We start from the raw sequence: 128,614 nt of genomic DNA on the forward strand, positions 1-128,614 counted from the left end.
GGCTTTTGAGACAATAGGGAATTGGACTACTCCACCATCAATTTTTAATATTGCTAATGTGTCATAATTTTGATCTGATCGGCGTAAAAATCTTTTTGAAGTTTAGAATCACTTTACTGTAGACCCTACGTCTAATAAAAAAGCTAGATGCAATTATTGTAGTTGCTTGATGAAATTTGATAATGAGACGAGTTCCATGCTAGCTCATTAAAAAATTTCATCATCAATGGTAAATGCAGAAAGACATGTTTCTTCTCCTTCAGTTGCCAAATTTAACCAAGAGAAGTGTCAGATAAAATTAGTGAAGATGTTTATAGCAATGGAAATTTCTTTTCGATGTATGGAGCATGAATCATTTCAAAAGTTTTTGAGTGTTTTACAGCTAAAATTTCATGTCATTTCATGTAGTACATTAGCACGTGATGTTTTAGGACTATGGGAGACAGAAAAGATTAAATTGAAAACATTTCTTTCTCAAAATTGTCAAAGGGTTTGTCTTACCACTGATACATGGACTTCTGTTCAGAATCTTAGTTATCTTTGCTTGACTAGACATTTTGTTGACAATAATTGGAAGTCACAAAAAAAGATTTTAAATTTTTGTCAAATCACTAGTCATTCAGGAGAAACTATTGCTAAGACTATAGAAAAGTGCTTGGAAGGGTGGGGGCTTAATTGTGTTTTAAGTTTGACAGTTGATAATGCTTCATCAAATGATGTTGGTATTCAATATCTCATAAAAAGGCTATTGTCTTAGAGGAGTTTAGTTTTGGATGGAGAATATATTCATATGCGTTGTTGCGCACATATTTTGAATTTAATTATAAAAGAAGGCTTAAAGGAGATTGATGATTCTGCTTTAAAAATCCGTGCTGCAGTGAAATACATAAGATCTTCTTCTTCTATATTGACTAAGTTTAAGGCATGTATTGAACGAGAAATTGAATACAAAGGTCTTGTTTGCCTAGATGTTAAAACTAGGTGGAATTCAACCTTTTTTATGTTAGAAGGTGCTTTATAATATCAAAAAAATTTGAAGAGCTTAAATGCAAGATAGGAAGTATATTGAAGAGTTAAACAAGGGGAATGGTCTTCCTACAAGTGAAGATTGGGACTATGTATGCTCAATTATACCATTTTTGAAGATTTTTTATGAAGCTACTTTGTGTATTTCTGGTTCATCTTATGTGAAAGGTAACATGTATATGTTATAGGTTCTTGGAATTGGAAAGAAGATCAACCAAATGTGTCATCAATCCAAAGATGCAAGAATGAAAGAAATGGCTATAAGAATGAAGAAAAATATGATAAGTATTGCAGGAATCCTAACAATCTAAATATGTTGTTGTTTATTGCTGGTGTTGGACCCTAGATACAAATTAAAATTCATAAAATGATTGATTTCTCAAACTTTTAGTGCTAGTGAGATAATGATATTGAATGAGAAATTGGAAACTTGTTTGGAGTCTCTTTTTGAAGTATTCAAAGGCAGAGAAGCAGGATCTCAAGATAATTCACAAGAAACAATATTGAATGATGATAATTATGACTATAGTGAATTTTTCCAGGGTAGTAATGATGATCATTATGGATATAGTCAATTTTTTTGATTAAGTAGAAGTAATAATTCTGAATTGAGTAAGTACTTGGAAGAAACTTTAGAAAGCCCCAAAAATTTTGATATCTTGAATTGGTTAAAGTTAAACTCAAGTTGATTTCCAATCCTTGCAAGCATTGCAAGAAAGGTGTTGGTAATATCTGTCTCTATTGTAGCCTCTGAATTTACCTTTAGTACTGGAGGAAGGGTACTCGATTTTTACCGCACTTCCTTAACACCTAAAATGGTAGAAGCACTTATCTGTATCCAAGACTGGCTTATGGGATATTCTTCACTATTACTTTCAAATGAGGAGTTTGAAGATCTTGAAAAGTTTGAGCAAGGTAAGAACACTCATTAGGTTGTTATTAACTATATTATAAGTTAATAAATAATTACTAATTATATAATTTTTATTTTACAGAAATAACTTCTCGACAAGATAGTGCTTTTATAGCCTCTATGACACTTGATGATGATTAAATATTTTTTGCTTAATGTTAGTTCTTAGTTGTTAAAATGGTAATGTTGTAGTAGTTGTTAAAATGTGCTGATGTTTAAATTTCTTGGTTATAGTTAATTTTATGTGGGATTATGATTTCTTTTAAAATGCTTTGTTCTGTCTCATTGATCCTCTTTGGCTGAGTTTTTTATACCAGTTTTTGTTTGTGTGTAAATTTTCATTGTGCCATGCTATTTTTATTAATATACTGTATTAATAAAAATAGTATGGTTAACAACCAAGCTTAACCATGCTACCTGGAAAAATTCATGGGCCCAATAATTATGATCAACATATAGGTCACCAAGGTACTCTCTCTCTTTTCAGTCACTGCTTCATGAGCATTTGAATATTTAATTTCTTTATCATTTGTGTTGCTTCAGAATTACATCTTCCGTTGAATTTCCATTTGATCTTTGGCTGCTGTTAGTGATTGTAATTTTTTTAGTATCTGCAAGAACTTTTATCATTTTAATTTAGTTAATAGAAATCGTTTTTTGATTTCATATATCTCTCCTGTAAGTCAGGTAGTTGTAGATGTGCCATTGCGTTTCAAAAGCCCACAAGATTGTATGATATCATACATTAAAACACTTATTGTTCCAAAAAGTTCTTGCGCTCAATTTATTGTGAAAGGATTCAACCTTTTCAGTCTAGCACAAGGTAAATCTCTTTACCTCTGATGATATTCAAATTTTTTTGACTTAAAAGGTTCTAGCAACAGTAAAGGATTGGTGCCAGGGGCTTATGCCTAGCTACAAAGTAATCATTTCTGTTTGAGGTATATCACACTGCTGGATACATTTCATAAGGAGTTGAGAAAAAGAAAAAAACAATAGTGTATTCCTTTTTCCTGGGACTTTAGCACATGCAAGGTATTTATTCAGCCACTGAAATAATTTTGTAGAGTGATCAGAGATTTTGGGAGAGGCGGAGGTGTGGAGGGAAATTTTACCCATGTTGTAGGATATAAATTTGGTTTATTTTCTGTGAATGATTTTTGACAAGGGAAGATCTGCATCTTGAATTTTCTTTTTTTATTGGGATTGGCCTAGATGTTAATCTGTTGCTAATTATTTCCAGGTTGTTCTGTGCACTTGAAGGGAAATATTTGGTATATCATAGTTGTCTTGATTTGCTTGATGGAGTTGATTTAGCCACTCAGCATCTTAGCTTCTCTTGTCAAATACCAAATGTAACTAGGAGGAGGTTTATTGAGGTGGTCTATCACACATTCACACTCCAATTTTTTCTATACAACTATTTTTTGGGTTTTTCTATTCAATGAAGGGAAATGCGTTGAAGATTTGATGATTGCTAGCATGTATGAATTCTTGTGTAATAGGCAAAACTTTTCTTATTATTTGGATTACATTAACAAAATCTAAATATTATATAAAAATAAAACCGGTTTTGATTAAAATCAGATTTAAAACCAAATTTAATTAAAACCATATTTAAAACCAGTTTTAATTAAAACTGAATTTGAAACCAATTTAAAATCAAATCCAAATTTTAAAATTGGTTTTCAACCAATTTTCAATAAAATAAAATAAATGGATTTGAAATATATTTGGATTGGTTTTGTACAAATCCAATCCATGCACAGCCCTAGGTAACATTCTCTTTGTCTTTTTTTATCTTGCTTAGCATCCACAAAGGATTTCTTTCTTTTGCCTTTATTGGCATTTTCTTCTCCAACATGATTCACTTTAGAATCTTGAGAAAGATACACAACATCACATTTTTTAGTTTCCTCTTCTATACGTAAATGTCTTAATAATCTTTCAACAGAGTAGTGTTCTCCAAGATGTAGGAGTTTCTTCGTATAATCATTCCAAAATGAAGGTAATTTTGAAATAATTGCTCCAACATGTAATGATCCAGGAATTATTACTTGTAGATCACAAAGTCTACCTACAAGAATTTGTACCTCATGAACTTGATCTATGATAGGCATGTCATCAACCATATTAAATTCAAAGTACTTCAACATGATAAATTTATCTGTACCTTGTCGTTCATCATTGTATTTCTCTTTTAATGACTTCTAAATCTCTAATGGCGATTGAGTTGACATGTAGAGATCATAAAGTCTATTTGACAAGGTGTTGAGAATTTGTCATCGGCATGCAAAAGTGTTCTCATCATGCTTTTTCTTTAATTGGACAATCCTTTCTTTTTCTTCTTCAGTTGCATCTCGTAACGCCCCGAATTTTGTAATATAAATTTTGATAATTATATATATATATATATATATATATATCTAAATGTATATTCATGTGTGTATGTATGTATATATATGTGTGTGATTGTTTGGTTTGAGCTAGTTGAACTGAGTGCAGGGCGAGATACTGAGCTGTTCTCGCTGCAGCGAGAGGATTCTCGCTGTGGCGAGAAGGCCCTGGGAGGAAAGACTAGAACTATCGCCTTCTCGCTATAACAAGGGATGTCTCGCTGTAGCGAGAGAGCGACAGTCTGGGGTGCATTTTTGGGTGCAGTCTCGCTGTAGCGAGATTCTGCAGAAACCAGAGTGCAGTTTTCTCTGGTTTTTTTGCTGTAGCGACAGGGCGTGTCGCTGCAGCAAAGATATCTCGCTGTAGCGAGAGTGTCGCGACTAGAGAGGTATTTGAAGGGTTAGGGTTCAAGAAGAGGGTTATTTTCACGATTTCCCTCTCTTTCCTTCACAATTCTCTCTACCCAAACCCATTCTTACCGATTAAAACTCCTCCAAGATCGATTGGAAGCTAGATTGAGGATTAAGGAAGTATTTGGCGCTCTTGAAGGTAAGTTCTATGGCTAGGGTTTTAGTTTTCGTCCCTTACTTTCATTTTCTGAGGTTTTCCTTAAGTTCCCTTGGAATTTCTGTGTGCTTTAGAGAGGAAATCCATGTGGGGAAGCGATTGCATCAACGTTTCATGTCTGGTCTTCATTTTTGAGGTAAGGGGAGTACTTTTTACTTTAGTTATCTTTGCTAGGAATGAGTTTATTTGAACGAATATAGTAATATGATAGAAATAGGAAATGAGGTTATGTGTATTGATGAATTGTACGAATTAGGTTGAGTCTGGAGGTGTCCGACCTCCGACATATTGTGTGAAATTGAGTGATGTGCTTGTGTTGGTTGCCATTGGATGCAAGGAAATGATGTGAATTATATACTGGATGTTGTGAATGAGTATGGACACTCGTATCGTATGATTAAATGAACATTGTGTGAAAAGGTGAGCCCGAGGGCCGTGTAATATGAATGGAAATAGGCTAGGGGCTGTGTGTCTTGAATGAATTGTGAGCTATGTGCTGTGTGTGCTGTGAAAAATGAAATGTAGGCCTAATGCCGTAACTGTTAAATGTGGACTATGTGCTGTATATTGAAATGTGTGTGACTGGGGCATGCAACGCCGTTGTAATATGCTGTGAATAGTTCAGTGATACACTGGGAGAGTGGGAGATGAGGACGGTAGAAATACCTTGGGAAAGAGGGAGTGGTGGTGACACCGACTGTGGAACGGGTGCACCACAGGCCACAAACTCTATTCCTGACTAGACCTCTGACCATTACCTTTGTTGGGCGACCTGTGACTGCCCACATGGTATCCGTGAGGTGGGGGTAATCGGCAACCATTCATGGTGTAAATTTATGATCATAGTGTTAATGTGAGTGTGGCTGGCATGCGTATGCGTGGGTTCATGATTTATGCCTTTGGATGTGATAATGTTGCCTGTGCCTGTATTTGTTTAATATATTAGAAATGTGCTGAAGATGAGACTCTATGCTTAATTGTATGTTTTGGTAGTGTAGAGTACTTACCCTTACATTCATTTTTCAGGTAATCAAGACGATCAGTACCGGGCTTAGTGAAGGGGTGGATGGAACTGCTATAGAGCTTAGAATATTATTTTGAAAACTGTTGTATTTAGGATAAGTCCTGTAGCAACTGTTCGATATAATTTGTAAACCATTTCTTTATTTGAAATGCTTAATGAACTTGGATTGAAAATGAAAATTTTATTATTTCAAAAATTTGCGAAATTCTCTATTTATTGAAATTAAGTTAAGGTGTTATAATTTTGGTATCAGAGCAGTTCATCCAAACCGGACTAGGGTATCGGGCTGAAGCGTCCAAGATAAGTGTTGATTGTTTTGTTTGCCTGAATTATAATGTACAATTGATCTAATGTGCTGGAATGTGATTGTTGACTTGCTGTAACTAGATTGAATATGTCTGGTAGAGGTAGAGGTAGAGGAGCTAGAGGCACCAATGACCTCATGGAGCGTATGGCTCAAATTCTGGAAGCCATAGTGCACAACCAAGGCGGAGAGCCGGCTGAGTATCGAGGGTTATCTGCCTTCACTAGGCATGATCCTCAAAAGTTTGAGGGTGGATTCAATCCCGAAGGAGCCTAAAGGTGGGTGGTTGATGTGGAGAAGATTTCAATGCTATGGGATGCCGTGAGGAGAACAAGGTCGCCTATGCCACTTACTTGCTATGTGGGGAGGCTGAGGACTGGTGGAGATTTGTTGGTCAGACCCTGCCACAGGAGGATGGCTACATCTAGTGGGAGACATTCAAGACCATCTTCCTAGGGAACTACTTTCCCCGGGACCTAAGGAAGCAAAAGGCTAGGGAATTCTTTGAACTGAAGCAAGGAAGTATGACTGTTGGAGAGTATGCGGCTAAGTTCCAAGAGCTGATGAAGTACTGGCCTCACTATCAGCATGGTGATGGAGAGGAGGACCTGTGTGCTCAGTTTGAGCATGGATTAAGGCCAGACATCCGGGCTGCAGTCAGTGTGTTTCAACTGAAAGACTTGCCCACTCTGATGAGCAAGAGCAGAATCTTTGAAGCTAACTCAAGGGGAAAGACAATGGACACTAAGGGAGTCGGCCCTGTGAGGCAAAATAGAAGACCCCCTAGGTTCTTAAGGGGACCGTATTCGGGTTCGAACAGCTCTCAGTCTCGAGGGAGTTCATCTCAAGAGAGGAGTAGTGGTAGTGGTTCAGGATCGAGTTCTTTCAGAGGGCCGCTTAAGTGCTTTAGATGTGGAGGGCCACACATGGTGAAGCATTGCCCACAGCCGAGGATAACTTGCAACAACTGTGGGAAGTCAGGACACAGTGCTAATAAGTGCTGGGTTGCTAAGAGAAGCGGTAGTGCAAGTGCAACTTAGAGACCAGAATCAAGAGGAAGTACGGGGCCAAGTTCAGGGCAGAAGCCGAGTATTCCTGGTCGACTCTTTGCTATGAGTGGGGCAAAGGCTTCACAGTCAGAGGAGCTGATCCGAGGTAAATGCATTATTAAGGGTCGATTGCTTGATGTGCTGTTTGATCTGGGTGCTACGCACTCTTTTATATCTGTGGACTGTGTGAAAAGTCTGAACTTGTATGTGACATAACTGCCTTGTAATGTTGTGGTGACTACCCCTACGGGTAAGCCAGTTGTAACATCATGGGTATGTTTAGAGTGTGCAATGATGGTACATGGTAGGGAGTTCGAGGTGGACTTGATTTGTTTACCTCTTTCTCAATTGGATGTAATTCTGGGAATGGATTGGCTTGCTGCCAACCATGTGCTGCTGGATTGTAGGGAGAAAACCTTGATTTTTGGGGCAACAGTTGCAGAGGTTCCAAGGCTGATGAGTCAAGGTGCATGGGAGAACATGGTGAACGCCAAGGCTTTTATGATTATGTTTTCAATGGAAGCCGAATGTGTGGTGGAGCCAGAGTATATTCCAATAGTCAAGGATTTCTTAGAATTTACTATCGACCTCATTCTAGGAGCAAGTCCAATTTCTGTGGCACCTTACAGGATGTCGCCAGTGGAGTTGGTAGAGGTCAAGAAGCAAGTAGAAGACTTGTTGCAAAAATGATTTGTGAGACTGAGTGTATCACTGTGGGGAGCACTAGTGCTCTTGGTCAAGAAGAAGGACGGAAGCATGAGGATGTGTGTGGATTACTGGCAGCTGAATAAGGTGACAGTCAAGAACAAGTATCCACTTCCGAGGATTGATAATTTGATTTACCAATTAAGGGGAGCCACAATGTTTTCGAAGATTGATCTGAGATCAGGATATCATCAAATCTGAGTGAAGGATGCAGATGTACCTAAGACGGCGTTTAGGATGCGGTATGGTCACTATGAGTATTTGGTGATGCCGTTTGGGGTAACCAATACGCCTGCGGTGTTCATGGACTACATGAACAGGATCTTCCATGAGTTTTTGGATAAGTTTGTGGTAGTGTTTATTGACGACATTCTAATTTATTCAAAGACTCAGGAAGAGCATGCCAAGCACTTGAGGATTGTTCTACAAATTCTGAGGGAGAGGCAACTGCATGCAAAATTCTCCAAGTATGAGTTCTGGTTGTCAGAGATCTAATTTCTGGGGCATGTTGTGTTGAAGGAAGGAATCATGGTAGACCCTGCAAAAGTAGAAGCAGTGGCTGAGTGGCCGAGGCCGACGAATGTGACAAAAGTGTGCAGTTTCCTTTGATTGGCGGGCTATTACAAGAAGTTCATTGAGGGATTTTCCAAGCTAGCGTTGCCCTTAACAAAGCTAACCCGTAAAGGAAAGGAGTTTAAGTGGACCAAGGGGTGTGAATCTAGTTTCTTGGAGCTGAAGATAAGGTTGACTTCGGTGCCGGTGTTGGCTCTACCTGACCCGGAGCGAAAGTTTGATGTGTATTGTGATGCATCTGGACAAGGACTTGGTTGTGTATTGATGCAAGACGGGCAAGTGGTCGCCTATGTTTCAAGGCAGTTACATCCGTATGAAGTCAACTATCCAATGCACGATCTAGAGTTAGCCACAGTGCTTTTTGCCCTTAAGGTGTGGAGGCACTACCTATATGGGGCGAGGTTCGAAGTGTTCAGTGACCATAAAAGTTTAAAGTATCTATTTGATCAAAAAGAGCTAAATATGCGACAGAGGAAATGGATGGAATTCCTTAAGGACTACGACTTCACATTGTCTTACCACCCTGGCAAGGCAAATGTGGTAGCCAATGCATTGAGCCAGAAATCATTGCATGTGGCGGCAATGATGGTGAAAGAGATGGGGTTGATTGAGGAATTTCGAGACATGAATTTGGCCATGGAGGTAAGGCTGGGGAGTCTATATCTCGGAATGACGGCGATTCACAACAACTTTCTGGTGTATATCTGAGATGCTCAGCAGGGAGATGCTTTCCTGCAAGACATGATGAGACAGAAGGATGAGGGAAAGGACTTGGATTTCCACTGTGATGAGTGATGTGCTTGTGTTGGTTGCCATTGGATGCAAGGAAATGATGTGAATTATGTACTGGATGCTGTGAATGAGTATGGGCACTCGTGCCGTATGATTAAATGAACATTGTGTGAAAAGGTGGGCCCGAGGGGTAACCGTGAGGTGGGGGTAACCGGCAACCATTCATGGTGTAAATTTATGATCACAGTGTCAATGTGAGTGTGGATGTGATAATGTTGCCTGTGCCTGTATTTGTTTAATGTATTGGAAATGTGCTAAAGGTGAGACTCTATGCTTAATTGTATGTTTTGGTAGTGTAGAGTACTCACCATTACATTCATTTTTCAGGTAATCAAGACGATCAGCACCGGGCTCAGTGAAGGGGTGGATGGAACTGCTATAGAGCTTAAAATATTATTTTGAAAACTGTTGTATTTGGGATAAGTCCTGTAGCCACTGTTCGATATAATTTGTAAATACTTTCTTTATTTGAAATGCTTAATGAACTTGGATTGAAAATGAAAATTTTATTATTTCAAAAATTTACGAAATGCTCTATTTATTGAAATTAAATTAAGGTGTTACACATCTTCAGTAGCATTAGGAATTTGCATGGTATTTGGATTAAGCACATAAGCAAGATTTAGTACTGAAAGAAGAAACATCATTTTGTCCTTCCATTGGCTGAAGTTTGTCCCATCGTATCAATCTAGTTTGACAAACTCTTGATTCATGACCTTGAAAGTAGTATTATGATCTTGAGTCATCTTTAATAGGATATCTCTCTAAATTTTTTAAGAATCTTGGTGTAGAAGATGATGAAGAAGAATATAAAATACTGGTTCCAAGGCACGAAATATATCGCTATCTTTAGAGAGATATTCGCCTCCACACGAAATTGCTATGGATTGTTGACGATACTCCCCCAGGATACAATGAAACCTTTAAATTTCTTGTCTAGTACTAACAAGAATTTTTCTCTCTTGAACTTGAAATTTAAGAACACTCAAATTCGTAAGTTACACACAGTAAAAGTTCGTTACGTGTTCAATAATGGAGATTATTTATAGTTGATGATTTAAACACAAGTGAACAATTACATCTTTTCACTTGAGAGTCATGTCTTTTAAAACCAAGAAATACCCTTAAAAGTCATATTCTTTCACTTGAAAGTCATCTCTTTAAAACCAAGAGATATCCTTAAAAGTCATATTCTTTCACTTGAAAGTCATGTCTTTAAAACTAAGAGATGCCTATATGAACCAACACACTTGTTTATGGTTGATAACCATTTTATCTCTCTTAATAAGTTAAATCATTTACTTTTAAACTTGTAAATATAGTTCAAGAAGGAGTGTTTTATATTATGTCATTAGCAAGAGTTCATGCATATAAGTTATTTGTTAAAATGAGATGTAAGAAGGCGTGTTAGATATTTGTTTTTGAACTGCACATGGCATTTTATTTGTTTCATCTTTTACTGTTTTAGTCATTGAATAAGTCTTTTCAGTCAAAGTAGCTATTCCTAAATTTTAGGGGAGAGTATTTCAGTTTTATCTTAGTCAATTTTTTTTGTTACTGCAAGCATTATAAATGTATTACAATTGGCAACCAAATAAAGAAGAATTCACACGATTTATGTCGTTTCAATTTATTTATTCTTCCTCTATTTTTGCTACTGTCTTTATTCCTTAAAAACAAAAATTGGTATCGAGAGCCCTTTTCTTATGGGACCTTGAGAATGGATTCTGAAACAAGTTTTTCCCAAACAACTCTTCCAGTTTTCAATGGGAAAAACTATTATCTTTAAGCTGTCAAAATAGAAGCTTACCTAGAGGTTTTGGATCTTTGGGAAGATGTAGAAGAGGATTATGAAGTCCTTCCGCTACCAGACAATCCCACCATGGCCCAAATCAAGAATCATAAGGAGGAAAAAACCCCGAAAAGCAAAGGCAAAGTCATGCCTTTTTGCTGATGTCACTACAACCATTTTTACTAGGATCATGACTCTCAGATTGGCAAAAAACAATTTGGAATTGTTTGAAGGAGGAATATGCTAGAGATGAAAGAATTCAGAACATGTAGGTGCTTAATTTAATGAGGGAATTTGAGTTGCAAAGGATGAAAGAATCTGAGACAATCAAGGAATACTTAGACAAATTGTTAGGTATTGCCAACAAGATGAGGTTGCTGGGCAATGATTTTGCAGATTCCAGAATTGTCGAGAAAATTCTAGTAACAGTGCCAAAGAGGTACAAAGTGTTGTTCGCAATCTAACACTAGCAAGTGCACTAGGATTGCAGCAAGTAATGAGTAAATTTAAGATCCAAATATCGTCTCCACAGGGAATTTAGGTTTCAAATACCACTTCATAGAATTATAACCATTTAAGCTTTTTCAAAATTTGAAGGAGAGTAGTAACATGTAATAACAACAACCAGAACAATTAAAAGTAAAATGAACTTATAGAAAACAGAACAATGAACAAACAATTATGTGATAACAGAGAAAGAAACCATAGCTAGGAAATTGCTTCACCAAAACTCCAATGTTTAATCAATAAAGTTCTGAATTAACAAGCATTTGGAAAGAAAGACAATCAATTTCACGTTCTATTGTTCAGAGGTTAATTTCTTAACTCAGTGAACCTAACATTTAATTAAAACATTCTAATTCCTTAGATCTGATTTAATTCAACATTGCTTTAAGTATAAGAAACCAAAAGATTGCAAGATCAAAGTTCCTTATCCCTAAGAAAACTATAATCTTGGTGATTGGTTCAGATATGAAGAACAAATTCAATTTCCATTGACAAGAGTTCCTCTGAAATTAGTTAATCAAATTTCCATTCAATTCCTACGTAAAGTGCAGAATTAATCACTCAATCTATTCCAAAGCTTGAAATCCAGATTCAAAATCAATTCAACATATTCGTTTCAGATCTACAATCCCTAGCTATGAACAAATTACACAGCCATGGCAGCAGAGAAAAGAAAAGAAAGAGAAGAAGAGAAGAAGAAAATCAGAATCGCCATGGAAGCTTGCTCCACTCCAATTCCTCTTCGTGAAGTTCCGAGATTCGAATCCCCACTCCTCTCTCTCACTTCCTCTAACAAGAATCTAACTAAAAAAAACTGAAAATGAACAGAATCCTTTCTTTCCGGATCGTTTCTGGTATTTATAGAATTTTCCAGATTTTCACGTCATCACTTTTATGAGAAATAGTAGTTACGCAGAGGGTTTATGGTTGCGCGTTAACACTTTTCCCAGTAATAGTGGCCACGCGCAACTTCCTGATATTGAGAGCTCTCTGGAACTATCACTCTTGCTGATAAAAGTGACAACGCAGAGCCAAAGTAGTTGCGCGTTATCACTCTTACAGATAAAAGTGACTACGCACAACTCGCCAAGTTGAAGACTCTCTGGAACGATCACTTTTGATGACAATAGTGGTTACGCATAGCTTTCCTGATATTTTGCCTCTCTGGAACTATCACTTTTAATGATAAAAGTGGTAACGCCCAGGCTTCACTTCTTCTTTGAGCTCTGAAGTGATCACTTTCACTGACAATAGTGATCACACCCAGTCTGCATTTCTTATTCTTGTGTTTTTAGAGTCCAGACTTGCTTCTTTCCTCTTCCTTGTCATCAAACCTCCATGAATATGATCCTTGCTCAAATTATTCCTTCAAAAATAAGATTAAAAACTTAATTTCTAAGCAAAAATTTCACAATTGCTAAAATAACTACAAATTTAAACAAAACTTCAATTCCTTCTCTTTTTCTGAGTTTTTTTTTGCTTTCTTTATATATTTTTCTTATCAAATGTGTTAGAATTATGCTAAAATATCAGTCAAAATATAGATTCATCACAAAGCATCTATAGCTTTATTGGAGAACACAAAGGATCTGTCTAAGATCACTTTGGCAGAAGTGCTACATGCCTTGCAGGCCTAAGAGCAGCGAACTTGATGAGACAAGATCATGTTGTTGAAGGTGCTTTGCCAACAGCATCATGAAGTTGAGAAGAGCAATGAAAATCCAGCAAACAACCAGATTAAAGGCAAGGGAGGAAAGAAAAACTATCCACCTTGTCAACATTGTGGTAGTAAAGGTCTTCCACCCTTCAAATGTTGGAGAAGACTAGAGGCAAAATGCAACAAGTGCAACCAGATGGGGCATGAAGCTGTAATTTGTAAAAACAAAAATTACCATAATGAAGGAGCTTAGATTGCCGATCAAGAGGAGGAAAACTGACTGTTTGTAGCTACTTGTTTCTTGAGCAATGAGTCAAATCAAAGTTGACTAATTGGTAGTGGCTGTACCAACCACATGATTTTTGACGAGGCACTCTTCAAAGATTTGAGGCCAACTAATGTCACCAAAGTTAGAATAGGCAATGGTGATCATATCACAGTCAGAGGAAAAAGGACAGTTACAATCACAAGCTGTGTAGACACAAAATTTATTCTTGATGTTCTTTCTGTTCCTCAACTTGACCAAAACCTATTAGGTGTTGGTCAATTGATTGAAAGTGGATTTAAAGTTGTTTTTGAAGACAAATATTGCTTGATTAAGGATGCAGCTAGGTAAGATATGTTCAAGGTGAAAATGAAAGGGAAAAGCTTTGCTCTAAATCCATTAGAGGAAGAGCAAATTGCTTTCTCACTCAAGGAAAATGTCACAAAAATTTGGCATCAAAGGCTTGGGCATTATCATCACCAAGGGCTCTTGCAGTTGAGTGAAAAAAGGCTAGCACTTGATGTTCCTGAACTTGAGGATCGAATTTCAAATTGCAAAGCCTGTCAATTTGGCAAGCAACATAGAAAACCTTTTTCAAAAACAGCATGGAGAGCATCAAGGAAGCTGTAATTAATTCACACAGATGTTGCAGGACCTCAAAGAACACCTTCATTGAAAGGTAATCTTTATTATATTCTCTTTATTGATGACTTTACTAGAATGTGCTAGATCTTTTTCTTCAAGAACAAATCAGAGGTGGCTGAAATTTTTTGGAAGTTCAAAGCTGAATTTTTTTGGAAGTTTAAAGCCAAGGTTGAGAACGAAACTGGTTTTAAAATTCAGATTTTGAAATCAGACAATGGCACTGAGTACACATTTGAAAAATTCAATCAATTTTGTGAGGATTCTAGCATTGAACATCAACTAACCGCTCCCTATACCACAACAAAATGGGGTTAGTGAGAGGAGAAACTGGTATATTTTGGAGATGACGAGATGCATGCTGTATGAGAAGAATTTACCAAAGGAACTTTGGGCAGAGGTAGCAAGTACGACTGTTTTTCTTCATAATAGACTTACCGCCAAAGCTTCAAACGATCAAACACCATTTGAGGTCTGGTATGGTTACAAACCATCTCTAAAATTTCTAAAAATATTTGGTTGTTTGTGCTTTACTCATGTTCCACAGAGCAAGCGAGATAAGCTGGATAAAAGAGCATCATCGGGTATCTTTATAGGCTACAGTACAGTCAACAAAACCTGTAAAATCTTTCAGCCACAATCAGAAAAATGGTTATTAGCAAGGATGTTTATTTTGTGGAAGATGAAGAATGGAATTGGGAAGATAAAAAGAAGACAGATATGGTCTCTATCGATGTAAAGTTCAAGTCTTCAGCCTCAAACACAAAATAGAATGACGATGAAAGCTGGCAAAATGAATTAGTGGATGATATTCCAGTAAAAGGTACCAAATTGCTCTCCGAAATTTATTAAAGATGCAATATTTCTGTGTGTGAACCTGCAGACTATGAAGAAGCAAAGAAAAGTCCAAATTGGATGGCTGCAATGAAGGAGTTGTCAATGATCGAGAAAAACTAAACCTGGATTCTTGTGAAAAAAACCTCGAGGCAGAAAAGTAATTGGAGTTAAGTAGGTGTATAGAACTAAGCTAAATACTGACGATTCTATCAACAAACACAAGGAAAGACTCGTGGTGAAAGGTTATGCACATATTTTTGGTGTAGACTACTCAAATACATTTGCACCGGTTGCTCGATTGGATACCATCAGGTTGCTACTTGCTGTAACTGCTCAAAAGAATTGGAAGGTTTATCAACTTGATGTTAAATCAGCCTTTTTAAATGGTTTCTTACAATAAGAAATCTATGTTGAACAAACCCAAGGCTTTGAGAAGGAAAGAGAAGAAGATAAGGTTTATTTACTTAAGAAGGCTTTTTATGGGCTGAAACAAGCCCTAAGATCATGGTATAACAGATAAAGCTGACATTCTTATCATTTCACCTTATGTGGATGACTTCTTTGTAATAGGAAGCAGCACAAGGCTTATAGAGGAAGCTTAAGAAAGAAATGATGGAGGTGTTTGAGATGACAGACCTTGGTTTAATGACCTTTTTTCTTGGCCTGGAGATCAAATAAGGAGAACATGAAGTCTTCATTTGTCAAAAGAAATATGTCAAGGAGATTTTGAAGAAGTTCAAACTTGAAGGATGCAAAGAAATAAGCACTCCAATGAATCAAAAGGAAAAGCTATGCAAGGAAGATGGAATCGAGAAGATAGATCAAGCATATTTCAGAAGCATGATTGTATTTGATGTACCTTACAGCAACTTGGCCTGACATCTTAAATGCTGTAAGCATTTATCCCGGTTTATGCATTGTCCAAGCGAAATGCATCTCAAAACTGCAAAAAAGGTGATTAGATATGTCAAAGGCACTTGCAATTTTGGCATCAAGTTCAATGGACTGAAGAATTTAAGCTAACAGGTTTCTCAGATAGTGATTAGGGTGACTCAATTGATGATATGAGGAGTACCTCAGGGTACTGTTTTAGCTTTGGATCAGGTGTTTTTTCATGGAGCTCGAAGAAACAAAAAACTGTTGCACAATCTATAGCAAAAGCTGAATTTGTTGCCGCTACAGCTGTTGTTAACCAAGCCTTGTGATTGAGGAAAATTTTAATTGATCTTAACATGGGACAAAAGGAAAGCACAGAAGTTTTTGTTGACAACCAAGCTGCAATAGCTATTTCCTATAATCCTGTCTTTCATGGAAAAACCAAGCATTTCAACATTAAGTTGTTCTTCTTAAGGGAGGTACAAAGAGATGGAGTTGTTGTTCTTGTTTATTGCAAAACTGAAAACTAAGTTGCAGATTTGTTCACCAAGCCACTTCCAGTAAGCAAGTTTGAGTTCTTAAGACCGAAGATTGGAGTTTGCAGTTCCAAAATCAAGGAGTGTTACATATTTGTTTTTGAACTGCATGTGGCATTTTATTTGTTTTATCTGTTATTCTTTCAGTGGTTGAATAAGTCTTTCCAGTCAAAGTAGCTGTTCCTAAACTTTAGGAGATAGTATTTGAGTTTTATCTTAGTTTTTTTGTTACTGCAAGCATTATAAATGTATTGCAATTGGCAGCCGAATAAAGAAGAATTTCCACGATTTATTTCATTTCAATTTATATATTCTTCCTCTTTCAGTATTTTATTTCCTCTGTTTTTGCTACTGCCTTTATTCCTTAAACACAAGAAGACGTCTCACTATCTGCCTCAGCAGGATTGAATTATGTGGATGATATGTGTAGTTTGGACAAAAGAAAAATTAATATTTAATAATAACACAGCTGCACTACATTTGAATCTTTCTATACATTGTACACGTAAGGACTTCGAGCACAATCAGTAAATTTGGTGGGGACAGTTTGATAAAGTTCCCGTTGAAGCCAAGGAGACCATTATTGCAGTGCGTGGACACCCAATTCAAATATGCAAATGGGTGTCCTGTTACTAATTAGTTTTAACTTTCTTGAATTGAATGCTTTTCTATTAGTGATGTCAATGTTGAAGACAAGCTAAAATTCTTGAATTGGCACTTGTGGATATATCGAACTAGGTGAACTCTTAACGTATGCCTTAGTGTATTGGTCAAATATTATAAGCTGTGGTGAGTGTTCATATTGGTAAACACTTAATTCCACCTCAATTGAGAATCAATAACAATGAAGGCTAACACATGGCTTCTAAAATAAAAAGATAACGGTGAACTAAATAGCCTTAGAAATTATAAATGAAAATCAAGGGACAAGATTAGTAAGCAGCAACTTTCTTGAATTTAACTAATTGAGGAAACTGGTCACAAGAAGGCAACTTTCTTGAATATTAGCTTTCTTGTTGAAAATTTCCCTTTTGATACTCAGATGAAAGAAGATGAATCCCTTTAGTCATCAACTGATGCATCGAAACATCATAGAAGGGAAAAGGCATTGGCTGTTTGGAGTCGCAAAGTTTCTGAGCCACTTGCTGTATTGATGGCCTGGAGTTTGGTTTGGGAAGCAGGCATGGCAGTGCTAGTGTTGCCACTAGAAGTATTTCATCAACAACTTTTGAATTTGAAGGAAGAGGAAGACGAGGATCCAAGAGATCCTTGAACAACATATTTTGAGTAGATGAATTTGACAGAGACGATATTAGCTCTTCAGGATGCCTTCCCATTAATGTTTCTAGTGTTACCACTCCAAAACTATAAACATCGCATTTTTCTGTCACAGTCAATGTATAAGCAAGCTCTGTCATGAACCAAGAAACTAAAAAAGTTAGCTCAACTTCTCATACTACATAATTAAATTTATTCAGTGAAGTCATAAATAGATTTTCTTATTTTAGAAATAAAAATAAAACCTTCACCTAGGGCAACATATCCACATGTGCCAACTACTAGGGTTTGATTTGAAGAGTCGGGATCAAGAAATCTAGCTGTGCCAAAGTCGGAGACAAAAGCCTCCAACTGAGAGTTCAATAAAACATTGCTACTTGTAACATCTCTGTGTAGAATGGGTGGGGTACAATCATGATGCAGGTAGGACAAAGCATGTGCCATTCCCCTAATGATATTCACCCTCTCGCTCCAATTTAATTCCATAGCTTCCATGTCATTATTCAAGGCATAAAATAAGCTACCACTTTCCATGTATTGATAGATTAGAAACATGCACCGATTGTGGAGGCAAAAGCCATGAAGGTTCACAATGTTTTTGTGGCGTATTTCTGTTAGCATCTTGACCTCGTTCCGAAAACTCTTGTCAAATGATGGATTTTCAGATTCCATTTGGTGAAGTTTCTTCAATGCAACAATTTTGCCACTTGGCAATTGTGCTCTATAAACACTGCCATATGCACCTGTTCCAATGCAGTACTTGATGTGAAAGTCCTCAGTGGCTTCAATGATGTCTTCAAATGCAATTTTACCATCATAGTTCCATACAGAAAACAAGTCCCCACTCTTTGCTAATCTTCCTTCAAATTTGGTTCTAGACATGCATCTTGCGAAATATAATGCTAGAAGAATTGCAAAAGGAATAGTCAAGATGATAGGAAGAACAAACACAATGGTAGGCTTAGCTTCACTGGTTCGATAATTGGTTTGGATGGAAGGATAACAAGATGTAAAATCGGGTGGGTTGTAACTATTTAGTGAGTTTTTTGGGAAAGAACAATAATCAGGTATGTTTGACTTCACATCAAGGTCCTGTGAAAAGTCAAAAGAATTGTATGAAAGGTTTATATATGATAGAGTAGCAAGTGCCTTATTTAGTTTACCTGTGAGATTGTTATAACTAAGATCCAACCTATCTAGTATGGAATTCATGGCTAAAAGAGAAGGAATCTTGCCAATAAGAAAATTGTGGCTTAGGTCAAGGTTATTTACACAACCAATTTGGCCAGTTATGCTTCCATTTAGCAAATTATAACTTACATCAATCGTTGCAATAGAGGGACATTTCATAGTTTTAAATGGGATCGAACCACATAACTGATTTGAAGAGAGATATAAAGAATGCATTTTGTCCATTTGAAAAAGTTTGGGAGGTATTAAACCAAAGATCTTATTATGTGAAAGATGTAAAGTGTCTAAATTGGACAAATTTCCTAGTTCTTCAGGTATGTGACCTTGTATTTGGTTATGTTCAAGGAAGAGATGTGTCAAATTCTCCAATCGACCCAAAGTAGGAGGAATTGAACCGGTAAGTAAATTTTTTGAGAGATATAATATTTGCAAACTTTTTAAATTTCCAAATTCTCCCGGTATGGGACCTTGAATATGGTTATAATCAAGAAGAAGAATTTGTAAATTCTCTAATTGACCCAGAGTAGAAGGAAGTGAACCAGAGATTGAATTGTTTGAGACATATAATGCCGTCAGTTGTGTCAAATTCCCAAGTTCAATTGGTATGGTGCCTTCAAGTTGGTTGAAAGAAAGAAGGAGAAAGGTCAAATTCACCAATTGACTCAAAGTAGAAGGGATTGAACCCGTTAGCGAATTATTATAGAGAGACAAGCCACACAAACGTGTCAAATTCCCTAACTCTACTGGTATTGAACCTGCAATTTGGTTATTAAAAGCAAGGAAAAAATCATCAGATTCTCCGTTTGACCAAATTTAGAAAAGATAATGCAACTAAGAGAATCGCTAGATTTGAAAGTGCTCTAGGCAGCACTAGCAGCTTACCTTGAAGATGATTATTGGTTATGTAAAGAAATTCAAGCTTTGTAAGTGTGCTTATTTCTGTAGGGATGCTTCCTCTAAGTCCCATTCCATATAGATCTAGAGTCACTAAATTGGGGAAGGCAGTGACTTTCAACTTCCCAATCTCCAGCATTTCTTGTGAAGGAGGAATACTTAACTCCAATGCAAAAATATCTGTAACGCTTCCAGCTTCATTGCATTTAATACCTTCCCAATCACAATGGTTTGAGATATTTGGGTGATGATTCCACCAACCCGTTTGGAGCAAAGCCCGTTTTTCTTTATTCATATTTGAAAGTGCAATGCTTGTGGACATGATCATGAGCATGGCAGAGATAAGTGTCACTGCCACTAAACTGCCCATACTTTTTTAGATTCAATTTAACGGTGGCTATGGCTAATGATGGAATACAGATATTGGCACTGGGTGTGGGAATTGCCATGTATAACAACATGTGTTCCCAGTTTCCTATCAACTTCTTGCTTCGATCGAGTGACGCGGTTTTGCGCTAAGAAATAACGAAGTGATTGGTTAAAGTGGTGGAAGATTGAAAAAAGGTGTGAGGTGCTTATTACGTGTTGGAATGTCAACGAGAAAGTGCATTGATGAGTTGAATCTTGACTTTGACCGATATGTTAAGTTATTTGCTATGCTCCTCCCAAGTCCTGAGTCCTAACTCATTTTCATTTCAATAATGGTCCACACTTCTTTGCATTGCATTGAAATCTTTATGTGAGCACTTTCACATTTTATCCAATGTGGGGAGAATCAGTTTGATCAAGTTCCTGTTGATGTTGAAGCCTGGTAGCTAAAATCATGAATTGGCACTTATGGCCCATTGGTACGCCGTGAACTCTGATAAATAAGCAGGGGTACCATGATACTTTTAAATAAACTTGTTTTAACCAACTTTTATTAGAAAACTATAAAATTATGAGTCAAAAGTCTTTAAATTAAGAGTGAAATTTATATAATTATTTTTGTTTTTATAAATTTTAGTCAATAATAAAAAATATGTTAACAAAAGTGAATTAGAGAGTGTGTTATTAATATTTTTTTAGTTGATTAGTTAAATATAAATGTGAGCAATTTGCAATAGTGTTATTAATCAAATTTAAGATCTCTAAATGACTTTTTGTAGCACTACCTTTCTCTTTTACTCTTTTTTATATGATGGTTTTCATTAAAATATATGATTTTAAAAAACAAATAAAAATAAATTGTTAAAAGTAGTTAAAATAGTATTATTATTTTTTTGTTATTAAAAGAAGATATTTGGCCCAAAACACAAACAAACTATAAAAAGACTCCCGATGTCCCAATGCCAAGAACATCAAAGACACAAAAAAGAATGTAAGAGGGAGGAGGTTTCATCAAAATAAGAAAAATATAGGGACTCTATTAGGTCTAATTTAGTTAACTATGTTAATATATTAGTTTTTAAACTCAATTGTAATATCTTAAATTTATTCTTAATCAAATTTAAATTATATTTTTCATATCAATTATTATAAGAAGTTGAAAAATGTTTAATAATAAAGAGAACATACATAAAAATAATAATAAATACTTTTAAAGTTTTGTAAATGATCTTATATTTAAGATCAATAAAAATTTTGAAGGAGATCTTATAAAAAATTTGAGGTAAGAAAAGTATTTACTCACATTTTTACATCACCAAATGTTACAACCAAGTACTCATTAACTTGCCCCTCACTCCATTCTGATAAATGCAAAGCAAAAGAAAACTGGATTTCCACATAAAAAACATCAAATAAGGTATAAATTCATGAGATTGATTGGATATAAAACACAACATACTAAATTTACTTATTGTTAAATGTTAATACATGGAACTTAGACATCGTACAGAATAATTTTGGATATAATAGCACTAATGATCTAAATACCCAATTACTTAGCAGAAAGTATCCAGCACTAGAAATGTTAAAAAAAAAATTATCACAAGCTATAAACACTTAACAGTCTATAGCCAATTAGCTCAAGACAGTGCATAGAGAATATTTCTTGTTTTGGTGAAAAATTATCTTTTGTTTTATTAATATGTAAATACAGTAAATTAAAAATATTGATATATAAATATATTAATTAGAGCATAATATTGTGATTGCATAAATATAATAATTAGGATTGTAACATCACAATTTCGTTGATTGTTGTACACTACTATAAATTTAGACCTTTTGATCAAATGTAATACATAAATAATATTCAATTTCTTATTTTTCCAAGTGTGCATTCCTATTTAAGTAGGAGAAATTATTACAGAAGAGTAGAGTTAAAAAATCAGGAATCCGGCAAACAGAGAGAGCTCCCCCAGCCCTCTGCAAATATGACCAAAAAAGCTCTAAACCCACAAAAGACCCAGCTTGGTGACAGTGAAATTTTTTTTACCTTTCTGGTACAGTTTGACCAGCAACTCTTGGACACCAGGATCTTCAAATATCACACTAACAATTTGATGTACAGCTTCCTGTAACCAAGAAAATTCAAATTGTCAGAAGTCAATCTCTTCGAAGCAACATATTAATCAAAACAGTGATCACAATGAGTGAATGAATTGACATGAACATAACAAGCAGGTATTTTAATAAGTTCCATCATAAAAGATCTTCAAAATATTTATATTATGGATCCAATTTTTCTTTTCCGTTTTGCAGTGTGAATCTATGGGCCATGTTCATAATTGGATATAAAAGCAATACGGTGCACATATTTGACAGCCAAGTCAACTACAGTGTCAGGAAATATAAAAGGTTCACCAAGAATAAAATATAATGGAAGGATAGAAAATTTGTTTGTTAATGAACAAGCCTGTCAAAGGTTGTTAATGGATGACAATTAGCTTAAATGGATAAACCAAACAAGGGATAGTAATAATGAGTGTATTTGGAAGGTACGAGTTACCATTAAATGGAGTAAAGTGCTAGGAAATATTAATTTTAAATTTCTTTTGGTGAACAAATCAAGTTAATCAAACAACAATACATTGTCTATCTACAGGTCAGCATATATATATGAGGCATTGTATAGTATATGCTACAATTTGGTGCATTTGGTTGGAGATTAGACTAGTTATTTTTAAGAATTTTTCTTTGGCATATCACTTGATTTGGAATCAAGATCGGGCTTTTGGTGTCTAATTGCAATAGGTGTGAAGTACATGACCGTTTTAATGGGTTTTCAGCAACACAAATCTGGAAGTGAGCCTTGGTGCTTTGATAATACAACCTTGTCAGCGGCAAAACAGCTTCTCCATTTGTGAGGGTAAAATAAGATTTATCATTCTTTTGAAGAATCAACATACGATTCTTTGAAATCCTTTAGTTTAAATGCATTTAGATTTAGTGGAAGAGGATTATGCAAATGTACAAGCAGGTTTACTAAATGTAAGCATTTAATAAGTGTAGGCAACATATTATTTATACAAATAGATCATTTACTTGCTTTTTATAAAACTAGTTTAATTTTTATACAAATAAAAATTATAAGTCATATATGACACACATGATTATTTTTATAAAATACAAGTCATAAATAACATATACAACTTGTTATGATAAAATTGTATTTGATGTAGAAATATATCTATATGAAAGATATTTGTTATTAAAAAGAAACTCTATTGATGAGAAAAGAATAAAAAAATTACAAAGAATAATTCTTTTATTAATTTTTTATTTTAGTATTCTCTAAATATTAAATTCTCTTTTATTTTCACTCTATCTGTTTCTTTTGTATTCAATTCTACATGTGCACCTAATTATATTACAATGCATGTTAAACATGGTAATAAAATGGTTTATATTAAATGGTTTATACAAACTACTAAATATGGTAATAAAATTAAACTCATATATAACAAATCAATCTCACCTTAACTTGAGTTTCATAAACCATTTAACTTCACCTTCTAGCGATGTTACTCTGTTAACTTCTAATGTGAACTAGTACCTGTAATACCAACTAAATCTAAACAATGTTTAAAATTTACTAATGGAAAAGTTTTGGTCATCACGTCTATTAGATTATCTGAAGTAACAATCTTCTCTATCAACATATCATCTCGTGTTGTGACATCACAGATGAAATACATTTTGACACTTATGATACATCTAGTTTTTGATTAAGTGAATTTCCGTTTAATAAAAAAAAAAAACACTGTAATATCCTTCTAACATGTACCAAGATCACTAATAAGACTTTTAAGTTATAAATCTTCGTTCACTGCTTTTGTAGTTGACAACGCAATAGTGAACTGTAAAGTCACAAGCCAACCAATAGCACTATCTCCAAGTGTGAAAATATAACCAGTCAAGGACCTCCTACAGTCAAAATCACCAACATAATCTAAATTACAAAATCCAATAATATGACTATAAACGTTATTCATTCCTATGTTAAATATTGATCTGGTGTCAATTGAACCCTTCCAATATTTGAAAATCTACTTTACACCTAGTGAATAAGCCTTCACTAAATTAGCTATACAACAACTAACTACTCTCACTACATGTGCAATATCTAGTCTTCTACAAACCATAACATATATCAAACTTTCAATTGCATTAGAGTAAGACACTGATGAGTCATTAACTCATATAGAAAATTAAAGATTTTTTTGACATATTTCATTGAATTAAAATTATAAGTTAATGCAAATAATTGAAAAATTCAATGGAATGTTGTAATTGCTAGAAAATTGATGAATCATTCATATATTGATGGCTGGCATTTGAATTTTGAAGGGATTAGAAGAAAAAATGGTACTTAGAATTGAAGAGAAGATTTGAATCATTATAAGACACATTTATGGAGACACAAACTTCTAATTGTGGGGACACGAAGTTGACAAAACATATAAAAGCAAAATTTTTTGAAAAAAAAAAGACTTTTTGTCTTTCATTTTTTCTTACGTTTGAGGGCACAAAAATTTAAGTTTTCATACAGTTCTCTAGGGGAATGTCAGCTAGGGCATTTCTTTCTTTCTTGATATAGGATTTTTATGGGAATTTAGGTTACACTCCTTTTTCCCTAGTTTTTGTAATGGAACAGTAGTTTCTCTCATTTCACTTATTTGCTATAAGCTTTTTCTGTGAACATGAAAATCTTTTCTGTAATATATTTTAGTTTCAGTTTATTTACTTCCATTATGTCTAGCTAAATTCTTGGGGTTGAGTCTTTTACTCATTACAATGAACTAAGCATTGAATATAACTCAATATACAAGCTTTAATCTAACATTTTGATTCTGAACTTAATGCCTCTCTGTTTTATGTGAATGAAATTGATGAAAAGGAGCTCATGGCTGAAAAGTTGTGAACTTTCTTGGACTGAGATTAAAATGCTTGTTATAAATTATCTAGGAATAGAAGATTATAATGATGTAGTCATTTGGATTTTAATCTTAATGTTGAACGTTTTTTATTTTATCTAAGGGATTAGGAAACTAAATACGTTTTAGAACCAATCAACCAAGAAATTGGGGTTGGGTATTTTAGAAACCTGATCATTAGATTGAGTTGTATTTTAAGTTATACATATATTTTTATGTAAAGAGAAAAGAATAAGGGATTCTAAACTCAACCTACTTTTTAATTATTTTTAAACCCACTTCCAGTAATTTAGGCAATTACATTCTATAGTTATTTTGATTATTATTCCATGTTTTAGTTTTTAAGTTTATGCTCATTTATCAATTTCAATTCTAGCATTCTTAATTCAGTTCTTACAATTTTGCATATATTTAATTTTTTTTTTTTTCTGTTTATACTCTATTTTTAGTGATCCAACTAGTGTTATTTTTGTGGTTTGGTAATTAACATTAATTCCTGTGGACAATAAATCTATTTTATTACTTCAACGATTTGGTGCACTTGCCAAAAAGTTATTAGACACTCTAGACATGATGAAAATCTTTTTTTCTATTCCAAAATTGGATTCGAAAAGAGACAAAATTTCCAATTTCGAATTATACAGAGGAAAAGGCAAAAGAAAGTGAGAAAAAAGAGGAGGACGACAAAAAAAAATGCAAAAAAAATGTACAGAAAACTATTTCTCCTCTTTTATTTGTGGTGACATTTTTGTACATAACTTAAAATAAATTGCAAAAGGTGTACTAACTACTTTTGTATTGTGATTTCTATCTCAATATAGCTTTTTTAATATAAAAACAATCTTTCAGCTTTTTATCTCGTATGATCTCCATGCCTAGGATTCTTTTTAATAAACATAAATCCTTCATCTCAAATTCATCACTTAACTACACCTTCACTTTATTAATCTGAGTTAGGTACTTACATGTGATTAACATATCTTTAGCGTAAAGAAGTAGGTAAATATTGTAGTTGTTAGATAATTTCTTATGATAAACACAATTATCATACTCACTTCTTGTATACTTAATGTTAGTCATAAATAAGTCAAATCATTTATATCATTGCCTAGGTGATTGCTTCAACCCATACAAAGACTTTTTTAACAAACACACATGATCTTGTTTTCCAAGCACAACAAACTCTTTTGGTTGTTGCATGTAAATACTTTCCTCCAAATGACCATGGAGAAAGATCATCTTTAATTTATTTGTTCTAACTCCAAAACATACATACACATCAAAGCAAGAAGCACTCAAACTATGCTTCACAATAGAAGAAAAATTTTATTAAAGTCAATACCTTGTCTTTGTGTAAAGCCTTTTACTACAAGTCTTGCTTTGAACTTTTTTTTTTCCATCTTTCTTCTTAAATACTCAGTTGTAACTCACAATTTTCCAACCAATTGGTTTCTAAACAAGCTCTCAAGTTTGATTTTTATGGAGTGATTCAAGCTCTTCTTTCATGGCACTAATCCATTTTGATGCTTCATCACAATTAATTGCCTCATGAAATGAACTAGGTTATGCTTCGTTGATGCTTTTTGCCATATTGAATGCAAAAGCAACAAAGTCACCAAATTTTTTGGTGCTTTATTTGTCTTCTTAGTCTATCTCTAGCTAATATATACTCAAGCTCTATTATTGTAACTTCATTATGTGTCTCCTCTAGGTTTTATTCATTAAGATATTTAATTTCAAGCTTTGCTAACACCATGAATTTCAACTTTATTATCATGATCCTCACGTGATATTTGAATAAAGCATGTCTTTCTCATCAAAAGTCATAGCTTATTAATCATGAGCTTTGATTCCTTAGGGTCCCACAATCTGTACCCTTTTATGCCATCTTAATAATCTAAAAATAAGCATTTCTTAACTCTTGGCTCCAGTTTCACATCATTAACATGAGCATAAGCTGAACACCTAAATACATGCATAATTGAATAATTTGCTATAGAGTCTGACTATATTTCCTCTAGGGTCTTGCAATCAATAGCTATAGAAGGTGACATATTCACCAAGTAGCTTATAGTATTAACTACCTCTGTCCAAAATTGCTTCGACCTCTGCCCAAAATTGCTTAGACAAACCTACATTTGAGAGCTTGCAACAAGCTTTCTCAAGAAATGTTTTGTTCATTCATTCTACTATGCCATTTGTTGTGGTGTATGTCTCACGGTTCTATGGCGAAATTTTTTTTTCATGTATGCAAAACTCATTAAACTACTTGTTGTGAAATTTTAACTCATTATCTATCTGGAGTTTTTTGACCTTCTTCGTCTATTTCTCCACTAGAGATTTCCATTGCTTGAACTTGAGGAAAACACCATTCTTCTGTTACAAGACATAAATTCAATTTTTTTGTGAATATAGTCATAAATGAAAGTTAACATATACCTTGCTCTACCATGGGAAGGAGCACTTGATGGACCCCACAAGTCTGAATGAAAATAATTAAGTTTCTCCTGTTCTGCAAACTCCAGTTTTAAATTCACTCTACATTATTTTTTATAAACACAATGCTCACAAAATCTAGCTTTCTAGAGTTGTCCACCAAGCAAGTCTTTCTTGTTAAGTTCATCAATTTGATACTATGTAAGATATATAGTTCATTCTTCAACTTTCCCTTCATAGCTATTAAAACACCTCTAGAAATTCTTTAGACTCTACCTTTAGCCAGATATGAACAACTAAGATATATAGTCCAAAATTGCTCAAGGAAATTAAATTCTTGTGGAGTTTATGCACATACCTCACTTCAATTAATATTCTCACAATATCATCAATCATCTTAATTTGTATTGTACCTTTACCAACTATGCTACAAGCACCATCATTCTCCATCATAACTTTGCATGCTCAACCTCTTGGAACTTGACAAACCAATCTCTATTAAGTGTCATATTGAAAGTACATGGTGAATAAAAAATCTACTCATCATCATTGATATTAGATAAGACAAAGAGAACATTTCCACCTTCTAATTCTTCTGAGACCATAACTACTTCACTAAACTCTGAAGTACTTGCTTTATCTTTCTTGAGCTTTAGGCAATTTTTTTTCCAATTTCCTTCTTTTTTACAGTTGTGTCATTTATTATTCTTATTTCTATTACATGACGTTGATTGTTTTCTTTGGAAATTTTTCTTCTTTTTTTTCGCTCTTCCTTTTACCATTAAACTCTCACTTGAGCTAGTACCACTATATGAATCAGTGATTCTACTTTTCAATTTTTAAGATTGTAAGTTTGGTTTTACTTCTTCCATCGACTGTGAATTTCTACAAAAAATTATTGTGTATATGAAGTTTTCATAAGCTCTAGGCAAATAACTAAAAATAAGAATAGTTTGGTCCTTGTCATCCATTATAACATCATTCTTTTTCAAACTAAGAACAATTTAGTTAAAATTATCAATATATTTATGAATGGACTCACCTTAATGCATTGCATGATATATAATTGTTTCTTCAAATAGAGATGATTATGGAGAGACTTTGTCATGCGCCGATTTTAAATCTTTGTCCAAAGCTTGTTTGTAGTCTTTTTCATTATATTATATTATGCACCCTTTTCATTATCACATTCTTTTGTGCAATTGTAAGCTTAGTTGGTAACTTAGTTTCTCCTTCTAACGTCAACTCACATTCTTGTTGCGTAAGAAGTTATTTTTGTCAGTAAATTTTTCAACGTCAAACTTCATAGATGTCATAACTTTGATACCACTTTGTTATGGTAAAATCATATTTGACGTAGAAATATAATTATAAGAAAGATAATTAGTATAAGAAGAATCTCTATTAATAAGAAAAGAATAAAAAAATGCAAAAAGAAATTCTCTTATGAGTTCTTGATCCATGCAAAAGCACTCTCTAAGGATTAAATTTTCTTTTATTTTCACAATCTATTTTTTTTTTTGGTGGTAAAATGTAAAAATTATTTGAAGCCATACATTATGATATACATCAACTACTAAATATATTAATAAAATTAAAGCATACATAACATAAATTATTATATATTTTATTTAAAACTAACGTATTTATATGTAAAAGTTAATAAAAAAATGCAATAAACTCTTATTTATATTTTAAAGTTTTGTTTATCATTTTTCAATTTTTTTTCTATGTTTGGCACATGTTCCCATTTTTTTTTTTACTAAAAATAACTAACAATATTTCCAACATTAGAAGCAACGTTATTGTCTATGATGTATTTTTTTTTAAAAAGTACGATACACTGTAAAAAAAATAACATCATTGTTAGTATTTAACTATAAATTAATTATCCATACAATAAAAGATGATAATAATAATAATAATAATAATAATAATAATAATAATAATAGTAATAGTAATAATTATAATAAATAAATAAGAAAAAATTATCCTCTGTCCTTAGTATTAAGAATAATCAACTAAAAGTCATAATTCTTTTATTACAAAAGAAAATATTTATCATACTGAAAATAAAAAAATGTCATATATATTATTTTTTTCAATAAAAATTACTATAGTTTGATACTTAAACACAACTCTAAAAAGTTGAAGTTAAGAAAACTGATAATTAAAATACCAATACCACTCTATCATGTCATTTGGTAAAAAAAAATTCTTCTAATACAACATAAATAAGTACACAAATAATTTAAATAAGTATAATTTGATAACTTTAACTGTGAAAGAGTATATAGTTGCAATAATTGAAAGAGTGTATATATTAATTTTAAACAAAATATATAAGTCATCTACGTCCTATACGACTTATATATATTTTTTCAAAAAAATTGTCACTAATTGCATAATAATTTAAAATTTACAACAAACATATAATTTTAAAATGAAATTATACAAGTTGGGTAAAAAGGCCTATTTACTAGTTCATTATGAAACAATAAAAATTGACGTTAAGGAAATATTTATCCTATAAAAAAATTTGTGCGAGTTTTCCAAGAAAGAGTTGAGCCACATATATCACTAGAAAAAATGTTACACAACGGAAATAATGGTTTTCAAATACAGATACATGATATGACTATCCCTGCAGGTAGATCAAGCTCAGTTTCACGAAAGGATGTTAAAGATTCTTCACCTAGTGCTGCTTAGTGTTATTGTGAAGCATATTTACTCTCTGGTACAAGAATTGATAGCTTCAAAATAATATAGCAGAGTGAAGAAAAGGGAATAAAAGAAACAGAAATAACTGTGTAAACTCTGATTTTTCTTCAATGCTTTCGCCTTTTACTAAAGAATAATATCGTGTGCACACTGCATTCAGTGGCATTTGTTAATTTTATAAGATCCTTTCTCTGTTGGGAGAGACCAACCAAAAAGTTAAGTTTTTAAGGAAGGCTCAACTTTTAGGCACCTTTAATCATTTTAATGTTTCTCTGCACTACTCTTTATTTTGAAGCTGCTTTGAAATAGGATTTAATTGTGTTATAATTAACAGCATTTTACTATTAACTCATTTTAAGAATCAGTTATTGTATTATCCTTTTTCTATCAAATTATGAACTTAATGTGTGATATTATTTACCCATGGAATAATTGAGGTAGACTCCTTTGTGTACAAGGTTTATAATCAGCGACTGTACATTGTCTCATGCTATTACTTACAGCTCTTTGTGGTAAACCTACTTGTACATTTAGATTTAGTGGAAGAGGATTAAGCAAATAAACTGTAGTTATAAAAGCTTCAACACGGAATTACTAGTCAATGAGCATGCTAAGGAGTGTTCCATTTCATGTATTCCATTTGGACTTTCATTTTCCTGATATAATAAGACTTGTGGTATTATAATGATATATAGGAAAGCAAAATTGATGGTAAATCTTTTTCCCTTTGTTAAAATGTCTCCCATTGGTTAGAAATAAAGTCATAATACTCCTTATATGTGCTTGGGTAGTCTTCCTCCTATTTGCACCAATTTTTATTTACTTTTCAATCCTAATTATACAATTACTACTAGTTATATTTTTCCAATTCCTTTTTGAATCGAATTATTACATGTCGTGCTTTATTACTCCGATCATGGTTTTCTTTGTTTTGTCAGATTTAATCTTTTTGGGCCGGGTACGTATATTGTAATTAAAATGGATGAGATGCATTTATTCTTATGTAAATGCTCTGAAATTTTGAAGTATTCTATTTCTATCTTTCAGATTGAAAAGCTTACATCTTTTTGTTATGCATTTATTCCCTCGTAGAACTTGCAAAGCTAGAGGTGTGATCTAGTGTAGTTGATATGTCTCATCTTGCATCGCTGCTATAATTTTGTAATTGAACTTGATGACATTTCATGTGTGAGCTAGATTCCTTGATATTTAGTTCTATAGTTTTATGCAACTGAATGCCCAAATTTTCATTATAGGTTAACTTGTGCCATTAAATATTTATTCTAATCTAGATAGATTGTCCTATGACTAAATATTAAAAGTTTAAATTCTGATTTTAAAGCTTCTATGAAACTTGTGTTAATATTAAACAATTCTTTCAAAGCTTTGAACGTATAGCTGAAGAGAAGCATTACAATGAACTAATTTGTGAGTATGAGTCCCGACATAAGCTACCAATGTTAAGATATGAGATGTCTCCCATCTTGATACAAATGGAAAAAATTTACACTCATCCTATATTCACCCTTTTCCAACAAGAATTTACTTCATTATTAGCATGTTGCATTTCAAAGAGGATTGAATCTCTTCCTATATTTGAATATGTCATCACTACATTCAGTCAAGAGAAATCATGCAGAGTATCATTTGATAATGTCTCAAAATCAATTTCTTGCACCTGTAAAAAATTTGAAACATTTAGTATGCTTTGTTCCCATGCATTGAAGGTATTTGAAGCAAATGATGTCAAGGCTATTCCTGAAAAATATATCCTTAAGAGATGGACAAAGAAAGGTCGTTCTAGCATTATAAACAATTTCATACGAAGAGAGATTGAGGGGGATCCAAAAGTTGCTACTACACGACGATACAAACAACTTGCTTCTAAAATGATTAGACTTGCATCAGAGGTATCTAGTTCAGAAGAATACTCGACATTAGTGGATGAATGTTTAAATGTTGTGTGTTATCAAATAATCACACCTTCAATTACAAACATAACATGTTGACAGTTACACTGACAATAATACATCTATGTCGATGATCAATGATGGTACAATCCCAAAAGGTTTCAAGCACTGACCAAGCTTAAAGAGGAATACATATAAATGATTCAAAAGTTGGGTTGAACTACAAGGAAAAAGGAAAAGAAATGTGATAAAGAGAGGTCAATCACAAAACCAACATGCTAAGGTACATATATCAATTGATTTACCAATGCATTAATTTCAATTTTGATTCCTTATTAACCATTTCTGCTTATTTGATAAATATTTTCGGAATATCAACCCAGTCCTCCTTCCGAACCTTGTGACATGCATTGTTCAGCACCTCCATCTTATCATCCTCCTCAAGCTTTGAACAACCAATTCAGTTTCACTACATTATTGACCGTAAGTTTATTAAATTTCAAAATGAAAATTTAATTCTTTCTCTCACTTCGTTGTATAATTTTTTTGACGGATTTATGTTTTTTTTCAAGAACCTTTAGATGACATAACTTGTTCAATCCTTGACTAATAATTAAAAGTTATTGTATCTTAATCATTTTTTTTTTTTTTGCCAAAAATAATTATGTAAAGGACAAATGTATTTTGTTTTCAGAAGTGGTGTATCCATGTTTATCAATTTAAGTTGTTATTTTTCAGTTTTCCTGCATATTCGCTTAAGCCCTCCAATACTCACTTAAGCTCAAAAATTTCGCTTAAGCTAGTATCAGTTCGCTTTAGCCATTCTGTAATAGCATAAGCTCGTTTATTAGTCCAAAAGAACATTTTCTCTGCACTATTTTTATGCAATTTTCGCTCAAGTTAAAGCATATCCGCTTAAGCTATTGGCTCATCCGCTTAAGCCAAGCCACAAACGCTTAAGCGAAAGTATAATCCTAGGAGGTGTGCTCTCTGTCTTTTTAGGCTCAAGCCATTATGGTAGCGCTTAAGCCCATCATTACTCGCTTAAGCCTTAAAAATGTGCGCTTAAGCCCATAATTCACCAGCTTAAGCCAAATCAAGCACGCTTAAGCCAGTTTGTAATCTTGGGAGGTAGGCTCTCTGTTATTTTTTGCCTAAGCACGTATATTTTAGCTTAAGCGCATCAAACACTCGCTTTAGTTCATTATCTCGCTCCATACATATAGTACTCGCTTAAGCCTTCATTCGCTTAAGCTAGGGCATAGGAACTTAAGCGAAAATTGTAAAATTCGCTTAAGCCTTGTCAAATTGGCTTAAGCGAATGAAGAACTGCACGTGCAGTTTCCTTGTCAACTGCACTAGATCCGTATCGTTGTAAGAGCTACATTTTATCTTCTAAATAACGACAGTAGATCCTAAACAAATAAGAGAGAAACAATGAATTCTCATGCTTTGAATTATATAATGTAACTGACATTTCTCCGCTAGACAAAACCTTTTAATTTAGCTGATTGAGAAATAATAATTAATTGCAATGTTAAATAGGTTGCATCCGAATTTGCTCTATCTAGTCTTTTTACTATTGGTTTGGTTAGTGTCCATTGGTTTTCCTAAATAGCACTTTCACCTTCATTACATGTGATATCACCCCACTTTCTTCCTCAATCAGTTCATGCCTTGTTGCTCCTCCTCCTAACCCATTGTCATTCCAATCAATAATCAACATAGGTCTCAAGTTAGAGTCCCAGGTATGTAATAGCGTTAAATGTTTTGAGAAAAAGTTTTGTCATGTGTTGTGATCTATCTAATTTTGTCTATGGTCCCATAGTCGGTCTAAGCCCAAATAAGGGAGGAGGGTTGTATTACGCATTTATCAGCTAACGTAAAACTTGTCTAAACCTTTTTATGTAAATCAATCACGATAATATTATGCTCGAGTTAGGACATTACTTGAAAGTAGGGCGTTCAATGGCTGAAGTACAATGTCAAACAAGCTAAAGCCGCTACATCAATGCCCGAAAGTAATGTTAAATAAGTAAGGGTCCTCACATTTGACTTAGACGAATGGAGATTAAAAAGTTAGTCTAGAAACACATGTATAAACACCTAGTAGAAGAGGGTAGCTAAAATGCACAAAGGTAGAATGTGTTTTAAAACTTTACATACATGCAATAATTAAAAATTAGACAAGTTATCAAAAGACAAGAAATGAGATAAGAAAAGTAGTAAGTGAAGCAATTCTAAGACTTTTGAAGAATTCTATCAAGATCTACAGACAAAGTACGGTGAAATAAAAATTTAAAAACATGACAAAAGTAGAGAAAGAAAATATAGAGATTTAAATCAAATTAAATATATTAAGGATGAAGAAGAAGAAAATTTTATTTTGAATTAAGATATCAAAAGACATGTGGGAGAAACATTTTTATGACCTTTTTAAGGATGGACAATCTACAAATGGAATTAGAGCATGATTAGAAGTGCAAGAAAATCTAAATGTGGAATATTACCATAGGATTCTGAGTTGGAGAAGTAAAAGAAACTCTTAAAATGATGGATAATGCAAAGCAGTTGTCCCACATAATATCATTATTGAAGTTTGGAAAAGTCAAATGTGTTTTAAAACTTAGGACAATGGATAATGTGTTTTGAAACTTATTGAATATTAGTTTTCTTGTTGAAAATTTCCCTTTTGATACTCAGATGAAAGAAGATGAATCCCTTTAGTCATCAACTGAAGGATGGAAACTTCATAGAGAGGAAAAGGCATTGGATGTTTGGAGTCACAAAGTTGCTGAGCCACTTGCTGCATCGATGGCCTGGAATTTGGTTTGGGAAGCAAGCATGGCAGTGCTAGTGTTGCCACAAGAAGTATTTCATCAGCAACTTTTGAATTTGAAGGAAGAGGAAGACGAGGATCCAAGAGATCCTTGAACAACATATTTTGAGTAGATGAATTTGACAGAGACGATATTAGCTCTTCAGGATGCCTTCCCATTAATGTTTCTAGTGTTACCACTCCAAAACTATAAACATCGCATTTTTCTGTCACAGTCAATGTATAAGCAAGCTCTGTCATGAACCAAGAAACTAAAAAAGTTAGCTCAACTTCTCATACTACATAATTAAATTTATTCAGTGAAGTCATAAATAGATTTTCTTATTTTAGAAATAAAAATAAAACCTTCACCTGGGGCAACATATCCACATGTGCCAACTACTAGGGTTTGATTTGAAGAGTCGGGATCAAGAAATCTAGCTGTGCCAAAGTCGGAGACAAAAGCCTCCAACTGAGAGTTCAATAAAACATTGCTACTTGTAACATCTCTGTGTAGAATGGGTGGGGTACAATCATGATGCAGGTAGGACAAAGCATGTGCCATTCCCCTAATGATATTCACCCTCTTGCTCCAATTTAATTCCATAGCTTCCATGTCATTATTCAAGGCATAAAATAAGCTACCACTTTCCATGTATTGATAGATTAGAAACATGCACCGATTGTGGAGGCAAAAGCCATGAAGGTTCACAATGTTTTTGTGGCGTATTTCTGTTAGCATCTTGACCTCGTTCCGAAAACTCTTGTCAAATGATGGGTTTTCAGATTCCATTTGGTGAAGTTTCTTCAATGCAACAATTTTGCCACTTGGCAATTGTGCTCTATAAACACTGCCATATGCACCTGTTCCAATGCAGTACTTGATGTGAAAGTCCTCAGTGGCTTCAATGATGTCTTCAAATGCAATTTTACCATCATAGTTCCATATAGAAAACAAGTCTCCATTTTTTTTTGTCCTTCCTTCCAGTTTGGTCTTAGACATACATCTTTTGAAGTATAACAATGGAAGAAATACAAAAAAGATGATGCAAATAATAGGAAGAACAATCATGATGATAAACTTAGCTTTACTTGTTTGTGAATTGGTTTGTGGGTCAGCTTGACATGATGTGAAATTTGGTGGGTTGTAACTAAATAGTGAGTTTTTTGGGAAAGAACAGTAGTCTTGGGAAAAGTCAAAAGAATTGTATGAAAGATTTAGGTATGATAGCCTAGCAAGTTCCTTGGGTAGTTTACCTGTGAGATTATTATAACTAAGATCCAATCTATCCAACACAGATTTCATTCCCCTGAGTGATGGAATCTCACCACTGAGAAAATTGTGGCTAAGATTAAGGTTATTGACACAACTAAGTTGGGAACTGATGCTGCCGTTTAAAATGTTAAAGCTTAAATCTAATGTTGTCAAAGAGGGACAAATCAAATTCTCTATTGGGAGTGAGCCACATAACTGATTTGATGAAAGAAATAGAGAATGCATGTTGGGCATTTGAAAAATATTTGGAGGTATTAAACCAGAGATCTTATTATGCGAAAGATGTAAAGTGTCTAAATTGGACAAATTTCCTAGTTCTTCAGGTATGTGTCCTTCTATTTGGTTAGAACGAAGAAAGAGAAGTGTCAAATTCTTCAATTGACCCAAAGTAGAAGGGATTGAACCAGTGAGTAAATTGTATGAGAGATCTACTAACCATAGACTTTTTAAATTCCCTAATTCCATTGGTATTGGACCTTCAATGTGGTTAGAATCAAGGCGAAGATAGGTCAAATTCGCTAATAAACCCAAAGTATACGGAATTGAACCAGTAAGTGAATTGTGTGAGAGATATAGATACCTCAAATGTGTCAAATTCCCTATTTCCGCAGGGATGGGACCTGTAAGTTGGTTTGAATCAAGGTAGAGATGTATTAAATTCTTCAATTTACCCAATGTAGAAGGGATTGAACCGGCAAGTGAATTATTAAAGGCAGATAATGTGATCAATTGTGTCAGATTCCCTAGTTCTATTGGAATAGGACCTTCAATTTGGTTTGAATAAAGGTAGAGAGAGGTTAAATTCTTCAATTGACCCAATGTGGAAGGGATTGAACCGGAAAGGGAATTATTGGAGAGAGACAATTCCTTCAAACGTGTCAAATTGGCAAGTTGGAGGGGTATAGGACCTGCAATGTGGTGGAAAAAGGAAGGAAGAGATGTATGTATGAGACTGTGCAACCAATTGAATGTAAAAGAGATAACTCAACACCACTAAACATTAGGCCTAGAGCTTACCACGAAGGCGATTGTTGGACAGGTAAAGAAATTCAAGCTTTGTAAGTCTGCTTATTTCTGTAGGGATGCTTCCTCTGAGTCTCATTCCGTATAGATCTAGAGTGACTAAATTCGTGAAGGCAGTGACGTTCAACTTCTCAATCTCCAGCATCTCTTGTGAAGGAGGAATACTTAAGTCCAATCCATAAATCTCTGTAACACTTCCATCTTCACTGCATGTGATACCCTTCCAATCACAATGGTTTGAGATATTTCGGTAATGACTCCACCAACCCGTTTGGAGCAGAGCGTGTTTTTCTTTATTTATATTGGAAAGTGCCGTGCAAGTGGGCATTAGCATGATCATGAGCATGGCAGAGATAAGTGTCACTGCCACTAAACTGCCCATAGTTATCGATTTAGATTCAATTAAGCAGTGGATATGGCTAATGATGGAATATAAGTGGCAGTGCCATATATAACAGTAGATGTTCATGTGCAGAATGTGTTCCCAATTTTCTATCAACTTCTTGCTTAAAGTGAAGCGGTTTTGGACAATAAAATAATTAAGGTGTATTGCATTTGGATGAAAGTCTTAACTTATTTTCATTCCACGCACTTCACAGTTCACAGTTGCAGACTCAGTTAGTGTGAACAAGCTCAAGGTGCCCATCTTTGAATGTCTCTCTGTCCCCAGCCACCATCCAAAGTTGTTCCAAATTCCTATAAACTTTAGGAATAAATTATGAAATAATTGGTTAAAGTGGAGGAAGAATGAATAAAGGGGTGTTGCATTGTGGAATGTCTTTGTGGGTTGGCTGTTGACTTTGATTGATGTGCTAAGTTATTTGCCACGTTTCTCTTAAGTCTAATTCATTTTCATTTCAATAAGGATCCACACCTGCATTGCATTGAAATATTTATATACACCACCCTTACATGAGCACTTCACAGTTGGTCAATTTTGTGTAGAACAGTTATTTTGATCAAGTTCCTGTTGAAGTCCCCAATTCCATTATTTCAACGTGTACACTTCAAATATGCAAATGGGTCCCACTTATATTCTATTCATCTATCTCATTTTTAGATGTTACTTAATATCGATTATCAGAGATACTCACTTTGAATTCATCCCATCCAATATTTTTTGTAGTTCAAAATGAATTGATTGTTTTGGTTTTTTCCGTCAATTTTTTATTTTTATTTTTTAGATGACTGAGTACGTGAATCAATTGATATGAAATTGTTTCAACTTAATATGTAATTTCAAGTTTAAGTCATTAAATATAAATGTGTTAAATACTATAAAAAAAAGAATTTTGTGTTTTGTCACTCATGATAGTCCTATTCAATTTAAATATAATTGTTCTAAAAGATATATTTTCGTAGAAGTATTTATACAAGGATAGAATAGAAATATTAATATAAATTAATATTTGTGGTTTTGTTTCTTTTAGTTTAATTGTGATGAGAATTCAAATTTAAATCAAATTAAAATTAAAATAATTATTTTTTAAATTTTTTATTTTTAAGATAAGTTTAACAATTTAAATCCGTTTTAAAAACTTATGCTAATGATTAGTTTTATCAATTACTATGATAAAATAATTTAATTTTATTACAGGATTTTGTTAATTTTAGTCTTTAAGGTTGGGTTTAAGCATTCTCATTAATAAAAAAAAATTATAAAAAAAGTACACAATTATTATATTGAAGTTATAAAAATACAATAAATATTTTTTAATAAATTTTTATTATTATTAGTTGTTTATCCTCAACTCTTAGATTAACAAAACCCTTTATTAAAATATCTTTATCAAAAGTGTTAAAAGTTATTGATCAGTAAAAATTACTTTTAAAGTAATATTGAAGTTGTTAAAGTAGTTAGTTGACGTAAATAAACTCTAATAAATAAGGATATTATTATAAAAAGTAATTAATGTTCTCTTGATATTTTAAAGGGAAAAATAATATGAAACAAATAAAAAATACTTAAGTAATATCTTATACGCAAGAAAGGAAGTAATAATTTTGAACATTCTTGAATGTATTTCTAACAGTGATGTCATATGGTTGATGTTGAAGAAAACTAGTAGCTAAAATTATGAATTGGCACATATACCTTATTCGTATACAGTGAAGTCTAATAAATATTTCATTTACTGGACAAGGAGAGCCAGGAAGATGATCTTAAATATGTTTAATAATAAAGAGAACATGTATAAAAAAAACAATAGATACTTTTAAAGGTTTGTAAATGATCTTAAATTTAACATTTTTTTTAATGGATATCTTATAAAAATTACCAGAAGGGGTATCCTGTTGTAGTATTCTAAAAGGATTTAAATCCCTAAAACCATAATAAGTATTCGAATATTTTGTTTAACTACTTTATGGACATTAAAGCAGGGATATTTGATTATTTGCTTCACTGGCGTAACTACTTTATCTTCAATATGATTATCAATGCTTTACTATGAACTTAAAATTCCTAAGAATGAAAGCCTTTCAAAAAGTAGGCCAAGTTTAATCATCACTGAATTGCACTACAACATCATGGAACATATTTTTTTTACTAAGCCTTCAAATGCAAGATTGAGTATGGAAGACACTAATGTGGTCTCATAATTGCTCAAAAGTTTTTATGGAATTTGATCCTCCAACAAATGCAAATCCATGATCACATACTCTTGCTGGCCAGGTTTAATCCACAATTCTTCTGGACGCAAGGAGTCAAATTTTTGCATGGACAGAATATCCATCCACAAAAAACACCACACGAGGTTGTTGTCATTGTAGTCTCCAATAGCATCTTCAGTGTAAAAATCCTTCACTTCTTTAAGTGTGCTTCCATTCTTTGGAATATATCTTCACGGTCTTGTTTGTTTTCCTTCAAATATATTGTCCAAATAAGCTTGTATTGCTCTTCTAGCTTGAGATTTTCCATGGTGGATGGGGCATATTGATAGCAGCCTAGGCAAAAAATACTTGGCGAAGTCTGTGTTTTATCGCATATCAACCTTTTGTATTTTGGGTCGTTGAGTTTGTTGGCTCTTTTCAATATCATGTTATCGTTGTCTCATGTTAGTTATCATTTTCTACTTTTTATTTATCTTAAATTATTTATTATTTTAGAACATTAAAAAGGTATTAAGTATTTTAATCACACCTTTATTTATCAAGGTACCAATTATTTGTTGTGCACACTTCAAAATGATACCTTTGAAAAAATTGCTAGTATAGCAAATATTAGAATCTTAACGTGTAAGAAATCTTCATATACTATATTTTTTAAGTAGCTAGTTGCCGCTTTACATTATTCCCACTCAAAAAATGAAAAGTAATATATTCTAATACATTTTTATTGGTTTTATTTTCCTTTTCCTAAACTATTTGTTGACCACTGACAGTATGCTAACGCATCTAAGACTTAACTTTGTCTAATGTTATAGGGTTAGAAAAATAAAAATCCATGAAATCTAATAAAAATACTAATAGTCAATACTTTTTTCTATTTAACTCTAGACAAATCATATTAAATATTATTTATTTGATAAGGCAAGGTTATAACTATTTGATACATCTTTTCATATGCTACAGGTTACTTCGTGCCTTCTCTTCAATTCAATACATGAAAATATAATGTACAACAGATAACCAAAAATGTTGCAAACCAGAGCAGGAGTTTTGAAAACCAACGAAAAAAAAGGAGGAAATCTTGAAAATGTCAACAGCACATTTTGGAGCATAGTAAAACTGAAAATGGGCGCTGAAATATACAGTAAAGATATGATGAAGTAACGACTTACATGAAGGTAAGTGTTTACAAAACTTATCTATTGTTGGAATAACTTTTTGGGATTTATGCACAAGTAACAAATAAATTAAAAGGCAAAACAAGCTATGTGAACAAGTGAATGGAATCATACTTCAAGTGAGTTTACGCCAAAGCCCACCCTTAGATACTGTTAAGCACTTCACCCGTGGAAAAACAAAACCTGCCTTTGGTGGTCTTCCATCAACAAGAGAATTTTCATATATCTCTTTGCACTCTTGTATGACCTGATTAACAAGAATAACATTGTAAATTCCAGAATCAATAATTTCATCAGCAAATAACTTCTAGTTGATGACCAGCTTTGATTTATATTATCCCTGTCTTTTTTACAAGTTTGGATCAACTGGTTCCCCCAAATTGATGCCCATAGAAATTCAGACCAATACATTGTCGCTAAGTTTATACAAATATTGCAGAAATAGATCCACTAAATATACCAAAGTAAACCACGTTTAAAATGTTAATTTAGAGCTTAGGTTGAATGTCTTCAGCTAAAAAAATTTCATGCACTTAAAAAACAGGAATATTTAGAAACTCCTGTAGTCGGTCACAAGAAGTCAATCAACAAAACCAAATAAATGCTCGATTCATGATCTCATGTGCCAGTAAACATTGAATTTCATTTACCTCCTTGGCATCCTTCCGAGGAATTCCTTCTCGTAGACCAACAAGTTTCTCGACAACTTCAGGCTACAATAGCACATAAAAAACAGAGATTCATTGACAAGAATAACTCAAGGTCTGATCTTGCACTTGAAGTCATACAAGAACCTTTTAAAAGTGAACTTTCTAAGCCAAAATTATAATAACTTTAAAAAAAAAAATTGCAAAAATAAATAAATAAATTGCATAAGGAACTATACTTCCATTTGGAAATGAAAAAATTGAATTGAATAAATTATTAAATCATATTGGGCATAATTTTACCGGGCAGTCAGGTTGATGTTCAAGTATATTTGTATAAATGAGTGTGAAGGTATCCAAGCTCTCTGCCGATGCAAGCTCTCTCAAGTCACTAAGTACACTCACTCTGTTTTCAACTTTCTGATCCAGAATGTCACGGAAATTAGAGTAAGAAACTTGAGCGCGGTATGTCCAGATTAACAGACTTGAAACTTGCATAATATTCATGCAAGAAGGGCAACGACAACAAAATTTCTGAAAGAGAACTTACAGAAACACTAATATGTTCCCTAAAAAAGTCCATGATAACCTCCTCATCTAGTCTCATCCGTTCAATAGTTTCTTCCTTAATGTAATTTTTCTGCAATTACAATATCAGTGAGACAATTAAGTCAAAAAATACAAAGCTGTTCCTTCAGAAAAAATACACAATTTTAGTCCATAAATAAGAACTAACAATTGTTGTATTGACATTAGAACCTGTGTTAAAAGATGATCAACATAAACAACTACTGTTTCTTCCAAGCAGGCTTCAACGAATCTCCTAAAAGATCTTTCTTCAATGTACCTAGAAAATGGAAAGTTGAAACTATTAGTTTTCCTCAACAAACTAAATATTTAACAACCAAATATCTAAAAGCAATAGAATCCTTCCACAGCAACTCCCAAATTTTATGGAAAAAAGTGTAAAAGAGAAGAGAGAATAAGAAAATAAAGTCTCAAGCATTATAGAAAAGCACACAGATCCACCAGATGGGTCGTGGGAGTAATACAGTCCAGTTCAAACAATTCATTGAAGTGTCATCCAGGTATTCATGGACATCTCTCATTCATTTGAAACATTCTATTACTCAGTTAGATATAAAACCATGAGCTTTCACTTTAACAGTTTAAGATTTCAAGAGAGTTGGTCATTGACAAGGTATCAAGGCCCCAATGGCCAAATATTCAGATTGTTAAAGTCCCACATCGACTATAAGTATGGCTAAATAAGAGATTATAAAATCTAAAGCAATTATCTCCTTACAAATTAGCTTTTAAGATTGAGTTAGGCTTAAAGCCCAAATTCAACATGGTAGATCTAATATTGAACCACCCTTAACTGAAAAAAAAATAATAATAATCTGCCCCACGAATGTGATATTAGCCTACTGATGCACTTGCTATATAGTAAATATATAGAATCATTGAAATGAATCCTATATAGAATATGTATACCCAAATTTGTTATGAAATTTCAGCACGTATGGAATAATAAAAAAATACCAAGTTACTGAGGTAAGAAAAGTATTTACTCACATTTTTACATCACCAAAATAATCACCAAATGTTGCAACCAAGTACTCAGTAACTTGCCCTTCACTCCATTCTGACAAATGCAAAGCAAAAGAAAACTCAATTATCACATAAAAACATCAAATAAGGTATAAATTCATGAGATTGATTGGATATTAAACACAACATAATAAATTTACTTATTGTTAATACATGGAACCTAGCAATCGTACAGGATAATTTTGGATATAATAGCACAAATTATCTAAATACCCAATTACTAAGCAGAAAGTATCCAGCACTAGAAATGTAAACCAAAAGCTATCACAAGCTATAAACACTTAACAGTCTGTAGCCAATTAGCTCAAGATAGTGCTTTTCCTATTTAAGTAGGAGAAATTATTACAGAAAAGTAGAGTTAAAAAATAGGAATCCAGCAAACAGAGAGACTCCCCCAGCCATCTGCAAATCTGACCAAAAAAGCCCTAGAATAAACTATTAGCATAAACCCACAAAGACCCAGCTTGGTGACATTGAAAATTATTTTACCTTTCTGGTACAGTTTGACCAGCAACTCTTGGACACCAGGATCTTCAAATATCACACTAACAGTTTGATGTACAGCTTCCTATAACAGAAAATTCAAATTGTCAGAAGTCAATCTCTTCAAAGCAACATATTCATCAAAACAGTGATCACAATGTGTGAATGAATTGACATGAACATAACAAGCAGGTATTTTAATAAGTTCCAGCATAAAAGATCTTCAAAGTATTTATATTATGGATCCAATTTTTATTTTCCGTTTTGCAGTGTGAATCTATGGACCATGTTCATATAGGATATAAAACCAATACGGTGCTCATATTTGACAACCAAATCAACAACAGTGTCAGGAAAAATAAAAGGTTCACCAAGAATAAAATATAATGGAAGAATAGAAAATTTGTTTGTTAATGAACGAGCTTGTCAAAGGTTGTTAATGTATGACAATTAGCTTCAATGGATAAACCAAACAAGGGATAGCAATAATGAGTCTATTTGGAAGGTACGAGTTACCATTAAATGGAGTTGAGTGCTAGGAAATATTAATTTTAAATTTCTTTTGGTGAACAAATTAAGTTAATCAAACAATACATTGTCTATCTACAGTTCAGCATATATATGAGGCATTGTAGTGTATGCTACAATTAGGTGCATTTGGTTGGAGATTAGACTAGCTATTTTTAAGAATTTTTCTTCAGCACATCTCTTGATTTGGCATCAAGATCAGGCTTTTGGTGTCTAATTGCAATAGGTGTGAAGTACATGACCGTTTTAATGGGTTTTCAGCAAGACAAACATGTTGAAGGTGAGCCTTGGTGCTATGATAATAATACAACCTTGTCACTGGGAGGTCATGGTTCAAATCCTGAAACCAGCTTCTCCATTTGTGGGCTTAAAATAAGATTTAGCTTTGGTTTGAAGAATTAAAATAAGATTCTCAGGAAATCCCATAGTTTGATTGAAATTAATTTGGATTTCACATTTAACAGAAAATGTGGCATAACTGGTTTTCATCCATAACCATGTAATCTCTAGATATTTATCATGTGTTAAGAAACTTGGGCCTAACTTACTCCCAAAAGTTAACTAATAGAAAGAGGACTACTCAAACTCTTCTAAGGAGTATTTTAACTCTATTTCTAACCAATGGGACATTTTAACACACATCCCTCACCCTCAGGACAAGACATTTGGTGTGTGAAGTTTGCAAGAGTAAACATTTGCGGGTGACACAACAAGACTGGACATTGTTGGCATCCCACCATTCAACTAGATAGGGTTTGATAATATGTTAAAAAACTTGGGTCTATTTCATTCTCAAAAGCTAGCTCGTAGGAAGACGATTACCCAAGCCCTTATAAGAAGTATACTGACTCTATTCCTAGCTAATAGGACATCTTAACAACATGGAAACATTTAAGATCACATAAAATTATAAATATTAGTAGTGATGAAACTTATCAATCATGTTATAATTTCACAAAATTCCATCAAGAAATCTGCTCATAGAAGTTTGAGGAGATGAATGTCAATTAAATGCATCATGTTGAGCTGAACAATTGCAATACAAAAACGAAATTCTGCAGAATTAAAACAAACAGTTGCACACACTCACTCACAGAGATTTGACACATATCCACCAGAAAATAATTAGAATTAAAAATTTGCACACTTCCATACCTTAGCAACCTCGAGAAAACCCTTGCAGGTATCTTCAAAATTAACCTGTAGGGAAACAGAAAATGTGAATATATAAAGTCAAGAAAAAGATCAGGTAATTATTCATAATTTCCAACATCAGCCTCCCAAATTATATATTGCACTTGCAGTTTGGCTGGTTTTCAATGCGGATGCATATGCATTAGTGATTGATTGTCAAAAATTTGCAACTGCTCAACTTATCTAATCCTTGTTGGAGTTAAGCAGTCTTTGAAAGATCTCAATCCAACCATGGAATAGTTGGAAAGATGCCTCTTACTCTAGGTGGTCAGATTACTCCTACTCTGACCTGTTTGTCTTCTGACAATCTTCCTTTGGTCTGGCATGGGCAGGCAGTGAGGAGATAATTTTATTAATTGGGAGGTTTGTTGCAGGCTTGAGAAGGAAGAGAATTTGAGTCTTCGAAATTTGAGGACCAAGATCAATGCTTTGAAAGCTAAATGACAATGGCAAATTCCATTTGAGGCAACATCATGGAACTTGGCCTTCAAGACAACACACGTTTAATAAGAGAATGTGTAGGAAGCTAACCCAAAGTTCACTCATTTACACCACTAGTGCTTGTAGATTTGTTCAACAATTCTATTACAATTCAATTCTTACAAGACCTGCATCTGAGACCATTCCTTATCTCAAAGGCCTTTCCTTGTCTCTCTCATCTTTATTCTCTAAATCAATGTTCTAAAAATGGACAGATGATTGAATCGATAAAGACATTAATTCACAATTCATTGATTTAACTTTGGTTGAACTGTGGTCAAACCAGTAATAATTAAATATATATGTTTTTAATATTATATATTATATCAAATAACAAATTTATGTAAGTAATAAGAAACTAGATTAATTAAAATTTTAAATGAATATAAAAGAAATATATTACTTCTCTTTAATAATAATAACAACAATAAATCTTATATAACTTTTTGACTCTCCAAAAATTCATGATTTATTCATTCAGTCCATCTTTTTTAATTTTTTTTTCAGTCTAGCACCACAAAAATCATTTTCCATTTTTATCTAGTTCTTTCTTTAGTGATATGTTAAATTGCTCAATTATTTGTTTGCATGATGTCTGAATTGACTCATAATTTAACTGGGACATCACACGACATGAACAAAATGTGTGAACAACATCATAACCTTCATATCTAAATGAAATTTTAAGTTATAAAGGTTAGGATCTTTTAAATTGAAATTTAAGAATATCAAAGGGATGAAAGTGTAAATATCACCTTATTATCCACATTAACTCCATATCATATTATGTGAGTCAAGTTGAATGCCACATAGATAAATAATAGAGAAAATTAACAAATCACTAACAAAGGGACCATATGGGAATGAAAAAGGAACTTTAATGAACTTGTTTGAAAAAAATTAAAAATAAAGGATCAAATAAGAAAATTGCGAATTTTTTAGACTAAACTTATTTAAGCCTAATAATAATATTATAATAATAATATATGTAAGTTCCATAAATCCTATCAATAAAATTAAATGGATAGTAACTTAAATATGACTGATAATCTTACATATATTTCATTTAGCACAATATGTTAACAAAAATGAAAGTGGAGCAATGGTTAATAGCAAGCCAATGTACATAGGGTACATATTCGAATCTTGCTTGATTTTATTTGATTCTCCTCATCTCTCAAACCCCTAAAAAGAACTTCATTGCATTCAAGGATCTAATATTGAGGGGATCTTGCATTTGTAAACCCAATGCTTTGATATCATGTTCTCTTATCTGTCTTTGGATTCTATTAATATGTGTATACCAGGTTATTTTATGTTAATAAATGCATTTTTTTCTAATTTGGATTTGATGCTGACTGCTAAATATTGATGGTTGGTTCTTTCTCATGTTTTTCAATTATATCAAAGAATGAAAAATATATGATGTTTCCAAACAAGATTTCAAGAATTTCCATTCATAGGGTAGCAGTGAATTATAATAAATTATTGCATGTAACATTAATAACCAAGAATTAAGTGGGTTTCACCAAATGAAAATGCAATAACAAAAGACTACGTCGACAAAGCAACAGTTATCAAGTTAGAAAAACTATGAAAAACAACAAAAACCAAAGGTTCACTCAAAACCTGCTCAGCATAGTTCTGTGGAAGGGCTTCTATGGTGCTATTACTTAGCTCCATTGCAAGATCATAGCACCGCAAATTGTTGTTAATCTACATAAAACATTGCATTGAATCTCATGTCAATTGAAGTACCAATATAAAACAATCCTATGTTGAAATAAAAATTCAATACCTTAAAAAATTATACTAACCATGGCACATAAAGGCTCCAGACCAATTTCAGAAGCTGGTTCTTCAAGTCTCTTCTTTTCAGCTGCTTGAAAATCAATCATTACCTGTAAAAAGATAGAGTAGCATGACCTAGATACAAAGTTACTGATATAAGAAATAAAAACTACACATTGTGCTATGAGGGACTCGGATTTCTGGTGATATCCTCACAATACTGAAGATACTTTAACAAATTGTTGCACTTAAAAAACTCTTTTTCCATCTTCCGTCCACTTTACCTTTATCTACCAAGAGTTTACTTTGCAAAATAAAAAATTATAACATGCATCAGTCACATTACATTTAAATCTAATATCATATTACCTGAATAGTTGCCAAGGCAATTCTGTATAACATAAGATCAGTGCTATTATCCCGAACAATTTGCACTTGCTCACCAAGTATCCTGAATAGATCAACAGCAGCTGGAGTATATAGCTTCCCGTCTTCAGTTTTCTTTGGGGGTTGTGTTTTATCAGCCTCCAGAATATTCAAGTACCATTTCTAGAAAACATTAAGAATAAAGCTTAATCTTAAGTATCAAAAAGAAGTCATCCAATGAACCTCATAGATTACCAAAGCTAAATTAATAAGCAAGATAGCTAGGCTTACTCTAGTTGTAGCTTGCATTCTCTCAACATAAGAGTTCATAAGAGGATCCATTGCGCCACTCTCAGAGCACACTTGGGCAAGAGACTCGTCGACACCAAGCCCAATCAAATTATCTTGGTATTCAACCACCCAACCAGTTACCTGCTCCATGACAAAACATAAGCACAGGTACATCTTTTCCCATAAAACATTCAGTGGGTAAAAGTGAAAATTAAGAGAATGAAAAAAAAAAATGGTTATGACTAAATTTACATTGACAGGAATTATGCCAAAGACAAGTGATCAAATAGGAAAAAGAAAGGGCTCATCAGATAGCAACAATTTGTCACTTCAGTGATAAATGTATTAATGAAATGATGAAACCATGGTTTTGTCCCAAAAGTGTTATAAAGTGACTTGTATTTAATTATGAGCTTCCCCAACTTTTTAGTTGTGATCTTACCTGAAAAGCCTATATAGTGCAAGCCAAAAATAATTTTTCAAGATTTGTGCTAGAAACTCAGGGACAAGGCCCATACAGGGTAGCCAAGCTCCATAACAGCAAAGATTCAGGGGTGTTGTTAGATTTGAGTGCCTAGCAACTACTCCTCGTAATATTCGCACCTAGTTATAGGCTTGAAGATCACATTAAGCTTTGTTTCACTATGACTAACAAAGCTTACAAGGAGTAGCTGTTCAATACTCACCTATGAAGCACAGATTAGAACACAAACACAGTAACATGGCTAATGTCTAAAATATAAGACACCGGACACACACAAAAACCCCACAAAAGAATATATTGAGGTATTAGTTTATAATATAAACACTTGGTCCACAATACCAAAACAAATGAAATATTTTAAAAAGGCATATTCACCCGCTCAAACCAACATGCTAAGTTTTATATTTTTTTTATATGATAATGAGCCTTATGAAAAGAAAAAAAAAAGCATTTTTTTAATATAGAAGTGGATATTTTTAATCATACTAGTGCGTTTCCATTCATACTAAAGTGTCAACTCAAGTGTCTAAGCTAACAAAAAGTAATTGTTAAATTAGACACTTAATGAGGAGTGTCTAACATGTGATAAACAAGTATATATGAGAGGTGTCAGAGTCAGAAATGTGTCCCACACTTCTAAAAGACGTGGTATTCATGCTTCAATTAGATACTCACCCTAATCCCAATACAAGTCAACACTCACTGTCAAAGATATTATGCGGGAACCTACTTATTAAATTAACAAGATATATTGAATTTTTTATCTCCTAATCTCCATGAAAATTACTTCTCAGGCTGCATGCTTACAAATTAGGGCACCTTTTATGCTTGAAATGTCATAGTGACAGACACACTTCCACCACTAACAACTCCCCATGTCCAACATTTCACTTTATGTATCTATATAAAAAATGAATTTTGTCAACTTGAACACCTGAGCCAACGCCTCTATACAACATAGACATTTGAGCTGATACCTCAATAGAAATGAACACGCTGGTATTATTAAAAGAATATTCATTTTTTAAAACATCTATAAAAGTCAGCTTGAAATACAATGTAAAATATTACAAAACAATGCCTCAAATTCTTTTGTGAGATTCATTATCATAGGAAAAATCTAAAACTTAGCAAGTTGGTTTGAGAATATAATATACCTTTCTTGAAAGATATAATTTCATCTTCTTGTTTCAGGATTGTTTGTAAAGAAAACAGGTGCCTACATTGTAAAATGATGTCCTTTAGTTTTAACATTCTTTTATGAAATTCATTATCATAGAAATATTGATTATCAATTTAGATCTTTTGTTAAATTATCAATATTTCTTATTTTATATTTGCAGGGTATTCATGTCCTGTAATTGAGACATTAGAAGAATCAGAATGTCCGTGTTGTGTTAGGTATTTATGTGTCCATATTTTGTAGTGCACTGTGGTTTGTCAAGCATTAACACCATACAAGCTCATACGATACTGCTACAAAAGTTCAGAATATGAATTTAAGTCATGTTCTGACCAATTTGCCCACTAGAAGCATACTTGCACTCTTTCAATACTGCACAACTCAAAATCATTGCACAGGACAGTAATATTTCATCCTCACCGAACAAGCTATCTGATGGCAACATTGATGGTAGGTGAGTCAGGAAGTGGTGAAGTGGACAAAATAGAAAACAGGGACATGGGAAAGAAAGAGAACATGTTGGATTCAAGTAATGGCGATCCCATGTACATAAATTTTATTTTATTTTTTATCTCTAAATATTTTGAAAAAGTATAATATTGCGTTAGATGCCTATACCTGTATCTATAAAGCATAGCTTACAACAGATAATACATATATGTTTCTCAGTAAACCCCCACTTACTAATATGTAAGGTGAATAAAATTAAATAAAAATGATAGAGCCTGAGTCAGTTTCTGCCAGTGACAGTTAACTAGTTAGGGACCTCTAGCTAAAGTACATAGGAAAAGGAGGGAAGCTAACAGAATAACGAGGTGGAGAGAGTGCAAGGTAGGACAGATAGTAAGAAAGTAGGATTGTGGGGCCGGGGTTCCATAATTCAGGAATGTGATACTTCAGCTGTTACTCTCACTAGAACTGTCTCTAAGATCCAAATTCATATCCAAGAACAAGAGATAATTGCAACAAAAAGAACACCACTCCTAGCCTGTTTATCACTTTTCTGACCGTGTTTGTGCTAAAAACACATCACAGCATGATCTGTAGTACAGAAACAGATAAATGGGAAAACTAGTAGCTTAGTTTCCCAAAATGCTACAGAGGTGGAAAATGCATGGCTTGCTCACCTTAATCTACAAAGAATATGATAATCTAACTATGCGACATGTTATACATAAATAACAACTCCAGTGAAAATACCTTTAATATCTCAATGTTTGTTAGTTCATTCGCCCTGTCGCTAAGCAACCTTAGCATCTGAATAAACCTCTCAGTGTACAGATTTACCATTAATTGGAATATTTCATACCTGCAAGAATTAGAAAAAAAAATTAAAAAGAAAGAAAAGAAAACGGAATTAGAACAAAGCAAATGTGCATAAAGAAACCCTCTGTCAACAAATGCTTCCTTAGATTAAGTGAAATCCGTAGTTTTACTCAACAGGCCCAAACATGTGTTTAACAGAAAAGCTGAATACCTCTAGAAGATACCTATCGATGCTGTCACCAATGGTTTTGTTAGAGAGTGATAGCTAAGTTCTTTGATTGATGAATTGATTTTTCTTTTTAGTTCTTTGTTTTATTTAATTTGGATCTTGTTTTTGCTACAACCGGAAAACTTAGCCTCCAATTAGAGAAACAGTGTTAGGATTTAGTACAGGAATAAGGAAAGTGGGGCTTTAGCCTTAACTAAATCGTTACTAGTAGTGCATGACTGCATGCATCCAATAGGAAAGGTACAAAAATTCAAATTACAGTCCTAGTATAGAGGTAAGCTCATCACTTACCATTCTGACTCACTACTAAAACATTATGTTCTCCATGTCGCACATCTTTTCCATTTTCCCTTTCTTTCATCTCTCTTTAAAATTCTCTTGTATTTCAACAAAAAAATTAATTTAAAAAATATAAAGAACCTTTGATCATATAAAAGAAAACTATTCTATATAAAGCACATACCATATGATACCTAAACAAAGAGATAGTATAGCATGAAGTACACCAAATCTTATAATGAGATTATTCATTAGCAGAAAGCATGTCCAAAAGCAGTGAAGATTGAACAGTATATTTGACACAGAGCAAACCTTGGAGGAAAGCAAGGGGCTACATAGTCATAGACATCTCCAAGTTCCTCCCCAATCTATATGCCACAAAAGGTACAACGTTCCATCAGTAATTGGGAATAAAACTGAATCTCAAGTACAGGAAGCTGGAAATGTATGATATTTTGAATAAATTACAGAAACTACACTGTAATTAAATATGAGATCATCAGAATAATTATGAAATGACTTCGTAGCATTACCCAGTTGGTATAATTTACTTCAGTATTTCAATTAATCAACAATGGAAAGGGGAGGAGAGGGTGACATAGAAAATTTATGTATTATATCAAGTCAGCGACACTAAAAGTATAGAATATAATTTTATACACAGTAACATGTCAAGTCAACTTCTACAAATTAACTTTTCAATTCTTATATTATAAATCTCAGTCCACATATTCTTCAACATAAAGGACATCTCTCTCCTATTAACCTTTCTTTCTCCTTATGATTTGTGGATTCATCATTTTTGGTACTTATTAAAAATTTTAAAATTATTGCTTTCAATTTTTCCTTTTACATTAAGATTTACTTCCCCCTCCCCACCCCGGCCTTCAAACCTTAGCTTTAATTGTTTTAAATTTTTCTTTTTTCACATTAAAATTTATTTTTTGTCTCAAATATCAATATGTATACTCTCAAATTAATTCTTTTTAATATTTTAAAATTTTTGTTCCCCTTGCTACTTTATTTTTCTACTTATTAAATTGAATTTGAATTAATTATGCATGTTTATCTTATAATTTATAATGTTTCTTTTATTTTATAATTTCAAATTTTACATACATTAAAAAATCCAATGCAATGGATGGGATACTTGTTAGTATGAACATAATAAGTGTGACAAGATTCTAAATTACACTCGATTGATCCTAACTGAATCTACCATATATATATGATCTGCTACCATAAACATTGAAGATATTCTAACACTCCTCAAGCAGGCGTGTGTTTAGTTGACCCAGGGATTTCTAATGACCTTAGTGGAAAAACAGCAATGAACTGGTGCAGGATGAGAAAGGAGAACAAAAGTAAAATGATTATCTAGTCCTTGTGAGGAAAATTGAAAGTAAAAGTCAGGAGCTTAAAATTCAGTCTAACATACCGCTCTTGCTTCCTCTAAAGCGGCTTTCAGGTCCTCAAACACAAGCTGATTCATAAAATAAGTTGCAGTGAGTTGCACGAAGGATAGCATGTTCTCATGAGTACCACAGGTGTGTGTATAAGCATATGGGTGTCTGTATATTTCGTAGCAGGAGAGGGAGAATGTAGTGATGTAAAGCAGTAAGATCAATTAACCTCATTGAGTAGCTTGCTAAAGCGTCCTTCTACAGTCTTCCTTATTTGTTCATAGCATTTATCCTTATAGCCTTTCCCCTGAACCTTCAATTTTTGCTGTGTTAAATTTTTCGAAGAACCCATTGTACTTGTAGATTTTCTGTAATTCATTAGCATCAACAGAATTTTAAGTGATGAGAGGAAGATTTCTCTGTACAGATCAGCTTGTTATGGGGTTTACAAAATAAGGATCACTTTATTAGTAAAATTGGATTGGAAACTGATTCATGAATCTTTCACCCTATTTTTACTCCTATATCAGACTGGGCAAAAGAAGATATGATAATGTTGGGAAATATCTACAATAAAAATCTGAGCAAAAGTCTCATGATAAAAGAAGCAAACATAACAAAAATAAGACAATTTCTTATTCCATGGGAATGAAAGCGAAACAGTGAAAATACTAAACTGAAACGAGCCATATTAAACCATGAAGTTTAAGTTTTTACTCAAAATTTTGTTATTTTTCTTCTGAGTAACTCATGGATCATACTATTTATTTAGCAAGTTAGCAGCAAATCTGTCAATGGCATAACGAGGCAGTAGCCGAGCATCCACCATAGTATCATGGTTGATTGCAAGGTAGCCAACACAGTAGAAAGAAGGTCATGTTAGAAAAATGTAAAATTTAATAAACACGATCATCAAAATTATTGTCATGAATTAATATTTCTCATGAATTAGATGCAGAATGCAGACTCAAATCAAAATCTAGGAAGCACCAATAATTCAAAATGATTGTCCAACCAGAGCTGGTCATGTACCTAATCAGATATTTCTCAGATACCTTTGGATACTTCTAACCCACATCTTTCCAATATTTTATAAATTTTTCTACCAATAAAAGTAGGATACTGCCCACAAATGATTTAATAAATAATAGCTTTCTATAGTGTCTACAATAATTCATATTAGTTTAATTGTTATATTAATTTAATATAATTATATTTTATCAAAAACATATATATATATGATGTATATTAACTGAATTGTGTTGTAGAACTCTTAGAATTTGTCATATCCCATGTTTGTATCCAGGCTTCAAAGCTTTAAATCAAGAAAAAGCAGAATAGAATAGAAGGGTATAGCAGTTAATTAATCATTTCATTCCAACAAAGAAAAATATATCAAAGAATATGCATATTGAATATAAAAAAGGAATCAAGAAAAACAAATAAAAATATCTTTTTAGAGAAGTTCCAAGAAAATAGATTAAATTATTTTTATTATCCTAATCAAAGTAATGAGCCTTCTAACGTAATTAGTCATGTTCTTTCCATGGATCTCTTCCTTTTTTGGGGCAGGGGGTGGGGGGTCACATGAAAAGTAATTTATTGAAATAAGGAAAGAAAGATGTACGCAAATAGAGGATAAAAAATCCTCTTAGAAGAAACGACTAGAAATATGAGAAATTGAATGGATTCCTAAACTGTTCAAAGGGTTTCCTAAAAGCAATATATAGAGCAAACTTAGTGAAGCTATCTAGTAAATCATATATCAATTATCAAGACAAGAAATATGAGAAATTAAATGGATTCCTAAATTGTTCAGGAACCTCCTAAAAGCAATATGTAGAGCAAACTTAGTGAAACTATCTAGTAAATCATATATCAATTATCAAGATTGCAGAGGGTTGCTGCTTCCGTTATTATAGATTTTCAAGATCACAACTCATCTAAGATAATGGAAATCAATTCAAAATATTATAACATACACGCCACTCCTACGAGGATTTGCAACTGATGCCATCGCACCATCCCCTTCAGCCTCAGCTGCTTCTTCTGCAATCTGCTGATCTAGGATCTCTTGCATTTCAACAACCCTACAATAGGAAAACAAAGGGAAAATAAGATTACCTTATTTTTAAAAAGTGTAAAGTTCCCTAAAGCATATTAGAACTTCCGATCATTCAACCTATACTGACACAAAAAAGAGAAAGAAAATGAAATTGTCAACCAAAAACATACCGTAAAGCTCGAACCAAAGTCTGTGGGCTGCAATGAAAAAGAAAAAACAATTGAAGAGAGAGTTGCAGATTATTCCACAATTAAAGCATACAGCTTCATATTTAACTCTACAAAGTATTCAAAATTGCTAAAGGAATAGAATATATATTGTGGGCACTAGATTTTCATCTTTTATTTTGAATTTCTTACCAAGAACATACAAATCCCTCCTCCAACATCCATCTTTGCCAAAGATTATACTAAACAACTAGGGTGGGTCTTACCCCAGCATTCTATGTACAATCAAAAGGTGATATTTTTGTTTAATAATAAAAATTACATTTTAATTTTAATATATTAAAGCAAAATCTGACACTTTCATGATTTTAAATTTTAGACAAGGTGTAATACTCAAGACTGAAAAACCCTATGAAGCTAAATAAGTAATTAAACAAACAAATGACTCAAATTTGTAAACCCTAAAATCAATAGAAAATTTATCACTTTCAATTTCAAATCTCAAGTAGCACTCAATTGATAGGAGCAAAGAGAAGCAGTTTCATAGCAACAATATGCAATGTTATTTGAGAATTGAGATGTTTATGTTCAAAACATGGCACAAACCTTTCTTTAGAAAGTTTATAAAAATTGGAAACGTGGCCCCATAGTGTCTTCTCAAAGGTTTCCCAGGTTCGATCTACGTCTTCAAAATATTCTCTGAGACAAATACAATAAGAGGAAAAATAGATACTTAGCCTTGAAACTATAGAATAAATGACAAAACCAAATAGTTAATCATAATATCATAAAAATCTCTTGTTAGTTCATTTTAGCACATTATATTTTATAGTGTAGAGGAGCTTTTCTTGGATTTAACATCTATTGATTAAGTAGTTTCAAAGCGCCATACCTCTATCTGGACTTGAAAATGTAAAACATGGACAAACATAATGCAAAAGGTACCAAAAGATGTGACAAGAGATAATATTCTCAAATTCCTTTTTTCCTCCCTAGAATATCTAGAACTTTCAGGCTGTACAGTAGTCTTTAAAAACTTCTTCATGCAACCAAATGCATGCCACCAAACCAACAGATTTCTCAAATACCTCCAATACCATCAATTGACGGTACCAATAACTCATTCCACATCAGCAGAACCAGAAAGGAATTATGATCCAGGGTTTTGCGCTATGCATGTAACAAAGCACAATTAAAACTCCTATTATTTATTCGTGGGTATTTGTCTCCATGGACACATGACAAGATGTCAAAAATATGAAATTTTTATTAGAAAAGAAGTTATTATTATACTGAAAACATAAAACAATGCTTTTAAGTAATTTTAAGCATTTAATAGGCGTTGTTAAGATGTCATACATTAGCTAGGAATAGAACCAGAATACTCCTTATAAAGACTAGGGTAATCCTTATCCTATGAGCTAACTTTTGGAAGTGAGTTAGGCCTAAGTTTCTTAACAGGTATATTTCATGCTTTGAAACCACCCATGGGGCGCAATAGACACAACCCCTTTATTTTTTTATTCAAAAAAGTTGACCGAAACCCATTCAGTGATGATTGATTCACTTGATTCCGTCTTGTCTATCGAACAAAATATTTTTACTTCTTTGAAATCAATGTTCCTGCACTGTGAATTCAAAGATTCATAATAGCCACTAACAACAACCTAATAAGAATAGTCAAATATCAGACGATTGATCTAAAAGGATCACTTTTAAGATTGAAATGCCCAAAAGGATAATTTAAATGTATATACCACTGATTAAGACTACTAGTGGATCATTGCAAAATTAAAAGATGGGGGCTTATGCAGATCAAAATTCATTCCAAAATCTGTGGCAGCCACTTCCAGGATTCTTGCTCACACAGCCCATGAAAGTGAAAGTATACTTAAGAAGACACAGACCTTAGTCTTCCAACCTCTTCCTTGTGAGATGCTGCAGCTGCTAATGCAAACCTTCGCTTTCCATCCAAAGCTGTTAACCTCTGTAAAAGATGGGTAAGTTATAGAGATCAAATGGAAAACAAGGTTTCAAATGCTATTGACATTTTGACAAGCATTAATACATTTTTTGCATAAGACCAAAATTTTGCACTACAAGTACGATCAGCTTACCTCATAAGTGTTGACAATTTCTTTGTCATCACTCAAAGAATCCCGAGCCTCTGCTGCCTCAACAGAAATAGACATCATACCTTCAACATCCTATCAAAAGACTGAGAAATCAGCCAAAACCATAAAGTAAGACAGATTGTGCACATATAAATAAGTACAACTTGGATTCAACCATGTTAACTCAAAACCAGTACAATGGCTGGCAATCTGCAGGTTGTATCATTTACATTATAACAACGAAAAATCAACTAAATTATGAGTGTTTGATATGGTGAAAGCAGCACTTTAGTTCATAGGGAATACACTAATAACTGCATCTTTTACTTCAATGATGATTAAGCAGGATATAAAGTGAGAGAGACCCATTTTGTAAGATTTGTAAATAAAAAGCTGAATATTACTGAAGAAAATAGGGAAGAGGAAGCTCTAAATAACAATTCTTTCTGTGACGCAATAGAATGAATCTATTAGGATTGCAAGGTATGAGACTTGAGTCCCAAATTGAAAGCATGGGATTCTAATGTGAGGTTTATAAGGTCTTCTGCTCTCCAACTACAATGGCTAGCTTTTGTGGTGTGGTTCTCCCAACATTCTTATTAGAATCCTAAACAAGTACTCTTTTAATCAAGAATTATAGGCATAATAAGGACAGAAAAGCACCTTCAAGGTTGTGTTTAAGTTATTTCTCGCATTGCTAAGTAGCTTTATCTGGTCATGGTTGTCGATTAATGTTTGGCACTCCTGACATAACCTGATGCACCAGGAAAATCACAGTAAGCTCAAAGTGAAAAATATCGAGGGTACAAGTTTATGCAAGAGAAAACAACCACCATCTAAGAAGTGATAACAGTTTGTCTATCACACTTATAACATACTTCTCAATGGAGACAAAGTTTTCACGAAGCTGATCTATCGTCTTCTCAGAGAAGGAGAGTGATTTGAGTCCTGCCTGTGACTGCTCAACCTGCAGTAGAGTGATTTTCGCAAAGCACATGAAGATGTGCGATTGTGGTGCCTCAGTTCATTCACTTCAATATCAAGAGCTACAGCTTGTACAAGGCATTGCATGTTTAATGGGCTAGACATAATAACACAGTGATGTCACAATCTATAAACTAGGCCATCTTTTGTGGTCTGAATTAAATCCCAGTTGTCCACATCCCGAGATATTTTTAGTATAAAATACCCTAAGCACCCTTCAGTTTTAGCGTAAGCTAGTAATAAGACTGCAAATTGTCTACATTTATTGGGGTTTGACAAGGGGAAAGGGATAATAATAGAACGATAAAGTGCATTTACATGCCCTTAAGTAACCACTTAAAATTGTCAGTCACGTGGTTATTTAGAGGTTAGACTCACAATAGTCTTTTGCTTCCATATAGTGGTGGACAAAACAGCCCTTTTCTATACACCTATTTCTGAGTTCATTAATTATTTACACACTCCTTAATCAAAAGATAAGGAGCAAAAGATCTGCCCATAATTTTAATTTCTCTATAAACAATTTTTTTATTTTTCTTCCTTTAGTGTATAGTTAGCTGCTAACAGCTCCCATAAGTTTTGAAGTTAACAAAAACAAGCTAAAATTGTAGCAACTTTCTCATCACACATTTTCATTAGCATATTTTGTAATTATAAAAATCTTTTCATTTTAAAGCTCTCTTGACCAATTTGGAAACAAAAGCATTTTCCCACCAAGTGAAGTTGGTTACATGGATCAAATGACACTGCTTTGTTATGATTTTTTTCAGAAGCTAATTGAAACATGCAATATGCAGATAATGCATGACATTGTATTTGAGGAAAAAGTGCAACTACTAAAAGGTTAAACTTTTTCAATAACCTGCATCTAACCAGCTGGTATTTCATCAATTAAAAGAATACCTGCTCTGCTACCATTGTACTAAGCTGTGCATCATTGGCCTGAAAAACAAAGCAAAATATAAATACTCAGAATTGGTAGCTCCCAATTTTGAATAAAATAGCTGCAACATTAATGAATGATGAAAAGCGACACACCAAACCCTTTTTAATGATTGTAAATCTCATTACAGACACTCAACATTAATGTAATTACATAGTACACATAGGCAATAGGCTATATATGGGGCACTGCTTTGAAACTCAAAATGGTAATTAACTTGAGTGAGATACTGAATCCAAATAATTGCCCCACTAAATCAATTGATGTGTCGCTGGTCAAATAACAAAATTACATAAATATTTAATGAAAACCAAAAATATATAAACATAATAATAATAACAACAACAATAACAACAATAATAATAATAGAACCGTCAAAGTAGATTGTAAACCATGAGCTAACCCAGCCCGTGGTGGATTTTGGGTAAGCTGGGTTGTAAAAAAGTTAACCCATGAGCTAAACCAGCCCATGTTATTCTTTTTTTAATCTCTATTTTAATGTTTGTGCTCCTATTTTTATAATTTTTATTATTTTTAAATTTGGTGAGTCAACCCATGAACTAATCCACTGGGTTGGTGAGTTGAGTTAGGATTTTCTGACTTACTCTAAAGGAGAGAGAGGTTGGGTTAGCTCCATTTTGATAGCTCCAATTAGATAGGTTGGGAGTCCATGGAGGGAAGATGTACCAAGCCTTAACCCCACAAGCAGAAAAGTTGTTTCTAGGATTTTCACTCAAAATTATCGTTACTGAAAAATGAAAAAAATGACAAAATTTTCAATTTGATGTTTTGATAGCATTTCTTTTTCCATTTTGTTTTATGTTATGTAAGATTATGCAATGACCATTGAGGATAGAGGTATTATCTTCCATGTCATGTCACCTCCTCCACACATGCCTTCATCCTTAAAAGCCAAGGACGGGAATCCAAAAACATTTGAAAAGCATTTTTCCAACTTTCTCCTTCTTTAGTGGTGGAACTGGACCTAGAACATTTTTATGTGCATTTCATGTAATGAAGCTGTTAGAAATAATAGTTGTTTGAAATAACAGTAATTAGAGATTGGGTTCCTTTCACTCATGATTAATCAAGATGCTTGGATATTTTTTATGAAAGATTGTTTTGAATTATTTGGTATTTTTTAACATTTTTCTTTTGAAATTCATACTCAATTTGAGTGCACTAACTGCATTTTACATATTGATTGACAATGCAAAAGAGTATTTTCCTGCTCCCTTTAATTCTGTCATGTCATCACACAGTATGAATTATGATTCATCAATCTAGTTTTCTAGTTGTCATCACTCGTCATAGCAAAATGACATTGCAATAAGAAAATGTTATCACCTACTTGACACAGCCCATACTTTGATATTACATGATAATGCACCATTTAAGTTTAGGGTAAATGTTATTCTTACAGAAGGCTACTTAATAAATTGTATTCTGTCTTCTATTTTAAATAACCAAGTTCTTCATTCTCTTTTGTTTCCTAAAGAATCTCTTGGTAAAGTTCCTCCCGATTTATTTGGTTCTACTTATTTTGTGCATGATCTATCTCCAGGTAAAGATAAATTATCTGCTCGCGACATCAAATGTGTATTCCTTGCCTATTCTACAAAAGAGGTTACAACTGCTACTATCCTTACAAAATATTTTCTGAATTTTGCTGATGTCACCTTTTCTGAAGATACACCTTTCTTCACTTAAAAGATGGAAACAAATTCAATATCTCAAGTCTTACCAGTGCCTTCTCCCAAATCCAATTACTATGTTCTTGCATGTGGGGATGGTAGTAGTACCCCAAAGACAGGCATACCCATCAATAATAAAATATGTTCCCTACTCTAAAATACAATTGCATACCACCCTCGCTTAAAATACAAAGTGATCAATCTTTTGACAATCATCGACAACAGCAGCGTCCAAATATTCAAACTATACGTAAAAGTAAAACCCATAACTCCTCTTCCAAGCAAATATCTCAACTGTCACATCCTAAACAGTTAAAACCACACCTATCTCAATCAAATCAAAGCCAACTGAACAAAAAATTAAAAAATTAAAAACAAGGAGTTCCAAATAGCTTAAACCGGAGCTTGAAAATCACACTCCATTTAACAACAAATTCAAACACGCACAGCAACAACAAATAAAATTAAAAATTAGAAAAAAAAATGAACCAAATCGAATTGAACTGAAACCTGTTGGCGTGAAATGTAATCTGCCTTGATGGATGAAATTGATTGAAGAAGCTCCGGAAGAGGCAACAGTTTCGCGACCTCGCGAACCGCTGCCTCCTTTGCTTCAACACCGAGATCCTCAGCCATCATCGTCTTCGCACAAAAAACCGAAGAATGTGCTCAAACGCTCGAAGAATTAAAAGATTTTGGAGTTGGTCCGAACAAATTCTTTGGTAATTTTCCGAATCGAGCAAGAAGTTTGACCAGATGTAAGGAAAATTGAACACGGAATCGCGTTGAAGAGCAGGGATTGTGGTGTTGACGAAGTCCGGATTTGAGATTTGGAGTTAGAAATTGGCTGTGACGATGGACTGAACCAGCAGCTTAGCCAGTAACAAAAAGGTTATGGATCGCAAATGCATTCACGTTAATTTTATTCAATTTTAACTTTTTTCTGTCTGTACTACGCTTTTTTCTCATTTGCATAAGTTAATTTTTAAAGGTAATACGAATAGTAAAAATATAATCTAAAAACATTTTCCAAATTTTATTATTTAGATTATTTAAATTAGGTGGAAGGTAATAATTTGCTTTTAAATTTCATTTTTTTTACTTCAATTTTCTTTTTTTCAAATTTTAAGAATTTTTTTATTGTCTTTTTTAATTTTTTTAAAAAATTTCTATGTTATTAAGTTAATAATAGAGTGTTTAGAATTTTGCAGAAGAAATTTATTCCGAATCAAATAGAACGAAATCGAATCAGGAAGAACTAAAGATATTTATTTAAAATTATTCATGTTAAAGAAACACTAGTCTTCAAGTTTCTGCTCTGAAACGATGACGTTTTTTTTACTGTCGCTATTACGAAAAAAGTAAAAAAAGACTTGGTGTCTTCAACCTCGGCTTGCCCTAGTTCCCTCACTCAGGGAAGGATAGCGGTCTCTCTCTTTTCGAAAGCTGAATTGTCAAAAGAAAAAGAGTGAGATAATGTGATTAATCCCTAAGTTGCCCCTTTCGGAACAGGATGTGGGGGTGTCAGGCCCAATAGTTCGAGAAAGTCCCAAGGTCCAAAGTGGTGCACGTCCGCCGCAAGCGGTTTGGCAAAGGTGTGCCTGCAAGAATGCGCGAGATTTCTAGTCAAGAAGGTCTATCACGGCATGTCCTGATCTGAGGACGTGGAGAGGGCAAAAGGTACTCCGATGCTGAAGTTAGGATTCGGTTCTGAGTAATAAATGCTATTTAATAATAAAAAGTCAACCATTTATCTGTACTTCCTACCTTCCTTTTACAGGCATTGTTATGGGCTAATGGACCTGCTGAGTTAGCCTTGATTTTGGCCTTTTATTTAAAGTAGATAATATTATAATTATTACTCTTAATTAGATTAATTACCTTTTAATCCTGACAAAGGGTATTCGGCTAAATTAGGTCGAATAGAGACTCAGTTTCCTTTCTCTATATATAAGACTGAGTAGTTCCCTATCTAATACAAAAATGTTTTTTGTTATTTTGTAATTTAAAAAAAAAAGTGTTCATTAAAAACTTGCGGTTCTATTTTTATTTATTTTTTTTATACATACTTCATTCGTGTAATATGCAACACAAAATAAAATACTAAAATTCTTGTGTACATATATAGCTTTGTTGCCAAAAGAAAATTACAACAATGCAAGCTAAAATATTTTCATTTATTGAAAAAAATAAAAATTCAAATACAATTAAAGCGGAAAGATTATTTATTTTAAATATGTTTTGAAAAAGAAATAGTAATTTTACGATTATTTTTATTAAAAATCTTTTTCATTACTTACTCATCGAAGCTTTTAAGAAAAAATATTTTTTATTTATTTATTTTTATAGTCAATCTTTGTATTATAAATGTGAGTAAACAATTAAAGAAATAAATATTAGTAAAACTATTCACTTTTACAATTCACCACATATATATTTTAAGATTAAAATTAACTAAATATTATGTGTAAATTATTTTTTTTATGTAATAATTTTTTTACGCACATCTTTATTAATTCTGTTTTAAATTTTGAAAATTAAAATTATTACTTAACTTTCTCTTATTACTTTATCTAAATTTTATATATTTCATAAATACTTATTTTTATAAAATTATTTTAATATTTTCTGTTTCAAATTTAGAGCTTATTTGAGTATTGATTTTGAAATTTAATTAAAAAAATTACACTATATAATAAATTATATTTTAAAATTATTTAATTTTATTTAATTTTTATTATTTTAATACATATTATTTATAATTATAAAGTTTAGTCAAAATAATTCTAAAAAAATTATTGTTTACAATAATTTTATTAAAGATATTTAATTATTTAAAAATAAATTTTTATTAAATTATATATATTTATTACAAAATAAATTTCATGTGCATTACACAAATTATTAAAATAGTACTTTTGTAATTGTCACAACTTTGCTAAAGAAGTCTTTAATTAGAAATGAGCTTAACTAAGTTTTTAGTCTTTAAAAATATTATAAATTTTCAATTAATCTCTCATTTTAAATATTTTTAAATGAGTCTCTTATAAAAAAAAAATTCACAAAATAATTTTTTTTTCATACAAATGTTATGAATTTTTTTTATGAAAAACAAATTGAAAATTTGTGATATTCATAATGACCAATGTAAAATTTCCATAATATTGAAATGAACTAAATAAGAAGTAACAGACCATAGAAGAACTATTAGACTCATTTTCAAAAAAATAATAAAGGATGAAATAAAAAATATAAAAAATTTTAGAAACCTAAAACTTAACTTTGCCTTAAAAATGATACATCTTTTTTTTTTAAATTACAAGCACTGTGTAAAAGCAATAATACGGTAAGAAGGCTCTGTTCTTTGTTAAAAACTAAAAACAGGGTTTGAAATTTGAACTCCTAAATTAACTTTTTTAAAGGAAAGAAATGTTTTCTTAAGTTGAAAACTAAAGGAAAAGATGGCATTCATATGTCACAAATACAATCACATTATAAAAGATCATCACAATCCTAACTTTAAACAAATAGATACTTTTTTGGATTCATCAGTTGGGTGGATTGAAATTCCATCAAAATGCCAAAGCAATGGAGGCTTGGAAACTAAAAGCTCATTAGCTATTTCCTGCGTTGAAGGTCTTGATTTTGGGTGGGGGCATAGACATGCTAATGCTAATGCTACAGCAAGCACAATTTTCTTGCATATCTTTTCGAAAAAAGGGTAGTCGAATACGTGAGTCCAATATATCTTTCAGCTTCTTGTTTTGAATATATGGTTCTGATAAAGAAGCAATCAATTCAGCTGGATGTTTACCCATCATTGTTTCCAAAACCACCACTCCAAAGCTATAAACATCACATTTTGTTGTCACGGTCAAGGTGTAGGCCAATTCTACATTGTATCAAATCAAACACATTAAATATAATGTCAATAATATTTTAATGAAATATTAACTCAATTTAATTTTTTTCCCTATGTTTTAATGTGTGTATAATTTTAGTCCTTTTAGTTTTAGTTTCTCACCCTTAATCTCTTTAGTTTTTTAATTATTTAGATTAAGTTTCTTATCCCCAAATTCCATTTAATAATTAACATAGATATACTAGAAGTGTGATATATTATTGATTTGTATAAATTAGTAAAGAAAAAATAAATCAAATTTTTGAATAAAAATACTAAATAAAATATGATGAAAGTCTTTTTATTTTCATTTATTTTATAAATTTTTTCTTTACAAATTTATATAAATTAACAATACATCATATATTTATTATATTTTATTAATTATTAGATAAAAATTTGAGATCAGACACTTAATTTGAACAATTAAAAAAAAAAGTAGAGAAACTAAATGTGAGCAATCAAAACTAAAAAGATTAAAATGACTCATAAGTTAAAAATATAAGAACCAAAAGGGTAACTAAGAAATTATCAAATTGTTGGTTGATGATAGAATGAACGTGTGAAATGTTCAAATGGAATGCGACATATGAGGTGGAAACAAGTATAAGCGCCACCAACTAGTAAATTGCTAATGAAGTTTTCTATGGTACATAACAAATTTGAATGGTTTGTTGAACACAATAACAATGCTCATGGACCCAAAACTTTGTATTTATGACACTGGCAATTTTTTCTTCAGTTTGGAGTTTCCTTTCAAATTTTGGAAAACAAAAACGTTGTTGAATCTGCATGCCCCCTTTCCCTGCTCAAAGTATAAGTAACATCGGAGGACTAGGTCTAAGGACGTGCAAAATACTTTTCCACAGTGGAATATGGAAGATAGAACGAACGTGTGAAATGGGCACATGGAATTCAATGCTCAAAAGCTTTAAGGTTACCCATCATCCATTATGTATGTATCCAAGCATGTACTTTGTTAGACAAGGATGATAATTAATGGACAACAGAAACTAGAATTTGATTCAAATTAACACTTGTCAATCTAGTTAAAGATATATTATCAAGATCAGCATGACACTCCTCACCATGGTCATGGAGGATTCTGCTTTGAGCTTTTATTTGTATCTGATTTGCCCTCATGAATCATGATTCATCTTGCAATTTGATCTTTCTATCACTTCAAGATCATTAAGAATATTCAACTTTATGTTTGTGGGAAAAGAAAATATGCAATCGGCCTTAAAAAAATTGTTAGTTTTGTAATTCGCTTCTTAAGATTCTCTATTACAGATAATAATACTCAATTATGACATTGAGAGGACTTACATCTATTCATAACCATGGTATATTTCTTTCATATCTTGATCTCTATCTCTCTTAGAGCTCTGTTTTTCTCCTCAAGATCTTGATCTCTTAAAATTTGTTAGTATTTTATTGTATTCAAGAAATGAGATAAAAAAAATTATTTGATTTTACAATTATAACTCACAGACTCTATTAACAATCACATTAAAGTATTTAAATAGAATCAAGTCATAAGCTATATGGGTCATTTATTAAATTGTTAAAATAATTTAACAAAAATATTCCTTTACTTTTCTACTAGGTATTATCATTAACCCCTTTTAAAAGAACAACCTCTATAGAACAAAATATTGTCCCTTTAATTTTAAAATGTAATTTTTAGATGAATGAATATAGAAAAGATTAAAATAAATAAATAAAATAATTATATACACTATGAACAAAAATAATTTGTACAATTTTTTGCTTTTTTTTTATGAGAGAAATATGAATAAAAACGGGAAGAGTGTATAATGAAATGATTAATGTGACACAGTTAACAGAAAAAAAAATGTGTTGAGAAAAGTTATTGAATTCAACACTTCTACAGTAACAATACGTGTAAAATAAGAAAATGAAGTACTACTTGTCTTTAATTTAAATTGTAAATACTTTATAAATTTAATAACTTCAAATCAATAATAAATAGTTTACCTTTTTCCATTTAAAGAGTTAAATTCAAAACTATGGTACGAATAATTCAACCATGGAAAAATAACATTACATTTAGAGTACGAGTTTTGCAGGTGAATCAAGCAACATGCTCCTCTACTTATAAATTAAGCCACTCTCATGGACTCATGGGAAACGTACCTTTTAGAATATGTCTCACTCAACATTCATAGTAGTAACTGTCAATACTTCAAACACATATTATGTCGGATACTTTCGTTGGATTCAATCATATTAGTGCAATTTAGGAAAAAAAAATTATTCATTTTTATTCTTATAAAGTAGTTGATTTTTTTTAATTTATAACTTTTAAATACCATAATTCAAGGAATTCCTAAAGTTCTATGCCGATACAAATAAAATAACATGAATGTTGAGCATTATATCTCCTACGAAACATAAAATTTCTTGATGATATTATATCTCCTAGTTTATAAAAATTATAATATTTATTACTATCAGTGTCATACAGATCCAAAACTCATTAAATTTAGGCTTATACAAATGATTAGAAAATGAACAAAAGGAAACCAAAAAGAGAGATGAAATAAAAAATATAAAATTTCAGCTATATTTGGGAGAAACGGAGATAAGTACAAATTTTAGGCCAACCAAACTAAAATTCCGACCCAAAATTAAACAAATTTGTATAACATAAAAATAAAGTTCTATATTAATGAAAGGAGTAAAAAGTTTATTAAGTTAAAATTATTTTTTAATAAATGTAAACTTTTTTACACAATTTAATATTAATTCATTACTTTCCGTTCTACTCATTTCTCTGGATTCAATTCTTGTCTATTTTATTTTTTTCTAGTTCTTTTGCTCTTTATTTCAGTCATCTTCCAAACAATGCGTGTGGCGTAATGATAGTAATCCCACAAGAAACATCACTCCGATAACAAAATTATAGGATAGAAAGAACCAAATATCAGTAATCAATAAGAACAAAATCCATCTTGAAAACTACCATAAGAAAAAAGTCTTGACATAAATTTTAAGTGTTTCAAAACTTGAAAATCACATCAAAGAAATAGATTTGCTTATCAAAAAGTACATTAACGGTAGAACTCTATAAGTAATCATCCCACTCTAAGCCACAAGAGTGCTGGCAGTTGTTGATTCGCTGCAATAGTGGATAAACCAAACAAGTATTAGAAAACCAGGACACTGTCAAAAAACTCAACCTAAATGCCACAGCTAAAAGCAAGAGAATGTAAAAGAAGGTAATACAGAAATGTGATCAAACATCACAACCCTCAATCGACAACATGTATCTATAATATAGAAAAATATGAATAACTAGCCATTGTCAAGAAAGACAACAAATACACTGTTAGAACTTGCATGAAAATTAGTCCACAAATTAAATGCAAATAGCAGAATATTTAACATATGATGCCAAAAACCCACCCTCAATACAGATCACCAGCTATCCAAAACTTTGGAAAATCACAAAAGCTTAAATATCAATTATAGCAAATATTGAGGGTCGAAGAGTAATAGACATTAGAGATGTAAGACCCGCAGAAAAACCCTAATATCAGTAACCAAAAGTAGAGCTTAAACATGAGGAAATGAATAACAGAGAAATGCTACAAGCACAAGGTCACATAGATTCAATGCATCACACCTGGTCCCGTCCCTACCTGATTATCTAAAACTGACTCACATAAAACAATCAAACCTTATAAATTTCTAAAAGTTATGTCCTCTATAGAGAAGATAAATGCTGAATACTTACTATTTCCATACAGGTGGAAGCTTCTTTGTCTTCTTATAGTAACGGGCGAGGCGGTGGATCCTACTCTCAACCAAAATTAATCTGAATTTAGAATCTTTGTCCTTCCTATTCCTCTCCAAGTGCTTCCTGATTGACACTGCCTTCTTGATCAGGTGATACAGATCTTCAGGTATTTCAGGTGCAAGCCCTAAGATAAGAGAAAAAAAAGCATTTAAGCTGTCAAACTTCTAAACCCACCCAACATTGTAACCAAAAATAACGACGTAAAACCATACCATGAGCCTTCAATATACGCAAAATCTTGCTTCCAGTGACACTCTTCACTTGAGCAATTCCATGAGAGTCACGAAGAATGACACCAATTTGAGATGGAGTGAGACCTTTCTTCGCAAACTTGCAGATGTTCTCCTCAACCTATGAAATTCAAAACATCCAACAACAAAAGCAACACAATTCACACCTATACCACTATAACATTGTATCAATTAACATAATACAAATTCAAAATTAAAAACCACAGTCAAAACAGAAATCATCAATGCACTTGTGTATAAAGTGAATATTACTAAGTGAACATTAAGATTAGACCATATCAAAGGGATAATCATGTCAAACATAACTGTATACATATTTAACAAAGTAAACTACACATGAACAAACGTCACATAGCATAACAAATTACAAAAACTCGTACAAATAAAAACTTAAAATATGTAGACATAAAATACGAATTAAAAAAGGATTTTTAGCTAACAGTCACAATTTTTCCATCATTATAGAAGAAAAGTAATATAAACAAAGGAATAAAAAAATGTAGAAGGGGTTGAGATTTCTTACATCCTGAGAAGAGATCTTGAGCCAGCTAGGAGGGGTCCTCTTGTAGGGAAGAGCCGAACTGGAAATACCCTTACTGAAAAACACACATCCAACGAAACAACGTTAGAGAAAACCAAACAAGAGAAACGACGAAGAGGGTTTCAAGAAGGTGTAGCGAGGTACTGAGAACAGGGGAACAAACCCGCGACTGTGCATGCGCCCCATGGTGACTGCGTTTGGACGATTCCTCTCTCTGTCTGCTGCGCCTGCACTGAAGAAGAACAGAAGCAGATATAGAGAAACCCTGTGAATAAGAAGGTAGAGGAAGCTAGGGCATACCTTATTATTGGATTGGGCCATTATCACTTGTAAGGTTTGGGCCTATGTTTTTTATTCTCATGGGTTTCTTCCTTACGCCCAAAAATAATAATTAGGGATTCTCTGCAGTTAAACTAGTCTTTGACGACAAAATCTTTTTTTAAATAAACATAAAAGAAAATATTTTATTTTTACACTTTTTTTGTGTTGTACGAGTGGTTTTAAATCTAAATAAATTTTAAAATAAAAATATATAGTTTAGAGATAAAAATAAAAGTATATAAAAAAAATATCATTGTTATTTAGTAAGAATGAAAATATATTTTTTTTTAAAAATAAAGTACAATAATAGATTTCTTTCACTAGTAAATGAAAAAATTATAAAAATAGACTATTTAAATCAAGACATGTCATCACTACATCTTTTAATTTGATATAAAGTGTCAAAATTTAAATTTAATTTTTTTTTCTAGACGTGTTATCACTATATCGATTGAGTTAAAACAACTTCATGTTAGTTAATAATCTATATGCTTAATGATATCTTTAATTAGATAGGCCTAAGATTTAAAATTTAAAATTTCATATAAATTTAAATTAACTAATATAAGTAATAGTATTTTAAAAATATAAAAAAAAGATCAAATAAAATATTTACTGGTGAAGCAACTAACTTAATGACAGGATAGTAGCTCCTAAAAATATTGTCATCCAAGAATAAGAACTCAAATTCATAATAGTGATTATATATGTGACGAAAAAAATTAATACAAATTGACATATTTTTATATAACTAGAGGGTAAGATAAAATATCAAGATAAAAGTTTTATATCTAACCGTGAATTAGTAACCATGTGCTTTCGTAAAAATGTTCATGCTAATATTTTTGTACACTTCAGCATTAGTGACTTTATAATATAGGATTGGATTAAGATAAAGTAAAACTAATCCTTTTTTATAGGTCATTAACGTGAATTTTACATATTTTTTATTTGGGAATTATTAATGAAATGTTCTAATAACATGCATGAAAATGATTTAAGAAAATATAATTCATTTCCTAAAGATAACTGCTTATCGAGGAGTGTTGGTTTAAAAAAGAAAAAAGGAAATTTTTGTAAGTGTTTTGGTATAAATATGAATGAAAAAAGAGATTACAATTAAGAAGAAAGTGAGATTAATGAAATTTTTAAACTTGCCAGGTTTGTAATAATACAGAAGTGGAGAATCTTTGAGTTCATATTTAGTTCTTGTAAAGAGACAAGATAAGGAAGAACCCATGCGTTTATGTTGTTCCTCGTGTGCCTGCTCTATTGCTCAACATAGTCACTTTCTGATGGGGCTCTTCTGCAGACATGTTTCAGGACAAGTGTCTAAGGGAAGAGGAAGATGAAAGTAGAAAATAGAAGTCAAAAGAAGTGGGTGTAAAACCTTGGTTGTTCATAGTGATCCAAAAAGAAAGGTAGAATGGAAAAGAACATTAGAAGTAAGCGAAATGGGAATTGTTGATGTCAAATTATGATTTTCGTATGTGTATTTGTAGAGTGTTAAGAGTCAAAAAGTTACTTGTGGGCAATGGGCTGTAAAACTTACTGTAACATGTTGCTTTCATTCCATTTGTTATGAAGTCAACAATTTGGAAGTGCTGAAATGCAAGAATCAATTTTGTGTAAGCCATAAAAGGAATGAAACAACTTTGAAAATATTTTATGTTGAATTTTTTTATAACTTACCATCAATCTACATAAAACAGGTTTCTTGCAAATATTTCTGCTACGATATTGGACATTCTCATCTTATAACACCACAAGATTCACATTTCATTATATTTTGCATATAGATAAGAGACTAACTATATGAACATGCTAAATTTGTCAACGTGGGTAAAAAAATGAAGACAAATTACGTATAAAACTATGTTAGTCCTCGATTCTATTTTGAAACCAACAAATTGTTACACAGACCACTTATCTACATAGTTAGGCTGATCTAGAAACATATCCACTTGTCATACACTATGCACAGAGAATAGGAATTTACAAGCTACTTAACAGAGAATAAATCTCAGAAACATGAGGGTGTGTCCTATCTTGAACAGAGAACTGGTGAACAATCCCCCCCAGTTCAATCCAACTACAACCTGGAATTTTCTTTAACTGCTTTTCTTTCATTTCTGTCCTAACCCTTTTAACACTGTCCCACATGCCCAAACTGGCATAAATATTAGACAGTAGCACATAGAAACTTGGACTGCACGAATTTAGCTGTGTCAATTGTTGAGCTACAGGCTCTCCTATCGAGTAGTTTTCATAAATTTGGCAAGCACTAAGCAAAGTCTTCCAAATCACGTCGTTGGGTTCAATAGGCATCTCCTCAATGAGTGTCTTGGCTTCTTCAACGTGTCCTGCTCGGCCAAGCATATCCACCATGCATCCATAGTGTTGCACTTTCGGTTCCAACTTGTATACCTTTTGCATGAGCTCGAAACATATCAGTCCCTCCTTCAACATGCCGGCATGCCTACAAGCACTCAACACTCCAATGAACGTGATATCATCAGGAACAATAGAATGCCTTTCCATCTCTGTGAGAAACTCGAAAGCCATTTCACCCATTCCATGAATAGCTAACCCCCCAATCACAGCATTCCAATGATCAACATGTTTTGCTTCAATATTCTCAAACACTGAGATAGCATTCTCAATGCTACCACATTTTGAATACATATCAATAAGAGCAACGCCAAGTTTACCACTCAGAGAGTACCCCTTGTCCATTAAGTATCGGTGTATCACAACTCCATCTTCAACATGTCCTAATTGAGCAATTGCTGTAACAACAATCAACAATGTAGTATCATCAGGTGACATATTTGTTGCCCTTCTCATATCATGAAATAGTTTCAAAGCCTCAATGCAGTAACCATTCTGAACATAGCCAGCCATCATTGAATTACATGAAATAACATCCCTCCTGGGCATTTCATCGAACAAGTGCCTTGCAGCACAAACATCACCTGATTTTGCATAACCATCTATCATAGTAACCCAACTAACCAAATCCCTTTCCGGCATCTCTACAAACAATGCTCTAGCATCCTCCATCTTCCCATGCTTAGCACAACCATCAATCATTGTGTTCCAAGACACCGAGTCTCTCTCAGGCATCGTAACAAACAAACTCCAAGCACACTTCAGCCCCTCTTCAGACCTCACATACCCTCCAATCATTGAATTCCAAGTAATCAAATTCCTCTCCTCCGGTCTTATACCATCAAACAACTTGCGTGCTCTTTCAACCATCCCAAATTTCACATACCCATCAATCATTGAGTTATAAGAAACAGCATCATGGTCAGGCATTCTATCAAACAGTTGCTGTGCAAGCTCAACACAGCCACATCTCGCAAACAATCCAATCAAGCAATTCTGCAAAAATACATCAGACCCAAAATTTGTCTTACACAACAATCCATGAACCTGCATTCCCTCTTTCATCAAACCCACTTTAGAACAAGCCTTCAAAACCAAGGAAAACGAGTACTTATCCAAACATACCCCATTTTCAAGCATCAAGATGAACAAAACCAGAGCCCCTTTTGGGTCACAACCATGAGAATAAGACCTGATCACAGCATTCCAAAGAAAAGGGTCATCTTGCCAATGGGGAACACGAAAAGCATGGTGCTTGAAGAAGACATAGCGAGCAAACTCAACAAGAGGGTCATGAGGTGAAGAAATGAAAGTGAGAACGAGTTTGGTGGTGAGGGAAGTGTTTTTTATGAACCCAGTTGTTACCATGCGTGCATGGATTTGATTCACGTGATCCATGGTAGTGCATTTTGGGAACATGGTGAGTGTAGGTATGGTTGAGGACCATGGTTGGTGTGAAGAACAAGCACACACAAGCATCAATGACTCAAACTTCTGTAGTGAAATTTGAAAAGTTCGAAGCTTGCCCTATTGATTCATCAAATATTCAAATTGGGTTAAGGGAGTTTTTAGCATTGACACTCTCATTTCATTCATCGTGGGTCTCGCATTGCCTCCCATTTGGATAAGGCTATCCTTGTTTTGAGGGATGGTGAGTTTATACTTCAATCATGATTCATGTACACATAATATCAAACTTCTATTTAACATTTTGTATCATTTTATTTTTTATTTTTTTATCTAGTCACGTTATGTTATTTATGATTTTGTTTGTTAATATTAACTTTAAAAATTGATTTTAAATATTTAAAATAATAAAATAAAAATATTTATTAAAATTTTATATCTTTAGTATAATTAATATTTTTTAAAATAAAATTTTATTATTTTTAAATACTTAAATTTAATCCTTAATAAAATTGTATTATATATGTAAACATCTAATTTTATCTAAGTTCTATTTAAATAAAGTTTTAAAAATAAATAATAATAAATAAAGTAATATAAAAATTAGATAGAATTTAAAATTTTAGATTCATGAGAGTTTAAGAAAAAGAGAGAGAGAAAGAGAAAAAGGTTAAAGAAAACAAAAGTTCTAGTACTTGAAACTGAGAGAAAAGAAAGTTAAAGAAAAATAAACGTTCTGAAAATCTTAAAGCACAAGAGAAAGAGATTAAAAAAACAGAAGTTTTAAGAGTACTTGAAATTAAAAAGAGAAATAAACATTTTGAGAGTGTTAAAATACATTCTCTAGAGGTCACTTAGAAAGAACAAATATAGAGAACTAAAAAAGAAATTCAGTCAAGACCTATATCACAAAAGAGTCAACAAAAAAAATAGAATAAACTTTTCTTTATCTTTCAGTAAGAACTATTTTTATTTTTTATTTTTTTTGTCATTCCCTTTTACTTTTTGTATGTATGTGTTTTCTTCTTTTTTGTTTTAAAAATTTCTCTTTGTAGCAAACTCTAGTTTTTTTTAACCCAAAAATATTTTCTTTTCTTGTAAACCTAAAACCCTAATTTTCTTTTTAATCCTAAAATTCTTATTTGCAAATCCTACTTTTTTCTAACCTAATAATTTGTTCTTTTCTTGTAAACATGGAATCATAATTTTTTTTTAACCCAAAAAATTTGTCCTTTTTGTAAAATATCTAAAAGCCTTTTTTTTTACCCTAAAAATTATTATTTTCACAAAATCCTAAAAAACCTAATTTTTTACCCAAAATCTTTTTTTTACAAATCCCTACAAATCTTTCATTTCTTGCAAACCTTAAAAACCTAATTTTTTTTACCCTAAAAAAATTTCTCTTTTTTGCAAGCCAAAAAAAATCTTTTTTGACAAACCGTAAACCATCATTTTTTAAATCCTAAAAATCTTTCTTGTTTCATAAATCTTAAAAAACCTTAATTTCTTTGCAAATCTTAACAAAAATTAAAAAAATAAATTGTCTTGTCACAATATCGAAAATGGAGGAAAACTAGAAGAACCTAAGATCAAACCCTTGAAGAAGATTTTCAAGAAAAGGAATCTTTTCAAGCACCAAGTGAAATGACTTTCTTAACGACCTCTTTAGAATGAGTGAAAGCACAAATGAGATTATTAGAAGAAGAAGGAGAACACTTCAAGGTAGAGGTTGACAGGCTTAAGGGACAATGTCAAAGGAAAGATAAAGAAATAAATTATTTGAAAAATCAATGTATCGATTGGTTTGATGACTCAAATTGCAAAGGAGTAAAAAAGAAAAGGTAAGAAAAAGCATCTCTTTCTAAAATGAAGGGAATGTGAGATAAAATAAATATGTTGACTAAGGCTCTGAAAAAAGAGGAAAAAAATCTCTCTCTAAGTGAAAGAAATGCAAGATAAAATAGATAGATTAAAGAGAGAATTGACTGAGATTCTAAAGAGAGAAAGAAGATTACAGGACCAGAATGAAATATTTAAGAATGAGAAAGATAAATGGCATGTGTAGGCAGGGTACCAACGGGCAAAAAAGATGAAATGGATAAAGAGATGAGATGACATGTATAATTGCATCCAACGTCACACCACGCAGCTATTGGAGCACTTTCGCGAAGCAAATGAAGAGATTTAAATGAAGCCTGAGGTGTTTCTTTTTAAAGTCATTATATTTTTAAAATATTGTAAAAATCTCGCTGAGTTTCAAGGTACACATGTAATTTTATCGCATAAAAATGATAATGTATCTCTATTGTTTAAAATGGTATAAAAATTATATGTTGTGTTCATATTTAGCTTTAATACTAACCTTATTCATTGAGGAGAATTCTCCCTTTAAATAAGTATTACCCTCACTTTGAAATGGTAAGTTTATTTAATAAAAATAATATTATTTGATAAAGTAGTTAAAATAAGTAATTATAAGTGTTTTTTAAACTCAACTTATATTAATATAATTTTATTTTTAATTATTAGTTTAAAAATAAATTTTTCATTTTTGTCTCTATTATTTTTAAGTAAATATTTTTTTATTCAATTTTTAATATTCTACATTTTTTTATTTTTGTTACATTGAAAAGGAAGAAAATACATAATAAAATAAATAAATAAATGTTACAACATTTATTATTTTATAAAATAATTTATTAAAATTTATTATAATAAAATATTTATAAATGAGAGTGAAATTAAAAATGCATTATCTTTATTTAAAGATAATTAATTATTTTAAATAAATAAAAATATAAAAATCAATTTTTAAAAATATATAATTATTAAATTTAAATTTTAGTCTATTTAATTACAATGCATTTAATTTTTTATTTTATATTATTAGTTAATCGACTGGTTCTTTTACTAACACTTTAAATTTAATAAATTTCGTGAATTATTTTCTCTCTCTCTCTCTCTTTTTGTCATTGGACAACATTTTGTCTTTAAAAAAATAAAGGACTTGTCTATTGAATGATTTCTTGGAATTTTTTTTCTACTTTTATTTTTATTTACAAAAATTTTAGGAAAAAAAAGTGTCAAGTATAAGTTAGGAAATGTTGTTAAGCTCAAGGAGCAAAGATTTGAACTTGTGACTTTTCATATTATCCTATTTTGTTCCGATGAATAAATTCTTTAGTTTTTTTAAATGATTTTATTTTCTTATCGTTCCATTATTAAGAAGAAAATTTCCTTATAACCATCAGAGATGAATTGCTATCTTAAAATGTTATACAGTTTCAAGACAATTAGTTTTTTCACAGGAGATAACACAGATGGAGGGATGAAAGGCAAAACAAACCCTTTAAGCTTTGTTTCTGAATTAGTTTTTGGAGAGGGGTGAAAAGATTAAGACTTATGTGAAAATTATCTTTATTTAAGAGTTTCTAAATGAAAGAGTTTATAAACTCTCATAATTTTATAATTTTTTAATTAAAATTTTATATTAACATCTCTTCTTCCCTTCTTTTTTATCCTTTAAACTTTTTTTATTCTCTCTTCGAGCTTTCAAATAAAGTTTTAATAACATAACAGTTGTGTACATAACAAGAGTGATATGCAAAGTCCTTGAGATGATTTATGATCATTCTAAAATATAGAACAAAAATATATATGAATAAGATAGTAGAAGCTTTGAAAAGGCAACGTCAAAATCGAGTTCTAAAATACCATTTAATGATGAATAATATAACTCTAATAAATTATTCTTAAAAGAGAGAATATCTTATATTTTATTATCTTTTTTTCTTAAATAAATGTATTTATCACTATTTTATATTTTTTAAAACTTAATAATTACTTTAAAATCTTTTATTTTATGTTTTTTTTTTCAAATTTCAACTTTTTAAAAATGATTCGATTAACTTTTTCTTTTTCATCTCAAATTTTAAAGATTTATACTTTTGTTTTTTAATTTTTTCTCTCAATATTTAAGCTACTTATATTTTTTTTACTTATTTTCAAAATTAATTATATATTTATATCTTATAACTTTGAATAATTTTTCCCTTCCATATTTTCTACTTCATAATTTTTTTAAAAAAATAAAAATGACTCATACAATCAATGCACATAATATTTATAATATACAATTAAAAACAATGTATTAAAAAATTTAAAATTAAATACTTTTTATTTAATTATTTATCTAAAAAATAAATTTGATTTACACCTAACAGTATTCTAATTAATTTTTGGAGATAATATTAATTAATTAATTAATGATATCGAATTACATTGTATAAGCTTAAGTCACTTTTATATGATTAATAATATTTTTAATCTAATCATTAAATTATTAATATAGATTATTTTAATTATTTATTTTTTTTGTTAAAATTAAAAAACTATAAAAATATAATTAAAAAATCTTTAGATAATTGAAACATATATTACATTAAAATTTTAGTTTAACAATTAATTTTAAGATTAAATTATCCAGAATGAAAACAACACATATCAATATTATTTTATCCTTCTCCGTATATATATATATATATATATATATATATATATATATATATATATATATTCTCTATTGATTCTAATGTACGCAGTAGGTAACCAGAAAGATTTGACTTTCCAAAACATACAGATTATCAATCACATGTCACACATTATTTTCTCTTGTCAAAAACAATTCACCACTTTTACTTTCTTTTCCTTTTATTTTTATGAAAATTCAATGGCCCAAAGTACGAAGATTTTTAGCTGCAAATAGCTTCTAGTATTACGACATCCCTCAAGACAAGAAATGCAAATTTTTACAAAAGTGAGATAAGCTGCTTTGACTTACTAATAGAAAACGATGGAATCAATGGTAGTAAACATATTTAATGTTCATATAAATTATTTTAGTCATAAAAAGGACAAAAGAATATAAACTAAGAAGCTATTAGTCATACTCATTATTCACTGGTTAGATTATTTTGTCCTTATGCTAGTTGCCTGTTTACTTCTGCAGCTTATCATTAATTAATCATGTAAAATTGCTAGCAATTTGTGTCAATTTATGTTAAAAGCCCCACAACTTGCTTACCCTACATATGATATCATTATAATTTTGTGTACTTTAAGAACAATAAACTAAATGAGTTAAATAAAGATTTAAGTTTTGTTTTTTCCTTTTTCTGTTTTGTTTGTCATTGAGTTGACAAATTTTCTTATAGTACAGTAAATTGAAAGTACATTATTTTTATAGAATTTTAGTTAAACTCAGCCCTATAAGATTAAAAATAATTAATTAATAATAATAAATTTTATTAGAAAAATATTTATTATATTTTTATATTTTTAATACAATAATTGTATATTTTTTTTATAAATTTTTTTTATTTATAAATGTTTAAACTCAGTTTTAAGAGCTGAGGTTAATAAAATTATTTTTATATTACAGTATAAAAAATGCATTATGTTATTGTTAAGATACATCCGTTCACTTTTCTATTTTCAAGGTATTCAACTCTACCTCTTTCTATTTTTGCGTCCCACTATAATACTCTCGATGAAATTTTAAGGTCTTTTTATTCAGGATAAAAAAAATACTTGTAAAGATATTTTGACAATCAAGTAAGTATTTAGTATAAAATAATAAATATTATTTAATATTTTATAATCAATTATTTTACCTGTTACTTTTACTTTCTTTTTATCGATAGATATTAAGTTTGATGAGCTTAATAAGTTAGTTCTTAATTAACTACCTAATAACTTGAATAATTAATTATTTTTTATAAGTTATTTAATTTTAATTATAATGTTAATTTATTTTAAATTGACTTAAAAAAGTAGTTAATACTCTTCGTCCTAAAATAAAGGTAAAAGGATAGTTGATACCCTTAATCTTTGAATAAGGTCGAAAAGATACTTAATTCTTTTTTATTTTTATTTTGAAAGTGACTGAATATGCCTTATTTAATACACATTATGTTTGCAGTACTAAATTACAATCAAAGAAGCCAATAAACTAATTGTTATTTTTGTTCTATAAAGTGTCCGGAGAAATGATAAATGCGTCGTCATTAATTTTGTCTTCTTAATTGAAGTGTGTAGTATTGTGGGGATAACATTAAATATGGAAAATGGAACAGGCCCAGGGTTGATTTGATCAACTTCTAAATTAAGTGATGAAACATACGAAACGATTTATAATTAATTTGGCGGCTAAATATCTTTTATTTTTTTATTATGTTAAACGATTTTTTAATATATATCAAAGAATATATAAAAAATTAATAAGAATATTTTATTAATATATAATAAAAACTTATATATGATAAATTTTTATTAAAAATTATAAAATTTTAATAAATTTCTTTATTTATTAATATTTTATTATGTGGTCTTCAATTTATATTTAATAAATTATATATAAATATTGAAAATAAAATAAAATAAGGAAATCCTCCCTTTGAGATAAGCGAATATTGAAATTTATAACAAGCAACCACAATACACTAGTCATAAACCTAGGGTTTATTTTATTATATTTTTTAATCTCCACGTTGTCTTTGGTGCTATAATAAATAAAGGGTTTCCTCATGCATCTTAGTGATCATTTACTCATTCAAAAGTCGGAAAAATTGATGAAAATTTCTCTTTAATATCTGATATTGTAAGCATCAATTATTTTGTTTCTAACTTTATAAAAATATTTAAATTTGACTATTATTTAATTTAATTTTTTATTACATTTTTAAATATTGAAGACTGACATAAATTACCCTCAAAATAAAGATTTTATAAAATTAATAATTACAATAATCGAATTTGACCAACACTTACAAATTTAGAAACTAAAATAAGATTCTATTAAAAATATTTAACTGTAATTTTGGCCTATATGTAATTTTGATTCTCTTATTTTTAAAGTAATTAAGTTTTTCTACTTTTTAAAGTTGTATAAATTTGATCTTTTCATTGATTTTATAATTTTACATAAAACTCTCAAATTGTTATTTTTTTCTATAGATATATAACGGGTGTATGATAAATTTATTATAAAAAATAATTTTAAATCTTTGAAAATCAAATTTAATAAAATTTGACAAGATTTGAATAATTTTTTAAAGTATAAGATGAGGGTTTAACGAAGGAATTTTATATTTTTAATATAGTTAAAATTTAATGTTTAAATTAGTTTATTTGAGGCAAATAAAGAAATTCAAAATACTTAAACGGATTCGATTTATTAAGATTTTGAATGAGCATTTTAAGTAGGAGCAAATCAACAAAATAAACTAAATTTATACAAATTTTTAAATTAAAAATTAATAAATTTAGAAAAATTAAAGTCACACATATTTTAAATTACAGAGAATAAAAATCTAACTAAGGGTATATATAAAAATTATACGTATATGTTATTGGGCATGTTTTGTTGCGTATGTAATCAGGAACCAAAGGATGGCTACGCAAAAAGGAAGAAATGTATTGTCTTAGTACATCACCATGGGATTGGGAGCTAATCACCAACCACACACACATACACATGTGCTTATCAAGAAAATAATAACAATAAAATAAAAGCTTAATAAGTGTATGATTCTTATAATTTAGATTGATAGCATTTTTTGTTAAATATAATTTTTATTTTATTTTTAATTTCTCTGATCGATGTGATCTAATTATAAGTAAGTTAATGGAATCTCAATAGACAATATCCTAATTATTTTTTAAATATGAAAAAATTATATCTTAATAAAAAAATTATAAAAATTAAACACTTAATCAAGGCTAATAAAAAAAATACACAGACATGCACGTGTTCTATGGTAAATTGATAATTGACTTTGTTTTAATATTTGAACTAAAAAAATACATAATATTATTTTAATTAGTGTTTAATTTAAAAATATCATTGGAATACATTCTTATCCCTTAATTAGGATAAGTGACTATATATCAACATAGTTCAGCGACAAAATCTGATTCGTTCTGATCAACATTAAATCTGCACGATTTGTAATTTTATTATTTAAAACCTTAGTATATTTTATTTTAAGTCATTCTAAATATAATAAAAAACATTAAACATTATCATTTACATGTTCAATGCAATGCACCTTTACAAATAGAGTCGTCACGAAACCACCATTGAAATTGAAATGGCATCATGCCTCAAACCTCATTCATAACTGTTAAGATTGAATAACATTAACATGCAACATTCACCTATCAAAGCGAAGCTCCATCACCATGCCACAGTAACTCATTGATTAAATTGCATATATCGCCATATATATTATGGGGACACATCTATTATAACATGTGAAATATTTTAACGTATCAAAAGACACATAATAAGAATCTTAAATATAATTTAAAGTATTTTTGTAACACTAAAAATTATAATTTTTAATAAAAAATATTATTTATAAATTTGTTATTGTATATTATTAGTCGTATGTTACAGAAATTAACTATCTATTGAGAAGGAGAGATAACTGGGAAGCTATATGCAGCTTTATTTCTGGCTAATAAAGAGTCAATTGTACCCAAGTTACAAAGGAGGAGTTTCAAAATATTTATATTTTTAATGTTATACAAAAGATATATATATTTTTTTATAAATTCTCAATTTATTTAATAAATTTCAGTATAATTAAATTTACAACATTTTTTAGAAAATTTTTAATTATTGATAAATAAATGCTTAGTTAAATTATTTATGGAAAGAAGAGCTCTTATAGCTATAAACCTTTTCATTTAGGATAATTTTGAAATGATATAAAATAAATAATTAAATAATAAGGAATTCATCTTTAACGTAGATGGATGTATTATATATTTTCAGAAAAATTTATCCTTTGCTATATATTAAACAGAATCAGATCGAAGGATCTATATGTTAGAATAATAATAAAAATTAATAAGCTAATATAACTGTAGTTTTTTTCGTAACACTTTTTAACATACTTAAACATGCACAAGCACAATTTTCCCTTTTTAATTTATAATGTAATTTTCACAAAAAAAATTTAAATTATTCTATTCATATGTACCCGCAATCTTATAAATCATGTGAAGAAAGTAAATTTTTTATTTTATAAAATCATTCATTAAATAGGAAAGAAGACTCGACTTCATCGATTTATTTTTAAGATTTTATTAACTTCACTACTTAAAATTGAGAATAAATAATTAATAATAGTAAAATTTTATTTAAAAAATATATTATATTTTTATAATTTTAATACAATAATTATGTATTTTTTTATAATTTTTTTTTATTTGTGAATACTTAAATTCAATCCTAGGAGTTAAGGTTAACAAAACTCTTATTTTTATAATAAATAAAAAAGAGAATGCATTGTTTTTTTTTTAAATAAATCCATAATTACTAATTATATAATGATTCAGCTAACTTTCAAGTATAGTTAATATGTACCCGTAGCCTAGACTCATGGTGGTCATATGAATAATGATGTTGGAGCTCCTAAACACGGAAGTCAACTGTTGTGGCCAGAAGGGAAATTATTAACTATTTTACCCAATAATATTATTTTAACGCCAAATATTGTAACTTTTAAAATTTATTAAAAAATATAAAAAAGCTGAAATTTATGATATTTTTTAAGGAATTATTTAGAAGAGAGTTTTTAAAGAGAAAAAAAATAGTTGAACATATTTTTTAATTTTAAATAAAAAAATATTATATATAATCATACATATACTACTAATACATTAAGTTTATATTATATCCTATCCATCCTAAACTCACCAAAACTTCCATTTTCAAATAACTCTCAACTAAATCATATGAAGGGATATATAGTAATTATTTTTTATATTATTTTTACAAAATCATATGCACAAAACACAATTGAATCTGGGCTTAATTAGTATTCTGAAAATTTTGATCTTCAACTAATAATCCCAACGAAATCCACAAAGTTTAGTTGGAACATATATCACGAGCAGATACTAAGATTGTTAGTGAAACCTTTCACAAAATGATCTCATGCATCCCTCAAGTGATCTTCACAAGGTTGAGGCATGCTTCAAGAGTTGATGAACTCCTCTCAAGCTTATATTTGCATGGGTCAAAAATCCCCATAATATATACCGAGCGAGATTGTAACATGTGTATTAATTTTTTTTTAATTTGAAATAGTCTTATATTAACTATATATATATATATATATATATATATATATATATATTAATTTTGATTAAATTAAATTAAAAGATATTTATACATTATATAGAGAATATATTAAGTAATAAACATCATTTTGGTAAAAATATCTGAAATATAGTGAATGGATTACGAGTGACAAAATCTATGCAAATCTGTCCCGTCAAAAAGAGTTACTATCATATATGATATATACTTTATATTTTTTGGGAGGGCTTACGTGAACTTATGACGTTTACATTTTTTCAATTTGAAAAATAATAATTTTGAAGTGTGTTATGTTGTTGATAAAACTAATTTGCTTTGATGTGGTAGATATAAGTATTCTTTTAACCTTTCGCTATCTACGGTATATGTTAATCATGAATGGAAGAAAGTTAGGAAACAAAGAAACATATTTTAAGATTGATCTTTGCAGACAATTGTGACAAATATATAATATGTCATCCTTGGCAACTTGTTAAATATAGTATAGCTGCTTTTGTTTCTTCTGAGTTGTAGCGAACTAGCCTGGTTAATTTTGTCGTTCACTCTTTGTAGTCTCATTCCTTTTTGTAAATGTTTATTTATTTTTTTAATTTTGTAAACATAGGGTTAATTAATGATTAAGTATATATATATATATATATATATATATATATATATATATATATATATATGTATACATGCAAAACATTGGATTAACATAGAGTTAGAATCCTAAACGCAGGTTAATTATGTAAGGGGTACAATTAATAATTAAAAGAGAAATCTAGCTAGATCCCAGTTGACACAAGAATTAATAAACAAAAATGACAAAATACTTATTTTGGTCGCTCTCAAAAGTTATTCATTATTAAACTCGATAAAAAATTTATATTTTTAAAAAATATTATTCATCAAAATATTTTTTTAATAATTTTCTCTTATCTCTTATATGTTAATTTAATTATTCTTGAGTTGATGGAATGTTTGCATGTCATTCCATGTGAAAATAAAGTGATGGTTTTATGATTTTATATATCTCAGGATTAAAAGAAAAGATATAATCAAATTGTCTCAAATATCAATTTTTAAAATCAGAAAACTGTTTTCAAAACAGTAATAAAACATACTCTTAGTTTTATTTCCTTTCTTTTATCTTTCAGTTACAGCTTCAAATGAATTGCTTCAGAAAGAAAAAGAAAATACTATTTATATCAAATTCTAATGTTTTCTAATTCTTTAAGTTATTATCTTCATCCACTGAAAATGAATCACATGTTTTCATGACGAATTTGTCAAAAACAACTAGTACCATTTAGCAAAGCTGAAAAAAAAAAAGAAGAGAAAATTTCGCCAAACTTATAGAGTTTAACAGATACATAATTTCGCCAAAATTTTCCTTTTCCTTGAACTACTGGTAGTCTAATATCAATAATCATTGGATATAATGATGTAAAATTTTAAAATTATTAAACAAATTTTAAAATAATCATTAACCAATGACAATAAGTTAATTATGGGTGGTCCACAATTCAACAGTGTAACATTTTCTGTACTACAGTTTTCCTTTCAAAGATGATAAAGGAATCCTTCTTTGTCAATGCTAGCAATTCTTCAACGTTTCTTTTCAATATCTTCCTGTACTTCGTGTACTTTCTCCTCCTCTTCCATCCCATCCCTTCTTTTGATTCTGGGATTATTTATATTTTTTTCAATTTCTTACCGGGTCTCATGAAAATTTATGATAAAGATTAAATATATTTTTACTTTCTATATTTCTTTTACCTAAAATTATCTTTCATTAATTTCATGTCTCAAAATTTAGTCATTAATTGTCATTTACTTTTTACGGTTGAGTGATGACTATATATTAACTATTGGTCTCACATGCAATGCTTATGTGTCATTTTAATCTCATGTGATAATCATTATTTATTTGTTATTTTAAATTTTAATAATTACTATAAATTGAATAATAAATGAGAGACTAATTTATTATTCATTTATTATGTGATACTTATTTAGTTAGTTAGTGTTAATTTATAATAAATAAACATTAATCATCACATGAAATTAGACTTATACATAAACACTTTAGATGGAATCAGCTGTTAGTTTAATCATCAATTAACTGTAAAAAGTTAACAGTAATGACTAAATTTAGATATGTGAAAATAAAGAGGGACTAACTTTAGGTAAAAATTTTCGTAGAAAGTAAACATATATTTAATTCTAATAATACTACTATTAATAATAATAGAAAATAAAAGTATTCGTCAAACTTAAGTATGGGTTTATATATATAAGTTATTTTTTCATCTCTACCACACAATGGACTTGGGTGATACATTACGCAAAACGTGATATGACCAACTAGAAACAACTTGAACAAAAGTCATTCCATAAAGTTTCTTTGCTACATCTTAGTGGTGGCGATATTGGGATTATGGTATGGCGGTAATTAATTTCAACAACAAAAGGTCTCACATTATTTTAATGATTTCTCGTCTAATAGTTTTTTCTTGGTCTACATAATTTTTAGTGAATGGATTACTTTATATCTAATCCATTATCCTAACTAAGTCTTCTATAGATTTTCTCAACACATGCTTAAATCACCTAAGAGCAAACTTTAACACATATCTAATTAAGGAGGTTTTTGAACTTTATTTAGCCTAATATATTTGAGTACTCTAGTGAACGATAATCCAATCAAATTTTGTTCAAAATCAATATCATTTAATGACTTTCTCCATTATTACACAACTTGAAAAGAAAAACAAATTTAAAGAAACAAAGTGAGTAATACACTATATATGACTGAGTATATATAATAATATAAACGTGCTTATTATTTGACGTAAAATTTTTAAACTGAATTGTTTTATTATATTCTTAAAAATGTTTTAAATTCATTCACTATTATTGAAAGAAGGAAAATAAATTAAATTTATATTGTATGATTATTTTTAAATTTATATAAAATATAATTGAAAAATAAAAAAATAAAGATCATAATTAAAAAAAATTAAAAATGTAAAATTATCCACAATTATTTAAGAAATATAGTAATAAATTAAACCAGTCGAAATGTTCGCACAATGCATATGTATTAATCCGAATAAAGAAATGGGTAAGAAAAAAAATTTAATATTAGAAGATAGCTACTAGCTTAATCATCTTCATCTACAGCTAATTTCATTGTTTTCTTTGGGTTTAATTTACACGTTCAAATTGCGTAAGCCAAAAGTCAACGCCCTCTGAGTCTCGATCCCCCTTTCTTCTTTCGTATATATCTTATCACAACACACCATTTATCAACTCATATATACCTAACACTTCCCCGTACGTCAACGTGTACCACCATTGCTCCTTCGATCACCCTGACACAATATCCAAAGTCGAAACACAGAAAGTGAATTATACCAAGAGAGAGAAACACACAGAGAAAGAGAAAGAAAGTAGACACACACCATGAAGCTCGTTTGGTGTCCAGAAACAGCCTTAAAAGCTTACGTAGACACCGTTAAATCAGTAAGCACCTTCAAGAACCATCAATCACATTATTTTCTTTCCTTCTTTCTTTATCACTTTCTTGATATTTATGATTTTACAGTTCTATTATTTGATTAATGTTAATTCTATACTAATTTATCTATATTTATTTATTTTTATCATACATACAAAAGTACATACTATAAAAGAAATATCTAACCTTCAGGGGTGTAAATAACATTATTGATGATATTATTTTCTATATGACTATATATCCCTTTTGAGTTTTGCCTTGAAATTGGTTAAATTTCAATATATTTTTCTTTTAATTTTTGCTATGCTTCATAATTTTGCTGTAGTGTGAGAAATTCAAGGAATCAGGGGTAGCTGAATTACTCTCAGCCATGGCAGCAGGTTGGAACGCGAAGTTAATAGTGGAGTCATGGTCCCTTGGAGGCCCAATAGCCGCAAGTGTAGGCCTGGCAGTTGCAGCTCGCAACACGGGTGCAAGACACGTGTGCATAGTCCAAGATGAACGGTCAAGGGTGCAGTACACAAAGGCCTTGGCCGAGATGGGGGTGTCGCCGCCGCCAGAGGTGGTGGCCGGCGAAGCGGAGGCGGCGGTGGCGGGGCTCGTGGGGTTGGACTTTCTGGTGGTTGATTGCAAGAGGAGGGACTTTGCTAGGGTTCTTAGGGTGGCCAAGGTTAGCACGAGAGGGGCAGTTTTGGCATGCAAAAATGCATGGCAAAGAAACGTTTCTGGTGGGTTCAGATGGCACGTGGTGTTGGAGAGGGGCACACGTGTGGTTCGATCGGTGTTCTTGCCTGTTGGGAAGGGTTTGGATATTGCTTACATAGGGAGTAGAAGTGGTGGTAATGCTTCAGCTGTTCCAAAGGGTACTCCCAGCCGTTGGATCAAGCACATAGATCAAATATCAGGAGAAGAGCATTTTTTCCGAGAGTGATTTTGTTTATAATTAAGGGTCTTCTAAGTTTTAAGTTAATCAAATAAATTATTTGGGCTGCTTAATTAAACGTATTATCTTAAAATTTAGTCCATTGGGTTCAGTTGAATGACTTGAATCTATTATTAAGTAGAGATCATGTCTTGGGTTTGTGACTCTGAGGATATAGAAAATCAAGCTGCCAAATTGCTTTGTTAGAAAGTTGTGGGCATTACAATTTCAGCTTGTTTATTATATCTGGGATGGCTAAGGAAGATGTGAAGAGCTGCAGATACGGTGGGTACTGTTATAATAAAATGATGTAAATTACAAGTTTTGTACTTATGCTTAGTTTAATGTGCATGCACAGTTTTGTTTTTCAAAATTATTTTGTAGTTTGGCAGAAGCTTGTGTTTTAGCTTTTTTCTTACTTCCATTTTAGTCCTCGTTTATGATACTTCAAGACACTATTACATTTTTTTTATTAATTTTCTCCTTCTATCGTATCACATCGCTTATTATATCTATGGTTTCTCTTTTTATCTCTCTGTGGGTGTCTACAAATTATTATTATTATTAGCAATTTGATTTATTTGCCAATTGCTTAATTAAGGGGGTAGCGACGGCTAGCTATGGTTGAGGGAATATCCACCACAGGGTCACACTCGTGGACTTGCATTAAGCTGAAGTTGTGGCTTTTTTTGACCAAGTCTTAGTGTTTGAATATTTACAAAAAGGAAAAGCACTTTCACATTTTCTTTGTCTAAAATAACAATTTATAAGTAATTACAACTATATGTAAAATAATCTCAGATCGGGTAGGAAATTAGATGTATTTGGAAGTCAGAACAATAAACTTTTGCTGACGTCAATATCTTAGTCCATCCAAGTGAATCAGACAACTTTTTTTTAAATTTTTTTATCTCTTCCTCTTTTGATTTTTTTTTTTCTGTACTTTTTGGTACGTTTTCACGACTAGCTAAAGATTATTAGTTCACATATCACAATTTCAATTAATCATAAATAATATAGTTATTTTGTTCTTTATATTAAGTTTTTCTTCAATTAAGTCGTTACTTCGTTTTTAAGGTTTTCATGAATTGATAAATCGTGAGTTTATTTGAAACTCATTTGTATACCATATGCAAATAATAACTAAAATTAAAAACGTTGGAAATGTCTATGTGCGTGATTTCAAAAGTGTGCAATGAAAAATTGTTAGCAGTTAAAATCGATTTTAATAATTTATCAAACAGACCCTAATTTTGTTATGAACTTTCAACAAATAATTTATTAAAATTAATTTTAGCTATTTCATTTTGTAAACTTGTTTGCCGGTGTTGTAATTTTGTAAATTTCTTTTAAACTAATGATTAATTTCCTACTTGTAAACTATCATCCTATTTATTTTATATATAGTATTTAGTTATAAGAATGAGATTGTGAGATGAGCACTGTTTATTATAGTTATATATTTTCCTTTTTAATAGAAAAACTTGTGTTGTGACTTTGTTACTTGAAATTTAGTGTATTTATGGTGTGTTTTTAAGTAGAGAAAGGTAGAATAAAATAATTAACAATGAGGCGAAATAAAATTTCAAAACTTACAAAGGATGGATGTGACATCCTTACTACTTACTAAACAATAAATATAAATATAATCATAAAATAACCAAGCAGTAAGAACATCACATGCATGGGTCTATATCTATTCAGATATAGTGAAATTAAATACACTACCATTACTAGAAGTATTCATTTCATATATACACATCATCTGTTAATTTATACAATCATCCAGTTATCTAAATATATACATAACTGAATTACATACAAACTAAAGTGGGGTCACGATATCAGAGACGACAACCCAAAACGAAGACCTCACGAGCTTTCCCCTGGATCCATGATCACCAAAGTGCCCATTTCCTCCCAAAATTCAACAACGGTAAGGTTAGGCTTCCTATATACCCATTTTTCTTTTCAGTCAAAAGTACTTACACCTACGTATATGTATAGATTATTCCTTACTCGACTCTATCCTACTCTCCTTTCCACTAGATTCCTACTCAGAGGAGGTAAAATTAGGAAGGAGTCCTGCTTGAGAAGCAGTCCTCTTCCTTCCGATAGCAGTAGAGGTGTTTGAACAGTGAGAAGAATCAGGAGAGTCTGAAGAACTAGAGGAAGACGAAGAGGAAGTGAATGAAATAGAGATAGGTCTTGCTAAAAGTGTGTCAACTAAACTAGTTCGTTCAACAGGTGGTAAATATGGTATAGAAGGACGTAAAGGTCTAAGAAAACCTGGGGGTAATACCGGGGGGTGATAATACAGGAACAGGAGGTGGGGTAGGGGTCTCACAAATTGTACATCTGGAGGAAATGGAAAAGTAAGTCTCATGGGTACTCGGATGGGGATAGGGTAAGCTCGTGGGCCTGGGCCATTTCTATCTAACAAAAAGGTAATAGAGCCAGTGTGGGTGAATCGTTGTTGCTCCCAGTCGTGCACCCATGTTCCCTCAGGATCATATCTGATCGAGACGCTGAATTGGTACGGTGGTCGAGCCATCAATGTTCTCACCTAATAAACATATTCACACACAACACACATAGCAATAAAAGGGTGAGACAATTTAATTCAATCTCCAGCAGCAAAAGACATATAAGGGTTTCAATCACACAATTAATTATCAACACCCATAATCTACCAAGCAAATGCATATGCCATGAATGAGAAGTGATGCAAGTCCATTATTATAACTTAGTACATTTTGACACATGCATGTGGGCCCAAAACCATCAATATGTTTCTTTTACTCAGGGAAGGATCAGGAGTTTCACTGTTACTTATCTGCCAACTTTGTTCATCTCATAATACAGTAACAGCTCTACTAATACAAGAATCTTTCGAGACCAGTCAGGATAGTAAAGTTTTGCAGTGAGAGTCTACAGCACAAGATGGCGAGCCTTGGCCACTGTCAGATTCAATCACACGTCACTATCCCCAAGACTACCCTGGAGCCGCCCCTAGATTTCTTATACTTCCCTGTCCACTCATCACACTATCACATGTTCATGATGCATGTCTTCACTCCTAATTAATGTAATTAGAGAAAAACTTTAATTTTTCTTTTCTGTTAAGTACAATCCTTAACTTTTTCTTTTCTCAATAAAATTCGACAGAGTCTCCTCTGTAAATCAGATATTCCAAAATTTTCTTCTTCCTGTAAAACAACCAGAAAAATTCAGAATACTTCTAATTAATTAAATTCCACCTCCATTATCTCAAAATCCATGGAAATCGTATCTTCCCCTCTTTCTTTAAATATGTTTTTATGCTTAAAAATTTAAAACTTAATCATTTTAAAAATGATTCAAGCCTTCCAAATATCCAATACTACTTTCTCAGTAATATAATTTATTTATTTATTTTTATTAAATCTATTTTCAAAAGAAGTCAAAAGATACTTGTACTATATATAAAATACATAATTATATATATATATATACCTTAAAAACATATTTTCTTCTTTCCAACAAGTCTTAATGGACATTTAGATTATATCAATCTATATGCTCACACCACATGAAACTATATTACTTCCAATCTTTACTATTATATGGCATTCCTACCAACAAGAATATCTACACAAGCACATAATGAGAATTCAACCAATTATAAAGAAATATTTCAATACAGCACTTCAACCATAAATCATTCCAATACATTAATTTAAATACACAAAAGACCTTACATATAAGGGAGAGTCCTTGTTCAATCAATTTCCTGGTCTAAGGCAACTTTTCACACATGTCAAGTGCTATAACAAAATCTTCTAAAAATTATGGGATAGCTCTAAAACAACCCAAATTCATTTTATTTGATTAGAACAATAGAGAATCATTCCCTTATGGTTCTTAATGCCACATATTGAAATAAAATTATCCCACCCCTTACCTTACGGATATTCTTTGATGAAGATATGGATGAATTTTTTTTTTTGATTCTTTAGAAAACTCGAACAATCCAATCTTCGAAACGATCAACCTAATCAATTAATCATGCCTAAACATAATTAATACTAAGGAGATGCTAATTTTATACTCTTATATGTATATGTAAAAATTGAAATTTTCTAACTTTTGCTATAAAAGTCCGATTAACACAAAATTAGTTTCTATGATCTAACTAATATAAAAGAATAAAATGGAATTGAAAAACACTCACTTCACCTTCTCTAAAACTACATGGCAGCCAACCCTTGTGAGGGTTTAGTGCTTTTTAATCACATTTTTGAAAAACTAATTATGTAAACAATATAAGCCATGCATAGTCTACATATAGTACAAAAGAAAGTAAGTTTAAAAACCAATAATTTTGAAGTAAAGTAAGACCTATTTTTACTGTTCATGACAGCCAAAAATAGAAAAAATTTAAAATTTTAATCGGATGAAATGATAATTAACAACTAATTAAGCTTAATTAAGGATATATATTAAAAACATACTTTAAAACAAGCTTAAATGAGTGGAAGAAAATGAAAATGGTGAAAGGAAGAAGAAGGGGTTATGGACTTGGAGAAGAAGAAGATTTACGTAAGAAAATGGTCAATTTAGTCAAATAGATAAAGAAATAATAATATAATAATCAATTATTTTACTATTTTAATGTAATTAAATAAAATAATTATGAATAAAACTCAAAAATAAAAATAATTTATGCCAAACAATTAAAATAATTATAACATAATTTTTGACATCAATATCTCTTTAGTTATCACTTAAAAAGAAAAAGAAAAGAAAAAAAGAAAAAAAAAATAATCACACAATTCCTGTGAACACATAAAATAGTATTAACCAAAAATTTAAAAATAAGAAATAATTGCCAAAATAATTATTTTTACACTCCAAATATTATTTCTAATTAAAATATAATTTTTTATTATTTAAAATAATTCTTCTAGATTAAAAATGCTATTTTTATCCTCATAGAGCAATTTTAACCGGTATAAACGAGCATTTTTTTTATTTTCCAAAAATTGAAGAATTATAATCTAAATTATAACTATATTAACAAATTAACTGTTTAGAAAAAACGAGGATGTTACAATGGATAACAAGTAAAAAGAGAAAACCATTAGGACCCTTTGTCTATAGTATGTTTTTCAAACACACATTCTTAGTTTAACCTACTTATTTTTTTTTAAGATAGACTTATTTTAAAGTGTAATGGTCTATTTACAAAGTCTTTTGTAATCAAGTATTAATTATATTTATATAATAACAATGATGATTAGAAACGACATATGTGTAAAATAAAATACCTAATACAAAAACATATGGTAAGCATCAATATGTAACTTGAATTATTTTCACTTCTAGAGCAACTCTATATTTATATAGGGGCTTAAACATAGAGCAATTAAAGTTTTTATTTGAGATTCAAAAAATTTATAGATAAAAAGACTTAAAAAATAATGTTTAATTATTAATATTTATTATTTAACATAAAAAAAATATTAATTAGCATATAAGTAATATTAATATTAATATTTTCTTTTTAAAAAACAAAATTGTCATCTTATTTTGATATATTTGTTTCTTTTTCTCTTTTTCCCTTAAGGAGTAACTACTTTATTAAATTTTTTTGTAGATTTTTATTATTTTATCAGTCTTAATTCGAAAAGAAAAATGTTGATTTATCGTTACTGGTACATCTTTAGGTGTCATTTTATACTTTGGCGCATTTTTAAGATATATGTACAAAAGATAAAAATAATAATATATAATATCCTGTGTAATATCATTTTAGAACTAGTGGTTTAAAAATTGGAACTCCTTAAATTACACACATTTTATTGTTTAATATTACAAACATTGAAGTTTTAAATAAAGCCACAGGCATACTAATATTACAAAAAATATTTATTATTATTATAAAAATTATTAAGAATTAAAATAATATTTTTAATATAATATTTGTCTAACAAATATTAAATTATTAATAATAACTTTAGAGATTATATATTGATAGTATATATTAATGTCAAATGCTAATAAAGTTATTTATTAGTATAAACTCAAGAGGTCAATAATAACGATTCAATTTTCTTTAGAAAAATATCTATATGAACAAAAGTTAATCCAATCTTATTAAATTATATAGTAAGTGATAGCTTTTATAGTGTGTTAATTACTTATTTCACTTACAAAATTATGTTATCAATTTATGTTTTTTCAGTATAAATAAGGTTCTTAAGACTTGGAATGAAATAATATTTAAATTTAATAATATACTAACAAAATAAATTAACTTTAAATATGAATCGAGAAAAATGAAATTGACTACAATGATTCAATGAATACTTTTACATTTCAAATACTTACAATATATATTTCAAATATATCAATAATAATTTTGACAAATTATTTAATTACTTTGCTAAATATTATTTTTAAATTCACTTAATCTTGCATGTAGATTCGACAGGTCTTATCTACATTGTTATAAGAGATAGAACTTAGAAGGATTCATTGCTTTCTGAGTGGTCTACACTAATTTAAAAAAGAAACACTGTGAAACTCCCACATTCTAGATCAGTGAATCTAATGGCCACATGAAAAATTAGATATACTTCATTTTTATTTCGTGTTAAATAAAAGTAATGTTATTAGAAGTTTAACTTTTATTACGTTTGAACCAAAGATAGTGGGCCTCCTCGATGAAGGTCGCTTTGGAGCTTATTTTTATTGTCAATTAATATGTTTTATTAAAATAACAATTTTATTTTTATTGTATTTTTTAAGAATTATATAAATAGGGAAAACACACTTTTTTAGTTTATTAATCTCTTCATAGATTTGAAATTAATAAAGTTATGTTAATGTGAGTTTTCTTATATTTATTAATTAAGAAAAATGAAAAAAAAAAAAAAAACTCAAGCCTAATGTTTCACTAGGAGATAGCTCCAACGCATTCCAGGGAGTTACTTGTTGAACTTTTTTTTTCACATCCTTATTAAAAAAATTTATAACTTTTTTCTCCAAATATCATTTATGAAGAGAATAATTGTTATATTGATTTTTTTAAAAAAATATTATTAGTAGTAAGGATATTTACGAATTTATCGGCAAAGGTCAATGACAACATGTTCTTTTGTAATTAATTAGTAACGCCATTCAATCTTGTTATATGCTTAATTCATATTATTAAAAGGGATTAAATCAGAAATACAAATAACAAAAGTACTATTGCTAAAGAATAATATAGTATGAAGGATATGTTTTAAAAAATTAAAATAAAAGTTCAAATGAAAAATAATAGATTTTTAAGTATTAAAAAAGGCTTATTTACTAAAACAACATTAAAATGACATGGCAAAAAAAGTCCTGACAAAGAAATAGTTTTTAAAAACATTATTTTGGTAAATGTTTTGAATTAATATTATTATAGTGAATAAGCCTATAAAAAATTAAATTAAGCTAACAAATTTGTATTTTATAAGGTTAGAAGGAATGTTGAAATTCTTCGTTGTATATGTAATAAGATTCAACTGATAAGACTTAACAAAAGCTTTTTAAGAAGTGAAAGTTGCTCTTAAAATTTAATCTTGCACACCATTCATGACAATTGAATAAGAGGATACAAATGAAAAATATTTGATGGAGTTTCGTAGGACTAATAATTTCCATGCCCATAAAATATACATCACAACATTTGATGATTTTTATATTAAATTAGATAGTTTTCTCTTTTTTCCTTTTATTTTACATTCATATGGCTTCTTTGGCCTGTGAAAAAAATTAACAGGCCAAAATGTTTCATACATGTACACCATAACACTTGTCAATACACAACTGAATAGCTAATAGCTCAGCTCCTATTCTATTTTACATCCTGAGACAATAGAAGGTAAAAACTAGAAGTCCTTCACACCATGAAACCTATGTGGAGCAAGGATGACAACACATTCTTGTGAAGACACTATTCAACACATTTTTAATGAGTGGATCTCTGACCACTCATTAGAAGTGTGTTGAAAAATATATTCAAAAGATTGCGCTGTTAATATTTTTCAACCAATATATATTATACTTGAATCATTTCATTATTAAAAAGAAAAAGAACCTATCAATTTGTTGCCTTAAATTCCCATCTGCAGTTTCTTATAAGGAGATGTGACCCTAAAAATATGTTCCTCTCCGGTGTGGTTATCTACATGAACAATCCAACGATTCTTCCTTCTATGGACAACCCTGTCATTTAATGCCTTCAAATTTGGGTCAATTTTAGTCACCAACAACCCTTCTCCAATGGGTAAAAACGATGCCCTCAATTGTCTCCACCGTGAGACCCTATGCTTGACATTATATCCAACCACAAGTGCCCCATCTTTTGCCCCTTTAAATGCTGCTAAGAAAATTTCCCTTGCATTGGTCATGTCACAATCTACAAGCACAAAATCAGCTCCTTTGTAATCACCAAGTACAAGGCTTTTCACATCTCCTACAACAAACTCAACACAATCTCCATAAACTCCTAGTGCTTTTCGTGATGCTTGTGATTCAATTTGTCCAAATGAAATGCAAACCACACGGCCACCAGTTTGGTGAGCAGCTGCAGCCAGAGCTAGCGCGGCTGAACCGGCCACGCTGGCGCCGGCGACCACCATGAGTTGTGCATTATTGCCTGCTGCTAGAGCAGATATAAACTCAGCTACATCAGGTTCTTTACCTCTTTTGGCCTGCAAAGTGAAACAAAAATATGTAAACGTGAATCTTATTATATGTGTTTAGACACATCAGGAAGCATGTAAACGCAGATTTAACGCAAAAATTATAACTAATAATGTGAAAGAAAATGTGAATCTATATGCATGTAAATGTGAATCCAAACACGTTATATTAATTGAACAGTGGAATTTGCAGTGTGTGACAAAGTATAAGATGTGCTGCTCTTGTTGCATACCATATTTAGTGCTTGAAGATATGCTCTCTTGGCGTTTTCAGGTGACCAACCAGACATGTTTGTTGTCCTCAAATTGCAGATTCTTTGGGTTTAATTTGAAGGTATCTTTGATATGAGAAAACCGTTTCTTCAAGGTGTTGAGGAGCCATCACTATTATATATATATATATCTATATATATATATATATATGAGAAAACCATAGCTTGTCTTGCCTCATGCCATTAATTGTTTTAGACTTTTAGAGTTTGGAAGCAACCGAGGGAGGCTGTTATTGTAGATTCTCTGAATTCTGCCGTCCAAACGGGCACCATTTATGTTGAAAGTCTCGTTGTGTGTGTGTGTATATATATATATATTACCTATCTTCTTGTATATCATATCAATGATTCAAAATAAATTTATGTCTATTTACCTATTACGTAAAAGTTTAAGATAAAATTAACTGTCATTCATTAATACTCTTCTATCCATATAAAGCATTTATATAATTTAAGTAATGTAATAGTAAAATGAAACCCATTAAAAAAATTAAATTAACAAGCTTTGCAATTAATTTTAACAAAATTAAATTTTATAGTTTGTACAATTTTTTCTCTTTATAAACAGAAAAATAAGAGCCAAAGTAATATATATTTAGCACATTAAATTCTCTTCTTCTTAAAAATTACTAGCAACACATTATTTAACGTGTTTTTAATTCTCAATGTATGTTTATTGTTGGGTAAAATTCATATAAATTTCATTAAGATGATAACTATCCTACTCCTCGTCTAATGAATCTTGCGTAAATTATACCTATTTATAAAAAATGGTCTTAAACGAATGTGTTTGGCGCATCTTCTCCAATATGTGTACAAAAGCAGGGCAAGGAACACGTTATGGGAGGGGATTTCCTTTTCCTTTGAGAACCATGTTTCGATGAAGGTGGAAATTGGCTACTAAAATTTCCCATAGAAAACAAAGACCATTATTCGTAGAATTTCAGATTCCACCTTCCTTTCTTGAGTTCCGTAGTGGTTAACATGAGTATTTATAATGAAAATTTTCAAATATATCCAAAATTAAAGATTCTCAGCTGATCAACTTTTTAATGGTGAGATGTTTTTCGAGATTCATTCAACAATCTTTTTTAATAAACAAATAAAATCGTTATTTTAGGGGCTTAGTGATATATTCTTCCAATATAAAATCAAGGTTCACCACTCACAATAGCAGCAATGGTGAGAAAAACAGTGAAAAAAAATCCATAATACGCAGTGGATTTCTCTCTCTATATATATATTTACCTCGAAATCTTAATTAATTATAGTTGCAATAGTTTTGCAGTCTTCTATGTCAGGAAATTAGTATCCCCCGGAAAGCTCACACACTCGATATTATGTAATCATACTTTCATCACCGTCCAAATCTTGCCAAGCTACAAATAATGTATGTACATTTAAACTATATATAATCAAATTCAGTCCCGAAATCTAAGAATATTTTTTTACTTGATTTGATTTGAACATATATATAAAGTACCTGGACATCCTCAGTGCTGGAAGTAAAAGCACTTGTCGTTTAATCATTATATATATATATATATATATATGTGTGTGTAAAAGAATGATTTTCTTACATTAATGTAAGTTTAAAAAATTTTACACTCAATCTGAACCTTTTATTTAACTTATATCTAATAGTTAGTGAAATAATAAATTATAACTCGTTAGATATAAATTAAATAAAAAGGTTCAGATTTGGTGTAGGATTTTTTAGACTTATACCAGTGTAAGAAGATCCTGCCCCCTGTATATATGGATAAGGATCTTCTTACACCAGTGTAAGTTTAAAAACTCTTCCACCCAATCTGAACCTTTCATTTAACTTAAATCTAACGGTCAATAAAGTAATAAATTATAATATGTTAGATTTAAGTTAAATGAAATACTCAAATTAAGTGTAAGAATTTTTAAACTTATACCATTATAAGAAAATTCTGTCCATATATATATATATATATATATATATATAATCATTTATTTTCATTGATATATAAAATATTTATGCCTTTATTTAGACTCAGTTAACCAAATGAAAATCTTCATAAACTAATTTCTAATCATTGTAATGTTGGTGTTGTGCCTCTAACTGCTTTAGGAAGATTAATTTTATTCTGAAGTTTGTTCAATGAATAGGTATTATTATATTTAAAAAAAACCAAAATAATCAATAATATAGCGAACGAAATTTTAATTAAGGTTATAAATTTACTGTTATTATAACCTCAAAATTAGAAATTAGGTTCATGCTGTTTTTTAGGTTGAACCACAACGGATAATGCAAGGGATACCACGTTGCCTTCCAATATACATTACTTGACTCTTGCAGCCTACCCTTCCTAATTGTATGCAATTAACGAATTGATTAAACATTTCTTTTGGAGCTTTGGTCTATCCAAGATATTGGTAACATGCTTCATTTTGTCTTTATTAGCGTTGTTCATGCTTCATTCTCTTTATTTTAATTGGTTAATTTTAAACAATATAAAAAACTAAAACTATATACTCCTGTTAGATTCACTTTTCATCAAATATATATGCACCAATTGATTGATGCTATTGCCCCTCAATAATGTCGTCTATATTCTATCTAGCCATAATATAACTAATACTGAAGTTGTTGAACTATGATTCTCACCTGTTATAGCCAATTAAACATCCATTTTTGTATTTGTTAAAAATTAACCTTTAATTACCCATTTTTCATTATTATATTATAAAAATATTCACAATAAAATGAGAAAAAACTTTAAGATCGCTTTAGTTAATGTGTAGAGAAAATCTATAGAAATTTCAGTAAAAGGGTACATCAAATGAAGGGTATCCCGTCGCTAGAGGTGGACGCTGGAAAAATTATAAAGAAAGTCATTAAAAAAAAAAAAATCAAATCAAATGAAAGGTCAACGATTTGTCTATAGATATCATGGTTTTGTTTGATCCATGTAATTAATCCCGTTAAGTAAAAGAAGGTTTAATTATCATCATTGTTGTTTGCATTAATTATAAACTTATTCATCCTTAATATCTTCCTTTAGTTTTAATTATTGCATTTCATATATATATATATATATATATATATATATATATATTTTGTAATCACAAATTTAGGACTTGGAACTTGTTTGTTCCAAATTATACTAAAAAAATAAAGATATACATAACAAATGGATTTAAGAATTGGTTGTTATTATAATATCCAAGACTAAATCCTAGCTCCATGCTACCTATTCATGTTTCTATTCAAGTGATCACTCCTTCATAATAATTCCTTTAAAACAAATTGTGATAGACGAACGTGTACTTAATATTGAGAAAGAAAATATAAACAATTTCATATTGCATTTCCTATCATATATTAAACATTAGAGGTGTAGTAGCAATCACTATCCATAATTTGGGGATGCTTTTAGTTTTCGGTAACGCAAGGGTGCTTGCAATTCAATTTACAATTATTCGATCTTCTGGCTATTTAGAATAAGAATTTTCATAAAATGTTATCGCTAGTTTTATACTACTAACAATATTGGTCCCAAAACAAATTTGTTCTTTTCTTTTACCCAGAAAAGGGATTGTTATGTTAGAAGTAAAATATAGCAAGACATCTAAGAAAGTAAAAAGTCTTATTGTCTACAAAATTTGACATATGAATAAATAAACGTGTCTCTTAAGTATATTAATTAAGTTTAATTTTCAGTTATGTAGATAATTTTTTCTTCAAAATGGTAAAGTTTATTTTAGTTATTTTTACATTATGAAGAAACCAATCTACGATTTTTAATTAATACACAAAATTAGAAGTGTTTTAGAAAAGATATTATGTTGATTTTATCTTGTGTTTCGATTGGTGATTGACTTTTCACGTGGCTTTTTCAAACCCTCTCAAAAGTTTTCACCGACCATTTTCTCCATTAATTTATTATTTTGTGATGCCGTAGAAAAGCTGTCTTCCATGTTGCTATTTTTGGTCAAATCTCTCTCTCCACAGATAACTCAAATTAGAAGAACATAGAGTATAATACACTTTTCTATAAGAATAAGCAAATGCAATACAATTTTATTTTAAAACATCTAGCCAATAAAAAAGTGTAGCATTTCTCTGTAAATAAAGAAATATTTTAATATTGTAAATACCACATGAAATATTTTGTAATTGAAGTTAAGTACTTGTTTCGGTATTCTTAATCTTAAAGAAATATTGAATGCGCTTCTTACATTATATTAAAATATTAAAAGATATTTATATTTTTTCTAAATAAACTACTAACTCTACTATCAAAATTAACCATTATGATTGTTCCATATATAAAAGAGTATATAATATTCTCTCAATTTTCATAGCATCGTAAAATTTACCTTAAAATTTATACTTTTATTCAAAATACTTAGGACAAATGCCCTTACAGCTCTTCACTTATATTATCTTTACTTTTTTCATTCTCAACTGCTGTAAGTCTTCTTTATTTCTCAATAGTTGTATAAGAAAATTGAATCACCCACACATTGTGCGAGTGCTTAATTTCTTAAGTGAAAAAAAAAAATTCATGTTTTTAGATCATACATTAAGGTCGATCCTTTCAATAATAAGCAGGTAAATCAACACGTAATCACAAAATGCAAATGCTTTAGTATTCAGTAGTTTGACTATATGAACGCTTTAGAGTTTGTTTGATTTGCCAAATTTTGTAAGAATGGATACAACAAAATTATTTATCCTTGGTTTTATTGTAAAAACAACCATAAAGCAGTAGTAAAGAAAAAAAGAAAAAAAAAGAAGTAAAACATGGGACATGTAAAAGAAAACCGGTATTCATCAAGAACTAAAGGAGAACATTTTGTCTCATGCATAGGGATAGAAACAGGTCAGGTCAGGTCAGGTCAGACTTTACTCTAAACAGGACTAGCCTGTAACATAATTATTAGGCTTGAGTCTGGCCTGTTAATAAGATCTTGATTACTATTAATAAGATTAGTTAACAATAGATTAGTTAATAAGATCTTGATTACTATTAATAAATAAATAATACCAAATTACTAAAACGATTAATATAAAGAATATAAAAAATAAGATATATGAAGAAAGTCGTCCACCCCCTATATATTTAATAGTTTCTCCCATAAAAAAACTTGTAACACCAATTCCATTTGGAATTCCATCAATTACTTGTCTATCCATAAAATAATTTATTTTACTTAATTTTCTTACACTTCCAATTAAAGATATTTCATAAAAAGCATCTATATAACCACGATTATATGACCAATCATATAAGACATTTATTATATTATCGGCAAGAATTTACCTGTTAAAGACTTTATTTTAGGCCTGATCTGTCCTGTTTAAGTGGCCTGACCTGGCCTGAAGCTTGTTAATAAAGCCTGTTAAAAAAAAATAATATTAATAAAAATATAAATATTTTATTATTAAATTAGTTTATACATTTTTCTAATTTCTATCTATATTCTTAATAATTAATAAATAATTATAATAATATTTATATAATTTTATAAATAATTTTTAAAATATTATTTAAGTATTAATTATAAATATTTTATATTAATAAAATTTATATTTATATTTTTTATTTATTTTTTAAAATTATATAAATAGTAAATATTTTAGTTTTATTTTAAAAACATATTTTTTTTATTTAAAGACATCTTATATTCAACAAATAAAGTTATAGTAAATACATAAAATTGATAAAAAAAAATAACATTCACACAGTTTGTTGAATCAATTAAAAAAAATTATATGTTTTAAAAAAATTAAATTTTAACTTACTGCAATATATATATATATATATATATATATATATATATATATAATGACAATAATAATAACTATTAAATTAAAAAAATAATTACAAAAAATAACACTTATAAAATTTATTGAATCAGCTAAAAAAATTATTATATTTTAAAAAGTAAATAAATATCGTCATTATAAAAATTGTAGATGATAAATACTTATATTATAAAATTTATAAATGCAGAAAAATAACATATGAGTATAGGAAGAATTATTAAAATTTATATTTAAATTAAAATAACTTATATTTCTAAATTTTTATCTTAATTAAAAAATATGTGATAAAAATTAATATAAAAATTTAAACTTAATGTACTATATATATATAAAATGAAAACAATAATAACTATTAAATTAAAAAATAATTACAAAATATTTAATTTTATTTATCTCATTGATTTGTTATTTTAAATTAACAAATAAATATAAAATTAACTACATTATAATATTAATGTAATATAGAAAATATTAGTGATACAATAAATTAAAACATATACTTATAAATTACATATAAATTGATAAATTGAGTAATAATTTAATTAAAACATGTGCAAGTTATAAAAATATATATTATTATATAATTTATTTATAATTATATTATTTATATTATTTGCTACATAGTCTGATTATATATATATATATATATATATATAAATATATATTATAATAAGTTTTTTATTTTATTTTGTTATCATTTTTTTAATAAATTTTTACTTTCAAATAAAATATAATTCAAATTTAAGCAATCTCTATTTATTATAAATAAAAAGAATTATAACATAATATATTAATATAATAATTAAATAATTAAATTAATAATAATAACATTAAGAGTATAAAAAATATGTTAATATAATTTTATTATTTTATTTTTAAATTTTATTTTGTTTAATTTTGATTACGTCTTATTCCTGGTCAAAGACTTAACTATTTTTTAAATTGTTTAAATATAATAATTTATTATTAAATAAATTTATTATTAAAAAAGTGTAATCATGTATAAATATTTTTAATTTTTAATATAATATAATTTTTGTTTATTATAATTATAAATAAATAAAATTATAACATAATATATTAATTTAATAATAACAGAATTAAGAATATAAAAATATATTATTAAATAACTTTATTATTTAAATATATTTTGATAGCTCTATTTTTAAATTATAATATATATATATACAGGCTGGCCTGTCAGATTTAACAGGCTTTATAAACAGTTCAGGCTTAACTTGTTTACTTAAAAAGGCCTTAAAAAAAGCCTGAGCCTGATTTGTTTATTAAAAAGGTCAAGCATAAACTAGACTAGGCCACATACTCTTGTCAGGCGGCCTGACCTGTTTCCATCCCTACTCATGCATAACATTACACAAAGTCAAAAAAAAGATTCATATAAAAGAAAAAATTTGTTTTAAATTTATTTGTTTCATAATAATAAAATAAAATATATTGAAGAGATATTTCGAAAGCAAAGGTAATTGACGCCTTACACCTGAAGTGTACCTTTCTCATTTTTTTGGGTCTAAATTTATTCTCTAATATATCCACAACATAAAGTTTAGTGGTATTCCACTCTTGCCAAACTCCACAAGCATGCACATATGTTTCAAATCCAGCTGGTGAAAATAAGGACTTAAGAATGACTTAGGCCTTCGACACAATTAAAGTACAAATTCATAATTGTCTACTAGTAAAAATGACGTTTATATAGTAATCATAGAGTAACCCATTTGGGTTTGAGAGATAAGATTAGAAAGTAATCGATTATCATTCAAGGCACCAAAAAGACTTTGTTTTAAAATTTAAATTTGAAAGAATAATGATTTTACAGTTGAGTCATAATACGCGGAAAGAGGATGAGAAATTAAACCCAGAAGTGATACCATCAACAGAATACACGTGACAATTCAGAAGAATGTTATTGTAAATAAGATATCCGCACGTCTTAAGATCAGCTTGCGCTTGTTTATCATCTAATTACGTTTCTGAAAGGGATTTGAAACAATAAAGAATCAAGGCTCAACTTGCATGGAATCTTATGTAGCTTCAAGGTCCCATAAATTAGACATTTTAATCTTAAATTTGGATTTAACCTTTGTGTTACTTAGTCACAAGTCATATTTACAATAGACGGGAGATTTAAATAAACTACAGCTTAATTCAACCTTAAAAGCTGATGTTAAGGTTAAATTATGACACAAAACACACTTGATGTTAACACTTCATTTACATGTCACAGATTGCACGATGACACGAAAATAGCTGCTTTAGCATACATTCAAACAGAAGTATGAAATTTCAAGATTTAAAATGGTTCCAATTAATTATTGTACATGAGAAGCTTTATCACCAAACAAATCATAACCCTCTCAATTGTGCACCATGAGCTTGCACAGGCTCATGCTTTTCTAATGCTAACTTAGACACCGGAGCACACCTCATTCCGCAATTACAAACAAAATGGGTAGCAATCAACTACCAAATCCTATTACTCAATCAATATTGATTCGAACCACTTTCTTTGTTCTTCCCCCTGAATTGGTTCCTGTCTCATTATTTGATGCAAATCCTCTGGCTCTTCTAGCCTTCTCCAATGATTGAAGTGGCCAAACCTGGTTTCTGTTCTGCTTGCCACAGCTAGAATCTACAACATCATCACACTAAAGATTTAGACAATATTTTATTTAAACAATTAATGTTAAAAATCAGTTGTTATGAAACAATGATTTTACATATGTTGGAACATTGACAGACAAATTAACAACCACAGAAAGAGTTAGTAAACAACACACAGAAGCAAGCCCCATCTACTGGAGAACAAAAAGTATGGAACTTTGTTAAGAAAAGTATGCACCATGACTTTGGTTGCTCAAGCGTAGTAACCTAGTTATAAAACATGTTATACCATTGTCAACTTCATCTACTTAGATTGCAATGTCAATCCCTGCCACTTGAATCTCAATCCATGTAGTTGGATGCCGAAAGCATTTAAAATGTAAGTTCAACAGTTTTATTCAGTACACTAGTAGTGCAATGCATGTATAAGAACTATTGAGAAGATGAATAGAGCAGTTACAAAGACAATTGTATATATTTTTAGCTTAGAATGGGAACGTTGAAATAGTAAAATGTTTAAATTTATGATATAAAACAAACACTAAATGTCTGCTTGAAGCGATGAAAAAGTAATGTCGTTGCCATGCGATTTAAAGGTCACAAGTTCAAATCTAGGAAACATCACGTTTGATTGTGGGCTTTTACTAGTTGTGAATTGTAGATCACATAATAAAAACAATAAAACACAGATGGAAAAATTTACTGTGCCAAAACATCATAGATTATACTTGATAACAACTATCCTGCATCTAAGGTACTGTTTTAAAATGTCTTGTTAGAATATCTCCCTTCATGCAGAGGGCATGATATATTTGACATGATTATCTGCATTATCCTTGAGCATCAATACTATCATTTTCTCACGGGGGAGCCATAGCATAAATACAATTATTCAATTTGGAAAATTGAAATTGAACATCATATGCAATTGGGAATATGGAATACAAAATTCACGTAGAGAATAATCATTTTAAAATGCCATGTTACAAATCTCCCTTGTACCATAAGGTCTATGTAATTCTACAAGCAAACCAATATCTCCCAGCATTGAGTGACAAGTTGTAATCTGAATTAGGATCAAATTATTTTGCATCATGATTTCAGCCAAAGATTAAATCATAACCACATATAATCATATAACATTACAGAAAGCATAATTTTATCAAGTTTGCAAACAAGCTATTTGCAGAAAATTTGTGAAGTTGAAATAGGATTTCCAACAACAGAAGGCTAAGAGAAACAAAGGGAGCTTTCTTACTCAGAGGGAACAAAGAATTCTTACCCTTGTTCCCATGCACATTAAATCCGGGCAACTGTCCTATATTATTATTTCCTTTCCATGCCTCTTCAAAGCCTATAAGCTCATCTGAAATATTATAAAACAAATAAATACATCAATATTGAAGAGAGAAAAAGTCTCTTCACTCTTGATATTGTCAAATAAATAATGAAAGAAAACAGCAGGAACAAACCTTCATTAAGATTGTGCAGTGTCTGCGTGGTATCAACCTTACCATCTGAGTCAAGCTTCCTCAAAACTGAATGACCCTACATACATTAGAGACAAGCTTAATTTCTATATTTAAAATAACATCAGGACAAGTACCTGAGTACCAAACACGTCTTAATAAATTTCTTTATTTAGTATGAGGTTTTGTTTTATTCCTAATTGAACCAGACATCCAATATCATAGCAAATTATGAGTCTTCGTAAAGTTTACTGTATGTATGATATGTCTGGTGACTCTTTTATTTTTCATCTATCTTTTAACATTGAAATTAGTTAAAATTGACAAGAGAATTGCATTCTAAGACCAATCAGATATACACACCTTGTCATGGATTCCCCTGCTGATCCTATGTGATGCCTGGCCTGTTGTTGAGTCAGCTTCTTTGCTTTCCTCCATTACCACCTGATTCACAAAGATAGATTTAGAGCAAATCATAATAAAGAAAACGCTAACTAGTGTCCTTGAATCAAAAGTGAAAAGTTTTACAAGAAAACGTTCTAGAGGAATATGTTTGTAGAAGAAGAATAAGAATGCACTCTCTTAACACAGTTTCACTTATTGGCTGAAATTTATTAAAAGCTACAAAGTATGACTAGAATGAGAATATCAGAATAATTAAATTAAAAGTAAGACTTTGTAGTTTTCAATAAATTTTAAAACAATAATAAAAAGTGTGTTAGATAGTTTGCTGCTAGCATTTCTCATGTTATCAATGCACTTTCTCTTGTGATTTCTAATTGAGTCCACCGTAATTTCCAATAAAAACTTTTCACTTTTGGTTCATCAACCAATTTAAAGGCACTAGCTAACAAGAACCTAATAATAATAATAATAATAATTCTCACAACAATTGACAATAAGAGTAAGTTCCATACCCCATCAGACCCTGTCCTTCTGGTTCTGGAAGAAGTATAGTATGCACCATCTATACCACCATATGATACTCTGCTAGTCTTAAAAGTAAAATTACGAGCCTTTGGGGGTTCTGCCATGTAATGGTCATTCTTGTAAGTTGCATCACTGTTCCTCCTCTCTGCTAGCCATCACATGAAGCAGTACATAAATTGGTAAAGCAAATAAAAAAAAAGTTAAACAAAATAACTTATAAAAAGATAACAACAAAACAAGAACAGAAAGAAAACATTACCATTATCATCATAATCATCTGGATGCTCAACGGATGGTTCCTTGGTTGGTTTAGAATATTTCAGATCAAAATCCTCTCCAGGTTCAGGGCAATTACTACCAATCCCCTCATCATCAGGGTCTAATTCTTCTATCACTATTCCTTTATCTTTGTTTGTCTTCTGCATTGCTCTTGATCCAGAACTTGGACTAAATAATCTATCCAATGGGTCGGTGAAAAAAGGATCATCAAATGGATCCCTACCACCAAAAAGACTTGGCATCATACGTGAATGAAACCCAAAGCCACCAAAATCTCCAAATCCTCTTGGTTCATGAATATTATCTCGCACTTCTCTACCCTTCTGCATCTTCTTTATCTAATCTTCACAGAACAAAATTCCAATATTAAAAAAACACATTTTCACAAAAAATAAGCAATCAAAAAGTACAATAATTGAGACTATAACATTAATTAAACATACATACTAAACAACCTCATTGTAAAAAAATGCATTCAGAAAAATAGTCAAACAAATTAACAAAATTCATAATTTATCTCCATGAAATTATTGTCACGTTATAAACTTAAGCATTGGCCTAATAAACAAAAGAGAAAAAGGGGTCTCAAAACCTTGAAGTTGAAGTACAAAGTAGAAGAATTTGGAATGAAAATTATTTGAATGCAGAAAAGAATAAAATATTACATAGATGGGGAACATGATGAGGTTACCTCAGGAATTGGATGAGAATTGAATTAAGGGAAAGAAGAACAGAACATCCTAAGTTATTAAAAGGATTTGTTGTAATGAAGGGACCTATTTATAGGGTAGAGACACGACACTGAGAGAAGGACGCGTGGATTTTATTTTCCTTTGTTTTACGTAAGCTAGAACCTTCTGGCGCTCTCTTTCTACACCGGACTCAATTTTCATTAAAATATTATAATGCTTACTGAATTAATAAATAATATTTTTAAAAAAATTATTATTCATTAATTATTTAGTTAATATTGTAAACATATTAGTGAATATTGTAAATTATTTAAATTTTTATTTTTATTTTTATTTTTATTTTAATTGAATATTTATTTTTTTATATTTTTATACATTTTAGTAAAATTTATTAATAATTAAAAATGTTAAAAATATGTATTAAAGAATAAGTTACTCCTCCAATTAATAAAATATATTTGACTATGAAGTTGCCTTCTTCTTGTTTTTTTTTTAATCGAGAAAAGGCTATGATAACCTCAAAAAGATTTCGAGGCTAGATAACTTCTTTGAAAAGGAAAAATTTGTTGGAATGTCTACATTTTTAAAAATATAAGAATATAAAAAAGAATAAATTTAATAAATGATATTATGTGATAAAAATAAATATTATTAAGTATTTATAAATTAATTTTATTTTAAAAAAAAATCAAAGCAAGGTCAGTTACATTTCAGTTGCATATATTGTGATAGTGACAATTTCAATAAGTTGATAAACATTAATCAAATTTAAGAGAAGAAATTAAGTACATTTAGAACAAACATATTTAAATTTATAAAATATATACATAATTAAATAAATAAAATCCAAACATTATACTTTGAGAAAATAAATTTTTTAAAATAATAATGTAGATGTAATTATAAATAATCAATTAAATATGAATATTAAATTTAAGAATGAGAAAAATAACATGTCATTCTTTAAGAAAAGTATATTAAAAAATTAAACGAAATCATCCTCTAATTAATTTTGTAATACTTGCTAGTTTCCGCGTTGAAGATAGGCCTTTGTTTACTATTTAGAGTGCATCTATTGTCAATGTATTTGGTTATTGAAATATAGGGGCTCTTTCTATTATTTTTTTCAATGAAATTATCACTATCATGTAATCCTACCAAAAATTGACAAGTAAATTTGCCAAATAAAAACATCTTTATTAAATATTTAACTTGTATTGATTCTCTTAGTAAGGATGTTGTTAGAGCAAACAAGCAACTTTACTTGTAAATTTTTATCAGGATTACATTATTAAAAAAAAACCTGAGTTTCAAAATATTTACAGTAATTTCCTTTTAGATATTTTATAGTAAATAAAATGTATTTCTTTAGTTAAAATTATAAAAATATTTTTTTATTTTAGTAAAAATTATAATTTCAGCTTTTTTAGAAATTATTAAAAAATTTTAAAAATAAATTTATATTATTTTAGCTTATACTTTTTTTTATTTTAACCAAACAATTAAATAACTGAAAAGTAATTTTTTTAAAAAAAAAAACGATGTTTTCATGAAAAATACTTTCTCAAACGGTGGGGAGCGATACCTTCTTTTAATGAAAAAAAGAATATATATAATTATTGAAAAATAAAAGAAATCCACAATATTAAGAAATTATACATTTGTAATTATCAGATTGTTACGTGCATTCTGAAAATTCCTCTAATTGTTATTTTTCACGTTTGATATAAAAGCAACGTGCAATACAAACAGTAAAAATGGAACAAAGTGAAGGAAATGGAATTGGAAAAATCATTTTGATATATATATATATATATATATATATATATATATATATTGTATTTACAATGGATAAGCAATGTGCAATACAAAAAGTAAAAACGGAACAAAGTGAAGGAAATGGAATTGGAAAATTCAATTTGATATATATATCGTATTTACAATGGATATTGTTCACAGTTCAGTCCCCAGTATCATTCAAATTTCTATAGTTAAGAGGAAACTATCTTGGGTTCCTCCAACCATTTCCAAACCTTCAGCAAACCAGTCCCGTCCCCAGTGAAGAAAAGACCACCAGGACCTAATACAATTGATCGAACCTCTTGCTTTGCAAATAGACGACCCCTCTCTGCAAATGATGGCAATTCATACATGCGAACTGAATTGTCTCTGCCCGAGACAAATAATATTGGCTTCTCTTCTGCATTAGTCATCCCAAAAAGTGAAACAACACCCTACAATACCATCAACATTTTACAAGAAATATCAGCTGGATGTCTACAATGACAATAAGATCATATTCACAGAAGTTTTAGTTGTTAAGTAACTTACATTTTCTTCTCGGTGCGTATATGTCACCTTCAAAGTTCCCTCTTCAGTGGCAACCCAGATTTTAATTGTGCAGTCAAATGAACTTGATAACAAATAATGGTCCCAACAAACAAGGGATGTGACCACGTCAGTATGCACATTGAGTGTCATTTTACACTGTAATGTATCAAGGTCCCAAACCTGAAGAAAACAAAATATCAAGAGCTGTTCATCAAAAACTATATATTGAACAATCTCCAGTTCAAAAAAAGTTCATATCTTTTAAGAAACTCCACACGGAGCAATATACATACCTTTATACTTTGGTCCTTGGACCCTGAGAACAGCATTTTGCCACCAACAGCCAGGCAAACAACAGCTTTACTGTGGGCAGTTAGTGAAGCAACCAGTTCAAAAGGGGTCGTGGCTTCAGAGCTAGAGCTGCCTCTCCATGCAGAAATTCCACCATTCTGCAATTTAAATAATCAGATGATACATAAATCGTTTGATGACAGAAAAGAAATGTTTAAGAAGAGAGAATTACAATTAAATAACCATAAACCATGGTACGGTTAGTTACCTCGGCTGCAGCAAAAAGCGTATCATCGCCAACAACCATGGCAAGTACTTGTCCTTTAGGTCCATCAAGAGTAAATTCTGAAGCAGTCTGAATATTCCAAGCCTTCACAATAACCACATCCATGTAATCAGCTTAAAAGCATTACTCCTATATAAAAGACATAATCACACAATGAAAAAAGAGAGCATACCTTGACAGCATTTCGCACACCAACAAAAATCCATGGCCCCTCGCTGATCAAAGAGGTAACTTCAGCCCCAAGATTTATCACATTTGCAGATTGACCAGTGTGGCAGTCCCATATACGAACTGTCCCATCAGTGCTGCCGGAATAAAGTTTGTCAGACCCAACTGGAAGGGCAATCCCAGTGATGACCTGTTGTCAAAAGCTTAAATTTAATTACTCCAAAGATATTAAAATAAAAGAGAGGCATGCAAATAGGAGCATATAGTTACACTATAATGCTGTACGATTCTAATCAGTAACTAGTAACTACTATAACAACAAATAAAAAATTGAGTCATAGATCAAATTAGATTAAATTATAATAATAAAGAATTGTTGCAGAAGAATTTTATAAAAAACTCTGTTGTGTTTAATACTAAAAGGGGTATTAGAGTCAGGTACCTTCTTGTGGCCTTGAAGCTTTGCCAATGTGGAAAACCCATCACAATAAAACCATGAATGTAAATTCCGGCACCGTTCACCATGTACACAATTGCCATTTGTCCAGTATTTACATATAATTGGTGATGGCTTCTGAGAAGTCTTGGCAACACTTGTCCCATCTTCTTTATCTGTACTCTTTCTAATCAATACTGTCTTTGAGTTACACTTGGAGGTCTTCTCAGACAAATGGGGCCTCCTTGAATAAGGATAAGCAGTATTGGGCCTTTTGGCATCGTGATAAGCAGTAGATGGCAGTGGTGAGTTTCCATGCAAAAATCTGCATGGATTTCTGTTGCATTTACCAGCTCGCCAATACACACACGTCGTTCCACCAAATCGTTCCGTCCTTTTCGCGACCTTTATATCCATAATACTCTAAAAACACAAACATTCCAATTGCATCTCTAATCAGACACGTATCCAATCAATAAATCTTCCATAAACCACAAGCCGATGTCCCAAATTTTCCATTACAACACTCAATAACATAATTGTAAAGCAAACAATGAACACAGACACCAAAAACTACAGCAGAACAAGTCGATCGAGGAAGATTTAGTCCATCAAGGTCACAACCCATAGTAGAATTGGACTAAAGACCGATAATTTAACCTTGTTCAACCACGTTGATCGCGATTATCCTAACCCCCAGAATTAGGTATCGCCGATCCTTCATAAAACCTTAATAAATAAACTAAAAGGAACCCTAAAATCGAGACCCTATATTTGCACCCAGGAAGCACGCAGAGCTTCAACGAGATTATTGAAGTGGGAGAAATCCTATACTCTCGCAGATCATCCATCGTAAGAGACAAAAAGAGAACTCTAACACGAAGATTATTTCTGGGTACGAATAAGAAGCAAACCTGAGTGAGGAGAACGCAGCTAAAAGCCTCACAAATTGTTGGAAGATCAAAGGAAAAAAGAGAAGAGAAAAGGTTTTCCAATACTTTAGATCAGAAATTATGGCTTCAGTATTTTGTTGGCGTAGATAGGTGCCTATTTATAATTTTATACAGTAAGCTTCAGTTTTAAAAAACAGAAAATCTGTCACACAAATCTAAAATATCTTAACTGATTTGAAAATTTTAAAAACAAAGATACACACAATAATATTATAGATTAGAAGAAAACGTAATTTTTTAATATAGTATTTAAAAAATTATATATTAAAATATGACATTTTAGATAATTTAATTATCGAAATGTAAAAATTTAATTTGTTTTCATAAAATTAATTAATTTGTTAGCAATGAAAAATTAACGATTTTTTATATTAATTGATTTATGTATTTAATAATCAACAGTTATATATATATATATATAAAATTATTGTATATACTTTGAAAAGCGTATATAAAATTAGTTTATTTATAACTCTCATTTCTTTGATCTTTATATATGTCATTGATTATATATTTAAAAAATTGTGTTATTTTTGTCTAAAATAAATGATTGTTGTAAAATTATTCTTAAGTATATTATAAAAAATATATATTGGACTATTTAACTTTTCTCAATTTAGTTAAAATAAATTGGGATAAAACAAAATTAAGTTAAACTTTTTATATTGTTTGACAAATATACATACTTTGTTGAGTTATTCAAGGTTTTTAGTGCGTAAATTTATTTATTAGTCTTTTAGAGTTATGAATCATATATTTATTTAATTTATTTTTTTGAGAATATTATAAATATATTTAGTATGTTTAAAATATTTTTAAAAATGTTATATAATATTTTTTAAAAAGGTATCTCAGTTTGATTTAAACATTTTTTAATAATATTAATATTTTTAAAATATTCATTTATTTTTTATGATAATTGATAAAAAAATTATACTATTAATTACTTTTATGATTTTTTAAAAATTAGAAAAATATATTAAATTTTAAAATAAAAAAATATTATTAAACATTTATAGAATGAGGAATGTGTTCATGTATATGTGTGTGAAAAAAAAGAAAATTATATAAAAAAATTACTTCATTAATTATAGATATAAATTTTTTTAAAAATTAATAATATTATTTGATACTCTTACTTAACTTACATAAATAATAAGAGTTATAATGTTTTGTTGGCTTTAACTTTATTAGAACCTTCTTATCGATTATATTGAATTATTTCTTTAATATGAATAATTTGTGTTTTTTATTTTTTTAAATTTTTCTTGCAATTTGAAAAAATATTTTATTGTTATTTATTGTTGTCTTGTATTACTGTATTGACATTTTTTCATCAATTAAAACAATAATAAATGCATTTATCCAAATTCCTTGCCACTAGGTCAATTTATTAAGATTTTGGGAAGTATTACATTGAATTACATAAATAAAATGAGAATTCAACATCCAATTGTTTCTTCTTCATTAAGAATGATATGAAACAGAAAAATAAATCACAATCATGAATTTTTTCTTTTTCTTTTTCATGTATACTAAGATTTTGAGTGTGTGTAAACTAAGATGGAAAGAAAGTGTAGACTTTTAAGTCCTAGTGACTCATAAAATATTAATTTTGAAAAATATAAATTCTTAAGCCTAGTTATAAATTATTTAATTTTTTTATTAAACCCCTGCCGTGACACATTTTATTATCTAAATTTAGAAATTAATTTGTATATGAAATTTCAGCCCATACTATACTAATGATTTCCTTTCTTCATCTTCTCTTATATAGTCTGTTTGTGCTCGCAGTTCTTTATCATAAGAAGGTTTTGGAATATTGGCAATGGGAGAAGAGGTTAAAGTAACGTTTGGGATTTGGCAAAACACATGAAATATGATCATAGAAATATTATGAAAAATGTTAACAAAATTAACAACTAATTAATAATAATAATTTTTTATTGAGAAGAGAAATATTTATATATTTATAATTTCAATATAATAAAAATGTAATCTTTTTACAAAATTATTTTGTTTATGAATACTTAAACTTAGTCTTTATAAAATTTTAAAATTATTTTTTATTTCAAATATATATAATTAATTTTTTATATTAAAATAAAAAATTATACGTTCAAAGCATAAATAAAATAAGTGAATGAGCTGTATTTATATTTTAAGATTCTTTTTAAAAATTTTAGAGTTCTCAATATTAATTTGTGACTCACACCTGTAAATAATGATTATCTAATTTTTTTTATGACGTAAATCGTATTTAGGATAATTTATATGTAAGTCAGCATCTGAAATACAACTTATAATGTTTGTTATTTTAATTTCTCGATTCTACTTTGATTTCGCGAATTTTCTTTAGTGACGTTCTGTTAGGATTTAACTACATATAGGTTTATATGTTAAATTAGATTTAGCATTATTATCATATTAATTATTAAATAGTTATAATAGTAAATAGGCCATTCAAAAAAATTTAAAAAAATATTTTCATATGTGAGAACATATTTATATCATAAAAATATAAAAGACTAAATAATATAATGTGATACACATATATACGTTTTCATTACTATGATATTAAAAAATTTAATAATATAATTATTTATTCTCATTAACATTTATCTAGCATTAGGATAATTCTCTACGACCATTAATTTTATAACTCAATCTTAACTATATTATGGTGGACATTTCTTTCATTTTTTTTTTTTTAATTTGACGGGATGTTTTAAATTAGGTGTTTGTTATTGTACCTAAAAACTTGAGATGATACTGTACATCCTCTTTAAATTAATAATTATAATTCTTCCAATATTTTAGATATTAAAATATATTTATATTTTTTTTAAAAATAAATTATTAACTTTGCTAACAAAATTAAATGTGATAGTTGTTTTACATGTAAAATGTCATAAAATACTGTCATAATATACGAGGAAGCATAAAAATTATTTTAAATTATTGTTCTCACATTATAACTAAGAGATTAATCTATCGCAATTCGCAACACAACCAAAAGCCAAACAACTCCACTCCACTGGTTCATTTTAGAAACCATGATGAGTCAATTGTATTTTTACACTTTTAGAAAGGCTTAAATAATTTTTTAATAAAAATTATTATATTTAAAAATAAATATTCATTTTAATTCTGGTTACTTTAGTCACTATTTTTACAAAAATTCTATAACTTTATTAAATATTTATTTTATTTTTTATAGACAAATTGACAATAAAAAATAAAATAAAAATGACTAAAATAAATACTTTTTAAAAAATTTAAATTATAGAATTTTTTTATAAAATTGAAGAGTAAAATGATCTACACTAAATAATTTAAAGGACTAAAATAAATATTTATTCAAAGAAATTGTTAAAATTTGAAATCAAATTTAAGCAAGTTAAAAATTAATCTTTATTATTAACCTTTATCAATTAAATATTGAATTAATTACTAAAACTTTAATTTGCTATCAAACATGTGATTAACCTTTATTCTAACAACATATGACATATAAAAATATTTAAAAATAAAGATTTAAATAAATTTTTTATTCTTATAAAAGGTGCTACAATTAAAATTAGTTTCTAAATATTTGTTAAAATCTAGTTCTTAACAAATTAAGAAACCAAAAAAAATTAACCATCGTCGGTAATGACAGAAACTAATCTTTTTCACTACTAAATCCTAACAATATTGTTTTAACAACCAATTCCAAGTAAAAAACTTGACCAAAAATTTACTTAAAGCATTTAAGAACTGACTCGTTGACATTAATTAAACTTTACTCAGATGCAAGCATTGAATAAATTCAGCACTAAGGGTAAGAGAATTGTAAAAACAAAATAGGAGGTAAGAGAATTGCATTGCATGACGAACAGTTCCTAACAATATGGTAACAGAGACACATTAGCCCGTCAAACCATAACATGACACCACCCTGCCCCCAATTGCTACCCCTTCATTTCAAGTTGACAGAAGCACCTTAAAAAAACACTTAAAAAAATAATCAAACATCATAGAAGGTGTCTGTGATCTAATTGGCAGGGTCCCAGATTTAATTACACGCTAGATTCTGTTAGAGAGTGAAAGTAGAGGATTCTCGGGTCTGCATGTATTTTTGTTACATCATGTGAATATATTCTTTATATATATATATATATATATTGGAATGCTTTAGAACTATTGGGAATCAAAGTCGGGTTTTGATGGATAGTCAAGACCTTGGAGAGCTGGCATCCTTCGAATATCTTCTTCAGAATAAGCAGGTATCAACCAGTATTTCTTGTCCATCCCAAAAACCTGATATATCAAACCAACATCAATTATATAATGTGACCTAATGATCTTCCATAATTCACTTAACTATTTATATCAAAGTTTGACTTTACTCTTTATTTATTTTATTCTTAAATTCATAATTTTTAGACCCTAATCATGACACAAACCTCATAAGAAATCTAACACTTGACAACTTAATTAGCCACATCATTATCAAAGACAGAAGGTACTGAATTTAAAAAGTTAAGGAATAAAACCAAGAACGCTATCCGACTAAAATAAAAATCTCACAAAATATACAAATCAAAAGCATATTTAAATCTACATAATTCAATAATAATACCAGAATAGGAGATTCAAAAAGAAAAACATCACAACTCACATGGTCTACTAGCACATGTATTTATTTGTCATGACCCAACTATCTCAATATCGGATTTGAATCCTCTCCAATTATTAAATAACACAATATGTTCCTTCTGGAAAGTGGTATACAGTTTTTATCGTGCCCATGAAGGACCCACTGTAATGGGTTATAATAGACTACACTAGTTTTTTTAAGGAAAAAATAAAATAAAATAAAATATATATATATATATATATATTTTTTTTTTTTTTTTAATTTTTTTTTTCTCGCTAAGTCATACCCTAGCAAAAATCCTAAAAAGAAAATTAAAACAGACATTAAGGTGGGCTTTGCCAAACTTAAAAAACTAGATAATTAGGTACCATGGAGCCGGTTTTTAAATTTAAGTTTTTCATGAGCATTATAAACTTCAAAAACTGGTTAAAAACAAAAACAATGTAAACTTGGTTTTATTGTATTCCATTGTTATGAATGGTTTGTTTTCTTTTTTACATTATTTCTTGACATTCTTTTAAATATTAAATAAAATCTTTCCTTATCTATGTTGCTTCATTCTATATATTTAAATCTGTAAATGATTTTAAAACTGGTTAAAGAAAATTTTAAACCAAACTAAGAATAAATAAACACTAGTTAAAAAAAAAAAAAAAACAGAATTATACGACTAGTTTATCTTAAACAATTGCAAACCAATTTTGAAGATTGTCAATTTGCCCTTTAATTTTCAGAAGTTACCATGATTCCTTGTAGAGACAATATGACCACCCTAAAATAGTACAAAAGTTTAAAGAGATAAAAAATTACAGGATCCAACGAACATTTTGCAGTGTCTATACTTTTATTGGCAACAACAGTGGAGTAAAATTATTTTCTATTTATTTTCACAGAAACATAGTAAAAGAGTTGTTCTTTCATCTGAATATCTAGTTCTTTTACAAACATAAACATGCATAAGTGAATATTTGAAAAACCTACACATATCACATTATGCTATTGCTTCAAGCATTCTTACTTTGAAAGAGGTAGACCTAAGAATATGAATGAAATTTTGTTTACACCATTAGTTTCAACTGGCTAGATTGTAACCAACACACGAGGAAAAAGGGTGGCAAAAGAACTGTGTGAAAATTAGTTCATGCTAGCTAGATAGAGATGCCATTGTCTTTTCAATATTCAAAACAGCAAGATCATGTTATCGTAAATGGATTTTATTCAAGTTTTAACAGCATTTATCAGAGAATTTTTATGCAGTCAGCAGGAAGATTAACCAAAACAAAACGTAAAAAGAGAGTGATGTAAAACAGTGCAAGTCAGTGAGTATAAGACAACATACACAGACCTGTTCAAAATTTTTTCGACGACCAAGGTCATAACGCCATTTTGGAGTAGTTTTCTTCTCATATGCCTGCTCACAATGAGGAACAAAATTTGGTCGGTGATAAATAATTCTTAATACAATAAGAAAAAGCACACAAAAGAATTATATAGAAGAATACAGTAACATTTTCACAACACACTCGCACAAAAGCATTTACCTCTGCACCATCGGGTACAGTTTGTGTCATATAATATTCAATTCAAATGCTACTATGAGCAGAACAGTTTCCTCATGTTGAACTCATGAAAAAAATGTATTAGGGATCTACTTTCCCAAATCAAAAGAGAAAAACAAGAACACAATTTTCTCTAGCTTATTTTTATGCAAAAGTTTACCTCAATAGTGGTCGTATTAGCAGCCACCAAAGAAATGTGCATGATGAGAAATCCTAAGACGCTCAGTGCAAAGGCCAAGTTCAAAACTGCAGGTAATCCAACACTGTTAAAGAAATTCATAGATCGAACCAACAGCTAGAACCATGTTCTGCGACCCTACCAAAAGCAAGAAAAGTTGTAGCAAGAGAGCCAGGTGTTCCAGGAATTTCTCCATCACTAAAGAACGCGATGAAATGCGGCAGTAAGGATGCAGTCACAAGAGTCGTCTCAAGAAAAGTGTAGAACTGCAATAAGATTTAATCAAATCATATTAACCAAGGTAAGTATTTTGAGCTGGCAGCAATAATTAAACAAATTAACATCTATCAATGTTATTGTAACCGGAAAAATATGAAGACTTACTACGTATATGTCAAATCATACACTTCATACCAATCACGTGTTAATTTGCAAAATAATCACAGCCTCAATATGGGCCACTTGGAAAGCATCATGAACATAATGTTAAGACCTAGAATGAAATTCACATTAATCTGCCCACTGGAATTGAAATTAAAAGCAACAAAAAAATAGCTTCTGTTATTCGCTACTTTAGACAGAAAAAGCCATTTTCCCTTCACCTCCCCATCAACTATGGCTCCCAAGGTGAATAATTAGCAAAAAAACCAATATCACAATTTGGATAACATTAGCTTCCCAAAGAAAGTTTCTGACTAGGGGTATTGACTACAAAAGTTTCTGACAGCATAGCTTAGCCTCTAAACCATGAAACATGACAAGTCTACTTTTAAGACTACCCACTCTTCATTGTCATAAATAAGTTCTACTTTCAGTCCACCACTATTAGTCTAGAGTTCCATCACACTAGTACAAAAAAGACATTTTACAACAGGCTTTTACATTGGTTAATAAATAACCGATTTAATAAAAAAAAGCGGTGACATTTTTGAAATAACAGAAACTTTTTAACATCAGTTGTAAAAATAACCAATGTAGAAAGTAAAAAAAACAAAAAAATAAAGAAAATGTTAGAATTTTGAAAAAAAAAGAAGTTTGTGTAAAGGGTTTTTGGATTAGATAGATCTCAAAAAGTAATATGAAATAGATATATAATATGCATAAATTAGAGTAATGTGCTAAAAGTTATGTCTATTTAAAGTTTACGATTAAAATTGTAGAACTTTTAATATTAGTTATTTTTGAAACTAACGTAGAAAATACTTTTTACATAAGTTGTTTTTGGAACCGATATAGAATCAATTTAAAATGGAAATATTTCATTTTTGCGCGCTAGTGCTTTCTACGTCTGTTTCAAGAACAACTGATGTAGAAAGTACTTTTTACATTAATTCCAAAAATAACTGATGTAAAAAATATTTTCTACATCAATTATTTCTAGAACTGATGTAGAATTAATTTAAAATGAAATATTTCAAAGGTGCATGCTAGTGAAATAACATAAATTGGAGTTGGTGAACACATATTTTTACTTACATTCTCAAGCTTCTATTAGGATTTTTACTTCATCATATGTTTTGTTACGCCATTAATGAAAACAAATTCTTATTAGGTATATTAATGATTTTATTTTGCTTCATTCTGTGTTTTCTTCTTCATTGATGAAGATCATATATTTTCAAACATTGTAAATTTTTTATTTACAGATTCAACAAAGATTGATAATAAACATTATATATCGAATAAGATTGAAGATGAACACTACATATTGATGAACATTGACAATGAATACCGCATATTTTTCATTAACAGACTCAATGAACATTAAATACCGAATAAATATTGACATGTAAGGAATGAACATCAACGCTATTGACATTAACAAACATTTCTAAACTGTATGAAGAACACTAACACCATTGATGAACAACGGAAATAACATTTCTTAGTTAAAGAATTGAAGTAAAATGTTTACGTTTTCTACATCGATTGGTTAACTGATGTAAAATTTCCCCACTTACTACATCCCTTTTATCTACATAGGTTCACCAATCAACATTAAAAGTCGTTTTTAACCGATATAAAAGGCCTTTTTTGTACTAGTGTAATTTGAACCATTAAAAATTGACACCCTATACAATTATTTCTATCTCACTTACTTTTTTTTCCCTATATACATGCATCCCAAAACTGCACACAAAAAACAAAAGGGCACCTAAACCCTAAAGGTGGTCCATTAACAAAGAAACATTTCTCATTGGCATCATGGTAGTCAAAATCGAGATTTTACGTAGGATCGGAGAGGGGATGAAAGATCGTAACTTGTAGGATTGTAACACGGATCGTAAGATCCTACAAAATTGTATAAATGCATGTAAAATAGTATAAATATAAAGATGGGGAAGTAAAACAAAGACAAATGAGGGAAGAGTTCAAACCAGAGACAAGAAAATGCTAAAAACAGAGACAGAGAAGAAGGAAAAGATGGATAAGGTAAGGTATTCCGTTAGAAAGACTATTTTACTCCTAAAAAAGATTTAAAATAAAGTCATTTTAAGGGCTAAAAGGGAAAGTCAGATTATTTTTAAAAATTAAGAAGTCTTTTTTACCCTTAAAAAACCCTAAAATTTGCTTCATTCTTGGGATAGAAAGGAAAAGTTGACTACTTATACTCCAGCGGCACTGTTGCACTGTGAATGAGGCTCCGATGGTTGCAAATACAACTAGGATGACCACCACAGCAAAATGCTCCACTTTGACAAGGTCGCCGGTGCAAAGCACAGTGCCGGCATAGACAAGTTCGCCGGAGCAGATACAGTCATCGGAGCGAAAGCTACAGGGATCGCAAACCAAAACAGAGCACAGAAAGCAGAAAATCCTAGACCAAATCACATAAAAAATCCAGTCGGGGAGCCAAATCACAGTCGCCGGAAAAACGCAGAGAAGTTGCACAACAGAGACGTAAAGTCTCGCTGAACAGAATGAAGAAGAAAGGAAGAAGTCGCGGAGTTTTTGGGATTTTAGGGTTCCAACTCCTTTAATGAAGTCGGGTCGGGTCGCGGGTCGTTGGCCCAAAATATCTTCTTCTCTGCATATCGGAATTGTGCGTTTTCAACGTTTTTATGTCCCAGCAAGAACGATCCCACCATTTCGTGTTCCCAACACCGACTCAGCACGGAGGCGTGGCTGGAGATCGTAGAATCGATTCTACGATCCAAAACGCGATTTTGACTACCATGATTGGCATAACACCTCTGCAAATGATAACATGAATATCACTAGGACTGTCCAGAATAAGGGCCCCTATCCAACTCAAAAACAGAGAAGTTTGATACACATTCCATAATTCAATAACATGGCTAGTTGGTGATATTTAAGTTCTTGACTGAAAAGGAAATTTTAAACCATGATAGAAGTAATTTAGTATGTGTATGTTTATACTTTCTAACTTATTGAACCCAGTGAGTAGCACAAGATTATTAGCACAGATCTGCAGCAAATCAGAGATATCAAATACAATCATTGCAAGTGAGAAATAATATACTTCACATGAGTAATAACTAGATAATAAAATAATAACTCCAGCTAAGGTGTCCATACCAAGAAAAGAAGGAAGTACTTGTAATTTAGAGCCCCAACACAGTTAACTACCCACACACAATGGTGGTCCATCTTCAACACGCAACGCCCACCTGGTGTAAAGCCAAAAACCGTCAAAGTCTGATTTGTTCCCAACGTGGCAACACAAAAATGGAAACACATGTTAAAACTCACAAACTGAACAATGATGGCATCGAGGCGGCTTGAGTTGATTGCACTTTCGACAGTACCGAACCCGTTGATTGGGATCAGAAGGCACGTTACTGAATTCTGACCCAACTAATGGATCAGCCTCTCCTCTTTCCGCATCAATCATAGGCCTCCAGTTTGGAGGGACACTACCCGGATCAGTAAAAACGACAGAGAAGTAACTCCATAATAGCATAACCAACTGCATAATCATGACAAAAATTCCAAATTATGATATCACTTCATTCACATACCAAAGAAACGACATCCCATTAATGCATTGAACTACTACATTACATAATTTTATGAGAAGCTGAAATCTCTATTCCACATTTCAAACAGTATATTCAAACTTCAACTGCTTCTCAAAATACTCAATCATTTCAGAATCATCATTTGAACAACACACTCTAGCTCATTATATAAACCCTATAAAGGACCATGCTTATCTGTTTGCAGCTAATTTTAATAAGTAATAAATTCCAACAAATTAACAAATAACTTATATTCTTAACCTGAATTTCCCATTAAAAAACCAAAGAATCTAAAAAATTAATAAACAACATACTCTAGCTCATTATATAAACCCTATAAAGGATCATGATTATCTGTTTGCAGCTAATTTTAATAAGTAATAAATTCCAACAAATTAACAAATAACTTATATTCTTAACCTGAATTTCCCATTAAAAAACCAAAGAATCTAAAAAATTAATAAATAAAAAACAAAAAACCACAGTCCTGGAAGCTTACCAAGCAATGAAACAAGATCAACACAGCCAAGGCAATTAGAAAATCAAACCCTCCAGCATATAAAGCAGGGCCATAATTCGTCAAAACAACAGCATAATAAGTGACACCAACGACCCCAAGAACCAACAATATCATGATCGAGCCCAATCCTCGCAGAGCCGTGCAGAACTTGAACACGTTCCAAGCCATCGTAGCTCCAGATCTATGCATACTCGAGAAACCCACCACGATTCAACCCCAAAGCTCGTTACTTATCGCTTTTCGCGGTGACCCCACAAACGAAACACGACCCAGTGCCCAGAAAAATCATCAATTTCCTCGAACAAAAAACATGGCGATGCTCCGACACGAACAGCCTCGGAGCAAAAACAAATCTGTTGCTCGCGTCGTGGATTTCTTATTCGGTCGGTGGGTTAGGTAAATCTAGGGTTTATGGAGAAAATTGGGTGGAAAAAGGGTGGCGATTTTGATTTTCGGGTGCTGCAAGTGAACACAGCACCTTGAGAGGGATGAAAATGCTGTGTGTTTTTTTTTTTTTTTAGTTTTCTTTTCTTCTAAATTCTAATATATATTTCTTTTAGAAAATTTATTACAAGAAAGTGAGCCAAGGTTATGTCACAAGTGATAAACTGGTGATTAGCCAGAAGTACTAGTAATTACACTTGAAGGTTTTTTTTAATAAATTACTGTGATGTGAAATTCTCTCTTTCTAACTACTACTATCATTATTTTATCAAATAAAATTATTGGTTGATTAGTTAGTTGTTGGCTATTATTATTATTATTATTATAAATAGGCGATGGAATATCCAACAGCTGCATTATTTTGGTCAAATATCTAGATGTGAGATGTATAGAGGACTTGACAGATTCAAATTATCAGACTGAAATCTTCAAAGAAGGGTGGAAAACGATGGATGGGTGAATTCTCTTTCATCGAAAGAACTTACACTTTTCTGTATTTCTTTTAATATAATTTATAATTGTATATATAAAAATTTGAGTATACTAATTATTTTTATTTAATGCTGTTTTATTATATAATTTTATTTTAAAATTAATCATAAGATTAAATTTTTTCATATAAATCATATTTATAAATTCTAAATTAATTTAATATTTTATTTATGTAAATTAAAATTAACTTAATATATTCTTTAATAATATACAAATTACAAATATGAGATAATAGTATTAGAATTATTCAGGCTAAATTGTAAATTTAGTTACTATATTTAATACAATTTTTCAATTTAGTCCTTTATATAAAACAAATAACAATTTAGTTTTTAAGTAAAATTTTTGAATTAATCATTGTCTTTAATATGCATTAACGATATTAGGTGGAGGAACCAAAACGTAAAATAATTTGTATAAAAAATAAAATATAAATTTTAATTATAAAAAATAATATATAAATAAATATTATAAGGATCAAATATGTGTTCTAACCAATAATAAATTATAAAAGTATGCAGGACACTAAAAGTTGTTAAGAAAAATCTTGTATTATAATTGAATATTGTTTTCAAAACACATTTAATTTTGGACAACAACAAAAAATTACCTTATTTTATAGAATAAAAAACAAATGTTTATTAGGTCTTTCTCTCGTTGTGCCCTCTCTTCGTTAGTTTTTTTATTTTTATAATATTTTTTAAAAAAATAAATTCTTAAAATAAGATTTTTTTAAAATGTTTTTTTAGTCTCTTTGTTATATCACCACTTGTTTCATTCCACTAATAGATAAAATTTATTTTATTTTATATAAATTTTATTTCTAATGCAGATAAAATTTAACATATGTCAAAATAGCTATAAATTTCGTTTGTAGCAATGACAAACTTTTTTTTTTTTAAAATTCAAATTTGAACAGCTGAGGGACTTACTTTCTGGACACATGACACAGTCACGTTAATTTCGTATTTCACATGGAAGAAAGTAAGTTTTGTCTTTGTTAGAAAGGAAACTAATGTAATTAGGCCACATGTTTACCTTTGTTAAATTTTGTTTGCTGCATAGATAAATTTTGTTGAGATTGAACCATGAGTTATCATCAGATAAGTTTCATCTTTTTTACAAATGAATTAGTAGGAATTTATCATGCTATTTAATCCCCTGGATAATAAGATGTAGGTTCAATATTTTGTCTAGAAAAAAATTGTATACAAACACTCATGCAAAAACATTTGCATGAATGGTTTGTGATATCTGAAAAATTGTTAGAGGTGATTTCTAAGAATATCAGGTAAGTAATTTTTGTTATTAATATTTATTAGTCATGAATATATGAATAAATTTATTGGTTATAATATCACAATTAAATTCAACTTTATTTTTATATTATTACTTAAAAAATATTGTTAGATTAATAATTTTATGAATAAATTGAATACAACTAAAATATTATTTAGTGGTACTTAGTACAAAAGAATAGATTAAGTTATTTATGAAATATTTATTATATTATTTTTAAAATTAGACATATAGAATAATATTATGTTTGAATTCCTTTTTTTTACAAATGCAGGATGAATGAAATTATTATTGTTTGTATATTAAAATGGAAGAATATTTTAAGAAAATGAAAGTGTGATATTTGAAGGAAAAAAATGATTAATATAAGAGAAGGGATAAATTTTGATTTGTTGAAAAGAAAAATGTATGAGAAATTGAATCTTTCTCATAATCACGTTATGTGTAGATTGATTTCTCATTTTTAAATTGCTTCAAGTGCTAAACAATGCACTAACTTGGATATATATGATGATAAAAATATTGATTTTATGATTACTGCATATCGACAACAAAGTAATACACCAATGTTGTAATTTGTGAGAGTTTTTTGGACTTAAATTTATCAATGTCATCGACCAATATTATGAACACGATGAATATACCAGTTAAAAGAGGTAAAAAAAACTTGTCTTAATTTATTTTATTTTAAAATTATTTGTTATGAGAACATATGTTAACTAAATTAATGCAATTTTAAGGAAGTGGAGATGAAAATGAATATGAAGATCAGGATGATTATAATGAGGATGTTGATGAAGGAGAAATTCTAGTAGATAATTCATCTAATGCTAACTTGGATGGTGTTTTTGATTAAAATTTAAACTTACCACAACAATCTATTAGAGTATTGTTAATGATTGGTTTAGTTATTAGGTATAAAGTTAGGTAAGTATGAATGATGAATATTAATAAGGTTTTAATGCAGGTGATGGTGAAATCTTTTTTAGAATGTAAGTCTACGCTACAAGTATATTAATTAGAAATACCCTGATCAAGAAATGGAAACAAAAGATTTAGTTGAGTCAAAATCATTAGTTCAAGGAGATATATTATATGTTAGTTTGTTATTTAGAATTGCATTAAAACATTATGCTATGAGAATACATCATAGTTATTTGGTAGTTGCATCAAAACTAACAAAATTTGTATGTGAAGTGTTTGAACCATAATAATGATCGTCCATGAAAAATGAGAGCTTCTTTGCTTAAAAGTTCTAATACGTGGAATATAACTAGGTTGGGTGGTGCACATACATGTGTGAATCTTACAATATCCCAAGACCATCAAAAGCTCAATTCAAATTTGATTTGCTTATGCATCATTAGTAAGTACAAATAATTATACAATATGTATTGTATTAAATTTTGGCTTGACGCATTCTTATACTTGAATGGTTGTATTTGGTGTAGGCATGATGAATGAAGAACCATAATTTCTCGTAAGTTTAATTCAAGAGACGATGAGTGCTCAATTTGGATATAAAATTTTGTAAAAAAAGCTTAGAAGGCGATTCTAAGTGTGTTTGGTGATTAGGATGAATCATATGCTACATTTTCAAGATGGTTGTGTGGTTGTAACTATATGCAATTACATGCT

The 128,614-nt window shown here is 30.4% G+C and overlaps 12 protein-coding genes across 14 annotated transcripts; 2 read left to right on the forward strand and 10 right to left on the reverse strand.

Moving 5' to 3' along the window:
• Positions 1 to 7,343: 7,343 nt before the first annotated feature.
• LOC113850992 lies at positions 7,344 to 7,970 on the forward strand. The gene is made up of 2 exons (XM_027481491.1): positions 7,344 to 7,483; positions 7,589 to 7,970. Exons 1-2 carry the CDS (start codon positions 7,344 to 7,346, stop codon positions 7,968 to 7,970), a joined length of 522 nt encoding a protein of 173 aa, XP_027337292.1.
• Positions 7,971 to 17,205: 9,235 nt separating this feature from the next.
• LOC113851437 (probable leucine-rich repeat receptor-like protein kinase At1g35710) lies at positions 17,206 to 20,315 on the reverse strand. Its single transcript, XM_027481920.1, has 2 exons — positions 19,814 to 20,315; positions 17,206 to 19,686 (listed from the first exon to the last, which is right to left on the reverse strand). The coding sequence occupies exons 1-2, from the start codon at positions 20,193 to 20,195 to the stop codon at positions 17,933 to 17,935; spliced, it is 2,136 nt and encodes a 711-aa protein (XP_027337721.1). The 5' UTR covers positions 20,196 to 20,315; the 3' UTR covers positions 17,206 to 17,932.
• LOC113850993 (MDIS1-interacting receptor like kinase 2-like) lies at positions 17,467 to 17,880 on the reverse strand. The gene has a single exon (XM_027481492.1). The coding sequence runs from the start codon at positions 17,878 to 17,880 to the stop codon at positions 17,467 to 17,469; it is 414 nt and encodes a 137-aa protein (XP_027337293.1).
• A 14,605-nt stretch (positions 20,316 to 34,920) lies between the features above and the next one.
• On the reverse strand, positions 34,921 to 37,754 carry LOC113850994 (probable leucine-rich repeat receptor-like protein kinase At1g35710). The gene is made up of 3 exons (XM_027481493.1): positions 37,367 to 37,754; positions 35,446 to 37,257; positions 34,921 to 35,327 (listed from the first exon to the last, which is right to left on the reverse strand). Exons 1-3 carry the CDS (start codon positions 37,752 to 37,754, stop codon positions 34,921 to 34,923), a joined length of 2,607 nt encoding a protein of 868 aa, XP_027337294.1.
• A 3,125-nt stretch (positions 37,755 to 40,879) lies between these two features.
• LOC113851617 (exocyst complex component SEC6) lies at positions 40,880 to 62,261 on the reverse strand. 2 transcript variants are annotated; one of them, XM_027482147.1, is made up of 25 exons: positions 61,876 to 62,261; positions 59,632 to 59,670; positions 58,623 to 58,711; positions 58,408 to 58,498; positions 57,748 to 57,837; positions 57,538 to 57,617; positions 56,237 to 56,329; positions 55,634 to 55,660; positions 55,381 to 55,488; positions 53,628 to 53,766; positions 53,434 to 53,478; positions 52,308 to 52,363; positions 51,422 to 51,530; positions 48,555 to 48,695; positions 48,267 to 48,446; positions 47,924 to 48,007; positions 47,736 to 47,822; positions 45,588 to 45,632; positions 43,911 to 43,989; positions 43,386 to 43,455; positions 42,567 to 42,654; positions 42,358 to 42,447; positions 42,111 to 42,227; positions 41,811 to 41,873; positions 40,880 to 41,407 (listed from the first exon to the last, which is right to left on the reverse strand). In XM_027482147.1, the coding sequence occupies exons 1-25, from the start codon at positions 62,002 to 62,004 to the stop codon at positions 41,276 to 41,278; spliced, it is 2,271 nt and encodes a 756-aa protein (XP_027337948.1). In that variant the 5' UTR covers positions 62,005 to 62,261; the 3' UTR covers positions 40,880 to 41,275. The 2 variants fall into 2 exon arrangements, with proteins under 2 accessions (XP_027337948.1, XP_027337949.1); XM_027482148.1 differs by having other exon boundaries at positions 41,060 to 41,407; positions 57,748 to 57,848; positions 58,408 to 59,670; positions 61,876 to 62,259.
• Positions 62,262 to 68,138: 5,877 nt separating this feature from the next.
• On the reverse strand, positions 68,139 to 70,151 carry LOC113849881 (40S ribosomal protein S13). Its single transcript, XM_027480103.1, has 5 exons — positions 70,048 to 70,151; positions 69,867 to 69,939; positions 69,305 to 69,443; positions 69,030 to 69,216; positions 68,139 to 68,411 (listed from the first exon to the last, which is right to left on the reverse strand). Exons 1-5 carry the CDS (start codon positions 70,068 to 70,070, stop codon positions 68,378 to 68,380), a joined length of 456 nt encoding a protein of 151 aa, XP_027335904.1. The 5' UTR covers positions 70,071 to 70,151; the 3' UTR covers positions 68,139 to 68,377.
• Positions 70,152 to 71,970: 1,819 nt separating this feature from the next.
• Positions 71,971 to 74,222, reverse strand: LOC113849724 (pentatricopeptide repeat-containing protein At2g45350, chloroplastic). The gene has a single exon (XM_027479835.1). The coding sequence runs from the start codon at positions 74,073 to 74,075 to the stop codon at positions 72,201 to 72,203; it is 1,875 nt and encodes a 624-aa protein (XP_027335636.1). The 5' UTR covers positions 74,076 to 74,222; the 3' UTR covers positions 71,971 to 72,200.
• A 13,402-nt stretch (positions 74,223 to 87,624) lies between these two features.
• LOC113850995 lies at positions 87,625 to 88,610 on the forward strand. The gene is made up of 2 exons (XM_027481494.1): positions 87,625 to 87,684; positions 88,005 to 88,610. The coding sequence occupies exons 1-2, from the start codon at positions 87,625 to 87,627 to the stop codon at positions 88,608 to 88,610; spliced, it is 666 nt and encodes a 221-aa protein (XP_027337295.1).
• An 8,103-nt stretch (positions 88,611 to 96,713) lies between these two features.
• On the reverse strand, positions 96,714 to 97,629 carry LOC113851413. The gene is made up of 2 exons (XM_027481877.1): positions 97,555 to 97,629; positions 96,714 to 97,330 (listed from the first exon to the last, which is right to left on the reverse strand). Exons 1-2 carry the CDS (start codon positions 97,609 to 97,611, stop codon positions 96,731 to 96,733), a joined length of 657 nt encoding a protein of 218 aa, XP_027337678.1. The 5' UTR covers positions 97,612 to 97,629; the 3' UTR covers positions 96,714 to 96,730.
• An 8,022-nt stretch (positions 97,630 to 105,651) lies between these two features.
• Positions 105,652 to 109,449, reverse strand: LOC113850263. The gene is made up of 7 exons (XM_027480722.1): positions 109,394 to 109,449; positions 108,683 to 109,040; positions 108,411 to 108,568; positions 107,857 to 107,937; positions 107,497 to 107,572; positions 107,307 to 107,390; positions 105,652 to 106,052 (listed from the first exon to the last, which is right to left on the reverse strand). The coding sequence occupies exons 2-7, from the start codon at positions 109,029 to 109,031 to the stop codon at positions 105,901 to 105,903; spliced, it is 900 nt and encodes a 299-aa protein (XP_027336523.1). The 5' UTR covers positions 109,032 to 109,040; positions 109,394 to 109,449; the 3' UTR covers positions 105,652 to 105,900.
• Positions 109,450 to 111,302: 1,853 nt separating this feature from the next.
• On the reverse strand, positions 111,303 to 113,930 carry LOC113851487 (zinc finger CCCH domain-containing protein 17-like). The gene is made up of 6 exons (XM_027481984.1): positions 112,913 to 113,930; positions 112,475 to 112,660; positions 112,285 to 112,386; positions 112,019 to 112,174; positions 111,726 to 111,905; positions 111,303 to 111,628 (listed from the first exon to the last, which is right to left on the reverse strand). Exons 1-6 carry the CDS (start codon positions 113,321 to 113,323, stop codon positions 111,386 to 111,388), a joined length of 1,278 nt encoding a protein of 425 aa, XP_027337785.1. The 5' UTR covers positions 113,324 to 113,930; the 3' UTR covers positions 111,303 to 111,385.
• Positions 113,931 to 118,017: 4,087 nt separating this feature from the next.
• On the reverse strand, positions 118,018 to 125,282 carry LOC113849593 (probable protein S-acyltransferase 14). Of its 2 annotated transcripts, none has more exons than XM_027479602.1 (7): positions 124,721 to 125,282; positions 123,953 to 124,169; positions 123,779 to 123,870; positions 120,381 to 120,504; positions 120,221 to 120,306; positions 119,847 to 119,912; positions 118,018 to 118,161 (listed from the first exon to the last, which is right to left on the reverse strand). In XM_027479602.1, the coding sequence occupies exons 1-7, from the start codon at positions 124,928 to 124,930 to the stop codon at positions 118,042 to 118,044; spliced, it is 915 nt and encodes a 304-aa protein (XP_027335403.1). In that variant the 5' UTR covers positions 124,931 to 125,282; the 3' UTR covers positions 118,018 to 118,041. The 2 variants fall into 2 exon arrangements, with proteins under 2 accessions (XP_027335403.1, XP_027335402.1); XM_027479601.1 differs by having other exon boundaries at positions 119,841 to 119,912; positions 124,721 to 125,254.
• Between the last annotated feature and the right edge of the window lie 3,332 nt (positions 125,283 to 128,614).

The sequence above is a fragment of the Abrus precatorius genome, unplaced genomic scaffold (genome assembly GCF_003935025.1).
Source record: "Abrus precatorius isolate BTA unplaced genomic scaffold, Abrus_2018 Scaffold9, whole genome shotgun sequence".
Classification (NCBI taxonomy): domain Eukaryota; kingdom Viridiplantae; phylum Streptophyta; class Magnoliopsida; order Fabales; family Fabaceae; genus Abrus; species Abrus precatorius.

Excerpts from the sequence above, each read along its gene's own strand:
- LOC113850992 (XM_027481491.1), top strand. The coding sequence starts at position 7,344 with ATGAGTGGGGCAAAGGCTTCACAGTCAGAGGAGCTGATCCGAGGTAAA. Across the intron at positions 7,484-7,588 it reads TGTGTGAAAAGTCTGAACTT|GGAGTTCGAGGTGGACTTGA; the intron begins GTATGTGACATA and ends GGTACATGGTAG.
- LOC113850993 (XM_027481492.1), bottom strand. The coding sequence starts at position 17,880 with ATGACAGAGCTTGCTTATACATTGACTGTGACAGAAAAATGCGATGTT.
- LOC113851437 (XM_027481920.1), bottom strand. The coding sequence starts at position 20,195 with ATGGGCAGTTTAGTGGCAGTGACACTTATCTCTGCCATGCTCATGATC. Across the intron at positions 19,687-19,813 it reads AACCAATAATCATCTTCAAG|GTTCAATACCAGTAGAGTTA; the intron begins GTAAGCTGCTAG and ends ACCAAATTGCAG.
- LOC113850994 (XM_027481493.1), bottom strand. The coding sequence starts at position 37,754 with ATGGGCAGTTTAGTGGCAGTGACACTTATCTCTGCCATGCTCATGATC. Across the intron at positions 37,258-37,366 it reads GTCCAACAATCGCCTTCGTG|GTCCTATACCCCTCCAACTT; the intron begins GTAAGCTCTAGG and ends ACCACATTGCAG. Across the intron at positions 35,328-35,445 it reads ATGTGGATATGTTGCCCCAG|AGCTTGCTTATACATTGACT; the intron begins GTGAAGGTTTTA and ends GGTTCATGACAG.
- LOC113851617 (XM_027482147.1), bottom strand. The coding sequence starts at position 62,004 with ATGATGGCTGAGGATCTCGGTGTTGAAGCAAAGGAGGCAGCGGTTCGC. Across the intron at positions 42,448-42,566 it reads TTGATCATCTTTTAACACAG|AAAAATTACATTAAGGAAGA; the intron begins GTTCTAATGTCA and ends TTGTAATTGCAG. Across the intron at positions 41,408-41,810 it reads CTCGGAAGGATGCCAAGGAG|GTCATACAAGAGTGCAAAGA; the intron begins GTAAATGAAATT and ends CTTGTTAATCAG.
- LOC113849881 (XM_027480103.1), bottom strand. The coding sequence starts at position 70,070 with ATGGGGCGCATGCACAGTCGCGG. Across the intron at positions 69,940-70,047 it reads GGGCGCATGCACAGTCGCGG|TAAGGGTATTTCCAGTTCGG; the intron begins GTTTGTTCCCCT and ends TGTGTTTTTCAG. Across the intron at positions 69,444-69,866 it reads TCAAGATCTCTTCTCAGGAT|GTTGAGGAGAACATCTGCAA; the intron begins GTAAGAAATCTC and ends TGAATTTCATAG.
- LOC113849724 (XM_027479835.1), bottom strand. The coding sequence starts at position 74,075 with ATGCTTGTGTGTGCTTGTTCTTCACACCAACCATGGTCCTCAACCATA.
- LOC113850995 (XM_027481494.1), top strand. The coding sequence starts at position 87,625 with ATGAAGCTCGTTTGGTGTCCAGAAACAGCCTTAAAAGCTTACGTAGAC. Across the intron at positions 87,685-88,004 it reads ACGTAGACACCGTTAAATCA|TGTGAGAAATTCAAGGAATC; the intron begins GTAAGCACCTTC and ends ATTTTGCTGTAG.
- LOC113851413 (XM_027481877.1), bottom strand. The coding sequence starts at position 97,611 with ATGTCTGGTTGGTCACCTGAAAACGCCAAGAGAGCATATCTTCAAGCA. Across the intron at positions 97,331-97,554 it reads ATCTTCAAGCACTAAATATG|GCCAAAAGAGGTAAAGAACC; the intron begins GTATGCAACAAG and ends TTCACTTTGCAG.
- LOC113850263 (XM_027480722.1), bottom strand. The coding sequence starts at position 109,031 with ATGCAGAAGGGTAGAGAAGTGCGAGATAATATTCATGAACCAAGAGGA. Across the intron at positions 107,938-108,410 it reads GAAGGACAGGGTCTGATGGG|GTGGTAATGGAGGAAAGCAA; the intron begins GTATGGAACTTA and ends TTTGTGAATCAG. Across the intron at positions 107,573-107,856 it reads GCAGGGGAATCCATGACAAG|GGTCATTCAGTTTTGAGGAA; the intron begins GTGTGTATATCT and ends TAATGTATGTAG.
- LOC113851487 (XM_027481984.1), bottom strand. The coding sequence starts at position 113,323 with ATGGATATAAAGGTCGCGAAAAGGACGGAACGATTTGGTGGAACGACG. Across the intron at positions 111,906-112,018 it reads CCAAGGACCAAAGTATAAAG|GTTTGGGACCTTGATACATT; the intron begins GTATGTATATTG and ends TGTTTTCTTCAG. Across the intron at positions 111,629-111,725 it reads ATACGCACCGAGAAGAAAAT|GGTGTTGTTTCACTTTTTGG; the intron begins GTAAGTTACTTA and ends ATGGTATTGTAG.
- LOC113849593 (XM_027479601.1), bottom strand. The coding sequence starts at position 124,930 with ATGCATAGATCTGGAGCTACGATGGCTTGGAACGTGTTCAAGTTCTGC. Across the intron at positions 120,505-123,778 it reads AGTACTTCCTTCTTTTCTTG|TTCTACACTTTTCTTGAGAC; the intron begins GTATGGACACCT and ends ATCTTATTGCAG. Across the intron at positions 118,162-119,840 it reads AAAATTTTGAACAGGTCTGT|GTTTTTGGGATGGACAAGAA; the intron begins GTATGTTGTCTT and ends TTGATATATCAG.